The sequence below is a fragment of the Delphinus delphis genome, chromosome 20 (genome assembly GCF_949987515.2).
Source record: "Delphinus delphis chromosome 20, mDelDel1.2, whole genome shotgun sequence".
Lineage (NCBI taxonomy): Eukaryota > Metazoa > Chordata > Mammalia > Artiodactyla > Delphinidae > Delphinus > Delphinus delphis.
Window position 1 is genome coordinate 14,867,054 of NC_082702.1, and position 142,166 is coordinate 15,009,219.

The 142,166-nt window shown below is 39.4% G+C and overlaps 3 protein-coding genes, 1 non-coding gene and 2 pseudogenes across 12 annotated transcripts; 2 read left to right on the top strand and 4 right to left on the bottom strand.

Moving 5' to 3' along the window:
• The first annotated feature begins 2,227 nt into the window (after window positions 1-2,227).
• Window positions 2,228-27,854, top strand: LOC132416112 (zinc finger protein 793). 2 transcript variants are annotated; one of them, XM_059999350.1, is made up of 7 exons: window positions 2,228-2,350; window positions 3,607-3,748; window positions 9,473-9,594; window positions 14,270-14,315; window positions 20,997-21,126; window positions 21,647-21,742; window positions 24,930-27,854. In XM_059999350.1, the coding sequence occupies exons 4-7, from the start codon at window positions 14,301-14,303 to the stop codon at window positions 25,910-25,912; spliced, it is 1,224 nt and encodes a 407-aa protein (XP_059855333.1). In that variant the 5' UTR covers window positions 2,228-2,350; window positions 3,607-3,748; window positions 9,473-9,594; window positions 14,270-14,300; the 3' UTR covers window positions 25,913-27,854. The 2 variants fall into 2 exon arrangements, with proteins under 2 accessions (XP_059855333.1, XP_059855332.1); XM_059999349.1 differs by having other exon boundaries at window positions 2,228-2,277.
• A 13,141-nt stretch (window positions 27,855-40,995) lies between these two features.
• Window positions 40,996-43,451, bottom strand: LOC132416114 (heterogeneous nuclear ribonucleoprotein U-like protein 1 pseudogene; annotated as a pseudogene).
• Window positions 43,452-48,334: 4,883 nt separating this feature from the next.
• Window positions 48,335-65,638, bottom strand: LOC132416157 (zinc finger protein 829). The gene is made up of 4 exons (XM_059999444.1): window positions 65,386-65,638; window positions 60,575-60,701; window positions 60,174-60,269; window positions 48,335-50,402 (listed from the first exon to the last, which is right to left on the bottom strand). The coding sequence occupies exons 1-4, from the start codon at window positions 65,416-65,418 to the stop codon at window positions 49,423-49,425; spliced, it is 1,236 nt and encodes a 411-aa protein (XP_059855427.1). The 5' UTR covers window positions 65,419-65,638; the 3' UTR covers window positions 48,335-49,422.
• LOC132416887 (cytochrome b5 type B-like) lies at window positions 55,923-56,647 on the bottom strand (annotated as a pseudogene).
• Window positions 65,639-66,451: 813 nt separating the features above from the next.
• On the top strand, window positions 66,452-105,671 carry LOC132416126 (zinc finger protein 568). 8 transcript variants are annotated; one of them, XM_069540168.1, is made up of 7 exons: window positions 67,904-67,924; window positions 70,701-70,782; window positions 71,391-71,670; window positions 73,178-73,236; window positions 98,415-98,541; window positions 98,813-98,908; window positions 102,715-105,671. In XM_069540168.1, the coding sequence occupies exons 3-7, from the start codon at window positions 71,595-71,597 to the stop codon at window positions 104,295-104,297; spliced, it is 1,941 nt and encodes a 646-aa protein (XP_069396269.1). In that variant the 5' UTR covers window positions 67,904-67,924; window positions 70,701-70,782; window positions 71,391-71,594; the 3' UTR covers window positions 104,298-105,671. The 8 variants fall into 8 exon arrangements, with proteins under 8 accessions (XP_059855363.1, XP_059855362.1, XP_059855364.1 ...); XM_059999380.1 differs by lacking the exons at window positions 70,701-70,782; window positions 71,391-71,670 and adding an exon at window positions 66,452-66,563 and having other exon boundaries at window positions 67,854-67,924; XM_059999379.1 differs by lacking the exons at window positions 70,701-70,782; window positions 71,391-71,670 and adding an exon at window positions 66,483-66,563 and having other exon boundaries at window positions 67,446-67,924.
• LOC132417416 (small nucleolar RNA SNORA25) lies at window positions 76,080-76,206 on the bottom strand. The gene has a single exon (XR_009517848.1). It is a non-coding gene; the product is annotated as a small nucleolar RNA SNORA25 (small nucleolar RNA).
• Window positions 105,672-142,166: the final 36,495 nt, after the last annotated feature.

Below are 142,166 nucleotides of genomic sequence, written 5' to 3' on the forward strand. Positions count from 1 at the left end.
AATCCCCTCTGATTTGAAAGAACAATCTCACAAGTTTAGGAACTTGTTTAAGGAATCCAGAGACGTCAATTATAGCATTTTTACCACAGCATCCAAGTTACCGATTGCTGCATAACAAGTTACTCCCAAACTCAGCAGCTAAAAACAAATATTTAATAGCTTACACATTATATGAAGGTCAAGGATCTGCTAGCTGGGTGGTTCTGAGCCCCTCATGTGGTTGCAGTCATCTTGATCTGCTTTCAAGATGACCCCTTGATACAAGAATGCATCAGTTCCTCCCTGGCTGTTGGCAGGAGATCTCAGTTCCTTGCTACATGGGCCTCTTCATAGGCTATCTCAGTGTCCTCAATGACATGGCAACAAACGTTTCCAGAGTAAGTTATTTGAGAGAAAGAGCATGAGCACCTCCAAGACAGAAGCTGAGGTGTCATTTTAATCTCAGCAGTTATAAGACATCACTTCTACTGTATACTATTAGTCTCACAAATCTGCCTTGGTACAAAGTGGAAGGGGACTACACAAGGGTGTGACTACCAGGAGGTAGGAATTGTTGAGCGTTATTTTACAGGTCAGCTATTATACCACTTGGTAAGACCACCAAATAGAATTTTTTTTTAAAGCTATTTTCATAGGACAAGGCAATCATTTCCAGAGATGTTCCAAAACAATGCCTGTGATGTGCAGAGCACTGCTTTGGATGCATTAAAAACAGGACTCTGGTGAATGCTGTCTCTACCCCACCACTTTGCCTGGGCACTCACCATGCCCATATGCTGATGGCTGGCTTCTTCCCAACTACAGACTCTGCCTCAGATCTGCCCATGAGGCAGGCTGAAAACGCTACAGCTTTAAGCCCCTTACAATAGCCCTCAACATTGAGGAACCAGAGATGACATATAACTATCTCAGCTTCATCAGCCCTTGAGTGGGACAGTTTGGAGGTGATTTCTACACAATCTCCCAGAGTTCCCCACAGGACTGAGCCACCATTGCTCACAGGGGTACTCTGGCTCATGGATGCACTCTGTGTTGGTTTCCATCCCTCCCCTGTCTCACTTACCCATCCTCTACCTGTCAAATAAACTGCTTGCACTCACACCAATATTTCAGGTCGTCTTCTGGAGCGCGAAAATAAAGGAAAACCTCACTCAAATGGAGTAGGGCGGCCTGAAAGGGGAGCTCTCAGGCAGTACCACTCCATGTCAATTACAGGAAAAACTGACCCCAACAGAAGAATCGACAGGAAAGAATCATCAATCACAGGCCTCAACAAGAAGAGATGTGCATTGCTTCTCCTACAAGAAATCCAGTACCCCGGCAACTCAGCCAATGAGAAACTCTCATCGCTCTGAGCTTTCATTTTTCTCCAAAGGACTTTTCTTCAAAACAACTCCTCCCAACTACCTCCTTTTCCTCTATAAAATAACTGTTCCTCTCCTTTGTTTGGTGGACTTGCCTATGATTTTTGCTGTAGCTTGCCCGTCCGGAATTGCAATTCTCTGCTATTCCAGAATGAACCCATTTTCTGGTATTTCATTTTTAATGTCAAAAAGCGTCAATCCACCTAAGATAAAGACTCGGCTTTTGACGTATTCTTTCAGTAGCCGGCTAAGGACCTCCTACTTGCCCTCTCTTGCAGCTCCGCCCCCCTCCGTAAAGTATCGCGGGGGCCTCTGCCTCCCCAACAGAAGAGCCTCTCTTCTTCGCTGTTCTCCAAATTCTAGAGCTAGCCCAGAAAAGGTGTCACCTAGCTTTACAGACGTTCCTCCTGAGAGATGGCCGCACCCATTGCACGTAAAAAGCGGTATAAACGGACGCGGCCATCTTACCTCACTGCCTGCGCAGCTGGAGACAAAGAAAACTCAATTTCCAGGTCAGGGAGCCTCTATATTGGTCTCAGGAGGTTTGGGCTTTTGAGACGCTAAAATTAGCAGTGAAGTCTGTGTTTAGGGACCCCGGAACACTTGCCTCTCCCCGCCCTAAAATAGCCTAATCGTCTAACAAATGGCCTAGTCATTCGCCGTACGGCACAGATTTAAACATGGCCGGCCCCAGCAAGAGGTTGTCAAGCAGGCGCGGCCATCATACCTGCCATTAAAATTCAGAAACCCAGAATCCTGTTCTCTGGAAGGTTGCCAGGTGGCGGCCGACAGCCTCAAAGTTGCGACTGAGTCTGCGCACGGCCACTCCGGATGGGAAATGCTCATACCGCGGAGAGGCGGCGTGGTGCGGCAGTTTCAGGTTATGGGCGCGGATGCGGGGAAAATGGGAAAGGTCAGTGTGAGAAACAGTCCAAATTCAGGACCTGTGTAGGAGGGCGACCAGACGGCTACGGTGGCCCAACTGGGTCAGTCATGGGAACCCGTAAGGCTCAGAGACTGAGGGTACTGAAGGGTTAAGTGATTGGGCGTCCGAGCCTCTTGGGGGAGGGAGTCTGGGGTGACGGGTTTGTGTGAGTCGGTGTCAGAGTCTGTGAAGAAGATGGATTGGGAGTATATGGGAATCAATAAACGAGGGTTCTTGATTGAGAGAGTGCGTGGGGGTCAGTTTATGGTGGTCTTCAAGGGTCTGAGGCCAAGTGGGTTTCTTCGAAAACACTGATTTGAACGGCATTAGGGCTCAGTGATCAGAAGCCTGAGGGGTCAGTGATTGGAGGTTCTAAGTTCTGTTTGGGTACCTGGAACTGGTAATTGTGGAAACTTCGGGGTTCAGTTCTGAGGGTGGTCAGTGAGGATCAGTGTTTGGAGAAATCTTTAGGCCATCAGTGATGAAGATTTCCTTTAGATCATCGATGGGGGTATCTGAGGGCATCAGTGACTGGACTTTTGTATATCAGGGAATGGGGAATAGAGGGATCAATGTTGGGGGGGAGGTGTCAGTGATTGGGACTGTTAGTAAGTGTAGGGGGAGGTAGGACAGTGGGAGTCCGCGATTGATCCCCAGTCTTTGGGATAGCATTGGAGATCAGTGTGGGTTCGCCATCAGGGATCTGTGTAATTCACTGTTTCACTGTTCGGCAATCAGAATGGATCAGTGAGTTTTGTAGTCACTAAGTGGCCTTTGATGGTCAAGTTTGGCATTCCGGGATATCTGTGACTACAAGGACCTCTGGGAGTTAATAGATTGGAGACACCGCGTGTGTCTGTGATTAGGAGGCTTAATGGGGGTTGGTGTTGAGGCTTGCAAAATGCAGACGTTGGGGATGAGAGAGTCAAGGATTTGAGACTGCAACCCTGCACAGTGGGAACACACTTCACCCATGTGACATGCCCCAGCTGATGAGCAACCAGTTCCATTCAGTTCGTTAGGGTGAAAGCCCACTTCAAAACTCTTTTTGAAACCTCCCTCTCTGGGAATTCCCTGGCGGTCCAGTGGTTAGGACTGTGTGCTTTCACTATTGAGGGCCCAGGTTCAATCCCTGGTCAGAGAACTAAGATCCTGCAAGCCACGGGGAGCAACCAAAAAAAAAAAAAAAAGAAACCTTCTTCTCCCTTTTTTACTGTTCCCCACATGAATGAAAGTGCTTTGAAAGGATCAAGTGTTAGAATTCTCTAAAGTAACATCTTGTTAAAAATGCATATTTCTCCTAATATTTCCTTTAAGGTTCTTTCTGGAAAATGTAATGACGTGTCCATCTGTGACAGCATCCCAAGGGTCAGCCTGGTTTCTGGAAATCTATTCTGACTCCATGGCAGCTAGGATGGATGTAACTTTGCCTGTGGTTAGAAAACGAAGGGTTTACTGAGTAAGTATCTAAACTGATGTAAAAGATTTTGCTGAAGGAGCAAACCTTGAGAGCATTCGGAAAATACTTTTATCTAGGCTTAACTTAAAAATAATGTTCCCACCACACACACACACACACACACACACACACACACAGACACACACACACACACACACACACACACACACAAAGAAAGAAAAAAAAAGTTATTATGTGAGATGATGGAGATGTTAACTAACCCTGTTGTGGTAATCATTTTGCAATGTATACATGTATCATATCAGGGCATTGTACACCTTAAACTTACACAGTGTTATATGTCAATTATATCTCTATAAGGCTGGGGAAAAAAAGATGAATTATGGAAGGAAAAGAAACTGGATCTAGAAGTTACTGTGTTCTAAGAATTTTTTTGCTTCGTTCTGTGTTTTTTAGGCATGGTACATTTGACCTCTGTGAATCTGTGCCATATAAAATCCTGGTAGAACAATTCAATAAACGTAAAACCACAATAACAAGCGCAAAAACAAAAGTTAAAGCTACTTTTAGAAACTGTTCTTCCCTGAAATTAAAGTCAAACTAATGGTGATTAAGATGGACTGAGACAAAATTACAGATGAAATGCAAATATGATTTTGACCATTAGCTTAATAAAAGGGTGAAATGCTGAAACAGTATTTTAATTGATTTTATAAATATTACGTTCAATCCTTATGTAGTCTTTAGACAAAACACAATGAGTATATCACCTTAAGGAGCAAAGGAAGTTGAGAGTAAGGCAGGTAACATCTTTCAGAAGCCATACATGTCAAGCTTTCATTTTTAGAGCAGACAGTCTCTGAATTTTCCTTCCACAGAATCAAAGATACAGACCACATATGCAAGGGTAAGGAGTTAGGGCATTTTCTTTTTCTTGTAGCTCTTTTCCTTCATCACCTACACTGTGCTCAGTGCCAGGTGTGGGAGCAAATACTTTTTCTTTTTTAAGTTTTTATCATAAATCTTTTATTGAGTTATAAAATGCATAGAAAAATATACATACAGCTCAATGAATTGTCACAAAGAGAACACCCCTGGGTGTTCAGATCACAAAACAATGTTCTAGCACCCTGAAATTCTCATGATACCCCCTCCCAGTTACTACCCTGCCACGGGGAACCATTCTCCTAATTCTAACATTACAGATTAATTTTGTCTGTTCTTGAACTCTAATTAAATGGAATATCTATACCTGATGGGGTGGCAGTATGTGGCTCTATGTGAAACATTTTTTTAAGTTTGAATACAGATTGTTTCATTTTATTTATGCAAGAAACATTTTTCCAGATCGTTTCCAGATCTGGACACAGATACACAGACAGTCAAATGTTCTTATGTTAAGGCTACAGCTCAGTGAATTTTTACATTGCAGAGAACTGTGTAAACACAACGTAGATCACGATATACATCATTTCTAGCATGCCGAAGCCTTCCTTATCAGTCAATACCCACTGCTGCCCCTGGGTCTAATTCAATGGATTAATTTTGCCTGTTTTTGAACTTGACTTAAATGGAATCATAGAAATAATCTGAAGCCAAAACATTCATACAATGTGGAAGTTTTGTCTGAAATTCTGAAACCAGACACACGCCAGGACAAAATTCTGTTCTATAGCCCTGGCTTGGCCATTTGAGATTGCCTGTTTTCTGTTATTCCCTCTGGAATCCAAAAACAAAAACATTTAAGTGAACCCTGCAGTTTGGGGTGAATTTGGAGTCAGGATCCTGTTAATGAAGTTAACAAGTTAAGGCTGATTCTTCTTTGTAGGTAATTTGGAGGGGGACCTCAGAGCCCCCTGGTCAAAATCTCTTAGCCTTTGGAGACTGACCATTGGCTGCAGAGACTGAATAAGGCAGCTTGAAAAAGAGCCTGCAGGGAATTCCCTGGAGGTTCAGTGGATAGGACTCGGCACTTTCACTGCCGTGGCCCGGGTTTGATCCCTGGTCAGGAAACTTAAGATACTGCAAGCAGCGGGGCATGGCCAAAAAAAAAAGCCTCCATGTGGTTGCCTGCCTCCATGTGACAGTAAATTGTAGACATGATAGCCCTTTTACCCCTAATGTGAATTTCCTGAGTACAAGAACATTTTCTTATGTGACCACAATATAATTATCAAAAGCAGGGACGTTAACATTGCAACACTATTATTATTTAAAAAATTTTTTTCACATCTTTATTGGGGTATAAATGCTTTACAATGTTGTGTTAGTTTCTGCTGTACAACAAAGTGAACCAGGTATATGTATACAAATATCCCCATATCCCCTCCCTCTCAGGCCTCCCTCCCACCCTCCCTATCCCACCCCTCTAGGTGGTCACAAAGCACCAAGCTGATCTCCCTGTGCTATGCAGCAGCTTCCCACTAGCCATCCATTTTACATTCGATTGTGTATATACATCAATGCTACTCTCTTACTTCATCCCAACTTCCCCTTCCCCCTGTGTGCCCTCAAGTCTGTTCTCTACGTCTGCGTCTTTATTCCTGCCCTGCCACTAGGTTCATCAGTCCTGCTTTTTTAAATTCCATATATATGCGTTAGCATACGGTATTTGTTTCTGACTTACTTCACTCTGTATGACAGATTCTAGGTCCATCCACCTCACTCCAAATAACTTGATTTCGTTCCTTTTTATGGCTGAGTAATATTCCATTGTATATATGTACCACATCGTCTTTATCCAGTCATCTGTTGACGGACATTTAGGTTGCTTCCATGTCCTGGCTATTATAAATAGTGCTGCAGTGAACATTGTGGTACATGTCTCTTTTTGAATTATGGTTTTCTCAGGGTATATGCCCAGTAGTGGGATTGCTGGGTCATATGGTCGTTCTGTTTTTAGTTTTTTAAGGAACCTCCATACTGTTCTCCATAGTGGCTGTACCAGTTTACATTCCCACCAACAGTACAGGAGGGTCCCTTTTTCTCCACACCCTCTCCAGCATTTATCGTTTGTAGATTTTTTGCTGATGGCCATTCTGATACCTTGTTGTGGTTTTGATTTGCATTTCTCTAATGATTAGTGATATTGAACATCTTTTCATGCATTTGTTGGCCATCTGTATGTCTTCTTTGGAGAAATGTCTATTTAGGTCTTCTGCCCATTTTTGGATTGGGTTGTTTGTTTTTGTGATATTGAGCTGCATGAGCTGCTTGTACATTTTGGAGATTAATCCTTTGTCAGTTGCTTCATTTGCAAATATTTTCGCCCTTTCTGAGGGTTGTCTTTTCTTCTTTTTTTAAATTTTTATATTTTTTTGCGGTACGCAGGCCTCTCACTGCTGTGGTTTCTCCCGTTGCGGAGCACAGGCTCCAGATGCGCAGGCTCAGCGGCCATGGCTCACGGGCCTAGCCGCTCTGTGGCATGTGGGATCTTCCCGGACCGGGGCATGAACCCGTGTCCCCTGCATCGGCAGGCAGACTCCCAACCACTGTGCTACCAGGGAAGCCCCCTGTCTTTTCTTCTTGTTTATGGTTTCCCTTGTTGTGCAAAAGCTTTTAAGTTTCATTAGGTCCCATTTGAAACAGTATTATTATTGTTATCATAGTAGCATCAAGTGAAAAAAAAATAAAAAACAAAACACACAACATAAGAGCTGTGAGTTGAGTTTTATTCAGTGTCTTACTGAGAACTATAGCCCAGGAGACAACCTCTCAGCTCTGAGGAATTGCTACGAAGAGGCAAGGGAGAAGCCAGTATGTATATGATTTTTTTTGACTGGGAAATACATGTAGTCAAGCATAAAAAGATTATTGCTAGTCACAAAGAATAGACATTTCAAGTTAATGATTTTAGTGCTTTTCTGTGTATGGAAGAATTTGGGGTGATTGAAATTCTTCCTTAGATATGCATCTTAACTATCTAGGTGCCCTTCTATCGAAAGCACAGAGTGCCTCCTGTCTTTTCCATTCTCAATTTCCCTCAGGGCACACTGTCAGTAGGCACCCACAGTGGCTAATGACTTGATACTTGTAGAACTGGAATGGTGAGCAACATTTTTTGTTTACAGCTGTCTCATCCACAGACCTTATTTAGATTTCTTGAACTGTCCCAATAATGTCCTTTATAACAATTATGTCTTTCTGGTCCAGGAATCTAATCCAGGATTACATGTTGCATTTATTGTTATGTCTCTTTAGAGTCCTTTAATTGGGAATATTTTCTCAGTCACTTTTTGCCTCTTTTGACCTTGATGTTTTGAGGAGTACAAGCTAGTTATTTTTATAGATGTCCTTCAATCGAGTTTTTCTGATTTTCCTTATGAAATATGTACATTTCTGATTGCTAGTTGGAGTTATGGTGTGTCCTCAATGTCCCATATCAGGAGATGCATGATGTTGGTTTGTCATATTGCTGATAATGTTAACTCTGATCATTTGGTTAAGGTTATCCACTGTAACCTTAATAGTGGGTTGTCTACCATAAAGTTATGTTAATAAGTATCTTATGGGGGCATTTTTTGAGACCATGTAAATAACCTCAAACTTTCATTCACTAGTGTTAATATTATCCTTTAATGATTGTTGCCTGAGTCAATCACTACTGTTATGGTTGCCAAACGATGATTTTCTAATTGTATCATTCCCTTATATTGATTAGTTGGAGCTTTCCCTTATCCCCCATGTATTTATCAGTATAAATATAATAGTGCATCCTAGTTACATACAAAACAGGAGCTACACATTAGAAACTTACAAGCTGTTTACACTGTTGAGTTAGATCATGAGCCAGAGCTCAAACCTTCTAAATCTCAAAGAAAGCATCTTGGGAGATTGACTAGTTTACAGAGAAAGAGTTGTCAGATCATGTGACAAATAACCCACATAGACAGGAAACCTCTAGGGTCCCACTCTGGCCAGATAGATTTCTAAAGTGCTGTCACAATGAGGGATTTGGGAGCTAGAGAAGGAAAAGAAACAGACTGTCAGAAATGTAGCAGAACTGTCAAAACCTGATGAAATGATCCATACATATTGTAAAACCCAAGTCATGGTTTTGTTGATTCTGTGACAGTATATCATATTGTATTTTTAAAAACTCATGGTGGAAAAGGTCAGATGAGATTATGTGGGATAGTTTCTTCAATTGAGTTATACCAAACTGTGGGTAGTTTTCTGTGGTTTTATTTTCTGTCTTGATTAAATGTTTAATCAAAGAAGTTAGAAGATATATATGAAAAGTGGAAGGAATCATATCATCTCACACCGATCAGAATGGCCATCATCAAAAAATCTAGAAACTCGTGGGTTTGGTTTTGTTTTTTTTCTCAGTTCCCTGGCCAGGGATTGAATCCGCACCCTCAGCTGTGAAAGCCTGGAATCCTAACCACTAGGCCACCAGGGAACTCCCATGGGTTTTGTTAAAGGAGGTAACTTTTGGAAAGCCCCGAAGGATGGGCTTCTTAAAATTACCATTTATCATTCCTGTTTTCACAGATGAGGAAAATGAGGCCCAGTGAAGTGAGTTGTCTGGACTAGATCCCTTCAGTCAGTTAAAGGAATCACTGGCTTCAGACTTCTGTCTGAGTAACTCTCAGGCTCAAGTTCTTTCCAGAAGTTCCCCCTGCCCCAAACCCGGAGCACAGCCATCATTCAGATATGTCTACTGCCCAGTCTTCTGCAGGCTTCTTCCTCTTAGGCCTCAGAAAGTATTTGGGGAGGGTCTGTTTGATGACTCTCACCATGGGCTCTGCTTATCTTCAGGTTTCCTGAGTGCCCTGTACACCTTTGGGTCCCACCACCTCGCTGGACAGCAGGGCTCTCCGTGGGGCCCACAGGACCTTGGACACGTCTACAGAAAGCCCTGTCAGCAGCTGCAGCTGAGGGTGAGTTACTGTTTTTTAAAAATATTTATTTATTATTTGCCACGCCACAGACATGCAGGATCTTAGTTCCCCGACCAGGGATTGAACTCTCACCCCCTGCGTTGGAAGTATGGAGTCTTAACCACTGGAACCCCAGGGAAGTCCCAGAGGATGAGTTACTGTTGAGAAATAGAGCTGTGAGAGCCTAGCAGACCAGGTAAAAGACTCTCTGGTCCAGGAGATGGGAATTTGGGACAAAAATCCCCTTCTGAAGGAGTCACCTAGTATCCAGACCTCTTGCGAGAGCAAAGATTCCTACATAACAGGAAATATCATCATCCCTGAGCCAGAAGTTTAGCAAGACTCAAACTGTTGTCTCTCCTTCTAGGGACCCTCCATGGCTACATGGTGGGAGAAGGGTTGGCCCAAAGATTCAGAGAGACAGGCAGAAGTGAAAGGAGAGGCAGGGAAGGCCATGTTCTCTCATGTGATAGGCATGTTCTCTCAGGGGAAGGGGACATTTGTGCAGCCCAGTGCATTCTGCCATCTTGTAGTGTGGCATGTGGCCAACCCACTCCCTTATTTTTTTCTGGCCCTGTCTGGACTCTTAGCTGCATAGCCATGGAGACCAGGCTAAGGCTGAGTAGCCAAGTCCAGGCAGGTGAGGGAGGGAGCGTAGTGGCCCAAAGCTGAATTAACTGCCCCAGGCCTTTCCTGCCAGCTCAATTCCTAATGGACAGTTCAGTTCTCTCAGAGAACCCCGTCCCCTTTTCGAACCCTCCTGTGACTTCCCTCATAATGAAAAAAGGCAGTGGGAAAATGAATGAAATATGTAAACAATGAAATGCATATGTGTTACAGTTACAGATTAGAGTAAGAAACATCTGCCACCCAAATCGAGCCACTGATAATATTTTATTGTATTTCATACCAAAAGTTTTTCTACATATATATTTCTTAAATAACAGGATTGTGGGGTTTTTTTGTTTTTTAAAACTTGAGATGTAACTCACATAGAGAATAACATGTAGCTTTATGAATTTTTCCATATATGCACCTTCATGTACAGCCCAGATCATGATAGAGAATATTTCCATCTCCTCAAAGGCTTCCCCACTTCTCCCAAGCAGTGCCTGCCCAAAGCCATCACTTAGGTCAGGGTTGCCTGTTTCTGAACTTCATATAAATGAAATTGAAACAAGTTGATCATACCTTGTTTTTTAACTGCTTTTTTGACTTACAGGTATAACTTGATTAATATATTATTTAAGCAAAGAAGTATCTGTATTTAACATTCAAGAAAATCACTTTTTATTTCTTCTGTATAAGAGACAGGAATCTAAGTAGTTCATTTTAATACCATTGAGGCAAATTTGTTATATCTTGTGAACAGGATGCTCCTTAACAAAAGACACATAAGGGAGCTTTCTGGGTGATGGAAATGTTCCATATCCTGATTGTGTGGTGATTACATGAGTGAATAATTTGTCAAAACTTATCGAACTGTACAGTTAGAATGGGTTCATTTATTATGTGTAAATTATACCTCAGTAAAGAAAAAACATTTTTAAGACACAGTAAGCTCATTGCTCAGTCTCTTCCACTGCTGATACGATAGTTAAATGACACTTTCACACTCACCATGCTTTATGACTTATGCTTTATGACCTGTACAGTATTTCAGTGCATTTAATGGATATTTATTGTCCATTAAATAAATGATATTTATTGTCCATTAAGAGAAAAGTAAAACATTAACTCACTTAGCACTGTAGTGTTAGGAATTTTTCCATATATGTACCCTCATGTACCCACCACCCAGATCATGATAGAGAATATTTCCTGCACTTTAGAATTATTCTCTTTTTCAAAAGATGATATGTCAGTAGTTCATGAGAAAGAACTTCTGTAAAACAAAGCAAGGAAAATGTATTCATTTGGAAACAATTTTTTCCCTTAAAACTAGTGTCTTCTGCCAATCACTAAACTAATTGGAAGCTGTTCACTTTCCTTAAAAGGAGAAATTCATAATTTTATTTACATTCTTTCAGAGGTTCAGAAGGGCTTCTAGAATTTCCTCCTCTCAGAGAATCTTTATTTTTTCATAGTAACAACTTGAACAGCTCCTCATCAACACTATTGGAATATATAAGTAAAGCAAACAATAATTTTTACCAACATTATTAAGATATTGTATAAAATTCTTCCTAGCTTTTGAATAATTTAGTAGGTCTGGACCTTAGGTGACCTTGAGGCCTCAGTCTTCATCCTGAGGTAGTTTGACCCAATGAACCCTCTGTATTATTAACATTTGGCATGCCTGGGCTATTTTACCAAGAAAGTTTACCTTCACTTGTCCAATTAGGACAAGTATTATCTCAGTTCGAGGATGATAATATTATAGGAATTTCACCTTCAGTGCTAAGCTCACCATGTGGGCAAGCTTAATATTTAGGGACACTGAAGTCCTTTTATACTTATGTGACATTTGGAATAAATCATTTTTAAATTCTCAGGCTTACTTGACACATAAAAGTATAAAATTAAATAAAGTCTGTTCTTCCAGCTGTGACCAGTTCTTCTCAGTCTCCTCTGGTTAATTTTCTTTGATCTCAGAATTGACCAACTGTAAGACTAGGGCAGTCACTGATTAGTGTTGGAGGGATTATTCATGATTATGTAAAGAACCCTCAGGACAGTAATTTGCTAGACGTGTTTTTACAGGAGAGAACATCAGGATAGTCAAATGGTGTGAATGTCACTATACTCAGGAAAAGCTCTTCTCTGTCCTGTAGGAAAATTAGTCTCTTCTTTTTGCAAAGGAGAGATACTAGTTGCTCTGTTTTAAAGGTTGTCCTCCTAGACTGTTTCTCAGTGGGCAAAGCCTGGATCTGGGGGGAGTCAGCTGTGGGGCTGACAAAGTTGGAGTTGTCATCCATCAGGGCCACAACTCAAGAATGCCGATCAGGAGACAAACTCTTGTAGCCCCACAATGGTGGGATGGTTTTCCTGCCCTCAAAGGCGTGAATCAGTTCTGGTGGATGTAAGACTTATTTCATCTGGGCCTTGCCTTTTGCTTTTTGCCTTTCTTTTCCTTTTCTCTTTTACTGAGGTATAAAATACATAGAGCAAAATGTACAAATCATAAATATACAACTTGATGAATTTTTAAAATACATATACACACTCATTTAACCACCACTTAGATCAACATTTCCATCACCTTAGAGCTGGGGTTGGCAAACTCTAACTCACTAGCCAAATATGGCCTGCCATCTGTGTTTGTAATTAGTTTTATTGGAATACAGCCACACTCATTCATTTACATATTATTGTCTATGGTTGCTTTCATGCTACAACAGCAGAATTGAGTAGTTGTGGAAAACTCCATATGACCCCCAAAGCCTAAAATATTTACTGTCTGGTCCTTTAAATGAAAAGTTTGCTGACCTACCTTAGGCTCCTTTCTGCCCCATCTCAGTGACTCATTCCCTTCCCCCATTCTGACTCTGTCACCATATTATTCGTTTTACCCATTCTGGAACTTTCTAGAAATGGAATTATACAGTATATTCTCTCCTATGTTTGACATCTTTCATTTGGCATAATGCCTGTGAGATTTATGTTGCATGGATGTCAGCAGTTCATTCCTTTTTATTATTGAATAGTATTTCATTGTATGGATGCATCACAGTTTATCTCGTTCTCCTGGGCAGTTTGTAGTTTTGACTCACTATGATCAAAGCTGCTATGAACGTTCTTACATTAATACAAGTCTTAGTTGAACAATATTCATGTATTTCTCTAGTATTTTTCTAGTATATATCCAGGAATGGAACTATGTTCAGCTTCAGTAGATATGGCCAAATGGTTTTCCAAAATGGTTGAACCAAATTACAGTCCCCTCAGTCATGTGTGAGAGCTCTTGTTGCTTCTGGATGTGGATTTTCAATTCCAGGCTGTAGATTATTGGCAAAGTATATTCAGGCCTATTTATAAGGTTTCTCACTACTGTGAGTGAAAAACTTAAAACATTCTTAATCAATGTTTGGTACAAATTTAGTTCCATATTTCCTAATACGGTGGATGTTTGTTCTCATCTGTTAAAAATTATTTTTTAGGGAATTCCCTGGCGTCCAGTGGTTAGGACTCAGCGCTTTCACTGCAGTGGCCCAGGTTCAATCCCTGGTCAGAGAACTAAGGTCCGGCAAGCTGCACAATGCGGCCGAAAAAAAAATTATTTTTTAATGACAATACTTAATAAACTGGTGGGTGAATAACAAGGTTTAGCCTTTCAGTAATTATTTGTACCATACTTTAAGTAACCATTAGTTTTATTAATGTTACACAGTTATTTTACTTCGCTTTGAGTTTTTTTGTAATATTTTCATTACAGATATGGAAGCCCCTTTTCCAGAATATACTTGGGGCCAGTTATTTAAGTTTTAAGGATTTTGTTTTTTAATAACTTTCAGTTCTTACTTGGTAGCAACTTTCGTTTCCTGGTAAGTCTCCTCTGTGCATCCACATTCTGAATTGAATGGCAACATTTTTTTCTTCTACCCCAGTGATCTAAAGCATGGGTTTTTGTCCAAGATTTACAGGGAATTTGCAAGTTCTAAAACAAGCCTGGTCCCTCACAGCTCTGTTCTCTTTCTCCATCCTCCTCCCCACCCCCCCATCTCTGTCTTCACAGGCCGCAGATCTTTTTCCAAGGACAACAGAAAATGATCGAGTACCAGGTAAGTGTGACATTAACGAGCCAACTTTCGGGACTTCCTTGGCGGTCCAGTGGTTAAGACTCCATGCTTCCAATGCAGGGGGTGAGGGTTCGATCCCTGGTCGGGGAACTAAGATCCCACATGCCGCACGGCGTGGCCAAAAAACAAACAAAATGAGCCTACTTTCCCTTCTTGGGGAAACTGTTCTAGAAAAAAATATATGCATTTCAACCACATATGCCTTGTCATAGGCTGGGTTCTCAGGAAAACAAACTTGGGGATGGAAATTTGCACACAGAAGGTTTACTAGGGAGGCTCTTGGAACACCTGTAAGTCAGTGAAGGAAGCAAGGTGGGCAGAGGGAGTTGTTGAACAGAGGCATGAGTTGATCTTATAAGATGCTCTGGAGCTGGGATGGTCCTCAATGTTGTCCTGAATGGAGGCAAGGAGGCCTTTGTATTCTGAAATCAACCAGTCATTGGTTGTAGGCTGCCCCAGGGAGGGGACATAAACTTGGGTGGGGTCGCTCCCTTTGGCCAAGGGAAATTCTCTAAAGGTTTCACGCCGGCAACAGCCAGCCATCTCCTAGCAGCTGGGAGAAGTACCTCGGTACTGCAGGGAGATTTGGGTGGAATACCACAGCCTGTCTATACACATAGACACAATGGCCAGATACTTATTACGCATACTACTCTACCCTTTTTTCCCAATTAAAATATCCTAGAGATTGTACCATATTAGTACTAAGAACCATGCCTTTTTTTAAAAAATAACGTACATAATGCTCCATCATATGCATGGAATACTTAACCCATCCCCCATATTATGGACATTTCGGTAGTTTCCAAATTTGATATTTTAAGCAATGATGCAAGGAACATTCTTTGTTGGAATGCAGATGTACAAGGGGAGAGTCCAGTGAGAGTCAACTGTGGACTTCCTGGTAGCCCAGCAAAAGGGCAAACACAGCCCATGACTTGCATTGGCCATAAGGAAGAAGTGTATTGTTATTTCCAAGAGAAAACTAGCTTTCTAGGGCACTTTTTTTAAAGAAGTGTCTTAGACATTGATGTTCCTGTGGTTTTGAACCTTCTCTGGGGCCTCTGGAGGTGGTTTCGTCCACTCTTAGGTTGATGCTGGTGCGTCTGCAAGTGACTCCCACATCCATACCTAAGCTGAGGCGTCCTCTGAGAGCTTCAGACCCCTTTGCCCAACATCTGCACCTGGCTGCCCCAGAGCACTTCAGATTTAATGTGTACAAAGTTGAACTCTTGATTTCTGTCTCCTCTTCCCTGTTTCTCATCTCAGGAGATGGTACCATCCCACCAGGCAAGCCAAGACCCTGAGATTTTCCCTTGACTTCTCCCCACCTTCCACCTCTCACACTCAGTCACCAAGTCTTGCTGATTTTACAGCCTCAGTGTTTCTTCCATCTCTCTCCTCTTCATCCCTGTGTTTGGTGAAAAAGACATGGCCTTTTAGGTGCAGGATTACGTCTTTTCTGCTTTGCTCTGTTCTATTCCCTCCCATTCTGTTTCATCCTATCCTATCCCACTCCACCCCATCCCACCCCATTCCAGTTAGCTCTTTTTGGGAAATACTGCCCAGAACCTGTCGCTGAGCCAGGTCCTGTGCTCTGTGATGAAGCCTGACTGCTGCTCACGCACTACCACAGTACGTTGTTCTGGCATCAGAGAGGGAGTCTAGTTGGTACCTCCTTTGCGTGGGTCTTCGGGTCTCACGTGCCAGCTTCCATGGCCTCCACCCTGGTTTTGGTCCTGCCTTCAGATCCATCTGCCTGGGCCACTACTCAAGTGCTACTGTTGCAGGAAAAAAGAGTGGGGTACGAGAGGGTGGTCACAGGTGAGTCCCTGGGATGGCTGTCAAGTGTGGATTCTCAGGTGAGTCCCTGGGATGGCTGTCAAGTGTGGATTCTTGGCTTCACGCAGGAAAGAATTCAAGAGCAAGCCACAGTAAATTGAAAGGAGGTTTATTCAGGGAAAAACACACTCCACAGACAGAGTGTGGGCCATCTCAGAAGGCGAGAAGTGCCAGGGTATGTACGGGGACTGTCAGTTTTTATAGGGGTGGGTAATCTCATAGGCTAGTAAGTGGGCAGATTATTCCAACTATTTTAGGGGAGGGGCAGAGATTACCAGGAATTGGGCCACCACCCACTTTTTGGCCTTTTATGGTCCACCTTGGAACTGTTATGGCACCTATGGGTGTGTCATTTAGCTTGCTGATGTATTACAATAAGGTATACTGAGGCTCAAGGTCTAGTGGAAGTCAGTCATCCACCATCTTGGACCTAGTTGGTTCTAACCAGTTTATGTCGTGTCCTCAATAGCTGTCATTCTTTTAAAGGTTGTGCCCTGCCCCCTTCCTGTCTCACCACCTTAGGACCCAGCATTCTTCAAGGAAACCTACAGCCTGCTGAGAGTGGAGAGTGGCTGCTCTCAGCCCTTTCACCTCTGTGGGGCCCTATCAATGCTTCTTCTCTCCAGCCACTCCCAGAGATAGTGGGCCAGTGCCACTGGCACTGTGCGGTGCACTAGGGCTCTCCATCTCACTGACACCCAGGCACAGGTCCTGGGTGTCCCCCCCCACCTTTTTTTCTGTCCTTTAGAATTGTTTTCCCATTCTTAACAGATTTTTAAATAATGATTTACAATCTTTTTCTACTTAAAATAGGTACTTTTATATTGTGCTGTCATATGCCAGGCAAAGTTTATAAAGGCTTTACACATGTTAACTCATTTAAACCTCATAATATAATAACTAAGAGACACACACTATTATTATCTCCATTTAACAGATGAGAAAACTGAGGCACAGAGAGGTTAAAGAGCTTTCCCAGGGTCGCTCATTTAGTGGCTGAGCCTGTATTTGAACTCGAGCAGTCCTGCCCCAAAGTTCATACTTTTAACTGATCTGCTCCATTGCCTCTTGCGTCTGTCAGTGACTGTAAAGCAGTGGACAGCAGTCCACAAAACCACCCTCACTTCTGACAGCAACTGTAAGTTTAGAGGTTCCCAAGACCCTCGGGTTTGATAATTCGCTAGGAAGACTCACAGAATGTTATATTCACAGTTAGGGTTCATTACAGCAGACGTATATGGATTAGAATCAGCCGAGAAAAGAGACACTTGGGGCAGAGTCCAGGAGAGTTCCACACACAGGACTTCCATGTGTCCTCTCCCAGTGAGTGTGGACAGTGCAAAATTCTCTCAGCAACCATGTGTGACAATACAGAGTATTGCCAACCAGGGAAGCTCACCTAAGCCTTGGTGTCCAGAGTTTCCTTTGGGGGTTGGTAAACTAGACATGACTGACTGCTGACTTCAGTTTCCAGCCCCTCTGGAGGTTGAGCTGATTGATGTCTGTGAGCCAAAGCTTCCCCTCAAAATCATGTTGTTAGACTATCTGGTGTGGCCCAAGGCCCCCAGGTAAACAGAGACACTCTTACCTAGGAGGATGTTACAGGGGCTTAAAGATTAACTTCTAGGAACTGAGGGCAAAGGTCAGACCTCTCCTTGGGCAAGGTTAAATTCTCTACTATACAGTCACTTGAAGATAATATCTTAGGTACTAAAGAAAAAAGTGTTTACTTACAGGAGTAGAAGTTTTTTCCCCACACCAAACAATTCTCCAATTCTATGCAGACCATACAAGTTAGGGGGTCAGTCTTACAAGACTGCCTCCCACTTCAGATGCCTATTTGATAACCCAGGTGGTCACCTGAACTTCTGAGTAGCCAGCTATAAATTGGGGGTTCCCATGACCCCCTCCTCAGTTTTGATAATTTGCTATAACTCACAGAACTCAGGGAAACACTTTACTTACTATTACAGGTTTATTATAGAGGATACAAATGAACAACCAGAAAAAGGTACGTAGGGTAAGGTACAGAAGGGGCCTGAACACAGGAGCTCCTGTCCCCATGGAGTTTGGGGTGCACACTCTCCTGGCTCTGTTCACGAACCTGGAAGCTCTCCAGGGTTTTTATGGAGATTCCATTATTTAGGCAAAATTGATTAAATTATTGGCCTTTGGTGATTAGCTCAATCTCAAATCCCTCTCCCCTCCCCAGAGACTGGGCGGTGTATGGCTACAGGTTCCAACCATCTAATACCTGGGTGGTTCCTCTGGCAACCAGCCCCCATCCTCAAAGAGTTATATCATTAGTATAAACTCTGAGATGATTGACACGGGCTTGTTACTACTAATAAAAGACAATCCTATTATTACTTCTGTCGCTCTGGAAGTTACAAAGGTTTAAGAAGCTCTGCGCCAGGAATCAGGCAAGAAGATCAAATATATATATATATATATATCTTTATTTATTTATTATTTTTGGCTGAGTTGGGTCTTCATTGCTGCGCACGGGCTTTTCTCTAGTTGCGGCCAGCGGGGGCTACTCTTCGTTGCGGTGCACAGGCTTCTCATTGTGGTGGCTTCTTTTGCGGAGCACGGGCTCTAGAGCACGGGGGCTTCAGTAGTTGTGCCACGTAGGCTCAGTAGTTGTGGCTCATGGGCTCTAGATCACAGGCGCAGTAGTTGTGGTGCATAGGCTTAGTTGCTCCGCGACATGTGGGATCTTCCCGGACCAGGGATCAAACCTGTGTCCCCTGCATTGTTGGCAGGCGGATTCTTAACTACTGCGCCACCAGGGAAGCCCTAATATATATATATATATTTATATATATATATATATTTCTTAATATATATATTTCTTGATATATCACAATATCACAGATGCCTTCTTAGGTTAGTACCTGTGGGTCTTTCAGCAGCTATCTGGTTCCGGGGCACTGGGCTCTTTGGAGAATTTGTTCTCTGTGCCCTAAACCAGAGGACTGACTGCCCGGACAGTGTAATCTGAGGCTTGCCAGGCTTTGGAGCCTCCTTTCCAAACTTCCTCCTCTGGGTCTCCAGCTGGACTCTTCTGCCATTGGCCTCTTGTGTTTTAGTGTCCCTTGGGGCTCTGGCCTGAGTACTCTGCTCATCCTGTCTCCTTGCTGAGAGAGACCACACTGTGTGACAACTTTAGCTACCACTTCTGTGCTGATGGCTCACACAGCTTTAGCTCCTTTCCTGTTCTTGTTCCTGACATGACTCATGTCCATCCTGCTGCCTGCCGAGTGTCTCCCCCTTTGTGTCCCCAACACACCACATCCTCTTTGCTTTTGCAGTTTTTCTCAGCTGCAATTGAGATTGGTGACCAGTGTCACCCAGTTGCCTTTGAGATACCACAAAGGTAAGGGTGTTACCCTTACACCTTCTTCACACCCCACAACCAGTTAAGGTACAGGTTCTGCTCTTCTTTACGTTGGTCCTTCTCTATCTCACTGTTTCCATCTTACTTGTGAGCATCATCTTCCACCTAGGTTAGTACAGAGTCTTTCCTTTCTTCTCGCTCCAGGTCACCCACCACATTTCTCTTTCCATCCATTCACTTTCAAACTATCTGTGAGTTCTGTATCTCTTGTAGGCAGTATTACTTTTTTTTGTTTTGCAGTACGCGGGCCTCTCACTGCTGGGGCCTCTCCCGTTGCGGAGCACAGGCTCCGGACACGCAGGCTCAGCGGCCATGGCTCACGGGCCCAGCCGCTCCGCGGTATGTGGTATCTTCCCGGACCGAGACACGAACCCGTGTCCCCTGCACTGGCAGGTGGACTCTCAACCACTGCGCCACCAGGGAAGCCCGGCAGTATTACTTTTTTATCCAGTCTAACAATCTCTGCCTTTTTGGAGTGTTTAATCATGTATTAAATAACCTTATAATTTAATATAGTTTAATGTAATTATTGGTAGGATTGGATCTATATCTTTTTAGCATTTAGTTTTCTATTTGTCCCATCTGCTTTTGCTTTGTTTCTTTTCTCTTGTGTGTGTGTTTTTGTGCGGATTAACTGAATAGTTTTTAGAATTTTATTTACTTCAATACACCTCTTTGCACTGAGTTTAGTGATTACTCTAGGGAACAATGTCCCTCCTTAACTTTTCACAGTCTGCTTAGAGTTACCATTGTACAGCTTGACACGGAATGTAAGAAGCTCACCACATGCCTTCTAGAGTGTGCTTTCTACACACCCCACTCCCTTGACAGATTTCTCATTGTCTTAAAGTCCGTCATTTCATCACTCACAGGCCTCTGTACTCTCTCCTGTAACTGAGTGATTTGCCATCCTTAAAATCACTGTTTGGCCCCCGTGCCTTTGTTCATGCTGCTCCCTCTGCAAGGAAGGCAGTTTTTCCATCTCTGCAGAGAAGATTCAGCTGCACATATCCCTTAGCTCTGAAGCCTAACTAGACCCTGATAATTTTAGTGGACCATTCACTTCTCTGCGTGCCATAGCCCAGATGTCCTGCTGTCACAGCTCTTGCCCTTTCACCCTGAGGGCCTTACATATTGCTCTCCCTGCCAGGCTGTGAGCTCCTTGAGGTCAGGTGCCACCCATGACTGTGTCCCCAGCAACCAGGACTGGGTCAGACACAGTCTTCAGTCAATATGTGTTGACCCAAATATAAATGACAGTGGCTTCCAATCCCATCATATATAGTCCAAAGCCAGGAATATAAAAGGCATCCTAGATAAATGATCATAATAAGCTCTGACCTATGAACATTATAAAAAGTCAGAACCATCCACCTCTGCCTACACTTTCCCCACATGACTCAATGTCATTTCATCTTCAGCAGAGACCTGTGTCATTCAAGGATGTGGTCGTGGGCTTCACTCAAGAGGAGTGGCATAGGCTGAATCCTGCTCAGAGGGCCCTATACCGGGATGTGATGCTGGAGACCTACAGCAACCTCGTCTCAGTGGGTAAGAACAGCTCTGCCACACAATCTAGATTATGCTTGAATGACCACCTTTCCTTTTTCAGTTGCTAAAAGTAACTGAAGTACCTAGAACCTCTGAAGTACCAAATAATTTCTATGTCTCAGACACTGTTTTAGCCACTTTTAAAATATTAGCTCATGTAATCCTCATAAGAGCCTTATGAGGTAGGTACTGTTAGTACCACTATTTTACACATTTGGGAACTGAGGCAGAGAAGGTGAAGTAACTTGCCCAGTGTCACCCATGCAGTACATAGCAGAGCCAGAGCGGGATTTGAACCCCAGCAGTCTGGCTGCACAGTGTGTATTCCTAACCCTTATACTGTGTGCTTCAGTGAGCTTGGCTTGAGTTTCAGTGGTCCTGGATTACTGCTTCCTTTTGAGTTCTGGACAAAGTGTGTGTACAGTCTCCTCCCAAGTACAGTGTCTGTTGTGTAGCCTTTAATGCTGCCTGAGAAGACCAAGGAGCTCAGTCCAAGGCCTGGATCATTTCCCTGGAACAGGTTATGAAGGCACCAAACCATATGTGATCCTCAGGCTGGAGCAGGAAGAAGCACCATGGATTTGTGAGGCATCATGCTCGGGCTGCCACTGTCGGGGTAAGTATGATAAATCCAGCAAAAGACATACTAAGGGAGGCTGGTACCTTTGGGATTTTGTTCAGGGTCCAGCTTTTAAAAGCCTTAGAGCTTTGAAAGCCGCTCGAGACATTTCTCTGAGAGCTTCAGCCTTCTTGGTGACCCTTCAGCCTCCATACATCCCACCTCCCTGTGTGCTTGCTCTATCTCCTTTTCTCCAGAATCCTTGGCCTCTCTCTTGAAGTTATCAGTACACTTTCTCTTTCACATTCAGGCATTCTTACAAATAAGCTTCTGTGATTCTCTTGTTCTTGCCGATTCCTTCCTATTCTCTATTCTAACAGTTTTTGGGTAAAATGCCCCAGACCTGCCTGCCATACTCAGAGTCTCACTTCCTATCCTTTCCTTAATCCCTTAAGTTATCCCTGAGTCCCTTAATTTCCTAAGTCACAGACGAGGAAGCAGTGAATTCCAGGAAGTGAACAGGGACAGTTGGGTAGTGAAGGAGACGCCTGAGTTTGGTCTGTCTTAACCACTTCTATTTAATTTTCAGAATAACTGCCCCTCTCCCGTCAGCTCTATAAAATATCTCAACAATAATCCGTGGTATCCTGAGTGTTGGTAACCTACTCTTTAGAATGCCTCTGGACTTCTGCTTCTCCAATAGAGTTATGAGTTTAGCAAGAAGAGTCAGTGCCATCTGTTTCTGGATCTCTTTATGCCATTTGTACTTAGTGTTATAATCACATGATTGAATTAAATATTATATAAACCCCAAAAACATTCAAGTCATTTCATGCTTCTCCCCAAAATAATGTCTTTGAGATTACCACCATCCAGCTTTCACTGGTTGTAGTAGTAGCAGCAATAGCATTAGAATTTCTGGCCAACACTCAGTGTGTGCTCACTTTGTGCCAGGTCTGTTCTCAGTCCTTTACATATATCAACTCATTCAACCCTTACAATACGTGTGAGGTGTTTATTACCAGCCTTTATTCCCCCATTTACAAATGAGCAAACAATCACAGAAAGGTTAAGAAACTTGTCTAAGAACATATAACAAAGTAAGGGACCAAATGGGGATTTGAACCCAGGTGGTCAGGCTCTAGAACCAGTATTCTTTTTTTGTAATTTTTTAGCCATGCCGCGCGGCATGTGGGATCTTAGTTCCCCGACCAGGGATCGAACCCACTCCCCCTGCAGTGGAAATGCAGAGTCTTAACCACTGGACTGCCAGGGAAGTCCCTAGAACCAGTATTCCTAACCATCACACTCTGATGCCCTCTGAGGTGAATTTTGCTTCATGAAACTGCTCGTCAACCTTCCTGAAACCATTGTAACCTGGCTATCAACTGCTTTTCTTTTCCCTCTTTCAAGAATTTTATATAATAACTGCCAAAAAATAGTATCCAGTCAGCCCTCCTTTCTAAGTTCTCTGTATCCTCTATTTCCCTGGCTGCAGCCCAGCCTTTTCCTTCCAAGGGACTACTGCATTTTCTGTTTTCCAAACTTGATTCTCTTCTCAATGGTGTAACTCCCTAAAGAAGTCATCCGTTCTGAGACCATATGATGCTCACAACCGGCCTCTTTGACATTTTGCCACCTTTTGTCCGCCTTGTACCACCTAGGATCCCCTACCCCCCATTTTACCAGTCTGGATCATCTCCACAGTTATGTCCACTTATTCCTGTTTTTTGTCGAGCAAGAACTGAAGTCATCCTCTTTTTTGCTTGCTACCTCCCCTCCACCCCACATGCACACAAGTGCATGCATATATATACCTCACCTTACTTTTCATTCCAGAGTTTTGCTACCATGAGCTCATTTTGAAGCTTCTGTCTCTGTCACCCTAATTGTTCTATGCTTATGTGCTAGTTTTGTTGGTTTTCCTTTGAGAAATTACTTTAAATCTTCCTGTCTACTTTTCAATTCCCACTGACATCTCCTAAAATTGGACCCAAATTACCTCATGCCTGAATGTCTTTAAGTTAGGGGTTCTTAATCATTTTTGTGCCATGGAACTCTTAACCATTCTGGTGAAGCCTAATAGACCCCTTTTTTACATATTAAAAAATAATAAAACCCATAAGATTACATGAGATACAAATTACTAAAATACAGTAATTACTAAAATAAAGTTAGAAAATGAAATATCAAAACACTAATGATGTTAGTGATATTAATGATAATAGTAGATACACTTCCTTATTTATATATTAAATTATGAGATCTCCCGTCAGGTCAAATAATTGTCATGATCTCAAAGTAGAGATGATTGTAAACATATTTTGAGAAATCTGTGACAACTATAGTGTGACATGAAAATACCTTATTCACAAACTAGGACAGTTACAGGAGCTAATACTAATGTTTTGTTGTTCACATTCATAATCAAAGGAAATGCTCAGTTGTAGTTAGAACAGATTTCTATATACCAAGTTAAGAGCTCCTACTTTAAATTCTAGTTAGCTTCATTGATTCCTTCTTTTATCTAGTTCATCTTAGAGCCCTTGCCATTTATATTATTACTAACTAGCTCAACATAAACTCTCTGACTGCTGTAACAGTGCTTGTCAAACTCTTAATATGATAACGAAGCATCTGGGCAACTTGTTAAAATTCTGATTCTGTAGGTTTGGGGGTGGGGCCCAAGATTCTGCATATCTGCCTACATATCAGTTCCCAGATGAGGGTGATGCTGACCATTGAGAACCATGCATTGGGTAACAAGGTGCTTTATGACATTTAAACCCCTTTCCTCTGTAACAGGGATCAGCAAACTTTGGCCTATAGGTCAGCCACCTAATTTTGTGCATAAACTTTTATTGGAACACAGCTGCACCATCCTTACATTTACATACTGGCTGTGTTCTCACCATACAATGCAAGAGTTAAGTAATTGTGACCGAGACCATATATCCCACAAAGCCTAAACTAGTCGCTGGTCCTTTAAGAACATGTTTGCCAACCACTGCTCTATAATATCTTCTCATCTTCAAAATTATTTCTCTCTATCATCTATGACATGTTTCATTACATTTGTGCCAGTTTCTGAATCTTCTATACTCGTATTGGTACCTTTAGTTATGATTCATGCTCTCTATTCATATACTGTGCACCCTTTAAACTTTTAGGGCATTTCTCAAATAGTTTTATTCCAGGTCATAATAACAGATTCATAAGGAAAGGTTTGCTGTACCTTCTCCAGAAAACATTTGGCAAGGTAACGTCCAGAAAAAAAGACGGCAAGACATGCTTTTGAGGCAAGGTACATTCATCAGCAAGAAAACGTTGCCCAAGGAAAGAAGCCATGAATGTAATAAGTTTGGGAAAATATCACATCTGAGCACTGATCTTTTTCCTTCAATTCAAAACCCTAATAACTGGGACTCTTGTGGAAAGAGTGTGAACCATAATTTAGACTTGAATGGTTTTAAGAGAAACTATTCAAAAAAGCAAGATGAGTGCTATGGATATGGGAAATTATTACAACATACAAAGCATGATAGAAGACCTAATGGAGAAAAATTCTGGGAATGCAGTCACTGTGAGAAAGCTTTCAGCCATAACCCAGCACTTATGTATAAACCAGCAGTAACCAATTCTCTTGTGTACAAACGGAAGAGGGTTCCACCTACAGAGAAACCCCATGTCTGTACTGAGTGTGGGAAAGCCTTCTGCTACAAGTCTGAATTCATTAGGCATCAAAGAAGTCACACTGGGGAGAAGCCATATGGATGCACTGACTGTGGAAAAGCCTTTTCACATAAGTCAACCCTCATTAAACATCAGAGAATACACACTGGGATAAGACCCTTTGAGTGTTTTTTTTGTGGGAAAGCCTTCACCCAGAAGTCACACCGCAGAGAACATCAGAGGACACATACAGGAGAGAGACCCTTTGTGTGCAATGAATGTGGGAAGTCATTTGGTGAGAAGTCATACCTCAATGTACATCAAAAAATACACACAGGAGAAAGACCCTATCGTTGCAGAGAATGTGGAAAATCCTTCAGTCAAAAGTCATGCCTCAATAAACATTGGAGAACTCATACTGGAGAAAAACCCTATGGATGCAACGAATGTGGCAAAGCTTTCTACCAGAAGCCAAACCTCAGCAGACATCAGAAAGTTCATGCTAGGAAGAATGCTTATAGGAATGAAAACCTAAAAATTGTAGAAAAACCTTGAGCAAGATATCCTATTTCATTATATGTGGAGGAATTCATCCTTAGGAGAAACCTCATTGACCTAATAACCATTTATCATAAGGCAAGTCATGCTCCAATTGTGACAGAAAATTTTATACTAAAGATTATAGAAAATATTTTATAAAACATAAACCTGTTCATTCTGGCTTATGAAAGTTTACATGATAACAGAATACAAAATATATGTGAAGAAAATTAGAGGTATATTATGGTATGTCCCACAGTGAGCCACATAATAAGCACTATTTATATTTTAGAAATATAAATGTGAATTTAATAAATTATGAATATCAAGCACATATGTAGAATGCCATTCACCAAACTTTTTCACTCTAAATATCACCATTGTCTTTTGGTGTCTAACAATGCAAAAAACAATAATAATAATATGGCCAATTATTTTTTTAAAAAGCTTTAACATATTAAACCAGCACATTTTCTCCACCTTTTCTAGCACAACTGGCTTTTTAATCAGGAAGAAAGTAAAGTTGAACCAACAGCACAAACCATACAAAAAAAAAATTGGAGGCGGACTTAAGATTTAAAGCTTTTAAATAACAATAAAATTCTTGAAAGAAAATGAAAGGAGACTACATGTACAATCTAGGAATTGGGGGAGATTAACTTTACCAACCCAGGACACTCAAAAGCTGTTAAAAAATAAATATTTGACTACATAAAAAGTGCAATCTTTTGCATGGCAAAAGATGCCATCAACAGTCAATAAACAATGATTTGGGGGGAAATATTTGCAGAGCCAGTCAGAGAAAGAGTGGTCTTCATACTGACAGGAAAAAAATAACCTGATAGCAAAACATGGCAAAGAATGAATAGACAGTTGAGAGAGGAGCAAATCCAAGTGGCTCATGGGCTTATCAAAAAAATGATTACCTCAGTAGTTGTTGGAGAATGCAGATTAAAGTTATAATGAGATAACAGTATGCAATCAAGCTGACGAAAAAGAGCAGGAATGCTTTTTGCTGTCAGGCCAAAAGGTGTTCTTAAGACACTGCTGGTAGAAACATAAATTGTTACAGCTCTTTTGAAAAGCAATCTGACATCTATTATAACTTAAAATACTTATGCCACTTTGTGCAGTCTTCTCTTAGAAGTAAAACCCCAATACATAAGGGACATGTACATTTATTGTGAATTGTTCCTAGTGGCAAAAAACACTAGAATCAAAATAGATGTCCATCAGCAGGGAAATTGGAAGAGGGAAGGAACTATAGTATATCCATTCCATAGGATGTTTATATAGCCATTAAGGTGAACAAGTTAAAACTATGCTAGTGGACCTGAATGGAATTCCACAATGTTTCCTTGAGAGAGAAAAGCAAGGTAGAAGTGTGTAAAATGACTCTGTTTTTGTAAATCAGTTACTAAATGCTTCTAGGTGCTTATGAGTGATAAACATGTATCATATATGTTTGTGTAAGATTTTATATGCATGGAGAAAAATATAGAAGAGTATACATTGGGTTTGGGGAAGGTGGGTGATGCAGGTGGATAATGGGGTAGTCAAGAGAAGGAAAATGAAAGCCCCAAAGAAAAATTATGTAAATAACTGAACCAAGTATGATATGTCAAATATGTGATTAAGAAATTTGAGGGGGAAGCTAGAACTCTACTAATTTGTGGAGATATTTGTGGTATATTGTTAAGTGAAAAGAGAAAATTTCAGAATAATGTATATGAATCTATTTTTTTAATTAAAACACGTATATGTGTATTTATGCATGTGTGTGTTTATATGAACAAAGAGAAAAGTGTGGAGGGACAGATATAAAACAAGATATTAACATTGGTTACCCTGGTGGGGAATGGAAATGTAAGTAGTTTTTAAATTTATATATCTTTGTATTGTTTTACTTGTTAACAAACATATATTACTTTTGTAATTTGAAAAACAAAATAAAGGGGGGAAGAGTGTTTTGAAATACATGGCCTTGCAAATGTTTTTATTTTCTGACAAGATGGCACTCTGGCCTGGTCTATTGCCTCTCCCCTGGCTCAGTCCTTGGGATATCACCACAGTAAAAGAAAATGTGTAGATCTAAAGAGCAAAAGGCAATACTTTGAGAACCCCTCAAGTAGAGATTTTTTAATTTTATTTTGAAATAATTTTTGACTTATAAAAAAGGTGCAAAACAGTTCCCAAATATTCTTCACACAGCTTCCCCTAATGTTAACATCTAATATAACCATAATATAATTATCAAAACCAAGAAATTAACATTGATATAATACTGGTAATTAAACTATAGCCCTTCCCACTGATGTCTTCATCTAGCCCAAGATCCAGTCCAGATCCCACATTGCATTTACCTGTTATTTCTCTTTCGTCTCCTCCAGACTATGATAGCTCCCCAGTCTTTTCTTGTCTTTCATGACTTAGACACTTTTGAACAATACTGGCCAGTTATTTTGTAGAATATCCCTCAATTGGGGTTTGATTAACTGGGTTATGCAGTAATATTACAGAAGTGATGCATCTTCAGTGCATCATATCAGAGGGTACGTGATGGTGATAAATCTTATTGGTGATGTCAACCTTGATCATTTGGTCAAGGTGCTCAATGTCAGATTTCCCCACTCTAAATCTGCCATTTCTGCCTTTGTAGTTAATAAATATCTTGGGCAAGACACTTTGCAGAGAATTTTTTTAAAAAACATATTGGCCCCAGAGATTCTGTTTGATTAGCTCTGGCAGAGGGTTCAAGCATCCTCAGTAATTCTGATGGTCAGACAAGGGTGGAGCTGTGGTATGGATCACACACCTAATCATTAGCCCTGAAACAAAGCATCCTCCTCACAGAACAGATAGTAATGAGAAAAAATTATGACATCTGTTAACACTGGTCTCTAGCTTTGGTAACCTAAGTGTGTTAGTTACCTAGTGCTACCTAACAAATTATCACAAATTTAGTAGCTTAAGCCGACCCACATTTGTTATCTCACAGTTTCTGTCAGTCCAGACACAGCTTAGCTGGGTCCTCTGGTTCGAGTCTCACAAGGCTACAGTCATGGTGTTGCCAAGAACAGTGGTTTCATCTGATCCTCAGCAAGAGAAGGAGCTGCTTCCAAGATCACATGGTTGTTGGCAGAATTCAATTCCTTGTGAATTGTTGGAGTGAGGGCCGCCATTTCATGCTGGCTGTGGGCCAGAGGCTATCCTCAGTACCTTGTCACATGGGCATCTCCAAAGTCCAGCTCACAACACCGCAGCTTGCTTCAAATAAGGAGTCTGCTACCAATACAGAAGTTACACTCTTATGTAATATTATCATGCAAGTGACATCCTGTCACGTTTGCTGTATTCTGTTGGTTAGATGCAAGTCACAGTTCCCAGCCACATTCAAGGGGGAGAAATTACACAAGGGGGATTCCTCTTTCCAGACTTCCAGGAGGTAGAAGTCATTGCAGGCCATCTTAGAACCTACCCACCTCACCAGGGAAATAGATTTGAAAAGTAGGAAGGAGTCAGGAAGGCTAGTGCTGGAGCAGAGATCTGAGTGAGCCACAGATTCTGGATGTGCTTGTTGGGAGTTCTTGAACTCTAAATAGAAGTGCATCCTTTACCCACAAGTGCATTCTAAGTGCTTACCGTGAACCAGGCCCTGTTCTTGGCATTGGGGATACATCAAACAGAAAGGGAAACTGATAATTGTCAATGAGCAAAAAGTAAATAGGGAAAGGGTATATAAAATAGTAGGAGCGTCGGGACTTCCCTGGTGGTCCAGTGGTTAAGATTCCGCACTTCCACTGCAGGGGGCGCAGGTTTGATCCCTGGTCAGGGAACTAAGATCCCACATGTCATGTGGCGCAGCCAGAAAACCCAAAAACTAACTAACTAAATAAATTAATTAAATAGTAGGAGTGTTACAGAGCCCACGCTCACTCTGCTCACTGCAGGACAGGCCAGTAAATCAGGAGATGAATTGTTCTGGCAAGGAATAACGACTTTAATTGGAAAGCTAGCAGACCAAGAAGATGGCAGACTAGAGTCTCAAAATACCATCTTCCCTCAGTCCAAATTCGGTCTCCTTTTATACAGAGGAGGGGGAGGGGGAGAGGCCCACTGCGGTGCTGACCAGTGGCTGAGCGGAACTGCTATAGGTTGTGCCTGTGCCTCCCCTATTACAGGAGGGGAGTGAAATTTTAGATACAGTAGCTAAGAAAGGCCTCCAAAGTGACCTCTGCATAGAGACCTGAAAGAAATGAGGGACCTAATAATGCACGTGTCCAAAAACAAAAAAACTATTCCGGGCAGAGGGAACAGCAAATGCAAAGACCCTAAAATAGGCAGCGTGCCTGGAATGTTGGAGACCAGCAAGGAAGGTGTACTCTCTATTGCCGAAAAACAAACTACCCCCAAAATTTACTGACTTAAACCAACAATAAACACTGTCTCACATAGTGACTATGGGTCAGGTTGGAAGCGCCATTGGAGCTGCACTCCCCCTTACTGCGGCTTCTTTCCCCTTGCCCTGCCCTTTCCAAAACCTTTGTCCACCCAGGGCCTCTTTCCCAACCCCATCAAGCCAGAGCCCAAGTGCCTTTTGCACTTATTGGAAGGTACCCCCTTGCCATGGCCTCTTCTGTGTAGGGACCCAGAAGCAGAATGTAAGATGCCTGGCACCTCCTTCAAAATGGTGGCGCCCAGGATGCCCTACCTTAACGCTAATAAAAACTGGTTGCAGGGCCCTGCCATCTTTCTTATGAGCGACAACAGGTTGATTAAGAGGAGTCGCTGGCTGTTGTATTGATGCAGAAGTGGCAGCGCCAGAGCTGGAGTCCCTGAAGAAAGGATGGGAGCAGGTCGGTATCAGTCGCCTATCCTCCCTACAAGCAAAAACTGGGCCAGAAAAAGATTGGGGGATTGCCAGAAATATCCTTGATAATGGTTGCCCCCAGGGAGCCAATGGGCGCAGCTACCTGCTTCACCACCATAGACCCACCTGCAAAGACTGTACACAAATGTCTATAGCAGCTTTATTTGTTATAGCCCAAAACAGGAAATAATCCAGTGTCCATCAATAGATGAATGAATAAACAAAGTATGGTATACAATGGAATGCTACTCAGCAATAAAAAGGAATAACTATTCATACAACAATGTGGATGTCTCAAACTAATTATGCTGAGTGAAAGAAGCCAGATTTTTTTTTTTTCCTCCGCAGGGCGCAGCTTGCAGGATCTTAGTTCCCTGACCAGGGATCGAACCTTTGCCCCCGGCAGTGGAAGTGATGAGTCTTAACCACTGGACGGCCAGGGAAGTCCCAAAAAGCGTACATTCTGTATGATTCCGTTTATATGAAACTCTATATAGAAAGCAGGTCAGTGGTTGTTTGGGGGATGGAGTTTTGCCCGGTGTGGGAGGGAGAGTTACAAAGTAGCACAGGTAACCTTTTGGGGTGATGGGTATGATCAAATATTGGTTGTGACGGTTTTACGTGTGTATGTATATGTTGAAACTTATTACACTGTACACTTTAAATATGTGCAGTTTATTGTATGTCAATAACATCTCAGTAAGTAACAGGGTAAGAAATAAATCTTTAAAACAATTATTTTACAATGAAATAAACAATTGTTATTTTAATATTTTATTTTTAATATCTATATATTTGAATATTCGAAAGTATCTATCCATTTTACCTAACTTAATTTGTGTAAAAAACCTAATCTTCAAAAAAAGTCCTATCACACATGTGAAGCATTAATGTGAAAATCGTCCCCCTGAATTTATTTAAAAACCATGCCTGCTTTCAAACTCTAAGTATAACCTATTACTGGCATATTTTAATGGTCTGAGAGGCTTTTTCATCAGGAGCCATCCTGATGTGGGACTTCAGATGCACTGTTTTTTCAGATATGTCTGGTAGGTGGGAAGGAGAGAGTTGGGGCAGGACCAGTTACATAATTTGTGGACCTAGGGCAAAATGAAAACGTGGGGCTTCTTGTTCAAAAATTACGACAAATTTCAAGACAGAAACAGCAGAGTGTTAAACCAAGTGTGGGACATTCTGAGTGTGGGGCTGTCTGCAGCTATACAGGTTGCATGCCCATGAAGCCAGCCCTGGGTAGAGGGGAGTGTCCTGGGTAATCTGTTAAGACCTGAGTGAGTTGCCTTGCCATGGTAGTCACTGTGCGTGTTGATGCTTAAAATTCCCTGGGACTCTTAGTGCAGGAGCAATGGAAGCGGAGGTCCTCCATTGGAAATCAGTAAAAATGTCTTACACAAGAGTCAGTTCCTCAGAAGTTACCCCAAGATCATCCCGTTTGTAACCTCCTTCATGTTCTCTTCCCCTGTTACCCCTCTAACTTTGTATTATGAAAACTTTCAAATATACAGAAAAGTTGGAAGAATTGTCGAGTGAACACTCATATACCACCATTAACATTTTACCCTATTTGCTTTTTTATCTTTCCATCTATCCATTCATCAGTCCATCTCAATTTTTCATTCATTTCCAAGTAAGCTGAAGAAATCGGAATATTTTATAAGTTTACATTTGCTGAATTTAAACAAATGCATGCACTTGTATAACCCAAACCCTTCTGTAAAGCCCTTTTAATCTCAAGAAACTTTTACCTCCTGGTTCTTTATTCACCTTCTCTGTCCTTTCTCCTCAAAACCTTGTTTCCTCTTCTTTCCAACAGACTTTGCAAATCTGTTAAACCCAGAACCAGAAGGAACTCAACAGCTAATCCCCCTTTCTCCCTAGGAAGTGTTAATCATCTCTGAAACAGCAGATTTAGTGCTTTAGAGCTTGGTGAAGAGCCAGACAGTATTTTCAGCTTTGCAGGCCTGACCTTACTGTCTGTCACAACTATTCAACTCTGCCTTTGTAGTGTAAAACCAACCACAGACATTACATAAACAAATGAGCATGGCTGTGTTCTAATAACCTTATTTACAGACACTGAAATTTGTGTTTCATGTAATTTTCACATATCACAAAATATTTATTCTTTTTGATTTTATCTTAACTACTTAAAATTATGAAATCTTGGGCTTCTCTGGCCGTGCAGTGGTTAAGACTCTGCACTTCCACTGCAGGGGGCATGGGTTCAGTCTCTGGTCAGGGAACTAAGATCCCACATGCCGCCAGTGCGGCCAAAAAGGTAAATAAATAAAATAGAATTATGAAATCTATTCTTAGCCATAAAAAACAAAGGGATTTCCCTGGTGGTCCAGTGGTTAAGACCCCATGCTCCCAATGCCAGAGGCCCGGGGTTGATCCCTGGTCAGGGAACTAGATCTTGCGTGCCACAACTAAAGATCCCGTGTGCCACAACTAAGAACTGGCACAGCCAAGTAAATAAATAATATTAAAACAAAACAAAACCAAGCAGCAGGCTGATTTAGTCTGTGGGCTGTAATTTATTAATTCCTGCTTTAGAACCTCACTTCTCCTAACGTATCCTCAGACTAGCCCTATGGCAATTATTTGAAAGAGATTCTCTGGTCCCACCCCAGACCTCCTGAATCAGAACCTGTATTTTCACTGATTCCTGGATGATTCTTGTTCACATGAAAATTTGAGAAGCACTACCCCATAGCTTGGGTTTGGAGACCAGAATGCCAGAGGTTGAATTCATCCACTCTTACTGGATGAGTGACTGATGGTAAGTTACCATAATTGCAGGTTTAAAAATAGAATTCTACTTATTAGTAATTATGAGACAAATTAACAATTACTGATACAGATTGTGCACCTAAAAAATTGTGAAGGAAAAAACCCTAGCACAATACGGGAAAATGAAAGTGTTGTGAAATGAATGTTATATCTGATTGTTCACTTTACGTGTGGAATAAACTCTTAGAAGATATATACTGGCAAAAACTCCTAAATATTTATATACTTTAAAAAGACAAACAAACCTGATCTAACTAACAATTTAAAATATTATAGTGGTACAATTTGTTTTTAATGTGATATTGAATAGAGATGAAGTATAGTGAAAACTGAGGTGTGCCACTCATCTCTCTCCCTTTCAGGGCCAAGGCACCCATCCCCCTAGCTGCTGGGATTGTTGGCTGCTGACAACTCACAGCTGAGTCCCTCTTCAGCAATTGCAAAGGTACAAACACCCCACCTCCTTGCCATTTTTCGGGAAATCACCGAGAGCCATCTTAGTTTTAAACCACACCTGAATATCCATTTGGTGTCAAGGAACCCAGGATCCGACACAGATCAACAGGATATAGAAAGGACATCAGCAAAAGCAATACTACTGCAGTAGTGAAGACGCTCTTGTCTGAAAGCTAGAGAAACCAACTCTGGCTACCTTCAGCAGAAAAGGCAGTTAACCAGAATACTAGTGTAAGGAGTGGGTTGAAGAAAACCCTGGACAACAAGAATTATCTAATAATCAGCTAGGGCTGTTTGGGGAATGCTTGAACCTTCTATATTGTGGCAGCTCCCAGGCTAGGCATGTCTCCCTTCCAGATTTCAGACTGCCAGGAGAGGGAAGGTGACTGGCTGAGCTTGGGGTGAGGGCAGCTCTGGCAGGGTCGGGAAGTAGGGGAAAGGGGAGGTGGTGGACAAGACGTAGTCAAGACTACTTATAGGGTGACCAACTGTCCTGGTTTTCCCAGGACTATCCCGGTTTTAGCACTGAAACACCTGCTTCCCGGGAAACCCCTCCTCAGGACATGCAAAGGTCCCAGTTTTTGCAATGGGTGCAAAGGTTGTGGGTAAAGTAGAAAACTGATATGGTAGCCCCCAAAATAGGAACTGCTGAAAGCAACAGATTTTAGTGTCAAATGATACAGCAGAGATTTTTTTGCCTTCCATACTGCCCCTGACTGCTGATGTTGATGACCATGATTGGTAGTTCACAATAAGGAATCATTCATTGTTGCATCGCTCTGAGTAACGCAACTTAAGTGTATTGTAATTAGGAGCCGTAACTGTCTTTGCCTGTGCCTGTGGATTAACTCATGCTTTGTATCAAGTAGTGCTAGTTTTAACTTCTGACATTGTGAATACTGTGATAATGTTTTCTAAGATTTTAGATAATGAAAAGAATGGTTACGATACCAACACCAGCATAACCCGACCAAAAAAAAGCTAAGTGAATGTGTTCTTTTTTTTTTTTTTTTTTTGCGGTACGTGGGCCTCTCACTGCCGCGGCCTCTCCCATTGCGGAGCACAGGCTCCGGACGCGCAGGCTCAGCGGCCACGGCTCACGGGCCCAGCCGCTCCGCGGCAGGCGGGATCCTCCTGGACCGGGGCACGAACCCGCGTCCCCTGCATCGGCAGGCAGATTCTCAACCACTGCGCCACCAGGGAAGCCCGAATGTGTTCTTTTAATGACAAATGGAAGGACACATGGATTAGGGAGATAAATAACCAAAACAGAGAATACTGAACAATATGGAGAAAATTCAGGATTGAGTATTCGGGAGAAAGGTATGTAAAAGTACACACGGTGGCACTCTCACAAGTCTGGGAAAAGACAGGTAAGTACTTTTAACTTTGGCAAGGTTTTTCAGCTCCCCCAAAGACACCAATAAAAATAGTGGTGGTGAATTGGCTTAGGTATACCAAACACACATCATCATCATTCCTTTGACTGCTCTGTGAAACTAGGTACAGTTCAGGTGCAGTTAATTTTCCGAACTCAGAGCTTGCAGCTAAAACGTCCCATGGGCAAGCTAAAGGGGAAATTTTGACAAGATATGTTGGTCCCTTACTGTCTAAAGCCTATTTTGTCAGATCTTGCCAGCCATCATGATCAGCTTTCTACAGTTTATCAAGTGGTGTGTGGAGTCATGGTAACAAAAATTTCCCCCTAGTTCTTAGGTACTCGAAAAATGGAGTTTCAAATCATCTTCTTGATTTCTATGAAGATTTTAATGAAACCACACCCACACAAACATAAAACGAAAGGGTGTTGATATCTTGTTCAATTAATAACTAGATTTTGTTCATCTATCTGCACATTTGGCAGACAATGTAGATGTAATTTTCGTAAATTCCATTCAGTCCCTAAACTTTTCACCGAAGAAAATAAAAAGATATTAGGGACTTCCCTGGCGGTCCAGTGGTTAAGACTTCACCTTCCAATGCAGGTGGCGTGGGTTTGATCCCTGGTTGGGGAGCTAAGATCCCACATGCCTCGTGACCAAAAAACCAAAACGGAAAATAGAAGCAATATTGTAACAAAGTCAATAAAGGCTTTAAAAATGGTCCACATCAAAAAATCTTTATAAAAAAAGAAAATTAAAAGATTTCATCTGCAACACTGCAAAAAATGGGGATGTGATTTGCTTATGTGAATACTGAGGCTTTCATAATGAAAGGTTTCGGTTATTTCTCGATTTCTTCAAAACATGCAGAAGCACTTGGTAAGATTTTAAGCTTTAAAGAAATGGACGGAGATGGCCTCCTTAGACATATGTGTACCAGATTGCTATTGATGCTAGCCATAGAAAAGATGTTAAAATGTCTTACTGTAAAATTATATTTTCCAAGTGTGGAACAAGCATGTCCTTCTCTAATTTGGAGAATGAGGATGAGAATGGAGAAAATGATTATAGTAAAACAAAAGTTAAATGCTGTTTCTCCAGAATTGTTTGATGATCTGGTTACATAGAACTTCCTCAATTTCTTGGCTGAAACTGTTAACTTCAACTTCACAAGTTCAAATTACCTTTCTCATTTTCCCTGAGAGGGGTTAACTTAAAGTGACATTCAAACACTGAAGTGCTTAAAAATTGTGGACATTTTAGACATGGATAGCCTCTGATGAATTTATAGATCCAAGACCCAGCAAACAGCTGCTTTACTAACATAAGCCTTTTAGATACAAAGTGGATAGACATTTTTAGAGAGCTGGAAATGAATTCATCCAAATCTAAAAACCTGCTGTTGCTAGTAGATAAAATCATTAAGTATCCCACGCTCATATGCTTTTGTTTAGAAGATATTTGGCTTGCTGTCATCAAATTGGGGTGACACCAGGAACTAGCATAACGTGGGCTTGATAGGAGCAGAGCTCCAAGTCAAAGTGAATTTTGTATGTAGTCAGTTTTACCACTACTGTTCATACAAGAAAAGAAGTATGTCTTGAAGGCCACAGGCAGTTCAGAGAAATATTGACAAAGAAAACAGAGTAAAAACATCCCACTATATCATGAGACAGAAATATTTCCTTTTTCAAATTTAATATAGGTATTATCTTTTTCATTAGGTCTATTGCATTTATGTTCTCCTTTTAAAGTCTTTAACTTGGGGCTTCCCTGGTGGCGCAGTGGTTGAGAGTCCGCCTGCCGATGCAGGGGACACGGGTTCATGCCCCGCTCTGGGAAGATCCCACATGCCCTGGAGGGGCTGGGCACGTGAGCCATGGCCATTTAGCCTGCATGTCCGGAGCCTGTGCTCCGCAACGGGATTATATACTGTAGACTATACATTAACATAGCCCACAGATTTTAAATATCCAATGGAGAGTTTTTAAAAAGTTAAACTGTTGTATCAGAGGAAAAAAAGAAACATAAAATATTGGGGCTTCTTCCTTGCATAAAGTATGTTTAATTTGTTCTATTAATTACTACTAATTATCACAATTAACTGATTCTATTGTTTTACTCAGACCATTGCATGATTTGCCCCTGCATCCCTCACCCTAACTCTCTCCATCCCTTTATACTGTCTTTTCATTAGAGTACTCACCTGTGTTTTAAATGTTTAACGTTGTCTATTGCTCAACTAGAACATAAGCTATTGAGACCCATCTGTCCTGTTCACTGCTGTGTGCCCCGCTTCTAGAAGTGTCCAGCACTCAGCAGGAACTCAGGCAGTATTTCCTGAATGAATTAAGTGATGTGCACAAGGCCACATTCTGAGCCACAGGAGAAGCCAAGAGTTAACAAGCTCAAGCTCTAGTCCTTTTTCTTGGTATAAATAGGTGTCATGAATCATGCACTAATTTTGTACTCAGAGGAGGTAAGATTTAGTTGTAAAGGGTAGAATAAAATGAGATACAGTTGGGATTTAAAAAGAGCTGCTTATAAGCTCTGGGATCCCAGGGCAGGCCTCAGTTTTTTTTTTTTTTTTTTTTTTTTTTGCGGTACGCAGGCCTCTCACTGTTGTGGTCTCTCCCGTTGCGGAGCACAGGCTCCAGACGCGCAGGCTCAGCAGCCATGGCTCACGGGCCCAGCCGCTCCGCGGCATGTGGGATCTTCCCAGACCGGGGCACGAACCCGTGTCCCCTGCATCGGCAGGCGGACTCTCAATCACTGCGCCACCAGGGAAGCCCAGGCCTCAGTTTTATGGCATGTAAAATGGGGACAATAGACGCCTCCAGAACTGGAGCCCCAGGATGTAACATGGAAGCATCAACCCCTGTCTTATTTATTTTTATTTTTATTTTTTGGCTGCGTTGGGTCTTCGTTGCTGCACGTGGGCTTCCTCTAGTTGCTGCGAGCGGGGACTACTCTTCATTGCGTTGCAGGGGCTTCTCATTGCAGTGGCTTTTCTTGTTGCAGAGCACAGGCTTTAGGTACACGGGCCTCAGCAGTTGTGGCATGTGGGCTCAGTAGTTGTGGCTCGCGGGCTCCCGGTCTTAGTTGCTCTGTGGCATCTTCCTGGACCAGGGCTCGAACAAGTGTCCCCTGCATTGGCAGGTGAATTCTTACCCACTGCACCACCAGGGAAGCCCTCTTCTTTACTAATATGTATATTCAATGCTATAAATTTCCTTCTAAGATCTGCTTTCACTGTATCCCACAAATTTTGATAAGCTGTATTTTTATTTATTTTAAGATATTTTAATATTTCTGAGATTTCTTGGACTTGTGTGATATTTAGAAGTGTGTTGTTTAATCTCCAGGTATTTTGCGGTTTTTCAGCTGTCTGTTGTTAATTTCTAGTTCAGTTCCACTGCGGTGTGAGAGCATACATTTTATTGTTTCTGTTTTTTTAAGTTTGTTAAGGTATGTTTTAAGGCCACAGATGCTTGCTGTGTTTATCTTGGTGAGTGTTCCTTGTAAAATTGAGAAGAATGTGTATTCTACTGTTGTTGGAAGAAGTAGTCTATAGGTGTCAATTATATCCAGTTGATTGATGGGGCTAGAAGTCAGCTGTGTCCTTACCGATTTTCCATTATTAAAAAAAGGGTGTTGAAGGAATCCAATTATAATAGTGGATTTATTTATTTCTCCTTGCAGTTCTAAAAGTTTTTGCCTCACATATTTGGATGGTCCATTGTTAGGTAAATATAAAGATTATTACTGTTTTGTTACACCTGTATCATTATGTAATGGCCCTCTTTATCCCTGATAATTTTCCCTGATCTGAAGTCAGCTTCCTCTAAAATTACTACGGCTGCTCCAGCTTTTTTTTTTTTTTATATATACATGGTCTTCTCAGTCCCTCCCTTCCCCCGACTCAATTTTGAATGAAGACGTGGATTTTGAAAGCTAACACCTTGTACTCTTACTTGGCGTCACTTTGACATTGTTTTGTTTTTGTTTATTTTGCGGTACGCGGGCCTCTCACTGCTGTGGTCTCTCCCGTTGCGGAGCACAGGCTCCGGACGCGCAGGCTCAGCGGCCATGGCTCATGGGCCCAGCCACTCCGCAGCATGTGGGATCCCCCCGGACCGGGGCACGGACCTGCGTCCCATGCATTGGCAGGTGGACTCTCAACCACTGTGCCAACAGGGAAGCCCCCAGCTTTCTTTTGATTAGTGTTAGCATGCTATACTTTTCTCTATTTTTTTTTTAAATCAGGGTTGAAACCTTGCTTCCTTCCTGTTAGGAGGTGCCATGTCATTAATTGAAACAAAACAAAAACAAAACAAGACAGAGCAAACACATTTCTTAATAAGTGCAGTTTGTTAAAGTCCTGTTAAAACATATGGGTCAAGGGGAAGTAAAAATAATCAGAGGATCACTGTAGGAAAAACCTTTAGGTCTGGCACCTGGGAGACCTCTGGAGAGGAGGCAGTGAGAAACTTCATGTTCTGAAAGGAAGGAGCCCCCCAACTCCCTTCTTCCCTCTCACCCGATTAATCCCACCAGAAACCACCAAGATGCCCAGAATAAAAGGTTTCAAGTTCAATAGTCACACTCTCTCCAAATACAAAAGGCAGGTACAATTCAACTCAACACAGAAGGTTTTGTGCAAAGTTACGGGAAACTGAGACATTGTATAAAAAGTTAGGTTAAAGATGATTCTCTGGTTTTGTTTTGTGTGTGTTTTGTTTTGAGGGTGTGGCTCTTCCTCCATCACCTGAACTCAGCAAAGAAATGGTTATCCTGATGAAATATCAACAGCTCACCCACAGTAAAAAGGGACAAATTCTAAAAATTAAAAAAAAAGCATAATTACCAAAAAAATATCTGTCACTTCTTCCTCCTGCTGCATTTTGCTTTTTTAAACTTGTGTGTTTTTAAGTTTTTGATATTTTTTTAAATCCTGAAAAGTAGACAGTAAAACAGCTCCTGGAAGAATTTACAACCAACTGCATGAGAATCTGGGAAGCTGAGGGGCTGGAGCAGGGCTGGGACCAGCGGACAGGAAGGGGCCCTCCCCACAGCCCTGTAGCCTCACTGTACGACCAAGGGAAGGGGCGTCTTTAGCCTAAAAGGAGGAAGGGAGGAAGAGGAAGAGGAGTGGGGTGGGGGGACAAATAAAATAAAAGGTCTGGGCTTCCCTGATGGCGCAGTGGTTGAGAGTCCGCCTGCCAATGCAGGGGACACGGGTTCGTGCCCTGGTCCAGGAAGATCCCACATGCTGCAGAGCGGCTAGGCCCGTGAGCCATGGCCGCTGAGCCTGAGCGTCCAGAGCCTGTGCTCCGCAAAGGGAGAGGCCACAGCAGTGAGAGGCCCGCATACTGCAAAAAAATAAAAAATAAAAGGTCATTGTTGCCTGCTTGAATCCAGAGGAAAATGCTGGCCCTGTGTGTGGTAAGAGCCCCTTGGAGGGGAGGCAGCCCTGGGAGGACCCGTCCCCCAGCACCACATGACCCGGTGGGGTGGACAAGGGGGGCCAAGGTGGGCGCTGGTGGAGGAACCCGGCAGGGGCCTCCAGGACACACTGGCTACTGTGTGCTTGTGCTCCCCTGTGTGTTCCTGGAGTAGCTCCCGTAGTCACAGTTACCGTAGTACGGCGGCCACTGGCCCTGGTTCTGATTGTACTGGTTCCACTCCTGGGCATACTGTTGGTACTGGTTATAGCTGGGCTGAGGGTAGGTCTGTGCGGTGGGGGGCGGCAGAGGGGTGTAAGGGGCTGGGTTGTAGCTGCCGTAGCTCCCATAGGTGTAGGCAGGTGGTGGCGGAGGTGGAGATGGTGGAGCTGTGTAGCCCTGTCTGTAAGCTCCCTGGTTGTAGGGAGGTGGCTGGCTGTAACTCAGCTGTGGAGGGCTGTGGCTGCTGACAGTAGGGGTGCTGGTATTGGTGCTCGAGCCAGGGATGTTGCTGTTCTTAGCGTAGCTGCCAGCACCTGGAGGGTTCCGAGCAGGGCTGTAGCTGGGTGGCGGTGGTGGCTGCGGTGGCGGTGGCTTCTGTGGTGGCGGCTGTTGCTGGGGAGCCCTGTTGTAGCTGCCTCGGGTGTTGGAGTTGTTGTTATCCCGGCTGTTGTTACCCCAGCGGTTCTGGTTGTAGCCACCACCTCCACTGCGGTTGAAACCTCCTCGGTAGCTGCCTCTTCTGCTGCCTCCTCCCCGATTCTGGAAGCCTCCTCGGTTGCCCCTGGGGGGACCCCGGTTGTCATAGTGCTGGAAACGGCCGCCACCCCCACAGCCCCGGAAGCTGCCACCGCCTTGGTTGTCAAAGCGCTTTTCAGGGTGTGGCCCAGCCTTGCGGCCTTCCTCATTGTATTGCCTCACCAGCTTGTCTGCTTCCTCTTGCTGCAGCTCAATGAACAGCACCTCGTCCAGGAAGTCCCCAACATCTGGCAACATGAAGTTGGCTTTCATTTCTAAGACTGCGTGATCTGGGACATCCTTCGCTTCTTCGTCGTTTCGCTTTATCGTTCGGTCTTTTAGGTCCTCTTCAGTGGGACAAATAGCAATAGCTTTGCACTGGAAGCCTTCAAATGGTCTCATTTTTCGTCTCTGGGCTGACCCATAAACATTTGTCTGATCTAGGATATAGCTGCGTTTCTTTCGGGCAGTGATCTGCATGAGGCGGTTGAGGCACTGGGTGGCCTGCTGGATCAGGACGTCCCAGCGGCCGGCGTAGTTCCTCTGATGGCGTAGGCCCATCACCTGCATCTTATCCATGATGGCATTGGTACCCAGGATGTTGTACTTCTTGGAGGGGTTGGAGGCTGCATCTTTGATGGCCCATGTGGTCTTACCGGTGGCAGGCAGGCCCACCATCATCAGAATCTCACATTCTGCCTTGCTCTTTGGTCCGACAGTGCCCCAGATTCGCTCACTCAGGGGAGGGTGCTGGATGAAGGTGTAGCCTGGGAGGACATAACAGTAGGGCTCTGCCCTCTGCCCGAAGTTGAACTCCACTGCACAATTCTTCACCAGGACATGAGGGTAGAGGGCCTGACCCCCTAAGGCTCCCTTCTGGATTCGGAAGGCAGTGCCCATCCACTTCCCATTTTTGGTGAAGGAAAGTTCCACATCATTTCCACATTCAAAGCCCTCAAAGCAGCCAATCACATCATTCTCTGCAAACTTGTCTCTGTAGTTTTCAAACCAGCTGTTGATGGACTTCTTCCCAGTGCCTCCATAGCCATAGGAGAAAGGCTCTTTGCCTAGCTGGGTGCTGCAGGAGTCCAGGGACCAACCAATACAGACAACGTGTGGGTCGGGCTCTGTAGATGGAAGGTGCTTCACAGAGATTTCCTCATTGATCTTTATCTCAAAGCACACACGGCCCCTTCTGACCCCATAGCTGGCACAAGCTGCTGACCACAGGTATGCAAAACCTTCAGTTGTGAGTGGGCAGCCACTACTCCGGTCTCAGGCCATCTTGAAGTGGAGGTCGCAGTTATATGTGTCGATGGCAGCAAGGGTGTTGTCAAAGTCATCTTCATCCTCTTCAGTGGGAGGCTGAGGAAAGCGGCCCCTCCTATCCTCCCAGTGCTCGAAACACCCCCGTTCCTGGTTTTCTTCATAAGGCCTCTTGCGACTCTGGAACTGCTGTCTGTCTGGTTTGGGTTGAGATGATTCGGGCGGGAGGAAGCTGGTGGGTGCTTCTTGCTTCATCTCTGTCTTCACTTCTACTGGGCGATAGGGCTGCTGCTGCTGGTCCATTTCCAGCGTTCTCCTCTCGTAGCCTGACTCGTTCTCTTTCTTGATGACCTGCGTCTCATAGAATTGGTTCTGCATGATAATATTGTCCATGACATCTCCTCATTTTTGTGCCCGGGTTGCCCCAGTTCGTCGTCGGCCTCGAGCTCCCGCTCGTCGTCGGGCTCCTCGGCCTCCAGCGCCGCCTGCAGCCGCTCAGCAAGCTCGGCCTTGAGGCCACGAGTGTCCAGGCCGCGGTGCTGCAGCTCCTCGCGAAGTTCGTTCACCTTCAGTCGGCGTACATCCATGGCCCGGGCCCCCGGGGCGGCCCCCAAGCCCAGCCCGGCCTCCCAGGGCTCAGTCCCCCTTAAACCTTTCCTGTCAGGAGGCAAAGGGGGAAAGGGGAGGCCCCCACTCCACTCTCTCTATTTTTTAAATTTTATTTTTTATTTTTGGCTGTGTTGGGTCTTTGTTGCTGTGTGTGGGCTTTCTCTGGCTGTGGCGAGTGGGGGCTACTCTTCGTTGCGGTGCGCAGGTTTCTCATTGCAGTGGCTTCTCTTGTTGCGGAGCATGGGCTCTAGGCACCTGGGCTTCAGTAGTTGTGGCACGTGGGCTCAGTAGCTGTGGCACGTGGGCTCAGTAGTTGTGGCATGTGAGCTCTAGAGTGCAGGCTCAATAGCTGTGATGCACGGGCTTAGTTGCTCTGTGTCATGTGGGATCTTCCCAGGCCAGGGCTCGAACACGTGTCCTGCATTGGCAGGCGGATTCTTAACCACTGTGCCACCAGGGAAGCCCCACTTTTCTCTATTTTTGATTTTATCTTTGATACGTAAAGTGGTTATTGATATAATTGGATTAATACCTATCATATTTGTTACTGTTTTCTATTAATTGTCTCTGTTGTTGTTTTGTTTGTTTTTGTTTAAACCTAGACTTCATGTGCTGTGTAAAAGGAACACTGGTAAGACCTTTAGTGATGTGGTGATAAGGTGTAGGGGGAGGGGTTATGTTCTATAGTCCTGTGATTAAGCTTCAGTCTTGGTGAAACTGCCACTGGACTGTGAACTTTGCCAGTGCCTCTCAGTCTACCTCCCTCCCTCAGGTGGGACAGGATGGCTAGAGTGGGCTGGAGCTGAGCATTTCTTTTCCCTCAGGTTGGTTAGACACTAATGAAACCTCAGTAGGTTATAGGCTCTGGTACAATAGTTTCTCTTTGCGGCATGCCTTATTAAGAACAGAATGCTTTGAGAATATTTCAAAATAGCGACCTTCCCCCTCTGTCTGCCAGAAACACAATGGAGATTTTTCTCCAGTCTTAGTGAGGACTTGATTGGGCTCCTGGAGGTAAAGCTCATAAAAGTGCAGGGACTTCTTAAAGACTCGGACCCCCTTGGAGCATTTAACTCTCAGATTTGTCCACACTGAGCCTCCTGCAATTTTTCCATTACAGTTTAGGTTTTCCATCTTCTGTACTGGTTCCCACAGAGGTTTCTGCTAATGTGCCTATGCTCTGGTAAGTTGTGATTCTCTGTATCCACCTGTCTGTGGGCAGCAGTTTACCCTGTGACCTTAATTCTCTGATGGATCTATGGAAGAGTTGATTTTCAGTTCATTCTGCTTTTTACTTGTTGTTATAATGGATTGATGACTCCCAAGCTCATTATGGACTAGAAACTGGAAGTCTTATCTCTAGTTGATTTTTTGTAGTGACACATTTTGATTCCCTCCTCATTTCCTTTTTTGTGTATTCTATAAATATTTTCTTTTTGGTTACCAGAGGGATTACATATAACATCCTAAAGTTACAACAATCTATTTAAAATTGATACCAACTTCAATTGCATACTAAAGCTCTATTCCTTTACAGTTTGCTCCTTCTCTTTATGTTATTGATATCACAAACTGAATCTTTATATATTGTGTATACTTTAACCTAGATTTACAATTATTTTTATGAATTTGTTTTTTAAATCTTGTTTAAAAAATCCCCACATTTTTCAAATCAAAATTACATTAATACTGTTTTTATATTTATCCATGTATTTACCTTTATCAGCGATCTTAATACTTTTGATGGCTTACAGTTGTGTCCGGCATCCTGTAGTGCCTGATATTAGGGAGACGGAAAATACTCCATCCCCAAATTACCTGTAATGATTTCTTTAATTTCATCCTTTGATTCATGATTTTAGCCAAAAAACAAAATAAAAACCCAAACAGTTCCCAAACATATACACTTCCCAAAAATGTTACGAGCGATTAAGAGCAAATAGGATTTCATGTTCAAATTAGTTTGGATCACACTTGGATAAACCACTTAAGTGGGAGTTCTGTCTCTTTTTTTTAACTGCACAGTTAATATGCTGCTGTGCATTACAGGATGTGGGATTATAAGGCTATTGCTAAGATGCAGACATCTTAGCCCGCGTACCGCAATAAAAAAAAAAACATTATAGGCTTTTTATTGCGTACCGCAATAAAAAAACAAAACAAAACATTATAGGCTTTGCAAACCACTTAGTCTGTCACAGGTACTCAACTCTGTTTTAGTGTGAATGCAGCCAAAGACAATATGTAAGTGAATACATGTGGCTCTGTATTAAAAACTTTACTTATGAACAAAGAAATGAATTTCATATAATTTTACAATATATTATTTTTCTTTTCATTTTATTTCAACCACTTAAAAATGTAAAAACCATTCTTAGCTTGCGGGCCATACGAAAACAGGCAATGATGTGAATTAGTTTACTGACCCCTTAGAGTTTGATGGTAAGTTTTTTGTTTGTTTTTTGCGGTACATGGGCCTCTCACTGTTGTGGCCTCTCCCGTTGCGGAACAGAGGCTCCGGACGCGCAGGCTCAGCGGCCATGGCTCACGGGCCTAGCCACTCCGCGGCATGTGGGATCTTCCCGGACCAGGGCACGAACCCGTGTCCCCTGCATCGGCAGGCGGACTCTCAACCACTGCGCCACCAGGGAAGCCCTGATGGTAAGTTTTTATCGAAAGTATTTGATTTCTGAGTTTAGGTAATGGATTCAGATTATGATGAGTATCTGTATTCTTTTAATAGACTGCTAGAATAAATTTTCATGTTTGCAGACTTAGTACTATATGACACTCAAATTATATTTTTTACATCAGGATTATGTGAAACTCACAGAACAAGCTTTTTATCTCATTTGATTTGTAAATTCCTTGAATATTTGATAGATTTTGCCCATAAAATGATCTGGCTTGGTGATCTCTTTAAGTAGAGATTACATCAAAATATTATTTCTCTGTTATTTGGGTCTATTAAGGGTTTACATCTTTTGGAGTTAATTCTGTCATTACATTTTCCTACAAATATCACATATTTTGCTTGATTTCCAGTTATTAGTAAATATATTAATCTCTCTAAACATCATCATGTCCATATATAATTTATGTATTCATCTGTCTTCTATTTTTTCCATCAGAATTAGCAATGCTTGTATCTATATGTATTTTTTCTGACAAATAATTTTACTTTTTCCTTGAAGTATTTTTGCCTTTTATTTTTTACTGATACCTTTTCTTCTATATTTGGATTTGGTTTGCTTTTATTTTTCTAGCATTTTGTCTTGTACATTTAGTTCACTTATTAATAATTTTTTTTTTTGGCTGTTACACGGAGCTTGTGAAATCTTAGTTCCCTGACCAAGGATTGAACCCCAGCCCTCAGCAATGAGAGCGTGGACTCCTAACCACTGGACTGCCAGAGAATTCCCTATTAATAATTTCTTCATGTTTTAATATCCACATGCCTATTAGGCTATACATTTTAATCTAAATACAGATCTGGCTGCCTGTCAACTCTCAACATTTTTCTACATAATGTGCTTATTTTCATATATACATAATTCAGGGATCGATTTCCTTCTTAACTAATATTTGGAGGGGTGTTATCAATATTCAGATATTGTTGGCTATCATATTTTTTTTCCCATTCTGGAAAAGAATGTGACCTACATGTGTTCTGCTTTGAGGGGGAAGTGATTATTGATATTTCATGTTTTGCTCTTTTTTGACAAATGTGTTTTCAACTACTATAAATAGGTTTTTTTGATGGGTATGAAATTGTGCAGCATGAAATATGAGGTGTGAATGTAGGCTTATTCACCCATTCTTTGTCTTTGAGTTTTCTTAGGATTTTAATTTTCTTTTTAAACTTCATGCTGAGTAAGGAGTGTTGGTGAGATTCTTTTCTACAAACATTATACCCACTGGTCTTTTTTCATTATAAATTCTTTGATATAAATTGAGGTGTGAACATGATGAAACATGGTAAAAGTCCTTTCCACAAATAATAACAGTGAAAATATTACTGCTAACATTGGATAACTATCAGCTAGTTACTATATATTAGTAAGAGTCCCAACCATTTTACACGTAACTCATTTATCCTTACAGCAATCCAAGACACACATCATCAGTATATATTTATACAAAAAAAATTATAAAGCAGCACTTTTTCTACAAGCATTTACTTATTTGGTTGCGTGTGCATGCATGTAAAAAAGTTTTTTTAAAAGGTCTCAAAGGATAGGGCTTCCCTGGTGGCTCAGTGGTTAAGAATCCGCCTGCCAATGCAGGGGACATGGGTTTGAGCCCTGGTCCAGGAAGATCCCACATCCGTGGAGCAACTAAGACCGTGCGCCACAACTACTGAAGCCCGTGCACCTGAAGCCCATGCTCCGCAACAAGAGAAGCGACTGCAATGAGAAGCCCGCATTCCACAATGAAGAGCAGACCCCGCTCACTGCAACCAGAGAAAAAGCCCGAATGCAGCAAAAAAAGCCCAACACAGCCAAAAATAAAATAAATTTTTTTAAAAAGTCTCAAAGGATAAAAACAAATCTGTTAATAGTGATTATGAGGGAATTGGGAGTTATTGGCAATTTTTTATAGGAAGAAAATGTTCATCAGTTATTTCAGCACTGATATTTAATGTTTTTAAGTTTCAAACAAAAAAAGTACTGAAGTTGCATTTAGAAGGCAACTTTTATAACTGCAAAGTTTAAACAGGCACCAAAATGTTTATTGGTAGTTATTTAGCAAAATGATAGTCAACCACAGAAAAGATTATTATGATACCATTAAAAGGAATGATACATAAACATCTATACTTGCTGAAATAGTAGCATGATAAAAGCAGGTTATGGTACAGCATGCATGTCACAATTACACTAAATAAAGCCTGTAAGGATATGTTGTGATAATTTGAAGTAGTCATCTCCGTTTGGTAGGCTTACAAATAATCTTTATTTTTTTCTTGGTGTCTTTTTTTTTTTTACAATAAGAAAATATTAATTTTACAAAAGGAAAAAAGAATACAGCTGCCTTCAAAAACAAAGTTGTAATTCCACCATGAATTCAAAGATAGCCTATGTAACACAATTTACAGTGTAATTTGGTAGGCCACAGATACAGAAAAGACGGCCCTAAAACATAAGTTAATACAAACTATATAATCAAAGCAGAGAATAATTGGGAAGGAATTATGGAATAAGTAGTTTGGGGATAGAATCTTTTTTGGGGGGAAAAGGGAGTTTAATTTAGACCTTGAATTCACATTTTAAAATACATTTGATTAACTTTATGTATAAAATTACAAATACTTTGAAAAAATAGTGTTAACAGAGTGTAATGGGTTGAAATATGCTGAGATCCTAACACCTGGTATCTGTGAATGTGATCTTACATGGAAATAAGGTCTTTGCACATATAATCAAGTTAAGATGAGGTCCTTAGGGTGATCCCTAATGCAATATGACCAGTGTCCATATGAGAGAAGAGACACAGAGAGAACACAGTGTGGAGATGGAGGCAGAGATTGGAGTAATGCGTCTACAAGCCAAGGTATGTCAAAAATCACTGCTACAAGAAGCTAGGAGAAGGGCATGGAACAGATTCTTCCTCAGAGCCCCAGAAGGAACCAACCTTGCCAACAACTTTGATTGTGGTTTTCAAGGCTCAAAAACTGAGAATACGTTTCTGTTGTTTTAAGCCACCTAGTTTTGTGGTACTTGGTACTTTGTTATAGTAGCCCTAGAAAACTACTACAGAGAGGAACTTTGATCATGCATTATCTGGGATTTTTTGTTTATTTTTTGCATTACCTGTTTTAAAATATATTATTATAAAGGTTATCAAAAGGTCTATCATTTATCCAATATGAATTCCTTCATGGTGGATGAGGTCACAGCGACTACCAAAGGCCTTTCCACACTCCTTACAGTCATAAGGGCCTATCATTTATCCAATATGAATTCCTTCATGGCGGATGAGGTCAGAGCGACTACCAAAGGCTTTTCCACATTCCTTGCAGTCATAAGGTTTCTCACCAGTGTGAATTCTTTGATGTCGAGTAAGGTTTGAGCCTTTATTAAAAGCCTTTCCACATTCATTACATTCATATGGTTTTTCATCTGTATGAATTCTCTGATGTTGAATAAGTTCTGAGCTCTGAATAAAGGCCTTTCCACATTCTTTACATTCATAGAGTTTCTTGCCAGCATGAATTCTGTGATGGTTAGTAAGTGTTGAGGCACTACTAAAGGCCTTCTCACATTCCTTACACTTATAAGGTTTCTCACCAGTATGCATCCTGTGGTGCTGAATAAGCCTTGAATGTTGAGTAAAGGCTTTCCCACATTCCTTACATTCATAAGGTTTCTCACCGGTATGAATTCTCAGATGTGGAAAAAGTTGTGAACTCTTAGTAAAGGCTTTTCCACATACTTTACATTCATAGGGTTTTTCACCAGTGTGAATTCTCTGATGATCATTAAGGTTTGAGCAATAATTAAAGGCTTTTCCACATTCCTTACATTCATAGGGTTTCTCACCAGTGTGAATCCTCTGATGTTGAGAAAAATATGAACTACAACTAAAAGCCTTGCCGCATTCTTTACACTCATAGGGTTTTTCACCAGTGTGAATCCTCTGATGTCGAGCAACAAGTGAGCCACGACTAAAGGATTTCCCACACTCCTTACATTCATAGTTTTTTTCAGCAGAATGAATTCTCTGATGTTGAATTAAGTGTGAGTTTTGATTAAAGGCCTTTCCACATATTTTACATTCACAGGGCTTCTCTTCATTAATAGTTTTTTGATGTGGAATAAGAAACGTGGGCTGAATAAAAGTGGGTATGTCTTCATGGGTAAACATCACTTGACTAAAATGTCTCTTCTTTAGAGAGAGTAACTTGGTCTCACACATGGATTCCAGATCTGGAAGAAAATAAAAAGGCATATGCTCATTTTTTCTATGCTGGGAAAGGTTAAACTTCTGAAAAAGAAATGCAAAGATTAAGCTGAAAATATTCGGGAAAGTAAATGCTTAGACAGTTCCCAAATATGGCTAGACAATTTGTAAAATTGATAAGAAAAGCACAGACATTAAGGAGAAGCAACAGAGGAAGTTGAAGAGGGTTAATTAGGGAAATCGATGACTCTATAATCCTGGTGTGGATCAGAATCACCTGCAATTTCAATGAATCCACACTATTCAGGGCCATCCTCCACATTATACAGTGATTCTAATCATATATACATTTATATAAGCATATACTCACACACAGAGCGTCATACTATATGTTTTGTTATTTGTGGATAACTGTCATACCTATAGGACTACTGAGGAATAAATGTGTTGAAATGTATAAATGGGGGTGGGAGAGGGTCAGCAACTCTAAGCAAAGGGTATGTTGTTGGCAAATTCACACTGGGGGACAGCCCTCAACAAGTCTAGGGTGCTGAATGAAACTGGTGAGAATGGAGGACACGTAAATTTCTTCTGTGAATAGAGCCTCATGTATGTTGGGGATTCACTGAAAATAGTTTGCCTTGGAATTCTGTGATGCTGATGCTGGGAAAGAGAAATGGAATCTTCAAGTCATGGCAGTTACTAAGAAGGGAGGAACCTTGAGTGTTAGAAAGAAGAGAATAAGAATGAAACATTCTCTGTGAGAAAATAGGAACTCCATGTCAACATTTTCTGCCGCTCTGCATATGTCTGCTAATTACCATGAAAACACTATAAGTATTGATTTGGGGCTTACAAATAAATCTTAGGGAGTAAGTGAATTCATAAATAATCTGTGAGTAATGAGGGTCAACTGTATTTTTAATAAAAGGGGGGCATAATTTCTGTTAAAAATGGCAGACAGTATATGTAAATTTACCAATTCTTGTTCACGAATCCACAGGAAAATTATAATAAAAGCTTAACAAGGGGAAAGGAAAACCCCACTAGGACAAAAGATACTGGAGAAGAAACAGTAGCTATAAAACTTGGAAACTGGAAAGCCAATGGGTGAGTGATAAGTGACTGCAGACTGGAGAATATCAAATTGAGCCAACAGTGGGTAAATTCCACAGTACTGATTCATGGTGCAAATCCCTACAAATGCATAAGAACTGGAGGCATCAGGCACTTCTAATAGTGGAGTGCAGAGAACAGTAAAAGCTGAAGGATGAATTCAAAGACTGTATCTCCTCCCCATCCCACAGGACAGGATGATTATAGTTGTTCATTCTCACAGAAAACTAGAAATCTAGAAAAATGGAACCAGAGAAAATCTGGACTCAGGAACATCCAGCATAGCTGTGGGCATGGGTACTGAACTGAGAAGAAAGAATTAACAGAAAATATACATACTTGTGATACAAAAAATACATCTGGTCTTTGTTTCCAGTTCCTGGCAGAGCTTCAAAAACCACTGGAACTTCAAAAACCACTAGACCGTCTTTTGTTATTCACAACAAGTGCCTTTCGATCATACCTGAATTTATGATAAGGAGGTGATTCACAATGAACCCTTAGTTTCAAGGGATGGGACTGGTCATCACTCCCCACATAATGACACCCCCAGTAAAAAACTTGGCAAGGATTGGGGGAAGCTTCCTGGTTGGTGAACATATCTATGTACCAGGAGAGTACAATGTCAATAACACAAAGTGTGGGTAGTGAGAAGTAAAAGTGATTTTGTATGTGATTGAAGTTAAACTGTTATCAACTTAAAACATACTGTTATATTTTTGAAAGCCCAATGATAACCACAAAGAAGATACCTTATAGAGATTACAGAAAAGAAAAATAAAAAGGATTCAAAGCATATCAATACAAAAAATCAAAGAAACAAAAGGAAGGCAGCAAGAGAGGAAAAGCAGGACAAAAGAACTACAAAAAGAACAGAAAACAACGAACAAAACGCCAATAGTAAATCCTTCAATAATAACTTTAAATGTAAATGGATTAAACTCTCAAATCAAAAGAGACTGGCTGAATGGAGAAAACAACAATATCCAATTATATGATGTCCTCCAGAGACCCACTTTAGATTTAAGAACACAGATAATGGCTGAAAGTGAAGGGATGGGAAAAGATAATCCATGCAAATGGTAACCTAAAGAGAGCAAGGGTGGCTATACTTACATCAGATAAAATAGACTTTAAGGTAAAACAGACTTTAAGCTAAAGCTGTCACAGAAAACAAACAAGGATATTATACAATGATAAAACGGTCAATTCACCAGGAAGCTATAACAATTATAAACATACCTGCACCCAATATAAGAGCACTTAAGTATATTAAGCAAACATTGTCAAAACTGAAGGGAGACATAGACAAAAATACAATAGCAGGACACTTCAATAGCCTACTTTCAATAATAGATAGAACAATCAGACAGTAAATCAAGAAAGAAAAGTGACTTGAACAATACCATAGGGCAAATGAACCTAAATGACATATATAGAATATTCCATTCAACAGCAGCAGAATATATTCTTATCAAGCATACACGGAACATTCTCTAGGATAGATGACATGTTAGTTCACAAAATAAGTCTTAAGAAATTTAAGATGGAAATCATATCAAGTATCTTTTCTGACTACAATGGAACAAAACTAGAAATCAACAGCAAAAGGAAAACTGGAAAATTCACAAATATGTGGAAATTAAAAACACACTTTTGAACAACCAATGGCCCAAAGAATTAGAATATATCTTTAGACAAACAAAAACACTTATGGGATGCAGAAAAAGCAGTATGAAAATGGAATTTTATAGTTCCTACATTGAAAAAGAAGAATTGCAAATATACAACCTAACTTTACATTTCAAGGAACAAACTAAACCCAAAGTTAGCAGAAGGAAGGAAATAATAAAGATTAGGGCAGAGATAAATGAAATAGAGAGTAGAAAAACAACAGAAAAGATCAATGGAACTAATAGTTGGTTTATTGAAAAGATAAATTGACAAACTTTTAGCTAGATTAAGAAAAAAAAAAAGAGAGGAGACTCAAATAAAATCAGAAATAAAAGAGACATTATAACTGATGTAACAGAAATAAAAACTGTCGTAAGAGAATACTATGAACAATTATACACCAAGAAACTGGATAAACTGGAGGAAATGGAAAAATTCCTAGAAACATACAACCTACCAAGACTGAATCATGGAGAAATAGAAAGTCATGAAGAAACAGAAAGTCTAAATAGAAAGTCTATAACTAGTAAGGAGACTGAATTAGTGATAAAAAGCCTAGGCTCTTCTTTGCTGGGAGGTTCACTAGTGAATTCTACCACACATTATGCCAATCCTTCTCAAACTCTTCCGAAAAAACTGAAGAGCAGGGAAGACTTCCAAACTCATTTTATGAAGCCAGAATTACCCTCAGACCAAACCCAGACAAGGAAGTCACAGAAAAGAAAATTACAGGCCAACATCCCTGATGAATATAAATGCAAAAATTCTCAACAGCACACTAAAAGGATCATACATCATGACCAACTACGATTTATCTGTAGGATGCAAAGATGGTTCAACATACAAAAATCAATGTGATATACCACATTAACAGAATAAAGGATAAAAATCACACAATCATCTCAATAGATAAGAAGGATTTCATAAAATTCAACATCCTTTCATGATTAAAAACTCTCAACAAACTTAGAAGTAAAATTGTCCCTATTTGAAAATGACATAGAAAAAACCCTAAAGGCTCCACATAAAAACTGTCAGAAGTAAACAAATTTAGTTTTCAGTTGCAGGATACAAAACTACAGTGTTTCTATACACTAACAATAAACAATCTGAAAGGAAATCAGGAAAACAATTCCATTTATAATAGCATCAAAAGGAATTAAATACTTAGGAATAAACTTAACTAGGGAGATGAAAGACTTGTACAGTGAAAACTATAAAACATTGAAGAAATTAAAGATGATACTAAATGGAAAGCGATTGCGTGCTTGTGGACTGGAAGAGTTCCTACTGTTAAAATGTAATCTACAGATTCAACGCAATCCCTATAAAAATCCCAATGGCATTTTTTACAGAAATATTAATAGAAAAAAAATTGGAAGAGCTAAAAATAATCTTTAGGAAGTGTAAGAAAGCTAAAGGTATCACACTTTGATTTCAAAGTATACAACAAAGCTACAGCAGTTAAAACAGTATGGTACTGGCATAAAGACAACCACATAAACCAATGAAACAGAATATGCTAAGCATGTTTTAAAGATTTATTTAACTCATTAATGAGAGGGCCAGGGGAATGATCAAGCTAGGTCCAATTATCTAGGAGAGATTGAGTTCATATGGTACCCTAAAGAATGCAGGAATAACATCACTAAGTTGGATACAAAAACGAGTTACTGTGTTATAGGATAATAAAACCATACCCTTCAGCTACCTTTTCCACCAGACGAATCATTCACAACTTATCAATCTTTTTAAATTTAACATCTAATTTTAAGAGAACCTGGTCCCTAATGAGTAGTAAATAGTAAGTGAGACAATGATACATTTCCCAAGATAATTAAATAATCCTCGAATGGACCCGATAGATGATACACTGGTATGACATTTGAAAGACATGAAGTATTTATCCTTTTGCATTATTTTCAATTTTAGATATATACCCCAAAGTGGGGCATATGTATACCTGTTTAAGTAGTACCAGATGGCTGTAGAGAAAGGCAACACCACTGTATACTTTCACCAAAAGTGCATAAGAATTTCTTTGTCCCCACCCACAGTTGTCATTACCCAGCTTTCTACTTTCCTAGCCAAATAAGGGAAGTGATATTTCATTATTGCCTTCATTTGCATTTCTAATTATTAATAAGTATGAACATCTGGTAGGCTTATTAGCATTTTAGTCTTGTTAACTTTTATTGGTATTTTTATTGGGGTCACTAACTTCTTCCTCTTAATTAGCAAGTATCTTCTAGTCTACTGTGCATTAAATTTATCTATTGTGTCCTTCATTTAGCAGAAATCCTTAATTCTGATGTATTTCCAGTTCATGTTTTTGCTGTATGGTTTGTACTTTTAGAGTTTTATTTATTTATTTATTTTTAACAATATTTACTTAAAAGAAAAAGGGAAAAAGAAAAGCTTCAAAACCAGAGTGTGATGCCCTGTTAAGTATGTCTAATATGCATTCAAAGTACTGGAAAGCAATTTTACCAAAGGGCAATGTCACTAGGACATGTGGACCGTAATTACAAAAGAAACTTTGAAACATAAATGTGCCCATGGAAAAGAATAAAGAGAGGGAACAACGGCAAGGACACAGAACAATGAGCAGGTGCTTTGAGAGTAAGGCTCTAAGAAATGACTTGGACATTGGCCCAGGGCTGAGGTGGATATCTGGCCAACAGTCTGGGTTCCGAAGGGTAAGACTACAATTAGCAGGATTAGAGAAGGCACTGCTTCAACCTCCAAACAAGTCTCTAGTTCTCATTCCCAAGTAGATATGCTTTCCGGATTTCAACAAGGTCTCCTTGGGAGGATTAGCTCTCCGCTGTGTAGTAACGATACAGAATACCTAAGAGAACATGGCCTATGATGGGGAAGATCCAATACGACCAGCAGCTTTTGCGCGTGTTGCTTTTTGGAGGGTCCTTGCTACCACTTCCACGTTTCTTTGTTTTTAAAATGTTTATTTATTTTGGCTGCACCGGGTCTTAGTTGCAGCACATGGGATCTTTAGTTATGGTATGCATGAGGGCTTCTTAGTTGCAGCACATGGACTCTTAGTTGAGGCATCCATGTGGGATCTAGTTCCCCAACCAGAGATTGAACCCGGGCCCCCTGCATTGGAAGCACAGAGTCTTACCCACTGGAGCACCAGGGAAGTCCCCCACTTCCAGGTTTAATGTAATTCAGAGGTACATCACCAATACAGTACTGCTTGAGCACTTCTCTGGCCTCAGACGAGCGGCCTACATCTTCAAAGCTTTCAGTTGCGTCTCCACGAGCTTGTTCCAGCAGAACCTCTTCTCCACCAGGATGCTCGCTAAGGAGGCAGGTGACATCACAGACTTGCCCGTGGATCACCAGCCATATCTCCTTCAGGGAGTTGCGCTTTGCCACCTTCTCCAATCGGTAAAAGGTAACTGAGGTCTTGACCCCCTTGCCCTTTCCCATTGCTGCCGCTTGCTTCCACAGTCGCCATTGGGCCTAAGCTCTTCTCCACCGCTATCCAGGTTTCCGCTGACAACTTCCTTGAGGTAGACTTTGTGCTCCTACTTTTGGAGTTTAAGGTAAGTTATCTTTCTTTGTCTATTTTTCACAAAGATTTTCTCTTTAAAAAGTTTAAATATTAAAAAATTTCCTTTTAAACAATAGTTTTACCTTTCACGTTATATATTTAATACTATTTAATTAATTATAAAAAAGTGGAAAAAGAATAAACAGAGATCATGTGGAAAAGTATGGGGTCAAGGAAAGATAGAGAAGGGAGTGAGTAAGCAAGTTGGTAGGGAGGAAAAGCAATAAGTGAGACACAGGGAAATAAAAACAAAAAAAGCAAAAATACTCCAGAGGCTAAGTAAACCTTTGATCTGAAAAATAAGGTGATATTAGATATTAAAAAATACAAGCCAAAGAAATAAAGACACTCATACTGGCATTATACCATAACAAGACAATAGAGTGCTGAGAAAGACTCATATATGCGAATTTATTATCCAATAAAGATGGCACCAGAAATCAATGAAGAAAGCTCAATTCTTTTACAGATGATAGAGAGGAAAATGATTCAATTTATGGAGGAAAAAAATTCTGGATCCCTGCTTATAAAATATTTAAGGCTAGCTGAGACCTATGGAGGGCAAGGAAGGAGATTCACAAACTCTTGCCTAGGTTCCTAGAGCTTTGTTGAATCCAGAATTCTCTCTCAATGGAGGCATGGTCTAATTCTATCACTATCTCGATAGGTTACATCTACTTCCAAGGATCCAACAATTAATTTCTATTGAATCAATACCACTTCTGTATTTTTTGACTGTTTTATAACTTTTTTCTGAGCTTCCTATTTGTTCTTCTTGTTTGCTGAATTCTACTTTGTAGAAATTATTTACAGAAATGTTCTAGCTCCCACATTAAACAATGAATTTCTTAATAAGTCTACATATTTTTTAAACTATGTAGCACCTAGCAGACTACTTGCACAAATTAAAAAAATCAAACTTTTTTAGAAGACTGTTCCAAAATGTTAATTCTCCAGAAACTGATGTATAACTTTATTTTAACCTTAATCAAAATGTCAGCAGTTATTTTTACGTGTGTGTGAATATTAATAAGCTGATTCTAAAATTTATATAAGGACTTCCCTGGTGGCACAGTGGTTAAGAATTCGCCTGCCAATGCAGGGGACAAACCAGGGTTTGAGCCCTGGTCTGGGAAGATCCCACATGCCGCAGAGATACTAAGCCCGTGTGCCACAACTACTGAGCCTGCGCTCTACAGCCCGTAAGCCACAGATACTGAAGCCCGTGTACCTGGAGCCTGTGCTCTGCAACAAGAGAAGCCACCACAATGAGGAGCCCGTGCACAGCAACAAAGACACAACGCAGCCAGAAATTTAAAAATAAATTTATGAAAAATAATTATAATAAAATAAATTAAATTTATATGAAAATTATCAAGAAGAAGCAGGAGAGCTTGCTCTGCCAAATAAGCCTTATTATAGACTACAGCACTATTATAGTGTGGTATTGGGACAAAGGTAGACAAGCCAATGGAACAGAATAAAGTTCAGAGACAGACTCACAGATATGGCAACACATGATTTATGACAAAGGTAGCATTATAGAGAAAGGGAAAAAGTCTTTTCAGTAAACATTGCCTGGTCAATTGGATATTTACATGGAAAAATAATGAAATTTGACCCCTACCTCATACTATAAACAAATATCAGCTCCAGGAAATTGGAGATCTAAATGTAAAAGGTAAAACAAAAAAGCTACTAGAATATAACACAGGAAGCATCTTCATGACCTTGGGGTAGGCAATGAGTCCTACACAGAACACAAAAAGCAACAACTATAAAGGAAAAGATAGATAAGCCTGACTACTTAAAATTAATAAAATCAAAAGACAGCACTAAAAGGATAAGAAAGTAAGCTATAAGGTGATAGATGATATTTACAAAGACCCATATACAGAATATACAAAAAACTCCTTCAAATCACTAAGAAAAATTAAGACAACCTAATGAATAGAAGCAAGAAACTTAAACGGGCAAGTCACAGAACACACACACACACATACACCTGCAGAATGTCTAAAATTAAAAGGTCTAGCAATATCAAGAACTGGCAAGGGCTTCCCTGGTGGTGCAGTGGTTAAGAATCCACCTGCTAATGCAGGGAACACAGGTTCGAGCCCTGTTCCGGAAGGATCCCACATGCCACGGAGCAACTAAGCCCGTGGGCCACAACTACTGAGCCTGCTCTCTGGAGCCTGAGAGCCACAACTGCTGAGGTCCACACGCCTAGAGCCTGTGCTCCGCAACAAGAGAAGCCACTGCATTGAGAAGCCCATGCACTGCAACAAAGAGTAGCCACCGCTTGCAGCAACTAGAGAAAGCCCACACGCAGCAACGAAGACCCAATGCAGCCATAAATAAATAAATAAAATTAAAAAAAAAAAGAACTGGCAAGAATGCAGAGGAATAGCAACTTTCACACTGCTAGTGGAAGTATAAATTGGTATAACCACTTTGGAAAACTGGCATTATCTTTTAAAATTGAACCAACACATATCCTATTACCAGTAATTCCACTCCTGGGTATACACCCAAAAGAAATGTGTACATATATGCACCAAAGGAATGTTCACATAGCTAAAAACTGGAAAACAACCCAACGGTCAATAGTAGAAAGGACTTATTTATAATAATTAGCAATATATAATACACACTATAAAATATATTCATAGAATGGAATACAGCATAGCACTGAGAATGAACATCAGCTATATGCAATAACATGGGTGATGTGTCCCATAAACATAAAGTTGAGAAAAGACAAAGGCAAAAGTATAAATACTGTATGATTCCACTTATATTCAGCTCAGAAATAGGCAAAATTATTTCACGGAGTTAGAAGTCAAGAGGAGGACAAAGAGGCTAGTGATTGGGAAAGGGCAGAAAGGATTCTAAGGTGCTAGTAATTTTCTATTACTTGTCTGAAGTGGTGGTTACATGGATGCATTCACTTGTAATTCTTCACACTATACAATCACTCATGTAGTTTCCATATGTATGTTATATCTGAATTTTTTTTAATGGAAAAAAAATCAAATGTTTGATAAATGAAACAATGAATTACTATCCAGGACAACCTGGTTAATGAAGTTAACAAATACTTAGAAAGTCAATAAAATGAAAACCAGTATTGAAACACATACACACAACACACACACACTTCTTAGGGTGGGAATATCTACTGTTAATACAAGTCTAAATGCAGCAGATCCTATGAAGGAATGAAATCTAAAGGGTGGGTAGAATAACTCTTAGAAATGACAAAGGAAGGTACTTGCTACATTGGACTGGGAATAAAGTATAAGAGAAAAAAAGCAAGATACCTCTTTTATGGAAGACGGCTTGGGTTTTTGAGGGGAGTTTTCTAATAACATCTTATATAGGTAATACCTCCTCAGGCTCTGCTCCTGCTCTATCACCTCTCACTTACCTGAACAAAGGCCTCTTGTCAGCTCTCTGTCAACCATCCAGGGCTCTTTTCCTTGTTCCAATAAGGAGATCACAGTTGGCTTAGAACTGGAAAGTCCTGATCACAAGAAAAGACATGGGACATGGTTATGCTGTTGGTGTCCCAGAAATCAGATCCGGTCCCTTGGTGATCAAGAAACAGATGCCCCTACAGGGAAGGACCAGAGAAAGATGAAGATGAAGCTTCAGCCACAGCCCAGTGGAGCTGCCCATTTCCAACTCTTGCATTCCATTCCAACTCAACCATTCCTTGGGGAACAGAGTGCAGAAATTTTGCTGGTTACTTGAAATGTGTAATTCACAATGGAGAAAGGACACATTCCCAAGGGCAGACTCTGAATTTGGGGGGATAGTTATCCTTACCCACTGAAACCAGGTTGCTGAAATTCTCCAACATCACTTCTTTGTATAAATTCATCTGACCAGAGTCCAGGCACTCCCATTCCTCCTGAGAGAAGTTTATAGACACATCCCTGAACATCACTGACCCCTGAAACAACAAACATGCTTTCACAATGGAAAGAGAGAAGAAAAAGATGATAGTAGATGAAGTGGTAGAGGGCTCTACATAAAAGGACAGAGATTATTAATCAAATCGAAGGAGCTGGAATCGATTAAATCAATATAAGACATATCTCCTATATACAGAGGGGTATGTCTAGGAATGTGCAAACAGAGTGGACTTTTCCAATGAGATGAAATAGCAAGCATGCAGTTCAGTGCCTGGCCACAGTAAAGTCTGCATAAATGAGAATTCCTTCCCATGTTCTCTTTAAGCCCCAAGAGAGGGAAAAATGTGATGGACTTAAAAAAAAAACACCTTATATTTTGGAGTAAAATTTCAGAATATCAGGAAAAAACAGAACTTTCTAAAAGCTTCTGTGGATCACATAAAAAATTTCAGGAATCAGAATGGCAATGGATTTCTCAACAGCACCATTTAAAACAAGAAAATGAAGTGATTCCTTTAATATTACAAAAGACAACAAATTCTGGCCGAGAATTCCACACACAGCCAAAGCTAGTATGAAGATTATATACAAAGCAAGACTAAATACCAAAATTGGTTTGCAATAGTAAGTCATGCTTTTCCACTAAAAGGGGACGGAAGGGTGGTAATCCACGAGATAAGCTAAATTCTTAGAAGAATTCCTTGATCGGAAATTATGGCTTTGCATTTTGTTGTTCTATTTCCTGAAAATAACTTGGAGATGCTCCTGATTTGTCCACCTACTGCTTTGATTCCTTGGATACCACTCATTCTTTCACTTTAAGCACAAACAAGTAATTGTTGCAGACGTCTCTGTATTTCGCAGCTGCCCTCTTGTAAGGCGCACTTTTCCCAAATAAAACAATTTTTAAAACCCATTTAAAAAAAAAAGAAAGATTAAATACCAAGTTAGTGTGACGATTAAATCAAGACAATTCTAGGGACTTCCGTGGCGATCCAGTGGTTAAGACTCCACACTTCCAATGTAGGGGGCGTGGGCTCGATCCCCGGTTGGGGAACTAAGATCCCACAAGTCATGTGGTGCGGCAAAAAAAAAAAGAGACAATTGTAGAACCATACAGAATGAATGTTAAATTATCTCCTGTCTAGTTTTTCTTAGGAAGCTACTGGCCTAAGTGTTCCATCAAAACTAGAGAGTAAATTAAGAAAATGAAAAGTATTATACTCTGAAACTAGAAAACTAACATGAGAATGGTGAACTAAGTCCAGTATAATTGTAAAAGGCAAGTCCCCGAACAATATCTAGACCTAGAGAGCAGACCTAGAGAGCAACACCTAGAATAGGAGGATAGAGGACTATAGTAAAGAAACTGACTACTGAGCGAAGAGGAGTTCAGATTAAAGAAACAAAGCAGCTTAGTAGGTCCCCCTTTTCACACTGTAAGCTTCTAGCTTGGAGCAAACCTGAGCTCAGAGAAAAGGCTTTAAATGAAATTTGCACATTATTATACTCAACTAGAGGTTGTAATTAGTAAAATGAGACTGATCTTGTGACTGAAAACAACCAAAGAATACCAAAGAGTGATCAAAACAATTATAGGGACTACACAAGCTTTTATTCAGGGCAACAAAAACATTAGCCATAGAGTTGAGAGTGGAAATTATAGGGGAAAGAAAATCCTTTTGCTTGCTCCCTATGGAAACCTGCTTATTTCAGTGTTGGTTATAAGTTGATTTGATGTTCCAGGTACACAGTCATAGCATCTGCAGAAAGTAATAATCTTACACTCTCTTTTCTAATTTTTAACCTAATTTTTCCTCTTGTCTAAGTGCTTTGGTTAATATCTACAGAACAATGTTAAATAACATTGGTAATGCTGTATACCCTTGTCTTTTTCTGATTTTACCTGGAATGTTTCAGATATTTCCTGATTAAACATTAGGTTAGCTTCTAAGAACAAAATTCATTTTATTCCTTTTAAAATTTATTTTCCACTACAGTATACTACCTCCCTAGAGTTACTCCCATTAATATTGGGCAATAATCTTCATTACAGAGATGGTGAGTGTAATTAGAGGTTGATGGGGGAGGGGAACCAGATGCTCTGTTTGGGCTTCGGCAAAGGAGAATGGATTAGGAAAGACTCAGCCCTTTTCCGAAGAAATTCAGATAGAAAGGCCTTACACTGAACAGACTTGGGGAGACTGATTCTCATCCTGGTTTTCTTTGGCTCTGTACCAAACACACATTTTTAAAATTGAGAGTTCCAAATTTAGTTTCAGCTCCCAATTTATACCTTCAGAAAACACAATCCCTATTCTGAGTCCTCTACCTTGGTACACTCTAATTTTCAGATATGAGAATCATAAAGTGAACTGAGAGCCTTATGATTTGGTGAGCTCCCCAAGATTAGAAGTGTTGAAACATAACTGAATAAAGATATTTTTTTCTACCAGTTAGAGGAAGAACCCCAAAACTCTAGCTACCTGCCATGCCCTCCACTCCTGTCCTGAAACAAGGCAAAGTTCTTTTGCCTAATATTGCTTTGATTTTAGCTACAAGTATTAACTCTAAAAACCAAAAAGAGAGTAAGAGACCAAAAAAAAAAAAGGGGAGAAATTATAACCTATGTATAATTAGAGCCTAAGAAGAAGAGAGAGAATGAGGCAGGGCAATCTTTTAAGATGGCTGAGGATATTCCTGAATACCTATCCACAAATTAAAAAAGCTTAACAAATTCCAAGCAGATAAATAAAAAGAAATGCACATTTAGGCACATCATACTTGAGTTACAGAAAGCCAAAAACAGAGTGACAGTCTTAAAAAGAGCCAGAGGAAGAAAAGTCAAATTACCTCAAATGAGGAGCTAGAATAATTAAAAATAGATTAAGTAAATAAACGGGATTATCGCTTTAAATATAAATATAGAATATTTACATAACCTTGGGACAGGGAAGGATTTCCTAAATAAGATACAAAAAGATACCACCAAGGGAAAAAAAATTGATAAAAAATTAGGGGGACTTCCCTGGTGGTGCAGTGGTTAAAAACCCACCTGCCAATGCAGTAGACACGGTTCGAGCCCTGGTCCAGGAAGATCCCACATGCTGCAGAGCAACTAAGCCTGTGCACCACAACTACTGAGCCTGCGCACCACAACTACCGAAGCCTGTATGCCCTAGAGCCCACGCTGTTAACTACTGAAGCCCGCGCGCCTAGAGCCCGTGCTCTGCAACGAGAGAAGCCACAACAATGAGAAGCTGTGCACCGCAATAAAGACTCAACGCAGCCAAAAATAAAAAAATATATAATAAAAAAGTCAGATTTTATTCGTAAAACTACCTTAAGGGAAGTGATAAAACAATCCAGATAATAGAAAAATATAATCAATAAAGGATCCATATCCAGAAAATATAAAGAATTCCCATGAATCAATAAGAGATAATCCAGGGACTTCCCTGGTGGTGCAGTGGCTAAGAATCCCCCTGCCAATGCAGGGGACACAGGTTCCTGGTCCGGAAACATCCCACATGCCACGGAGCAACTAAGCCCATGAGCCACAATTACTGAGGCCTGAGCTCTAGAGCCTGCGAGCCAGAATTACTGAGCCCACATGCCACAACTACTGAAGCCTGCCCGCTTAGAGTCTGTGCTCTGTAACAAAGAGAAGCCACCGCAATGAGAAGCCCGTGCACCACAACGAAGAGTAGCTCTCCGCAACTAGAGAAAGCCTGTGCGCAGCAATGAAGACCCAACAGAGCCAAAAATAAAATAAATAAATAATTTATATATTAAAAAAAAGATAATCCAAGAGCAAAATAAAAGATTTCAACAGGTGTGTCACAAAAGAAGAAACCCTGATAACCAATAAACATATGAAGTGCTGTTCAATCTCATTATTAATCATAGAAATCGCAACTCAAACCTACATGTATCTGTGTATATGTGTGTTTGTACAAATAAATATTTTAAATAAGTGTTGAAAGATTTCATGTCTGACACAGCTCATCTGATGAATAAACCATAACTCATTCACAAAAAAAAGTGTATCTTTGAAAAATGGTATTTACAAAGATCATTTGACAACACAGGAGAATGATAGTTTTTAGTGAAAATGTAGGATATAAAATGATAAATGAAGCATAATCTGATTTCGGAAAAATAATGAAAATACACCAAAATGTTAACACTAGTTATTTGAGTGGCCTCATTTCATTTTTTCTTGGTAATCTGTGTTTTTAAAATCTCTAAAATAATCATGCTTTTATTTTAAAGTCATAATAAATATTGCATTTAAAAAGAAGAAAATTTGGGACTTCCCTAGCAGTCCAGTGGTTGGGACTTCGCCTTCCAACGTAGGGGGTGCGGGTTCGACCCCTGGTGGGGAAGCTGGGATGCCACATGCCTTGCAGCCAAAAAACCAAAGCATAAAACAGAAGAATATTGTAACAAATTCAATAAAGACTTTGAAAATGGTCCACATCAAAAAAAAAATCTAAAAAAATTAAAAATATAAAAATAAAAAGAAGAAAACATGGCAAACTGAAGTGGAGCCATTTTCCAAATAAGTAAACATTAGGTATATGGGAGTTATTGTGCTTCAGTAGCAGGCTCAACTATCCTTTTCTCCAGTGGGAAAATTACAGGAACCTATAATCAAACGCATCTTTATTAAGCATTAACTTTCAGAAGAACGAAAAAAAAGAGGAAACCCCAACATACCCTGAAAACTGCTTGTATAAGTTCAGCATGCATTGTTTCCTTCTCTTCTGCGCCTCACCTGGAGAAGGATAGAACTTGGAAAGTAGAAAGTCATCGTAAGACACCAGGTTCTTCTTGTTGCTCAAACTGGTCAGGTCACAGGTCAGCCCCATCCCCATCCCCCAGCACAAAAGCGAATGAGATCAGAGAAATGGGGCGTCCCTTCCAATCCCAGTGTCTCAGGAGAAAGCTGAGGTTACTGCTGTTGAGGTCAATAATCTAATAAAACCTCACAGAGATTTCCTAAGGACAGAGTTCTGGAGTAACAATCGCACAGCTGACAGGAGCCTCATACCCATACACACAGTGCCACATACCTTAAGCAGTCATTCTTAAAACAAGGGAACACGCACTCCACATCCGCACACAGAGCCAAACATGGTATCACAGATACAATCGCAAATTCAACACGGAATACATACACTCGCACAGTCGCAGGTACTCCAGTGTCGCGGGGTCACAAGCACACACCACCATAGGGGGACACAGTCACAATTCCACAATGATAGGCATCCTATATCTGCACACGGGTCGCATAACCTCCCGCTTCTCACGCCGCTCCGCCCGCACAGGCCCAAGTACCGAGCTCCATATCGGCCTCCGGTCTCCTCAACTTAGGCCCTTCGGGTCCCCGGGGGTCCGAACCTGCAGAGCTGAACCAGTTCCCCCAGGGGCCCACGATCTCACCTCAAGGATCTAACGCTCCCGCCAGGCGTGATGAAAAGTTCGAGTTCCCGCGAGAAAAGCGACGGGCTGCCGAGCCCTCTGGGAAATGTGGTCCACAGCGAGCCCCACGGCCGATTCCTCTCAGCGCCCTCGCTGCGTCCACCCGAAATGACTGCTCCTGCAACTTTCAGAGTTTAGCCAGGTCTCAGAGTTGCAGTTCGCGGTAACTCGGCACGCTCGGGCTCAGCCACCAGAACAGACCTCACACAGGAAACTCCGGCTCCCTCTGGCCGGAAGTTGAGTCGGGTCGTGAGGGCTTCTGGGAGGTGTTGTGTAGTGGAACTTCCGTTGGGAGGCGGGCGCGGAGGGTTGGTTCGGCATTACCGGCACCTGGCCCGGGCCATCGTGCGTGTCACCTTCACCCAGCCTCCCAGAAACTGCGCGCTAGATGCGCACTCGGGCGTTTCCGGCAGGTGACGCTACCGCGTCCCCGGAGCGGGACTTGAAGGAGAGCCTCAAGCAATCTGGGCTGAACCAGCGCGCGCTGCTGACGGGGCGGAGCCTTTAAGGAGGCCCCGGGGATCTGGAGTAGTGGCAGTGCAGAGTGCTCGGGGTGGGAGTACGCTCCTGGAGCGTGGCTGGAGTTGTTAGAACAAGAAACTGGTGGAGAGTTAGTGTGTGTGTGATTATGATGGTCTGTGAGGTTGTGATCCTGTGTGTATGTGATTGTGATGATGCGACAGTGATGGGGGTGTGGTTGTGTTGAGTGTGGTGGAGTAATTGTGATGGGATATTTTTGTCATGGTGATGTTTGTAATTGTCTGTGATTTATGATAACGTGTGTGGTGTTGTCTCTGGTTGTCAGGTAGATGTGCAGTGTGTGTGAGTGTGGAGGTGTTTGCAATTGTGATATGTGTAGTGGTTCTTGTCTTACCACATTTGACTTTTGTGTAGCCTTTGGTATAGTTGGTAACCGCTTGAAAAAATTTTCTGTATTTGGTTTCACGTGGTCTTTCCTCCCCACTGGCTACTCTTTCTTAGTCCCCTTTGCTGCCCTTTTTTCCCCCCAGCCGTTCTTGGCCCGGTTCTGTTGCTCTCCAGTTTCCCTTGGTGATCTTTTCCAGTTTTATTATTTAATCTTACTGTGTCTTCTGTTATTATATGTATTAGTTATTGTAATCATAATAATGCTGCCTAACAAACCACTCTTAAACTCAGTGGCATGAAACAGCAAACATTTATTTTCCTGTTCACAGGTTTGCAGGTTCTGTGTTCAGCTTATCTAGGCTGGGCTTGCCTGGGTGGCTGGACTGCAGAATCGATTCAAACCTGCTCCACGTGTGTTCTTTCTGCAGCTCAGCCTAAAAGGACAGTGGTTACCAGGACGTGTTCTTCTCCTGGTGGATCACCAGAGTGCAAGACTGATCATAAAAACACCCTTAAAAACCTCTGCTCCCAAGTATACTAATATTAGGTTAGCCAGAGCTATTCAGGTGCCTAAGTGTAACATTAATCACACGCAGTCAGAAGGCAAGGCAAAGTTAAATGGCAAAAAGTGTGAATATGTAATCCTCTTAGAAGGGGGTGAAACATTGGGACCAAGATTCCAATCTACGACATTAAGAAACATGCCTCTTTATCCTGGTGAATGTCTTTTGGTCCATGTTCTCTTTTGTCTGATAATATTGCTTTTCGTGTTTTGTTATTGTATTTTCCAGGAATTTCATTTTACAACCCCTTCCCTTTATGTCTTTATACTTCAGGTCTGTCTCTTGTTAAGAGCATATTGCTGGGCTTTTCCTCTTTTTATCCTGTTTGACTGTTATTTTAATAGGTGAGTTTAATTCATTTACATTTATTGTGATTGCTGATAAAAATTTGTTTTATGTTCTATTATGCCTTCTTTTTTATTGTGCAGGTTTACCTTATCCCCATTTCTTTCTCCAATGCTTTGGTTTCTTATCCTTGAATTTTTAAAAAATTAATTAATTAATTAATTTTTGGCTGTGTTGGGTCTTTGTTTCTGCGCGTGGGCTTTCTCTAGTTGTGGTGAGCGGGGGCTGCTCTTTGTTGTGTGGTGCGCGGGCTTCTCATTGCAGTGGCTTCTCTTGTCTCAGAGAACGGGCTCTAGGGCATGCGGGCTTCAGTAGTTTTGGCTTGTGGGCTGTAGAGCGCAGGCTCAGTAGTTGTGGTGCATGGGCCTAGTTGCTCCGTGACGTGTGGGATCTTCCTGGACCAGGGCTCGAGCCCGTGTCTCCTGCATTGTCAGGCAGATTCTTAACCACTGTGCCACCAGTGAAGCCCTCTTATCCTTGAATTTTTAACATGCATGTTTAACAAAACCCTAACTTAAGATTTTAGAACACTTGCCAACTCCAAACTACCCACCCATTTCTATGTTATTCTTATCTGATATTTTGCTTTCTTCTAATTTTAATTACCCCAAATTAGTATTTATTCATTTGCTCAATATGTACAGCTGACCTTTGAACAACGTGGGGGTCTGATTCCCTCCTCACCCCTTACCTTACAGTCAAAAATCTAAGTAGAACTTTACAGTTGGCCCTCTGTATCCTAGGTTCTGCACCTGCAGATTCAACCAACCTCAAATCGTGTAGTAGTACTGTAGTATGTATTTACTGAAAAAGAAATCTGCCTGTAAGTGGACCCACGCTGTTCAAACCCATGTTGTTCAAGGGTACACTCTATGTGTGTGTATTTTTTTAATTGTGGTAAAATAGAGATAACATCACATGACATAAAATTTGCTATCATAATATCTGTACCCCTATGTTCATTGCAACAATATTCACAATAGCCAAGATATGGAAACATCTATCCATTAACAGATGAGTGGGTAGAGAAAATGTGGCATATATGTACATTGGAATATTATTCAGCCTTAAGAAAGAAGGAAATCCTGCCATTTGTGACAACATGGATGAACCTTTAGGACATTATGCTAAATGAAATAAGCCAGTTACAGGACAAATACTACATGATTCTTTTACATGAGGTATTGAAAATAATCAGACTCAAAGAAGCAGAGAGTAGAATGGTGGTTGCCAGGGGCTGGGAGAGAGGGAAATGGGGAATTGTTTTCCAGTGGGTACAAAGTTTCTGTTATGTAAGATGAATAAGTTCTAGAGCCCTGTACAACATAGTATCTATATTAACAAAGTGGTATTATGCACTTTAAAATACGTTGAGAGTAGATCTCGTGTTAGCTGTTCTTACTGGAAAAAAACCACAAAACACAAGGAAGTTTTTGGAGGTGATGGATATGTTTAGTACCTTGGTTATGGTACTGGTATTAACAGATGTATGCATATATCCAAACTGATCAGGATATATACATTAGATTTGTGCAGTTTTTTGTGTATCAGATATACCTCAATAAAGGCAAAAAAAATACACAAAAATTTTACCATCTTACCAACCATTTTTAAGTGTTCAGTTCAGTGGCATTACATCCATCATGGTTGTGCCACCATCACCATCTGTTTATCCATAGAACTCTTTTTACCTTGCAAAACAAACTGTACCCATTAAACAATAACTCCGCATTCCTTCAGTCCCCCAGCTCCAGACAACCACCATTCTACTTTCTGCCCCTATGAATTTGACTTTACCTCATTATGTACTCCGTGTACCAGATCTTACAGTATTTGTCCTTTTGTGACTGGTTTATTTAACGTAGCATAATGTCCTCAAGGTTCATCCATGTTAAAGCATGTGTCAGAATTTTCTTCCTTGTTAAGGCTGAATAATATTTCATTGATTGTATATACCACATTTTGTTTATCCATTTATCTGTCAATGGACAATTAGATTGTTTCTTTTGACTATTGCAAATAATGCTGCTACAAACGTGTGTACAAATACCTGTTTGCTTTCAGTTCTTTTAGGTATATATCCACAAGTGGAATTTATGGATCATATAGTAATTCTATTCTTAATTTTTTGACTGCCATACTGTTTTCCCTAGTGGGTATACCAGTTTATCAACATATTTTTTGGGCACCTACTATCAGTGGCAAAAAGACAAAAATAAATCCCTGTTTTCATGTATTTTATATGAGGGGGTGGAAAGACAATATGCATGATAAATTATATAATTTATTAGTGATAATTGCCATTCAAAAAAAAATAGAAACTGTGTGAGGGACAGTAGGAGTATATCCCAAGCATAACACTTCTCAAAATTTATTATAATTGAATGTTTTCTGTTTTATTATTTCTTTTCTGTCATTCAGAGTAAGGATTAGTCTACTCTCTTGTGTATCATTTTTTTCACCATAGATGATAAATTAATGTCATGTGACAATGTCACTGTGACATGAGTATAATTCTCATTTCAAATGATGAGTGTGGGAGCTCTGGGTTACAACTCTCGTTTATCTCAGTTGTCAAGATAGATAGGAAATGGAATAGCTGGACTTTTAATGCACCTCTCTTTCACACTAGATCTGGGGTTGATGAAAATCTGAATGTTTTTTGACTCAGCTTTATATCTGTTACTGCATCAGGCCTACATCTTTATGCTCACAAAAGATATTTGAGGAGCAGATATTATGTGAACATCACTATTGTATTCACTTTGTTTCTAGACTCTTGGTGTTTCTATTGGTTCAACCTGAGTTGCTGAGTCTTTGAGTTTTCTTCCAGACTCCTGCTGTCGCAGCATCTCTGGTCAGTGACTCCAGGGACTGTGAATTACAAGCAAGGAAGCTAATTGTTTGGGACTGTATTAATTATCTATTACTGTGTAATAAGGTACCTCAAAATTTAGTGGCTTAAACAACAATAAACATATTAAACAACAATAAACATTTATTATCTCAGTTTTTGGGGAGTGGAGAGTGACTTAGCTGGGTATTCTGGCTCAGATATTTCATGAAGTTTCAGTCAATTGCTGGCAGGGCTGCAGTCATCAGAAGGCTAATGGGGACAGGAGGATTTGCTTCCAAGATGGCTGGCAAATTGGTGTTGGCTGCTGGCACAAGCCTCTTCCTAAGGCTTGTTGAGTGTCTTCGTGGCATGGTGGCTGGCTTCCTTCAAAGTGCGTGATTCAAAAATGTGCAAGACAGAAACCATATCTTTTATGATCTAACCTTGGAAGTCACACTGTCATTTCTGCAAGATCCTATTGGTTATGCAGGTCAACTCTATTCAGTGTGGGAGGGGTGTATGAAAGACATGAATACCAGAAGACAACGATCATTGGGGGCCACCTTGGAGGCTGGTTCCCATAGGGATCCAGTGAGAAGACATCAGGTAAATTGGATTTATATCATAAGCCCACAGGTCCTGGCTCCACAAAGATAAGACAGATCTGTGATGTGAGGATAAAGAACAGTGAAGAGCAGGTATCTATCATGGAAGGAGACCTCCTGATCTGAGACCTTCCCTCGAAGCTGGGGAGTCCTGAGATAGAGTGGACCCTGGAATTGCTAGACGTGCACCCTATCTTAACCCCTCTGTTTAGAGTGGGAAAGGCCTGAATGACATCTCAACCTTCAGAGATCAGCAGTAGCTGTGTGACAATGGAGCATTTGACCCAGATGATGGAAGGGACAGGTGAGGTGGCTCAGAGATGGGCAGAGTTTAGGAGAGAGTCTGTAAAAAGAGTTAGGAAGTTCAGTACTCCTACCAAGAAAGTTCACAAGTTATTGACTGTGTTGACGTTTGTTTTTTATTCACTTGACAACTGTTTTTTAAAATAAATTTTTAATATAATTCCTATTTTTCTTATATGCATTTAGATTTTTTAAAAAGTGCTGTTAAATATATAATTGTAAACAAATGTTTCCTGTTCCATTCCTTCCCATACCCTGTTCCCACTACCCATAGGCAATTACTTGGAACATTTTTTTCTGGATATTCTGGTATTCATCTTTGCTTTCCTGAATAACATCCTCATACTGCTAATGTTTGATTTCAGTTTTAGATATTTCCTATTGACTTTTGACAGTAGAAATAAAGATTTATCTCTCTTTTCTATCTAACCCCTTCCTCATCACCCTCACCCCACCCTGACTCCCACCCACTCTTCTCCTTGCCCTTCTTTCTAATATGGTGTTTTGTTCGAGGTTGAAGGTTGACCAAATGTCAGCATCTGTATGCATTTTCTTTTGAGCTAGTCAGTTTTCCCAGCAAGAAGTCCTAGATTGTTTGAGGAGTATAAGCCAGGATTCCTGCTTTTGGGAGGCAAAGAAAGGAAAAAAGTTGAGGAGAACACTTCATCTTCAATCTGACAGCTTTTACTTAATTCCCTTATTTTCTCTACATTGCTTCAACCCCACCTTGTATGTAGTTCCCTGTTTTTCAGCCCCACCCCAAACTCCTGCCTGTAAAAGTACCTAATACCTCCATTCCTGAACCTTTCAAGTGTTCTGCCGTGGTTTCCCCACCCTCGCTTAAGCTTCATCTTTCTCTAAGTTAGAAACCAGTCATTTGCTCTCTATCTTTCAGAATTTTGTTGACATCTCTTTCCCGCTAAAATCTTCTGTATTCTTTGTCCTTGTGAGATTGTTTCTTTCGTTTTGGTTGTGTTTCAGAGAGAGCAGAAATAAATGCAAGTATTCAGTCTTCCATTTTTAACCTGAAGGCCCTGAATTTTTTAGGGTAAAAAATAAGTCAATTAAGTTATTTTAAAATGTCTTTAGAATTATAACTGCATTTCATTCCATCATACGAATGTTCCACAATGCCTGTAACCTGTCTCTGATTAAAGTTTTTTCCAAATTCTTTACAGTGCTTCATAAATAATTTAATCCTTAAATCTTTGTGGTATTTATTATTATGTACTTAAAAAATCTCCTATTAGGAATAAAATAGCAGGAAACTAGGGAAATAGATTCATTGGGCACCCTAGACTTAGCCCTCCAGAAATTCCCATAGAACTCTATATGATTAAATTACAAGCCATCTATGTACATTTCAGTGTCTCTGTAGCCTGGTGGTGGTTAATATTTCTCAAAGCTCTGAGGATCATTATAGGTGATCTTACAGCTGATGCTGAAGATTTCTCTAGTCCTTTATCTGGGGCTCTGAAGTAAACAGATTTTTATTTCTCTTTCCTCAGCTTGGTGTTCTCCAGATTCTGCCCTTTTCAAGGAAGAAGAGGATATGACCAGTTCTCTTGTACGTTGTGTTTTTTTTAAAATTTATTTATTTTTGGCTGCGTTGGATCTTCGTTGCTGTGTGCAGGCTTTTTCTAGTTGCAGCGAGCAGGGGCTATTCTTCGTTGTGGTGCACGGGCTTCTCATTGCAGTGGCTTCTCTTGTTGCGTAGCACAGCCTCTAGGCATGCAGGCTTCAGTAGTTGCAGCACACAGGCTCAGTAGTTGTGGTGCACGGGCTTAGTTGCTCCACGGCATGTGGGATCCTCCCGGACCAGGGCTCCAACCCGTCTCCCCTGCATTGGCAGGCAGATTCTTAACCACTGTGCCACCATGGAAGTCCCTTCTTGTATGTTTTAAGCATTTATTTGTTTCCTGCATTATTTTACAATGCAGTTGCAGTGGGTTACCTTAACCTACCAGTAAGTTGGAAAAAACTAAATCAAAAATCAAGGTGAGGAAAAATACAGCTAGAAGGTCAGAACCTGGGGAAATTTGACATGTGGCTATGCAGGAACAGGTCCATACAGGATTATAAAACTTAAGTTCAAATTTGAGGGACTTCCGTGGCAGTCCAGTGGTTAAGACTTTGCCTACCAATGCAGGGGGTGAGGGTTCAATCCCTGGTCAGAGAGCTGAGATCCCACATTTCTCACGGCCAAAATACCAAAACATAAAACAGAAGTAATATTGTAACAAATTTACTAAAGACTTTAAAAATGGTCCACATAAAAAAAAAATCTTAAAAAAATTTTTTTTGGAATACGATCTGGAGAAGCAAAAGCAAACTGAGACATAAAGTTCATCCCATAACTTGCACTACTTATGAGGAAAAAGCTTATAATTCAGGACAGAAAAAAGCTTTTCATTGGCACTTAGGTCAAAAAGAAATCCAAAATAATTCCATAATTCTTATGATTTTAAGCTCAGTTTATTAAAAGTCCTTCTTGGCCATAGATTAAAAACTAGAATTATTGGGAAGAGTAAATCGAGTACTTCTTTCAAACGATCCTCCATATATATTTCTTTCAGTTGAGACTTTTTAAGTTGAGCTAAAATATATACTAAAATTCTGTGGCAGAATTTTTTATAGTTCTGGTATCTATAACTCTCCACGTCTTTTTTTATGGTCTCAAAATATACAGTATTCTTCATCTTCTTACAAAATGACTCACTTTCCTCTGCTGTTGATTCTTTTCATTTCCAGCACTGGAATCCCTCACACTCCTGTATTTTAAATATTTTCCACTACCTCTTTTTCCTCAGCTCATATCTTTTCCATCCTGAAACACACACACATTTCTATTGACCACATGATTGTGTGGCTTATCCAGTTATTTCTCCTTTTGGCAGAGTGGTTTTCTGGGCCTAGATAGACTTGGGTTCAAATCTTGGCTCAGTGAGAGTAAGTGCATGATTATGGGCAAGTTTCTTAATCTCTTTGTCCTTAGTTACATCATCTGTAAATGGGGATAATAATAATACTTACCCCATAGGAATATTGGGAGGGTTAAATGCACATAGTAAGTGCCCCATAAATGATAAATATTGTTAATAATTATTAGCTATATAAATCTTTCTACCTGAAAAGGTCTTTGAATGTGTTTGCTGTATTCATTGACCTACTTTTTTAGTTTAACATATGAAACTGATAAGATAAAAGAGTAGATGCCTCATTTGTGTTCACAAAATTAATCCTTCTCTTCAATGAAACTACCATAAACACTGTAATAAGGCAAAACTGGGAACAGTTTTTGTAATACATATGCAGAAATATACTAACAATTCTTAAAAACCAACAATTAAGAAAATAGAAAATTGGGTGGAGAACATGAGCAAGCAGTTGGAAAAAATGGAAGTGGCAATAAATATTTTAAAATAAAAATGTCACAAAGAAACAGACTATTCAGATTTGTAGATACATTTTTTAGGTGTATTTTGAATTAGTGGGTAATGACCATCTTTTATGAGAGGATTCCAAATAATTAGTTCACATGTGAATTTTCCTTATAAAGTAAAAAGCTGGAGATAAGGAGTTGTGATCTACAAATAGGACACTCTGTTAGCTTTCAAAAACTTCATTCAGTTCCTTTCAGACACCAGAGCCAGACATCTTGGTCTGGACTATCAAACAGAAATGGACTGCCTATGTTTCTGGGCATTCATTCTAGAATATGGATGTAAATATATTACACGGCAGCTTTTATTTATATTTGAATAGACTACACAGCAGCTAGAAAAATCTTCTACAGCAATAAGTATAATAGCTTTATTGAGTACCTATTATGTGCCAGGTATATTGTGCTATAAGCTTAACGTAGCTTATTTCATGTAATCGTTATCAGAAGTTTGTAAAGTAGATATTTTCATTTTTATAGAGAAAGGAAGTGAAGCACAGAGATTAAGAAACTTACATAAATTCATGCATCAAGTGTGCAGTAAAGCCAGGGTTCAAACCCATACAACCTGACTCTAGGACCACACTCTTATGATACTGTACAAATGGAAATCCACTCATAAGTGAAGAAATGCAAATTTTGCCAATTGACTGTTCATATTATTTGTCCATTTTATGCCGTTAGTCCTTTTTCTACTTGAAATTAAGGGATTTTAAGAATGCCTGCTTCAGCATTAGGATTTATGCAGATATCTTCTTCTAATTTGTCACTTATATGTTATCGTGTATCTTTTGATGTATATAAACTTTAAATTTGGGTAGTTTCATCTAGCATATGATAAGTTTGTGCATACAGTAATAATTCAGTCAAAATTAATATGCAACATTAATTTTTATTGTTGTTGTTAAACTTGGGAAACATTTATTTTTACTTTCCCGTATCAGCAATCATGGATATAAGTGGTTAAGTCTTGTATCTCCTCAGGAAGACATAGCACTGTTGAGTGACTATTACATCCCATGGAGAACTTCAGTCTTTGGTCACAGCATTAAGAGCTCCTGGTTTTGGTCCCATAAGCCCTCTTTGAAATGACATATGCAACATTAATGTTTAATAGTCTTCTTTCATGAGTTTCTAATGTTGGTATTTTATAAGATATCTTTCCAATTATTATGTTATAGTTTCTTTTCAAAGATTTGCTTTTCATATTTAGTTTTTGATCCAACTGGAATTCAATTTTGTAATTGGTCCAAGGTAGGAATTTGCTGATAATTATATCAGTAAAATTATTTTTGCATGTAGGCAACCAGTGTTCCAATACCATTTGTTAAATAGATCTTTACTTTGTGATGCCACCTTTATAATATACATGCTTAATTGTTTCTAGGCTCTTTGTTCTGTTTCTTTAATCTGTTTGTCTACATCTATACCAGTACTATGCTCTGTGTGTGTGTGTGTGTGCGTGTGTGTGTGTATGTGTTTACATTGTCTTAAATACTTTAACTTTATAATAACCCTGTTTGCTTGGCAGGCATTTCCCCACTTCCCACTACACAAATGTTCTAGTTTTAAAAAATCTCCTCAGCTACTTTGGGACCTCTATGCTTTCATTTGAATTTTAGAATCAGTTTATCTAGCTCTAAGGAAAAAACGCTGTTGGGATTTTAATTGGAATTGCAAAGAATTGTAGACTACAGACCTTCCTGACTTACATCCTGATAAAACCATTATAATTTGAAAATACATTTAATACACCTAACCTACCAAACATCATAGCTTAGTTTAGCCTACCTTAAATATGCTCAGAACACTTACATTAGCCTTCAGTCAGCTAGCACAAAGCCTATTTGATAATGAAGTGTTGAATATCTCATGTGATTTATTGACTACTGTACTGAAAGCGAAAAACAGAACAGTTGAATGAATATAGAATGGTTGTAAGGGTGTATTGGTTGTTTACCTATGACATCACATGGCTGACTGGGAGCTATGGCTTGCTGCCACTGCCTGGCATCACCAGAGAGTATCATACCACATAAAGCTAGCCTGAGAAAAGATCAAAATTTAAAATTCAAGGTATCTATGTTTTCTGTGTGTATCACTTTTGCACCATTGTAAAGTCGAAAATTCATATGTCAAACTGCCTTAGGTTGGGGACTGTCTGTAATTGGAGAAGAATTGAGTGAAACATTTTTTTCTGTCTATCAGAAAGATGTTTCAATTTAAGGAAATCCATTAATATAATTTATCAAATTCAAAAAAATATATAATCAGGGCTTCCCTGGTGGCACAGTGGTTGAGAGTCCGCCTGCCGATGCAGGGGACATGGGTTCGTGCCCCGGTCCGGGAAGATCCCACATGTCGCGGAGCAGCTGGGCCCGTGAGCCATGGCCGCTGAGCCTGCGCGTCCGGAGCCTGTGCTCCGCGACGGGAGAGGCCACAACAGTGAGAGGCCAGCATACCGCAAAAAAAAAAAAAAAAAAAAAGTATATATATATATATATATATATATATATATATATATATATATAATCAGCTTCACAAAGCTACTAATTTTTTTAAAATCAGAATTTGAGATTTTTTAAAGAGGATCTATTTATAAAATAGAAGTAAAAGGATACTTCCTTAACATGATATTTAAAAAATTATTCTACAAAAAAAAAATAAATTATTCTACACACATACTAAGCTAAAGGCCAGAACCATGTTTCCTGCAGGAAATGATACATATTCCTACTAAAATCAGGAACATAACCAGATTACTCATGGTACCACATTTATTTACTATAATTCTATATGCATATAGAAAAGAAAAAAAAGATAAACATTGGGAAGGTGCATACAAAATTATATCTAGGTGATACAATTATGTATGTGGGCAGTTGAAGAGGAAACCAGAGAATTCAATACAGTATGGACACAAAATTAATATACAGAAATCAACAACATTTCTATATACAAACCACCAACCAGTTCAAAAGTAAAATGGAAGGTGGGAATCCCTGGTGGTCCAGTGGTTAGGACTCGGTGCTTTCACTGCCATGGCCCAGGTTCAATCCCTGGTCGGGGAACTAAGATACTGCAAACCTCACGATGCAGCCAAAAAAAATTAAAATTAAAAAATAAATAAAATGGAAGAAAAATGTTAAGAGTAGAAACAAAATCCTAAAGGAAAAAAAAATTGTATCTGATGTATATGGGAGAAAGAAACCTTTAAAGCATTACTGAGACCTAAAAGAGGATTTGAATAAATTTTTAATACATACTTTTTTTGGAAAAGATCATCATTATTAAATCAATATAAATTCTCTTTAATCTTGAGATTTATTGGAATCTCACATATTCTAAATATTATTTTTAAGGCAAGTCTATTCAAGCTGACTGTAGAAGACATTTGAAAAATAAGTGTGTAAAATATCCAAGAAAAAATATGAAAAATGTGTGTTATGCTCTAAGTTTTAAAAAGAATATTCGTTTAATGTTTGTGTAACTTTAAGGAAAAAAATCTTTTACAAAAAGTTGCCAGTCAGAAAGAAAAAAGTTGCCAGTCAGCATATATACCATAGAACTGACGTGTAATTATCTTTATGCCTTCACTGTAAACTGTTATTTTTTAAAAAAAGACTTATCATATTAAGTATCTTAAAAATAAAGGAGAGGAAACTGCTGTGATACCAGCAGGACCTCTGGAAATGTTAAGACTTCCTTCCAGGGCCCAGGAGATACTCATCTTTTTCTTGGTTCTGTCTGACAGGAGGAGGAATAAAATTTAATGACAAGAAATGTGAATTTGTGTTTTTTAACAATCCTCTTTGTTCCTTGCTCCTAATATGGAATTCTTGACATATGTATGTAAAGAGAGTCAACATCTTAGGAAAATACACTATTTGTTCTAAAGCACTGATTCATCATTTTATATAGTTAGAAATTAACCCATATTTACTTTTGTTACTTGTTTTATAATTTTTGTCAGGAGTACAGTTTTTTTTTTGTATGAAATTTATGCTAATTTACTAGTTAGTGGGAAAGATGTTTTAATGCTAATTTACTAGCACTAGTAGAAAATATATTTTCTTTGTTGTTCTTCCTTATTTTTTTTAGTGGTTCATATTCCATAGGGGTTATCTATTCCTGAAACATTTATTGAAAGGTTATTGGGTGCCAACCTCAGTTCTGAGTGCTTCACAGTTTTTGGCCTCATTTAGTCCTCATAACAGCCCTTGGAGGAAAATGCCACTTTACAGATGAGGCTCAAATTTGGCTATTTGTCGAGTTTAGTTTAAAAAAACACTTTTTTGTTTTTGGCTGCGCCGCGAGGCTTGTGGGATCTTAGTTCCCAACCAGGGATTGAACCCGAGCCATGGCAGTGAAAGTGCCGAGTCCTAACCACTGGACTGGCAGGGAATTCCCACACGATTAAATTTTGAAGCCAGGATTTGAACTCATGATGTCAGACTCTACAGCCTGTTAACCAGTAAAAATATCTAAATCCACCTCCATTTTGAGAGCCTAATTCTTTGAAAAATTTTCAATCAGGTATCTCTTCAGCTTTTCTGCTGCTTTTATGAGACCTTTATTCTCATGCAGGTTGACTATGTGGGCTTTGGGCTCTGCTTTGGGCTGCAGATCACCTGGCCCTGACTCAGGCTGTGGCATGGGCTCACATCTCCTCCACGTGTGTTCATTCAGGTGAAAGAGCAGCAGCTTTCTGGGGCAGGCTCTTCACTTGCCAGATCACTGGAGTACATGAACCAAGTCAAGGGTGTGTTTAAAAACAAAATTCAACTGATTACATTTTGAAGATCTTATTGGCTTTATTCAATGATTCATGAGTCAGGGAACATCCAATCTAGCAGATACATAGGAACTCTGAGGAGCTGTACCAAGTCAAAGATTTTTATAGGCAGAAGGGAGTGGGAATAAGGAAGTTATAGTAGCAAAAAGTGGATTGGTTCTGGCCAGGTTACTTTCCTTTAGGGGATGATAGGGTCTATCAGGCAGATTACCTCACTAATGCTGATCAGGTGATTCCTGCTTGACTAGTTTAAGATTTTATTTCTAGGAGAGGCTGAAACTGTAGGTAAGTCTCAGTTTGGTGACATGAGGCTTAGCATAAGTGACTCCATTTTGGGCCTGTTGTCTTGTTTTTAACAGGTGTAAGTGCATTTCAGGCCTCTACTCACATCATGTTTACTGACATTCCTTTAGCTCTAACAAATGGCTCACTCAAGGCCCACACTGGGGGATGGGACATTAGCTAGAGACACAAATAAATATTTGTGGAATAATAATCAAGTTAATCAGTAATATTTTCTGATGGAACTATTTTTATTGGAATTTTTTTAAAACTTGAAATACACTGGAACAGTCTCACAACCTAAGAAAACTTTGTTGACATATAAGTCACATACCATAAAATTGACACATTTAAAGTATATAATGCAATGGTTTTTAGTATATTTATGAGTTGCCATTACCACAATCAATGTTAGAACATTTCATCACCCTAAAAAGGAACTCTGTACCCATGAGCTATCACTTCCCATTTCCCCCCAAGTCTCCTTTGTACTTTCTGTTTCTATGGATTTGCCTATTCTGGACATTCATATAAATGGAATCATATAGTATATGGTCCTTTGTGACTGTCTTCTTTCACTCAGCATAATGTTTTCAAGGCTCATCCATTTTGTAGCTTGTATCAGTACTTTGTTTCTTTTTATTTCCAAACAGTATTCTCTTGTATGAATATGACATATTTTTTAATAAATGTATTTATTTATTTCTATTTTATTTTTTTGGCTGTGTTGGGTCTTCGTTGTGGCAAGTGGGGCTACTCTTTGTTGCGGTGTGTGGGCTTCCCATTGCAGTGGTTTCTGTTGCAGAGCATGGGCTCTAGGCACGTGGGCTTCCGTAACTGTGGTGCAGGGGCTCGGTAGTTGTTGCTCACGGGCTCTAGAGCTCAGGCTCAGTAGTTGCGGCGCATGGCTTAGTTGCTCCACAGCATGTGAGATCTTCCTGGACCAGGGCTCAAACCCATGTCCCCTGCATTGGCAGGCAGATTCTTAACCACTGCACCACTAGGAAAGTCCTGAATATGACATTTTATTTATCTTTTTATCAGTTAATGGACATTTGAATTATTTCCACTTTTTGGCTATTATGAATAATGTAGCTAAGAACATTTGTGTACAAGTTTTTATGTGGACATATATTTTTAGTTCTCATTATATGTAGTGGAAATGTACAGTGTTAACTGTACATTTAACCTTTTAAGGAACTGCGCCACTGTTTTACACAACAGTTGTACAATCTTATGTTTCCACCAGCAGTGGATGAGAATTCTAGTCTTTCCACATCCTCATCACACTTATTTTATCTGTCCTTTTGATTATAGCCATCTAGTGGTTGTGAAGTGATATTTCATTGTGACTTTAATTTACGTGTACCTGGTAATTAGTGATGTTGAACATCTTTTCATGTGCTTATTGGCCATTTGTATATCTTCTTTGAAGAAATGTTTATTTAGATCCTTTGCCCTTTTTTTTTTTTTTTTTCGCGGTACGCGGGCCTCTCACTATTGTGGCCTCTCCCGTTGCGGAGCACAGGCTCCGGATGCGTAGGCTCAGCGGCCATGGCTTACGGGCCTCAGCCACTCCACGGCATGTGGGATCTTCCCGGACCAGGGCACGAACCCGTGTCCCCTGCATCCGCAGGTGGACTCTCAACCACTGTGCCACCAGGGAAGCCCTTTGCCCATTTTTTAATTGATTTGTCTTTTTATTATTGAATTGTAAGAGATCTTCATATATATTCTAGATATGTTTCTTATCTGGTATATGATCTGTAAATATTTTCTCCTAGCCTGTGGGTTGTCTTTTCACTTTCTTGATGATGTCCTTGAAAGCACAAGATTTTTACATTTTTCTGATGTCCATTTTTATTTAATTTTCTTTTTTTGCTTGTGCTTTTGGTGTCATATATAAAAAAACCATTGCCTATCCACAGTTACAATTTACCCTTTTTTTCCATTATTTTTTCCTTTTCACATAGTCATAATATCTCAATTTTATTTCAACTCCAAGTTGTTTTTTTTCCATTTGTGTTATTAGGTTTTCTTTTATTCTGGTTCCTTGGCAATATATATAGCTTTTAGATTAGATCTTCATTCTCCATCCCTCATGCTTGTATCATCTCTCAACATTTTCATCTCTGGTGTGTGGGGCTGGGTCCTGGGCCCCCTGGTGGACAGGGTCATGTCAGGGGTGGCTGTAGGCTCAGAGAATCTTAAGGCAGCCTGCTTGCTGATGGATGGGTCTGTGTCCCTGCCTGGCTAATTGGTGGGCCTGAGGAGTCAGAGTACTTTTGCCTACAAACTGGTGGGCGGGGTGGAGCTGAGTCCTAAGGCTAATAAGCTAGAGAGAAGATTCCAAAATGGCACTTGCCAGCACCAGCATCCATGTGGTTGAACGAACTCTCCAAAGTGGCTGCTGCCAGTTTCTGTGTCCCCAGGGTGAGCTCAAGTTGCCTCCTGCCTCTCCAGAAGACTCTCCAAGGTCAGCAGTGAGGTCTGAACCAGGCTCCTTTCAAATTCCTGCTGCTCTCCTGAGTCCCAGAGCATGTGAGATTTTGTGTACGCCCTCTAAGAGTGGAGTCTCTATTTCCTACAATCCTCTGGATCTCCTGAAAGTAAGCCCCACTGGCCTTCAAAGCCAAATGCTCTGGGGGCTTGTCTTCCCCTGTGCAGGATCCTCAGGCTCTAGAGCCCGATGTGGGGCTCAGACCCCTTGCTCCCTGTGGAAAACCTCTGCAATTGTAATTATTCTCCCATTTGTGTGTTTCCCATCCAGGAGTATGGGTCTTGACGATACGTTGACTCTACCACTCCTACCCATCTTGTTGTGGTTCGTTCTCTTTATAGGTTCCAGTCTTTCTCATCAACAGTTGCTCCGTAAATAGTTGTAATTTTGGTGTGCCCATGAGAGGATGTGAGCTCAGGGTCTTCCTACTCCATCGTCTTGAGCAGTATTTTATTTTTTCTGATGCTATTGTAAATGGGATTGTTTTCCTTGATTTCATTTTTGGATGTTCACTGCAAATGTCTAGTTATACAATTGGTTTTTTACTATTGATCTTATATTCTGCAACCTTGCTGAAGTTGTTTATTAGTTCTAATAAAATTTTAGTGGATTTCTTATGTTTTCTGAAAATCATGTCATCTGAAAATAGAGATATTTGTATTTTCTCCTTCCCAATCTGGATACCTTTTATTTTCTTGCCTAATTGCTCTGTTTAGAACCTTCACTGCAATGTTAATAGAAATGGTAAGAATATACATCCTTGTCTTGTTCCTGACCATAAGGGGAAAGCATCTAGTCTTTCACTTTTAGTATGATGTTAGCTGTGGGGTGTTTGTAGATGTCTTATAACACGTTGAGGAAGTTCCTCTTTTTTGCTAGTATGTTGAGTGTTTTTCCCATGAAAAGGTATTGAGTTTTGTCAAGTGCTTTTTCTGCATCTGTTGAGATGATCATATGGATTTGTTCTTTATTCTATCGGCATCGAGTATTACATTAGTTTATTTTCAGATGTTAAATCAGTATTGCATTCCTGGTATAAATCCCACTTGGTGATGGCACATAATCCTTTATATATTTGTTTGTTTGTTTGTTTGTTTGTTTTGCAGTACGCGGGCCTCTCACCGTTGTGGCCTCTCCCGTTGCGGAGCACAGGCTCTGGACGCACAGGTTCAGTGGCCATGGCTCATGGGCCCAGCCGCTCCGCGGCATGTGGGATCTTCCTGGACCAGGGCACGAACCCATGTCCCCTGCATTGGCAGGCGGACTCTCAACCACTGCGCTACCAGGGAAGCCCTGTTTGTTTTTAAAGAGCAATTTCAGGTTCATGGCAAAGTTGAGAGGAAGGTACAGGGATTCCCCATATACCCTTTGCCCCCACACATGCATAGCCTCCCCCATTATCAGCATCCCCCATCAGGGTGGTACATTGTTATAATTGATGGACCTATACTGACACATCATAATCACCCAAAGTCTAATAGTTTACATTGAGGCTCACTCTTGGTGTTGTATAATCTATGGATTTGGACAAATGTATATACATGTGTCTGTCATTATAGTATCATACAGAGTGTTTTCACTGACCTAAAAATCCTCTCTGCTCTGTCTAGTCATTGCTCTCCTCTCCTCCAGCCCCTGGTATCCACTAATCTTTTTACTGTCTCTATAGTTTTGCCTTTTCCAGAATGTCATATAGTGGAATCATACTGTACAATAGTCTTTTCAAGTCAGCTTCTTTCACTTAGTTATATGCATTTAATGTTCCTCCATGTGTTTTCCTGGCTTGATAGCACATTCCTTTTTAGCATTGAGTAATATTCCTTTATCTGGATGTACCACAATTTATTTATCCATTCACCTACTAAGGGACATCTTGATTGCTTCCAGGTGTTGGCAATTATGAATTAAAGCTGTTATAAACATCTGTGTTCTCTTTTTATATATTGTTAGATTAAATTTGTTAGTATTTTGTTGTGGATTTTTACCTCTGTATTAATAAGAGATAGTGGTCGGTAGTTTTCTTTTTCTTTTCTTTTTTTTTTTTTTTTGTCTTTGGTATATCAGGGTAATACTGGCCTCATAGAAGGAGCATTCACTCCTCTTCTATTTTGGGAGATTTTGTGAAGTATTGGTATTAACTGTTCTTTGGTGTTTGGTAGAATTTACCAGTGAAGCCATCTAGCCCTGAGCTTTTTTTTGTGGGTAGTTTTTTGATTACTAATTGAACCTCTTTACTTGATACAGGTTTATTCAGATTTTCTTTTTTTCTGTCCTTGAGCAGTTTCATTACTTTGTGTCTTTCTAGGAATTTGTCCATTTCATCTAAATCATCTAATTTGTTACCATACTGTTCTTCATAATATTTCACTATAATCCTTTTTAATCCTGTAAGGTTAGTAGTAATGTCTCCTCTTTCATTTCTGAGTTTAATGTTTTGAGCATTCTCTCTTTTTCTTGGTCAACTTAAAGGTTTGTCAATTTTGTTGATCTTTTCAGGGAACCAACTTTTGGCCTTATCGATTCTTTCTATTATTTTTCTGTTCTCTATTTTATTGATTTCCTTTTTTAAATATTCATTTATTTATTTGGCTGTGTCAGTTCTTGGTTGCGGCACATGGGCTCTTTGTTGTGGCACACAGGCTCCAGAGCACGTGGACCCTGTTGTTGTGGCACATGGGCTGTAGTTGCAGCATGTGGGCTCACTAGTTGTGGGTGCGGGCTCAGTAGTTGTGACACGCAGGCTCATTTGCCCCGCAGCATGTGGGAGCTTAGCTCCCTGACCAGGGATCAAACCCATATCCCCTGCATTGGAAGGTGGATTCTTAACCACTGGACCACCAGGGAAGTCCCCAGTTTTTGTATTAAAGTCTATTTTGTCTAATATTAGTATATTCACTCCAGTTTTTTATGGTTATTTTTTGCATGATATATTTTTTCCCGTCAATTTATTTCAGTTGACTTTTATGTTTGAACCTAAAGTATGTCTCCTATAGACGGCATATAGTTTGATCTTGTTTTTCTATCCAGTCTGACAGTCTCTGCCTTTTTGATTGTTCAATCCATTTACCACTAATGTTGACACTAAATTATGTCTGCCATTTTCCTTTCTCTTCTCCATGTCTCATGTCTTTTTTTTTACATTAAAAAAGGCACTCCTCATGTATTTAATTTAATTTAATTTATTTGTTAACATCTTTATTGGAGTATAATTGCTTTACAATGTTGTGTTAGTTTCTGCTGTATAACAAAGTGAATCAGCTATATGTATACATATATCCCCATATCCCCTCCCTCTTGTGCCTCCCTCCCTCCCACCCTCCCTATCCCACCCCTCTAGGTGGTCACAAAGCACTGAGCTGATCTCCCTGTGCTATGCAGCTGCTTCCCACTAGCTGTCTGTTTTACATTTGGTAGTGTATATATGCCCATGCTACTCTCTCACTTCATCCCAGCTTACCCTTCCCCCTCCCTGTGTCCTCAAGTCCATTCTCTACGTCTGAATCTTTATTCCTGTCCTGCCCCTAGGTTCATCAGAACTTTTTTTTTTTTTTTTAGATTCCATATATGTGTTAGCATACAGCATTTGTTTTTCTCTTTCGGACTTACTTCACTCTGTATGACAGACTCTAGGTCCATCCACCTCACTACAAATAACTCAGTTTCATTTCTTTTTATGGCTGAGTAATATTCCATTGTATATATATGCCACATCTTCTTTATCCGTTCATCTGTTGATGGACATTTAGGTTGCTTCCATGTCCTGGCTATTGTAAATAGTAAAATTTTTTGTTCTAATTCTTTGAAGAATGCCATTGGTATTTTGATAGGGCTTGTATTGAATCTGTAGATTGTTTTGGGTAGTATAGTCTTTTCACAATATTGATTCTTCCAATCCAAGAACATGGTATATTTCTCCATCTGTTTATGTCATCTTTGATTTCTTTCATCAGTGTCTTATAGTTTTCTGAACACAAATCTTTCACCTCCTTAGGCAGGTTTATTCCTAGGTTTTATTCTTTTGTTGCAATCGTGAATGGGATTGTTTCCTTAATTTCTCTTTCTCATTTTTCATTGTTGGTGTATAGAAATGCCAGCGATTTCTGTGCCTTAATTTTGCATCCTGCATCCTTACCAAATTCATTGATTAGTTCTAGTAGTTTTCTGGTGGCATCTTTAGGATTTTCTATGTATAGTATCATGTCATTGGCAAACAGTGACAGTCTTACTTCTTTTTTTCCAATTTGTATTTCTTTCATTTCTTTTTCTTCTCTGATTGCTGTGGATAGGACTTCCAAAACTATGTTGAATAAGAGTGGCGAGAATGGACATCCTTGTCTTCTTCCTGATCTTAGTGGAAATGCTTTCAGTTTTTCACCATTGGGTATGATGCTTGCTGTGGGTTTGTCATATATGGGTAGGTTCCCTCTATGCCCACTCTCTGGAGAGTTTTTATCATAAATCGATGTTGAATTTTGTTAAAAGCTTTTTCTGCGTCTATTGAGATGATCATATGGTTTTTATTCCTTAATTTGTTAATGTGGTATATCACATTGATTGATTTACGTATATTGAAGAATCCTTGCATCCCTGGGATAAATCCCACTTGATCATGGTGTATGGTCCTTTTAATGTACTGTTGGATTCTGTTTGCTAGTATTTTGTTGAGGATTTTTGCATCTATGTTCATCAGGGATATTGGTCTATAATTTTCTTTTTTTGTGATATCTTTTTCTGGTTTTGGTATCAGGGTGATGGTGGCTTTGCAGAATGAATTTGGGAGTGTTCCTTCCTCTGCAATTTTTGGAAGAGTTTGAGAAGGATGGGTGTTAGCTCTTCTCTAAATGTTTGATAGAATTCGCCTGTGAAGCCATCTGGTTCTGGACTTTTATTTGTTGGAAGATTTTTAATTACGGTTTCAATTTCATTACTTGTGATAGGTCTGTTTATGTTTTCTAATTCTTCCTGGCTCAGTCTTGGAAAATTGTGCCTTTCCAAGAATTTGTCCATTTCTTCATGGTTGTCCATTTTATTGGCATATGGTTGTTTGTAGTTGTCTCTTATAATCCTTTGTATTTCTGCAGTTTCAATTGTGATTTCTCCTTTTTCATTTCCAATTTTATTGATTTGCGTCCTCTCCCTTTTTTTCTTGATGAGTCTGGCTAAGGGTTTATCAATTTTGTTTATCTTCTCAAAGAACCAGCTTTTAGTTTTATTGATCTTTGCTATTTTCTTCATTTCTATTTCATTTATTTCTGCTCTGATCTTTATGATTTCTTTCCTTCTACTGATTTTGGGTTTCGTTTGTTCTTCTTTCTCTAGTTATTTTAAGTGTAGGGTTAGATTGTTTATTTGAGATTTTTCTTGTTTCTTGAGGCGAGATTGTATTGCTGTAAACTTCCCTCTTAGAACTGCTTTTGCATCCCATAGGTGTTGGGTTGCTGTGTTTTCATTGTCATTTATTTCTATGTATTTTTAAAATATTTTCTTTGATTTCTTCAGTGATCTCTTGATTATCTAGTAGTGCACTGTTTAGCCTCCATGTATTTGTGTTTTTTACAGTTTTTTTTTCTGTAATTGATTTCCAATCTCATAACGTTGTGGTCAGAAAAGATGCTTGGTACGATTTCAATTTTCTTAAATTTTCTGAGGCTTGATTTGTGACCCAAGATGTGATCTATCCTGGAGAGTGTTCCATGTGCACTTGAGAAGAAATTGTATTCTGCTACTTTTGGGTGGAATGTTCTATAAATATCAGTTAGATCTTTCTGGTCTGTTGTGTCATTTAAAGCTTGTGTTTCCTTACTTATTTTGTGTTTGGATGATCTGTCCATTGGTGTAAGTGGGGTATTAAAGTCCCCTATTATTATTGTGTTACTGTCAACTTCACCTTTCATAGTTGTTAGCATTTGCCTTATGTATTGAGGTTCTCCTGTGTTGTGCATAAACATTTATAATTGTTGTATCTTCCTCTTGGATTGATCCTTTGATCATTATGTAGTGTCCCTCCTTATCTCTTGTAACAGTCTTTATTTTAAAGTCTATTTTATCTGATAAGAGTATTGCTACTCCAGCTTTCTTCTGATGTGCATTTGCATGGAGTATCTTTTTCCATCCCTTCACATGCAGTCTATATGTATCCCTAGGTCTGAAGTGGGTCTCTTGTAGACAGCATATATATGGGTATTGTTTTTGTATCCATTCAGCCAGTCTGTGTCTTTTGGTTAGGTCATGTAGTCCATTTACATTCAAGGTTATTATCAATATGTATATTCCTATTACTGTTTTCTTAATTGTTTTGGGTTTGTTTTTGTCAGTCTGTTTCTTCTCTTGTGTTTCCCACTTAGAGAAGTTCCTTTAGCATTTGTTGTAAACCTGGTTTGTTGGTGCCGAATTCTCTTAGCTTTTGCTTGTCTGAAAAGCTTTTGACTTCTCCCTCGAATCTGAATGAGATCCTTGCTGGGTAGAGTAATCTTGGTTGTAGATTTTTCTCTTTCATCACGTTAAGTATATCCTGTCATTCCCTTCTGGCCTGTAGAGTTTCTGCTGAAAAATCAGCTGATAACCTTATGGGGATTCCTTTGTGTGTTATTTTTTGTTTTTCCCTTGCTGCTTTTAATATTTTTTCTTTGAATTTCATTTTTGTTAGTTTGATTAAGATGTGTCTTGGTGTGTTTTTCCTAGGGTTTATCCCGTATGGAACTCTCTGTGCTTCCTATACTTGGGTGACTATTTCTTTTCCCATGTGAGGGTAGTTTTCAACTATAATCTCTTCAAATATTTTCTCAGACCCTTTCTTTTTCTCTTCTTCTTCTGGGACCCCTATAATTCGAATGCTGGTGTGTTTATTGTTGTCCCAGAGGTCTCTGAGATTGTCTTCAATTCTTTTCATTCTTTTTTCTTTATTCTGCTCCTCGGCAGTTATTTCCACCATTTTGTCTTCCAGCTCACTTATTTGTTCTTCTGCCTTAGTTATTCTATTATTAATTCCTTCTAGTGTATTTTTCACTTCAGTTATTGTGTTGTTCATCTCTGTTTGTTCTTTAGTTCTTCTAGATCTTTGTTAAACATTTCTTGTATTTTCTCAATCCATGCCTCCATTCTATTTCTGAGATTCTGGATCATCTTTACTCTCATTACTCTGAATTCTTTTTCAGGTAGATGGCCTATTTCCTCTTCACTTATTTGGTCTTGTAGCTTGCTCCTTCATCTGTGACATCTTTTTTTGCTGTCTCTTTTTTTTTTCTTTTTTATGAGTGGGATATTATTCCTGTGTTACTGGTTGTTTGGCCTGAGGCTTCCAACACTGGAGTTTGTAGGTTATTGGGTACAGCTGGGTCTTGGTGCTGAGATGAGGAACTCTGTGAGACCTCACTGCGTTGAATATTCCCTGGGGTCTGAGGTTCTCTGTTATTCCAGTGGTTCAGACTCAGAGCTCCCACTGCAGGAGCTACAGCCTGACCCCGTGCTCATGAACCAATATCCTGAAAGCCACCTGGGGCAGCAAAAAAAAAAAAAAAAAGAACAATAGCAAAGTAAAAAATAAAATTAGACTAGGAAACTAACAGATATGTTAGGAAGAATATAAAAATTTAAATATAGATGTATAAACAACCGGAAGGTACATCTGTACCACAATAATAAAAAAGAGGAGGGAAAAGAAATAGATAAAAAAGGAGGGGGAGAAAGGCCTTGGCTGTGGAGGGCAGGGCCTAAGCAAGGGTGAGGTTTGGGTGGTTGGTGCGGCAAATGCTCAGGACCCACAGGGCTGGAAAAGGCCCTGGGGGCTGTGGGGGGTGAGGCTTAGGCTCAAGGAACAGAAGAGGCCCAGGTGTGCCCCCCACCCCTGGTCTCAGAGGGCAGCAGACTCTCTTGTGGGAATATTTTTGGGATTCTGAGACTTCCTGCTGACTTGGAGAAGTATAATATGATGGATAAAATCATGGGCTCTGCAGCTACACTGCTTGGGCTGGAATCTCAGCTCTACCACATAGTAGCTTTATGACCCTAGGAAAGTTAACTCTTAGTGCTGGTTTCCTTACCTTTCAAATGGATAATAACAGTAGCTACTTCATAACCTTATTAGGGGAATTTTGGATGTTAATATTTCTAAAGAAATTCTAACAATGCTTGGCATATAAGTACTCAATAGATGACAGTGATGATGATATTGATGGTAGTAATGATCATAGAGATAGTTTCTGAGAAACATTAATTGTGATTCAGCTTTGGGTAATTTCCATTTGTATTTCCCATTTTTCTATCTTATTTATACTGTTTCTTGAATATTCTCCCAAATATGGGATATATATTTCTTTCTTAGAGCCTTTGCAGGTAAAGATTTTTCCTTATTTGGATACTGAGGTTTTTAAATGGAGAGGAAGAGTTGGTTTCTGTGATCAAGTAACATTCTTTTCTAAAAATTTATCATTTGTTTTTTAGTTTCTGTCACACCACTCTCATAGTTTTGATTCTCATCCCACGACTGTAAATATAAGCAAGAAACAAAAACCTAAGACCCTTTCATTGATGCTTAATGGTTGATTCTGACCTTGGCCCTTTACCTACCATGTATGTTCTTTTTTTTTGAATTTTATTTTATTATTTTTTTAATACAGCAGGTTCTTATTAGTTATCTCTTTTATGCATATTAATGTATATATGTCAATCCCAATCTCCCAGTTAATCCCACCACCAACAACAACACAACTCTGCCCCCAATTTCCCCCCTTGGTGTCCATACGTTTGTTCTCTACATCTGTGTCTCTATTCCAGCTTTGCACACAGGTTCATCTGTACCATTTTTCTAGGTTCCACATATATGCGTTAATATATGATATTTGTTTTTCTCTTTCTGACTTACTTCACTCTGTATGACAGTCTCTAGATCCATCCACGTCTCAACAAATGACCCAGTTTCCTTCCTTTTTATGGCTGAGTAATATTCCATTATATATATGTACCACATCTTCTTTATCCATTCATCTGTCGATGGGCATTTAGGTTGCTTCCATGATCTGGCTATCGTAAATAGTGCTGCAGTGAACATTGGGGTGCATGTGTCTTTTTGAATTATGGTTTTCTCTGGGTATATGCTCAGTAGTGGGATTGCTGGATCATATGGTAATTCTATTTTTAGTTTTTTAAGGAACCTCCATACTTTCTCCATAGTGGCTGTATCAATTTACATTCCCACCAACAGTGCAAGAGGGTCCCTATTCTCCACACCCTCTCCAGCATTTGTTGTTTGTAGATTTTCTGATGATGCCCACTCTAACTGGTGTGAGGTGATACCTCATTGTAGTTTTGATTTGCATTTCTTTAATTAGTGATGTTGGCAGCTTTTCATGTGTTTCTTGGCCATCTGTGTGTCTTCTTTGGAGAAATGTCTATTTAGGTCTTCTGCCCATTTTTGGATTGGGTTGTTTGTTTTTTTAATATTGAGCTGCATGAGCTGTTTATATATTTTGGAGATTAGTCCTGTGTCCATTGATTCATTTGCAAATATTTTCTCCCATTCTGAGGGTTGTCTTTTCGTCTTGTTTACAGTTTCCTTCACTGTGCAAAAGCTTTTAAGTTTCATTAGGCCCCATTTGTTTATTTTTGTTTTCATTTCCATTACTCTAGGAGGTGGGTCAAAAAAGATCTTGCTGTGATTTATGCCAAAGCGTGTTCTTCCTATGTTTTCCTCTGAGAGTTTTACAGTGTCCAGTTTACATTTAGGTCTTTAATCCATTTTGACTTTATTTTTGTGTATGGTTTTAGGGAGTGTTCAAATTTCATTCTTTTACATGTAGCTGTCCAGTTTTCCCAGCACCACTTATTGAAAGGCTGTCTTTTCTCCATTGAATATCATTGCCTCCTATGTCATAAATTAGTTGACCATAGGTGCATCGGTTTATCTCTGGGCTTTCTATCCTGTTCCATTGGTCTATATTTCTGTTTTTGTGCCAGTACCATATTGTCTTGATCACTGTAGCTTTGTAGTATAGTCTGCAGTCAGGGAGTCTGATTCCTCCAGCTCTGTTTTTTTCCCTCTAGATTGCTTTGGCTATTCCGGGTCTTTTGTGTCTCCATACAAATTTTAAGATTTTTTTTTTAGTTTTGTAAAAAATGCCATTGGTAGTTTGATAGGGATTGCATTGAATCTGTAGATTGCTTTGGGTAGTATAGTCATTTTCACAATGTTGATTCTTCCAATCCAAGAACATGGTATATTTCTCCATCTGTGTCATCTTTGATTTCTTTTATCAGTGTCTTATGGTTTTCTGAGTACAGGTCTTTTACCTCCTTAGGTAGGTTTATTCCAGGTATTTTATTCTTTTTGTAGCAATGGGATTGTTTCCTTAATTTCTCTTTCTGATCATTTGTTGTTAGTATATATGAATGAAAGACATTTCTGTGCATTCATTTTGTATGCAGCAACTTTACCAGATTCATTGATTAGCTCTAGTAGTGTTCTGGTGGCATCTTTAGGATTATCTATGCATAGTATCATGTCATCTGCAAATAGTGACAGTTTTATTTCTTTTCCAATTTGTATTCCTTTTATTTCTTTTTCTTCTCTGATCGCCATGGCTAAGACTTCCAAAACTATATTGAATAATAGTGGCAAGAATGGACATCCTTGTCTTGTTCCTGATCTTAGAGGACATACTTTCAGTTTTTCACCATTGAGAATGATGTTTGCTGTGGGTTTGTTGTATATGGCCTTTATTATGTTGAGATAGGTTCCCTCTATGCCCACTTTCTGGACAGTTTTTATCATAAATTGGTGTTGAATTTTGTCAAAAACTTTTCCTGCATCTGTTGAAATGATCATATGGTTTTTATTCTTCAATTTGTTAATATGGTGTATCACATTGATTGATTTGTGTATATTGAAGAATCCTTGCATCCCTGGGATAAAACCCACTTGATCATGGTGTATTTTCCTTTTAATGTGCTGTTGGATTCTGTTTGCTATCATTTTGTTGAGGATTTTTGCATCTAATTTCATCTGTTTTATTGGTCTGTAATTTTCATTTTTGGAGTATCTTTGTCTGGTTTTGGTATCTGGGTGATGGTGGCCTCATAGAATGAGTTTGGGAGTGTTCCTCTGCAATTTTTTGGAAGAGTTTGAGAAGGATGGGTGTTAGCTCTTCTCTGAATGTTCGATAGAATTCACCTGTGAAGCCATCTGATCCTGCACTTTTGTTTGTTGGGAGATTTTTAATCACAGTTTCAATTCCATTACTGGTGATTGGTCTGTTCATATTTTCTATTTCTTCCTGGTTCAGTCTTGGAAGGTAACACCTTTCTAAGAATTTGTCCATTGCTCATGTTGTCCATTTTATTGGCACAGAGTTGCTTGTCGTAGTCTCTTATGATGCTTTGTATTTCTGTGGTGTCCATTGTAACTTCTCCTTTTTCATTTCTAACTCTATTGATTTGAGTCTGCTCTTTCTTTTTCTTGATGAGTCTGGCTAAAGGTTTATCAATTTTGTTTATCTTCTCAATGAACCAGCTTTTCGTTTTATTGAGCTTTGCTATTGTTTTGTTTCTATTTCATTTATTTCTGCTCTGATCTTTATGATTTCTTTCCTTTGTCTAAGTTTGAGTTTTGTTTGTTCTTCTTTCTCTTGTTCTTTTAGGTGTAAGGTTAGATTGTTTATTTGAGATTTTTTTTGTTTCTTGAGGTAGGATTCTATTGCTATAAACTTCCCTCTTAGAACTACTTTTGCTGCATTCCATCAGTTTTGGATCATCGTGTATTCGTTGTCATTTTGTCTCTATTTGTTAATTTCATCTTTGATTTTTTCAGTAATCTCTTGGTTACTTAGTAACGTATTGTTTACCTTTCATGTGTTTGTGTTTTTTCCTTTTTTCCTTGTAATTTATTTCTAATTTCATAGTGTTGTGGTCAGAAAAGATGCTTGATGTGATATCAATTTTCTTAAATATACCGAGGCTTGATTTGTGACCTAAGATGTGATCTATCCTGTAGAATGTTCCATGTGCACTTGAGAAGAAAGTGTAATCTGCAGCTTTTGAATGGAATGTCCTATAAATATGAATTAAATCTATCTGGTCTATTATGTCACTTAAAGCTTGTGTTTCCTTATGAATTTTCTGTCTGGATGATCTGTCCATTGGTGTAAGTGAGAGTTAAAGTCCCCCACTATTATTGTGTCACTCTTGATTTCCTCTTTTATGGCTGTTAGCATTTGCCTTATGTATTTAGGTGCTCCTATGTTGGGTGCATATATATTTATAATTGTTATGTCTTCTTCTTGTATTGCTCCCTTGATCATTATGTAATGTCCTTCCTTGTCTCTTGTAACATCCTTTATTTTAAAGTCTATTTATCTGATATGAGTATTGCTACTCCAGCTTTCTTTTGATTCCTATTTGCATGGAATATCTTTTTCCATCCCCTCACTTTCAGTCTCTATGTGTCCCTAGGTCTGAAGTGGGTCTCTTGTAGACAGCATATATATGGGTCTTGTTTTTGTATCCATTCAGCAAGCCCATGTCTTTTGGTTGGAGCATTTAATTCATTTACGTTTAGTGTAATTATTGATATCTTTGTTCCTATTACCATTTTCTTAATTGTTATGCATTTGTTTTTGTAGGTCTTTTTTTTTTTTTTTTTTTTTTTTTTTTTGCCATACGCAGGCCTCTCATTGTTGTGGCCTCTCCCGTTGAGGAGCACAGGCTCCAGACATGCAGGCTCAGTGGCCATGGCTCACGGGCCTAGCCGCTCCATGGCATGTGGGATCTTCCCAGACTGGGGCACGAACCTGTGTCCCCTGCATAGGCAGGCGGACTCTCAACCACTGCACCACCAGTGAAGCCCTGTAGGTCCTTTTCTTCTCTTGTGATTTCCACTTAGAGAAGTTCCTTTAGCATTTGTTGTAGAGCTGGTTTGGTGGTGCTGAATTCTCTTATCTTTTGCTTGTCTGTAAAGCTTTTGATTTCTCCATTGAATCTGAATGAGATCCTTGCTGGATAGAGTAATCTTGGTTGTAGATTCTTCCCTTTTATCACTTTTAATATATCATGTCACTGCCTTCTGCCTTGCAGAGTTTCTGCTGAAAAATCAGCTGTTAACCTTATGGTAGTTCCCTTGTATGTTATTTGTCATTTTTCCCTTGTTGCTTTTAATAATGTTTCTTTGTCTTTAATTTTTGTCAATTTAATTACTATGTGTCTTGGTGTGTTTCTCCTTGCATTTATCCTGCCTGGGACTCTGCACTTCCTGGACTTGGGTGGCTATTTCCTTTCCCATGTTAGGGATGTTTTCATCTATAATCTCTTCAAATATATTCTTGGGTCCTTTCTCTCTTTCTTTTCCTTCTGGGACCCCTCTAATGTGAATGTTTTTGCATTTAATGTTGTCCCAGAGGTCTCTTAAGCTGTCTTCATTTCTTTTCATTATTTTTTTCTTTTTTCTTCACATCTTTATTGGAGTATAAATGCTTTACAATGTTGTGTTAGTTTCTGCTGTATAACAAAGTGAATCAGCTATATGTATACATATATCCCCATATCCCCACCCTCTTGAGCCTCCCTTCCACCCTCCCTATCCCATCCCTCTGGGTCGTCACAAAGCACTGAGCTGATCTCCTTGTGCTATGCAGCTGCTTCTCTCTAGCCATCCGTTTTACATTTGGTAGTGTATATATGTCAATGCTACTCTCACACTTCATCCCAGCTTTCCCTCTCTGCCATGCCCTCAAGTCTGTTCTCTACATGTGCATCTTTATTCCTGACCTGCCACTAGGTTCATCAGTACTGCTCTTTAAAATTCCGTATATATGCATTAGCATACAGTATTTGTTTTTCTCTTTCTGACTTACTTCACTCTGTATGACAGATTCTAGGTCCATCCACCTCACTACAGATAACTCAATTTTGTTCCTTTATATGGCTGAGTAATAATCTATTTCATTCTTTTTTCTTTATTCTGTTCTGCAGCAGTGAATTCCACCATTCTCTCTTCCAGTTCACTTATCCATTCTTCTGCCTCCGTTATTCTGCTATTCATTTCTTCTAGTGTATTTTTCTTTTCAGTTATTGTATTGTTCATCTCTGTTTTTTGGTTCTTTAATTCTTCTAGGTCTTTGTTAAACATTTCTTGCATCTTCTCCATTTTTGCCTCCATTCTTTTTCTGAGGTTTTGGATCATCTTCATTATCATTATTCTGAATTCTTTTTAATGGAAGATTGCCTATCTCCACTTCATTTAGTTGTTTTTCTGGTGTTTTATCTTGTTCCTTCATCTGGTACATAGTCCTCTACCTTTTCATTTTGTCTATCTTTCCGTGAATGTGGTTTTTTTTCCACAGGCTGCAGGATTGTAGTTCTTTTTGCTTCTGCTGTCTGCCCTCTGGTGGATGAGTCTATATAAGAGGCTTGTGTAAGCTTCCTCATGGGAGAGACTGGTAGTAGGTAGAGCTGGTGTTGCTCTGGTGGCCAGAGCTCAGTAAAACTTTAATCCACTTGTCTGCTGATAGGTAGGGCTGAGTTCCCTCCCTGTTGGTTGTTTGGCCTGAGGTGACCCAGCACTGGAGGCTACATGTTCTTTGGTGGGGCTAATGGTGGACTCCGGGAGGACTCCTGCCAAGGAGTACTTCCCAGAACTTCTGCTGCCAGTGTCCTTGTCCCCGTGGTGAGCCACAGCCACCCCCTGCCTCTGCAGGAGACCCTCCAACACTAGCAGGTAGGTCTGGTTCTCCTATGGGGTCACTGATCCTTCCCCCTGGGTCCTGATGTGCACACTGGTTTGTGTGTGCTCTCCAGGAGTGGAGTCTCTGTTTCCCCCAGTCCTGTCTATTTCCTGCAATCAAATCCTGCCAGCCTTCAAAGTCTGCCTCTCTGGGAATTCCCCCTCCTGTTGCCAGACCCCCAGGTTGGCAATCATGACATGGGGCTCAGAACCCTCACTCCAGTGGATGGTATAATTGTGAGTCACCCACCCAGCGGTTATAGGATTTGATTTTATTGTGATTGCACCCCTCCTACCATTTCATTGCAGCTTCTCCTTTGTCTTTAGATGTGGGGCATCTTTTTTGGTGAGTTCCAGTGTCTTCCTGTCAATGATTTTCAGCAGTTAGTTGTGATTCCGGCGCTCTTGCAAGAGAGAGTGAGCACACGTCCTTCTACTCCACCATCTTGAACCAATCTACCATATATGTTCTTTACAACCACTCATATCCTTCTGCCATGGATTCAGCTCCCAATTTTCAGTTGATGGCTAACAAATTCTCATCTCCTTTCTTCATACCTCCAGCTGCATAGTGGACATTTCCATCTGGAAGTCCTAGAAATATCAAATTTTGCATGTTCAAATTTTCATACCTCTCCTCCTTCCTCCAACTTTATTTCTCCTCCTTCCCCACTATTTCCAAGTCCTCTTTCTTACTAGATTACATAATTGCTTGGACAGGTTCTGAGCCAGTTACGTATGAATCATGTCTATGTCATCTCTGTCACAGCCTAGTATAAATCAGTGACCACTGTTTCCAGCTTCCTGAATAATAGATAATGAATTCATCAGTTTGCTGATTCAGTAATTAACATACTTCTACAGGATATTTCTATTACGGTATATTTTTTCCATATAGTATAAATACAAAATTACATAAATATGCAAGCCTGATATATGGTATCTGATCAGCTAAATGGGTTCTTAGATGTTTTGACCACAGTGTTTAGTTTTGATGACTTCAAATTGTCTTTTTACAGGGAACAGTAACATTTAAGGATGTGGCTGTGGACCTCACCCAGGAGGAATGGCAGCAAATGAAACCTGCTCAGAGGGACTTGTACCGTGATGTGATGCTGGAGAACTATAGCAACCTAGTCACAGTGGGTAAGGGTAACTTTGCAATTTTACACAGAATTCTTTTCTATCTTTGAAATCTGTGACGACTTCAACTTGCCAGATGTCTTTAACTAGCCTTCCCTTTCTTCATTTCATTGTATGTGCTTGTCTTTAGGGTAAAAGCTAATTACTTTGTCTCACTGTGGAAGTTCCTCCATCCTCATCTTTCATAGGCCCTCAAGTCCCCAGGACTCAACCCAAGGTCTGGATGGTTGTCTCCAGCATTAATATCCAAGTCCTTTGTTGTCTTTCATAATAGGCTGCGAAGTCACCAAACCAGATGTGATCTTCAAGTTGGAGCAGGAAGAGGAACCATGGGTGATAGAAGAAGAAATGCTTGGGAGGCCCTGTCCAGGTGAATAAGTGAAAATGCAGGTCTGAATGAGAAAGACACATGACAGTTGTTCAGGGGGTTGATACCATTTCACATTTTCCAAGATTTGCCTAAGTCTTCTACAGTGACAAAAGGTATGAATGCCTTGGATTATGGTGACACTTCCAAATACTGTATTGGAGCTATCTTCCTTTTTTCAAATTTTAGATACCAAAACTTCCCTAGTTCATTTACAGCGTTACTTTCAGGATTAGTGTCCCTCTCTATGATCCTTAAGCTCTCTCTTTGCTTTGTGTTCATAGGGTTTTTTCTTATGTATTCAGTATTTGGTGGATGTATAGTATTTTAAAAACACATTTGTTTCAGAGTTAGATTCCTTTTCTTTCTATTTTGAAAAGCCTCAGATTTGTTTTGTAACAATACTCACACTTTCCATTGTACTTCACAACTCTCACAATCCCACATAGGTTTAAAAGTTTCTGGCTTACAAACTGTTACCTCCTTCCTGCTTATTTACACCTTTCATTCCTTTAATTTTTTTGAAATATAATTATGCACACTTAGTTAAAAAATATAAACAGTCCAAAAGATAACATTTAAAAGTGAGTGTCTCTTACCCTTGACACTCAGTCCCTTTCTTTTCCCAGTTGAGTACACTTTTTTTTTAGAGTTGTGCTGGCTATTCTTTTTTTTGTTTTGTTAATTTTATTTACTTATTTGTGTCTGCATTGGGTCTTTGTTGCTGCACGTGGGCTTTCTCTAGTTGCAGTGAGCAGGGGCTACTCTTCATTATGGTGCACGGGCTTCTCATTGCGGTTGCTTCTTGTTGCAGAGCACGGGCTCTAGGTGCATGGGCTTCAGTGGTCGTGGCACACAGTCTCAGTAGTTGTGGCTCGTGGGCTCTAGAGCACAGGCTCAGTAGTTGTGGTGCATGGGCTTAGTTGCTCTGCAGCATGTGGGATCTTCCCAGACCAGGGCTCGAACCAGTGTCCCCTGCATCGGCAGGCGGATTCTTAACCACTGTGCCACCACAGAGGCCCTGTGCTGTCTATTCTTGATTGTTTATTTCACCATAAGAATTTTACATTCAACTATCTCTTTCCAGAGAAAAACGTGTTGAATTTTTTGGTGGGAATGTGTTAGAAGCATAAATTAACTTTCGGAGTGCTGACATCTTTATAACGTCGAGGTTTTCTATCCAAGAACGTGTTCTCTGTCTTTGTTCAGATCTATCTATTTTTATGTCCTTCAGAAATCCAAGGTTTCCTTTATACCTTTTGTAAATTTCTTACTAAGTTTATACCTAAGTAACAGACAAGAGAAAAAAATCAGTACTAGAAGAATTGGAAAGGGCCCTGTAAAACCATCTTTATTTATAGATGATAAGATTATATCCCTTAAAACACAAAAGAATCAACTGCAACAAATAGTAAGAGAATCCAGTGATATGGTAGGGTATCAAATTAACAAATAAAAATCAGTAGTTTTCATGTATACTTCAACAACCGAGTAGAAGATATAAGGAAAAGGAAACCACATTTATAGTCATAACAATATAGATAAAATACTATTCTGGGCATGGGCTCATGGAGCTTATAATTTAGTGGGAACTGGAGTCCCTGAGGTTTTGCAAACAAGCAAATATCTTTTTTTAAAAACCTTTATATTTAGTTGATAGTTGGCTGTGTATATAATTCTTGAGCCATACTGTCTTTCCTAGAGGTTTTGTAGACAGTTCCCTGAAGACTTTAGATAGTCCTCTGCTGCCTCTTGGCTTTGAATTTTTGCTTGGAGAAATCTGAAGCCTGATTGTTTTCCCTCATAGGTGACTTGATTTATTTGCCTAGATGCCCATAGGTTTGTTTTTCTTGAAAGCTTTAGAACTTTATGAGGCTTATTGATCAGTCAGTATCAGTTTTTCCTGTAAGCTTGTATATTCATGTTTTTTGATTCTTGTAGTGTGGTATAGATCTGAATACTGGTTCCTTTTATAACTACATTCCTCATCTTTTTTTTTTTTTTTTTTTTTTTTTGCCGTACGCGGGCCTCTCGCTATTGTGGCCTCTCCCATTGCGGAGCACAGGCTCCGGATGCGCAGACTCAGTGGCCATGGCTCATGGGCCCAGCCGCTCCGCGGCATGTGGGATCTTCCCAGACTGGGGCACGAACCCGTGTACCCTGCATCGGCAGGCAGACTCTCAACCACTGCGCCACCAGGGAAGCCCCATTCCTCATCTTTGAATAAGGTTATTTCCTGCTGGACCCACTATTTACAGAAAGAGAGTGCTGGAGATTGTCTAGAAAAATACTCTTGAGCTAGTAGGAAGCCTCTGTTGCTCTGTTGACTTCCTCTGTCATACAAGTTTTGGTGTTAAGAGTTGGTTTGCCCTTTACTTCTGAATCAGAGATGATTAATTGCATGATTCCTCTAGCACTCAGTATCTCTTCTACCCTCCTATGCCAGCATCCTGCTTATACAAGAATAATGGCTATTTGCATCTCCTTGTATAGCTCTGCCTTCCCTACCATTTGACAGGGCCAGAAGAAGACCATTATGTTCCTGCCACCATGTAGTCTTAACACATCTGGATTCCACTGTTGTAAAAAATGACTCATTCATTCTGTCCACAGGGTGTTCCATCTGTTTTGGAGAACTCTGTTCACCATGCTTTCTGTCTAAGATAAGAAAGAACAGCCAGTGTCTGGGTTTCTTCCCTACCTGGTTCAGTGTACCCTCTGGTCTTTCCTTATACTCTGGAATTGGAGTTTAGCTTTTAGTTTTATTGAGGATATATTTTCTTTTTTGTTTCTTCTTCATATTTGCAGAGAGGAGAGGACACAGAGGTGTTTAATTCCACCATATTGAAACAGGAATTCCTCTTCTATATTTGATCCTGTGGATCACCCTTCCTGGAAATGTCTTCTTTTCTCTAAAGGATTCTGATTTCTCCTCAGTTCCTGTTTATTTTTTCTTATTCCTTTATGAACTGTGTTTTACATGACTCCTTTTCTCCAGCCCTTACTGAGCATTCCAAAATAGTTCTAAATTACATATAGACTCCTTTTTCCTTTATGTACCTTCATGATATAGATGTATTCATGCCTTCAAATCAGTATATAACTCCAGGCTTTAAATTAATCCTCTGTTTTTAAAGCCCCACTCTTACCCCTGCCTTTTAAGTACCTAAATCCTCCAAGTTTTGAGCTTTTCTAGTGTTTTGTTGTCAAATCACTTTGTTGTTGGACGTTTGCATCTTCATAGCTCAAAACTTGAATTTCTTAGCTAAGCTATCAGTTGACAGTTTTCTTACCCTTTTGCCTTCCAGTATTTTGTTGAAATGTCTTGTTTACCCTTATTTTTACTCCTATTTCCTTTGTTCTTATGGGTTTAAATCTTTATTTTTTACTGTCATTTCAATGGAATTTTAAGAAGTGGGAGAAATAAACATATACATTCGATCTGTTTTGTTTAACCACAAGTGTTAATTTTATCCTCTAGTCATTTGACTTGCTATCCAGTCATTTATGTGTTTGCCCTTTCATCTTAATTATTCTATTCATTTTACTGATATCTGCATTGTATGTTTTTTAAATCAATCAGAGCAGCTTGGGCCTATTAATGGCAGTTTTCTCTCCATAATATTATCTATAGGAGTTAACTTCTCAAATCTTAGAAACTAGGGACATTTGCACTTTGGATTTCTTTCATATTGGGAGACTAGAGCCAATATCAAAGATCAACCCCACTTTGACAAATTTCTGAAATGTTATCAATAATGCAGTAGGAGAAAAATTCAAAAGTTATAATTTTTGGTCCTCCATTTTAGAAGTTTGGGAAGATGATGAACAGATCAAGGAGCAGCAGGAAACACTTGTGAGGAAAGTCACATCCATCTCCAAGAAAACTCTAATTAAGGAAAATGTCATTGAATGTAAAAAAGTTGCAAAAGTATTTCCTCTGGGCTCAGACATTGTTACTTCAAGACAAAACTTCTATGAATATGACTCATTTGATAAGGGTTTTGAACATAATTTAGACTTACTTAGTTATGAGAAAGGCTGTATAAGAGAGGAAAATTATGAGTGTAATAAGTATGGGAAACCATTTTACCATTGCTCATCACATGTTGTATCCCCCTTTAAGTGTAATCAGTGTGGACAAGACTTTAATCATAAATTTGACCTCATCAGACATGAGAGAATTCATGCTGGAGAGAAACTGTATGAATGTAAGGAATGTGGAAAAGCTTTCAGTAGGAAGGAAAATCTTATTACACATCAAAAAATTCATACTGGGGAAAAACCATATAAGTGTAATGAATGTGGAAAAGCTTTCATTCAAATGTCAAACCTTATTAGACACCAGAGAATTCATACTGGAGAAAAACCTTATGCATGTAAGGATTGTTGGAAGGCCTTCAGTCAGAAATCAAATCTCATTGAACATGAGAGAATTCATACTGGAGAAAAACCCTATGAATGTAAGGAATGTGGAAAAGCCTTTAGCCAGAAGCAAAATCTTATTGAGCATGAGAAAATTCATACTGGCGAGAAACCTTATGCATGTAATGAATGTGGTAGAGCTTTTTCTCGAATGTCATCTGTTAATCTGCATATGAGAAGTCACACAGGGGAGAAACCCTATAAATGTAATAAATGTGGAAAAGCCTTCTCTCAATGCTCAGTATTTATTATACATATGAGAAGTCATACAGGGGAGAAACCCTATGTATGCAGTGAATGTGGGAAAGCCTTCTCTCAAAGTTCATCCCTTACTGTACATATGAGAAATCATACAGCTGAGAAACCCTATGAATGTAATGAATGTGGAAAAGCCTTCAGCCGGAAAGAAAATCTCATTACACATCAAAAAATTCATACTGGAGAGAAACCTTATGAATGTAATGAATGTGGGAAAGCTTTTATTCAGATGTCAAACCTCATCCGACACCAGAGAATTCATACTGGTGAAAAACCCTATGCATGTACAGTATGTGGGAAAGCCTTTAGTCAGAAATCAAATCTCACTGAACATGAGAAAATTCATACTGGCGAGAAACCCTATCATTGTAATCAATGTGGAAAAGCTTTCAGTCAGAGACAAAATCTCCTTGAACATGAAAAAATTCATACTGGAGAGAAACCATTTAAATGTAATGAATGCGGTAAAGCCTTCTCTCGAATCTCATCCCTTACTCTTCACGTTAGAAGTCATACAGGGGAGAAACCGTATGAATGTAATAAATGTGGAAAAGCCTTCTCTCAATGCTCATTACTTATAATACATATGAGAATTCACACCGGTGAGAAACCTTTTGAATGTAATGAATGCGGGAAAGCATTCTCTCAAAGAGCATCCCTTTCTATACATAAGAGAGGTCATACAGGTGAGAAACGCCGAGTGTACTAAATGAATAAAGGCCTTCTCTTAAATTCAATCCATGCTTTACTTAACTTTAAAATATCTTGGCACAGTCTCAAAAAATGAAAAAGATCTTTATGAAAAAATTGTAAAGCTTTGTTGAAGGGCAAAAGACTTGAGTAAATGGAGAGAAATACGATGGATGTAGATGGAAAAACCCAATATCATAAAATGTCTTTTCTCCCCAAATTAATCCATGGACCTAATATAGTTCCAAACATCTAACAAGAATTTTCTAGGGTCTTTACCAAATGATTCTAAAATCCATATGAAATAAAAGTCTATGGATTGCTGAGACAATATTGAATAAGAACAGAGAGGACACACCTTCTACCATATACTACACGTATTATGAAGTTATGGTCATATAATAGTGTGTGGTATTAGAACATTAATGGATAAGTAAAAAGGATTTACAGAATAGAATGCCTAGAAGTAAATGAATGAATATATGCAAACTTGTTATATATATATTAGACATGACATCGTGAATCAGTAGAAGAATGACGACCTAGTCAATAAATACAGTTGGGAGTATTTGAATCTCCATATTGGGGAAAATAAAATTACATACAACCTTACAACATATAAAGAAAAAGAATTCTAAAGGATTTGAACACTGAAATGTGAAAAGCCAAACTCTGAACTTCTTGAAAGGAAATAACAGGATATTGTCTATGACTTTGAGGCAGGGAAATATTTTTTAAAAGGACCCTGCCATTCCACTTCTGGATATACATCCTAAAGAAATTCATAAATATGAATAAAAAAAATATATATATATATATCTGAATTGAAAACAACATATATATTGAAGGGATAATGGATGAATAAAATGTGACATATTCAAATAATGGAATGGTATACAGCAGTTAAAAGAAATGAGCTTGGTCTGTATTGTGTAACATGGTTGTTATCTAAAATAATGTTGAGTGAAAAAAAAAATCAAGATCCAGATGAAACATACCATATAATAACATTCATGTAAATTGGAGTGAAATCATTCACAAAGAATAGAATTGTTTTTATTATTGAAATATGTATGTAAAACTATTTTAAATGGATTAAAAAGGACACATACCAAATTATTGATAGTGTTGTCTCTGGCAGGAGATTAGGATTGAGGGTGTTGGTCAAAGGGGGCTTTTAGCTTTACTTGTAATTTTTATGCCTTAAAAAAAGATGAGTAGCATATAAAATAAATCTTAAAAGTTAATGATACACAATGGTGATATGGATGTCTTATCTTAATAGTGTTTTTGTACTTATTTCTCAGGATTTATGGGCTAGGGGAAGCCTATACCCAGAGAATAAAATGTTACAATGGATTCATATGCCCTATCAGGTGCTGAACTATTTTTTGAAAAATATTTCCAGAAAAGTAGTAATTAAAAGTGATAGTTCTGTTTACTATATAACATGAAATTAATGTGCTTTATCAATCCCATGATGCTTTCCCCCCCCCACATTTTCACATTCTGAATTTAGAACTCAGTTTTCAACCAAGTATATCTTAGATTCAAGGAAGTATATAATTATTTATTAAAAATTTGAAAATCAGAGAGCAGTGTGACAAATCAAATGTGATTTTATTTACTATTTTAGGGCATCATCAAGGTCTAATGATACCTACTCTTTTAATGTGTCTTGCTGACGTCTTTTGAATTTTCTGGTCGATTTACGATCCCAGGGTTTTTTTTTTGATGGCAGGTGTCATTTACAGGCCTGCAATTATTTTGAATATTAAGTGACCATTAGCGCTGGGTTTAAAGCTGCTGTTGTGTGAAACGGCCGGAAGGCGGCAGCATTTCTCCTTACCAAATCTGGTTACTAGGGCAACAGAGCCATAATGGAAGTTGTGCTGTAAGTTATAAATTAGGACGGAAAGTGCCAGGAAAAGCCCCTTAAGATTATGTCTCATTACTTCTTGTTCGTTTTTTAATTTAATTTTTTATCACAGCCAAATCTGATTACAATGTTTTGTTTGTTCTAGGTGTGCAAGATGTGGTTCTTTACTATTTTAGGGCGTCATCAAGGTCTAATGATCCCTATTCTCTCAATGTGTCTTGCATTATTTGGCAACTGACTTGTTGGATTCATAGCTAATAAGTTAGTAATATGCTTAGAGTTATTGTGGAGAAAAAAAGATTTTCCTGAGAAATTAACTCTACAATATTAGTCTTGCACTGTAAGTTTCCATACAACCAGCATAGGCATTAATATCATTGTTAATTATTACAATATTTTGAAACAAGAAAGCCTTTTATAGGCCATTTTTAAATATTTATTTATTTATTTACTTGGCTGCATCGGGTCTTAGTTGCGACACACAGGATCTTCATTGAGGCATGTGGGATCTTTTGTTGCAGTGAGCAGGCTCCAGAGCACATGGGCTCTCTAGTTGTGGCACGTGGGGTCTCTAGTTGTGGCACACAGGCTCTAGAGTGCGTGCTTAGTAGTTGCGGTGCACGCCTTGTGGGATCTTAGTTCCCCGACAAGGGATTGAACCGAACCCACGTCCCCTGCATTGGAAGGCAGATTCTTAACCACTGGACCACCAGTCCCAAGAAAGACTTTTATTTTCTTGAGGTGGCCATAAGCAATTATGTAAAATTGCTTCACTCTTCTACAACCCTTGTTTTATGTACCTATCTAGTTTTGGTTGGAAGCAGTGGTGGTCTAAGACCCTGAGCAGTAATAAGAGTTTCGCTCAAAGGATCTCATTCTCTGTAACAATACATGAATCACCCCTTCAGGTAATTTTTTTTTTTAATTATACCAACTCTACAATATTACTTGACATGCAGAAAACCATTAGTGCCTTTTTAAAAACATGATTAGGATTGGCGATGTCGTTCAAAAGGAATCTTTAGCTTTGAATGTTTGAATGTCAGCCACATTTATTTTAAAGCTGATTTCACAAAACTAAATCTTTCTCAAACTAAATTTATGAAGTACAAGCATGAGTAATGTCAATTTTACTTTTATTAGCTATTTCTGAAGACTGACAGTGACTTGTAATTAGCAGGTGCTGATTTTTATGAAATCCATTTACCAAAACTTAAGTATCTAAATGAGTGTTGTAATTTCATAATCTCTTCTTTCATAGATTTTGTGCTAAGTCCAATTTTGCCAGCACACTTTTTTGTAGACTTCTTTTTTTAAAAAAATAGTTTTCAAAGTTCATGTGTTATATACATAACAAGATCTGTATATTTTTAGTTGCAAAACTTTTTTTTTTGGTCTAAATTGTCATTTTTCACTCTGATTTTCTTCTTTTTAAAAATAATTAATTAATTAATTTTTATTTTTGGCTGCGTTGGGTCTTTGTTGCTGCGTGCCAGCTTTCTCTAGTTGGGGCAAGCAGGGGCTACTCTTCATTGCAGTGCACAGGCTTCTTATTGTGGTGGTTCTCTTGCTGCAGAGCATGGGCTCTAGGCGCACGGGCTTCAGTAGTTGTGGCACATGGGCTCAGTAGTTGTGGCTCGCAGGCTCTAGAGTACAGGCTCAGTAGTTGTGGCACACAGGCTTAGTTGCTCCACAGCATGTGGGATCTTCCCGGACCTGGGCTCAAACCTGTGTCCCCTGCATTGGCAGGTGCATTCTTAACCACTGTGCCACCAGGGAAGTCTCCTGATTTTCTCCTTCATGTTTTTTATTTTCATTTTTGTTTGTTCGTTTTTTGCTGCATCATGCAGCTTGTGAGATCTTAGTTCCCCGGCAGTGAAAGCACAGAGTCCTAACCACTGGACTGCCAGGGAATTCCCAATTCTTCATGTTTCTTTATTTGGCTCATATCTCATTTAAATCTTCTGCCCCTTTACATAGCTTTGGAGTCAACAGAAAATTTTAAAATTTCACCTGCAGTCCATAAGGACTACCTTAGGGGCCTCTTTTAGCCTCTCCCACTAAGAGTGGCTGTGCTTATTGGGTGAGATAAAGTGCCTGAGAGTAAACCTGAATCTCAAGTCTAGGAAGGCTGTTCTGCTGACTATATGTCAACAAGAAAGTGATCTGGTCTCTAAGTTTTTCCCTGTCCTAAGGAATAGAAATAAGGTCTAAGTGACTGAGATAACATCTGAAAAAAAATCATTAATCAAATTATGATAAATCCCTCTCCACTTGGACGCATGTGAACTGCTGCCTGGAGAATTTCCATTCTAGGTTTCAGACTTGATTTGAAGTTTGCTGATATGAAAGATGAGGAAAAGAGAGATAAAGGATAGCTCTTACATTTTTGTGGAGAGCAACAGCTGGATGGTCACCATTTGCTAAAAATGCAGCAGACTAGGGAGAAACATTTTGGGGTAAAGATTGGAGGATGGAATCGAGTTCTATTGTGGACATTCTTTTACCTTGTATCTGCCAGAAGCAGACCTTAAGATGAGGATTCCTATGCAAGTGGTTTATTAAGGAAGTTCTCCCAGTAAGAATGGTAAGGGCATGAAGAAGCAGGACAGTAAAGTGGAAGTTAAGGGTGTGATCTCAGCTGTAGTCCTGCCATGGGTCGTTTCAGCCCAATCACTAAGGAAACTCTAGAATGTAAGTTATGCCTTAGACTTGTCAAGATTCCCCCCTCATTGTACTGCCAGCTGCTGAGGATCTTGACTGCTGACAACTCACAGCTAAATTCTTCTATAGGGGTTGCTCTTGCACAAAGAGAGCTGGGTCGTGCACGGTTAACACTGCCTCCCCAAGGGCAATTTACAGCAAGTCCAGTCCTAGAGCTCCCCAACAGATTGCAACCCTATCACAGACCAACTTAACCTTCCACCCAATCTGCTTCCTCTCAGATTCTGTTTCCCAGGCAACCTGACTTAAGATAGGCAGACATTTTACAACAGCAAGTCTCAAACTGAAATAAAAATTTTAAATTCATTTAAAAATGAATAAACTCATCACATGTTAACATGATAACATTTTATGAATAGTAATTATTTTCCAAAACAAAAATAATGAGAGTGGCATTATTATATAATTTTTAGATACCTTTAATAATTTAATGGAAAACAGCTGGTTTCTCCTATCTGCCTTCATTCTGTAGCAATGTCACATGTTATATAGACTGGGAGACTCTACACTCATGAGAGAATGAAAGTGAAAAAGGAAAATAAAGTCTTGGAATTACTATGGAAATATTTTGACCTAAGGGACCCCTAGGGATTCTCCAACCACTCTTTAAGAACTGCTGTTTTGACATCTGCCCTGGTTTCTTCAAAAACTCTTTGTTAATGAACTAAAAAGTTGTGAAGGGAGGGGAACTGAGGAGAGGTGTTGGCATGCTATTTAAATATATAAGTGGTCCTAGATAGAGAATTTGAGAAACAAGAATAGTGGGCAAAGAAAATGTTAAAATGTGAATAAATAGAACAAATATTGACAGTGGAACAGAATAGCAGAATTGACTTATGGCATTAAAAACGACAGTGAAATTACTGGAAAACACTGGCATATGATTCACAGGATTGGTGTGGGTTTGATTTAAAGTATTTTAGGTCCCTTTATTGTTAAAGCTAATGTTTTGAGATACAGATTTAGAATGTAAGAGACCTCAAATAACAGTGCCTTAAAATAAAATTAAAAACTGATTTTTTTTATCCTTACTTCAGTAGTCTGAAGTTAGGTAGTACAGAACTGGTACGACTTCTCTTCCTTGTTTTCCAACACTCCTAGGGTGGTGACCTTATTCACACAGCCCAAGATGGCACACTGTCATATTCACATCCCAAGGAACCAAGTGGAAAAGGGAGCAGAGAGGCACATCAGTTTACTCTAAGGACAGGTATCTAAAGTTGGAGACATTACTTTCCTTCACATTTTACTGGCTAGCACTTAGTAACAAGAACAGAAATAGCTGCAGAGCCAGCTGGGAAATTACAAAGACATAACATCCAGCACTGATGATTATGCAAGTAAGTGAATGGTAATGATGTGAAATATATGACTCTTTTGGAAATTAAAGTTTTCATACTGATTAAAAAATTCAGGATTTCTGGTTTCAGCTCTGACATTTAAGGAGCTTGGAAGTCATTGCTCCCATCCTTACAACAAGGAAGAAAAAAACCTGAACAAACTGAAAGTCAATGACTTCCCCCCGCTTCTGAACTCTGGGAACCAACAATTATTACTATTATTTTTTTAAGATTTTTTTTTTTTTTTTTTTTTTTGTGGTACGCGGGCCTCTCACTGTTGTGGCCTCTCCCGTTTTGGAGTACAGGCTCCGGACGCGCAGGCTCAGTGGCCATGGGTCACGGGCCCAGCCGCTCCGTGGCATGTGGGATCTTCCTGGACCAGGGCATGAACCCGTGTCCCCTGCATTGGCAGGTGGACTCTCAACCACTGCGCCACCAGGGAAGCCCTAAAGATTTTTTTTAAGGGAAGTTTTCAGTTAACAGGAAAACTGAGGGGAAGGTACAGTGATTTCCCATATGCCCCCTGCCCCCACACATGCCTAGCCACCCCATTACTAACATCCCCCACCAGAGTGGTACATTTGTTACATTTGATGGACCTACTTTGACACATCATAATCACCCAAAGTTCATAGTTAACATCAGGGTTCACTCTTGGTGTTGTACATTCTATGGGTTTGGACAAATGTATCCACATATATCCACCATTATAGTATCATACAGAATATTTTCACTGCCCTTAAAATCCTTTCTGCTATTCATTCCTCCCTCACCCCAACCCTTGGCAACCACTGATCTTTTTGTCTGCATAGTCTTGCCTTTTTCATATAGTTGGAATCATATAGTATGTAGCCTTTTCAGATTGGTTTCTTTTACTTAATAATATGCATTTAAAGTTCCTCCATGTCTTTTCATGGCTTAATAGCTTATTTCTTTTCAGCACTGAATTGTCTGGATATGCCACAGTTTATTCATTCACCTGCTGAAGGACATCTTGGTTGCTTCCAGGCTTAGGCATGTATGGATAAAGCTGCTGTAAACATCCGTGTGCAGGTTTTTGTGCAGACAGAAGTGTTCATCTCTTTTGGGTAAATATCAATACCAAGGAGTGTGATTGCTGGAATATTTGATTAGAGTATGTTTAGTTTTATAAGAAACTGCCAAACTCTCCTCCAAAGTGGCTGTATTGGCTTCCCTGGTGGCACAGTGGTTAAGAATCCTCCTGCCAATTCAGGGGACACGGGTTTCAATCCCTGGTCCAGGAAGATCCCACATGACATGGAGCAACTAAGCCCGTGTGCCACAACTACTGAGCCTGTGCCCTAGAGCCTGCGAGCCACAACTACTGAAGCCCATACACCTAGAGCCCGTGCTTTGCAACAGGAGAAGCCACTGCAGTGAGAGGCCCAAGCACTGCAACAAAGAGTAGCCCCTGCTCACTGCAACTAGCGAAAGCCTGTGCACAGCAACACAGCCAAAAATAAATAAATAAATAAATTCATTAAAAAAAAAAGTGGCTGTATCATTTTGCATCCCAACAATGAATGAGAGTTCCTGTTGCTCCACATCCTTGTCAGCATTTGGTGTTGTCAACTTTCCAAATTTTGGCCATTCTAATAGGTATGTATAGTTGGTATCTCACGGTTGTTTTAATATTAATTTCCCTGCTGACATATGATATGGAGAATTTTTTTAATTTTATTGAAGTATAGTTGATTTACAGTGTTGTGTTCATTTCTACTATACAGCAAAGTGACTCAGTTATATATATATATATTGCTTTTCATATTCTTTTCCATTACGGTTTGTCACAGGATGTTGAATATAGTTGCCTGTGCTATACAGTAGGACCTTGTTGTTTATCCATTCTATATATAATAGTTTGCCTCTGCTAATCCCAAACTCCCATTCCTTCCTTCCCCTACCTCTCCTCCCCCTTGGCAACCACAAGTCTGTTCTCTATATCTGTGAGTCTGTTTTTGTTTTGTAGATGTCGATTTGAATCATATTTTAGATTCCACATATAAGTGATATCATATGGTATTTGTCTTTCTCTTTCTGACTTACTTCATGAAAACAATGACTTTTCTTAAACCCATCAGAGAATTGAGGTCACAGGGAAAACCACCACTCTGAATTGTGGAGAGATGGAAAATTATAGATAACAACCAAAATCAGCTTACCCGGAGCAAAAGCCACAGGAGCCACAAACTGTTAAGAACACTTAAATGATAGTTTTGATGAATTGCTGAAGGGTGAGTGTGGATTAGCTTGAGTGTGAGAAGCTCTGGTGGCCCAGCCTTAGGGAACCCCCACACTTTCATGTGTTTTATCTCTTGAGAACCCACCAGGTTCTCAAGGTAAAGATCTAAGAAACACCCTCCCCTCATTTTTGGGACTAGGAAAGGGCAGCCTTTTTGAAATACACTTAGAGTGTTCTACATAATAAATTCCTGCTCTCCTAGGCAAATGGTGTTACCAGAGCCCTATCTCCTGGAGGGAAGGGCAGCTAGCCAGTGCCAGCCCCCTTTAACCTTCCTGTCTCACTGAAACGGAGAAGGGAAAAAAAGGCTGAAAAATACTTCCAAAATATTATAAGAGTATAGAATGCTTCCCCTCCCCCACACCTTAGCACCACATTGATAGGGCTCCTGTATAATAACAGTAGATTGCAATGGAAAGAGCCACAGGATACAGACTTGATTTAAGAAGGAGATCTTAGGGAAACCCAAAGACAACAGAGGAGGAAGAAACGATGACACCAGAGAAAACTGAAGCCTCTATCACTTACAGCTGTAGCAAACATTAAACATGGTCCAGCTACTGGCCAGATTTACATAAAATCTCACACTAAGGTATATTACTTCCCTTTATATTACCCAATACATCATATCCAGTTTTCAACAAACAATTACAAGCTATGCTAAAAGGCAAGAAAAAACTGAAGTGATGATGCAAGCATTAGAACCAGGCTCAGATATGACACAGGTTTTGGAATTATCAGGTAGGAAATTCAAAATAACTGTGATTAATATGCTAAAGGACTCTAAGGGAAAATGTAGGCACTATGCAAGACAGTTGGGTAGTGTAAGAAAAGAGATGAAAACTCTAAGAAAAGATCAAAAGAGAATGCTAGAAATCAAAAAATGCCTTTGATAAGTTCATCAGTAGAATGAATATGGTCAAAGAATCAATGAGCTTGGAGCTATGTCAGTAGAAATTTGCCAAACTGAAATGTAAAGAGAAAAAACTGGTTTAAAAACAACTCCAAAACAAAACAAAACAAAAAGCCAGAACAAAATATCCAAGAACTTTGGGTAAATAACAAAAGTGTTACATACATGTAATTAAGATGCCAGAAGGAGGAGAAAAAGATAAAGGAGAAATACTTGAAATAATAATGGAGGAGAGTTTTCCAAAATTAATAACACCAAATGACAGATCCAGGAGGCTCAGGAAACACCAAGCAGGTGAAATACCAAGAAATCTACACATATGTACAGTTGATCCTTGAACAATGCAGGGATTAGGGGTGCTGACCCTCAGAACAGTCAAAAATCCACATACTGCTATCTCTGTCTCAAAAACAAAGGAATTGATAAATGACTCACCTAAGGACAGGAGGCTGAAACAGTTTGGATAGAATCAGGACTCAAACCCTAGTTCTTTTGATCCTACGTATTGTGATTTCTAATTGAACACAAACCTCTTCCCACACATAAAGATCTGTAAAATGAAAATATACGTACTGTATTTATTGAAAGTAATCCATGTATAAGTGTACCCGCGCAGTTCAAACCCGTGTTGTTCAAGCAGCAACTGTATATCATATTGAAACTGGAGAAAACCAAAGACAAAGAGAAAAATCTTGAAAGAAGCTAGGTTTTGTGGTGGGGGGAACACCTGAAGTCTGGAGAACAAGGATAAGAATTACATTGGGCTTCTCTCTAGAAACCATGTAAGCATGAAGAGAATGGAGTGAAATATGTAAAGTGTTGGGGAAAAAACCCCTAGCATTCTATAAAGCTATAGTAATCAAAATGGTATGGTGCTGGCACAAAAACAGACACATAGATAAATGGAACAAAATAGAGAGCCCAGAAGTAAACCCACACATATCTGGTCAATTAATCTATGACATAGGAGGCAAGAGTATACAATGAAGAGAGAGCCTCTTCCATAAGTGATGTTGGGAAAACTGGACAGCTACATGTAAAAGGATGAAATTAGAACATTTTCTCACACCATATACAAAAATAAACTCAAAATTAATCAAAGACCTACTGTAAGACCTGAAATCATAATACTCCTAGAAGAAAACATAGTACACTCTTTACAGGTCTTAGCAATTTTTTTTTTTTTGGATCTGTCTCCTTAGGCAAGGGAAACAAGAGCAAAAATAAATCAAACTTAAAAGCTTTTGCACAGCTAATGAAACCATCAACAAAACGAAAAAAGCAACTTACTGAATGGGAGAAGATATTTGCAAATGATATGTCTGATAAGAGGTTAATATCCAAAATATATTAGGAACTCATACAGCTCAGTAGCAAAAACAAACAAACAACCTGATTTAATAATGGCCAAAGGACCTGAATAGGCATTTTTCCAAGAAGACATATGGATGACCAACAGACACATGAAAAGATGTGCAACATTACTAATCATCAAGGAAATGCAAGTCAAAACCATTGTGAGATATTACTTCACACCTGTCAGAATGGCAACTGTCAAAAAGACAAGAAATAAAAAGTGTTGGCGGGGATGTGGAGAAAAGGGAACACTAGTACATTATTAGTGGGAGTGTAAATTGGTATAGCCACTATGGAAAACAGTATGAAGGTTCCTCAAAACATTAAAAATAGAACTACAATATGATCCAGCAATTCCACTCCTAGTTATATATCCAAAGAAAATGAAAACACTGATTCAAAGATACATGCATTCCCATATTCACTGCAGCATTATTTACAACAGAACAAGGAAAATTATCAGGGGAAAAGAGGGCATCAAATAATCATAAAGAGATCAATTGCTCAAGAAGTCATAATAATCATTAAAGTGTATAGACCTAAGAGCAGAGCATCAAAATGCATGAGGCAAAAACTGATTGAACTATATTCATAATAGCCAAAAGGTAGAAATAATGAAAATGTCCACTACCAGATGAATGGATAAACAAAATATGCAGGGGCTTCTCTGGTGGGGCAGTGGTTGAGAATCCACCTGCCAATGCAGGGGATACGGGTTCAATTCCTGGTCTGGGAAGATCCCACATGCCCTGGAGGTACTAACCCCATGTGCCACAACTACTGAGCCTGTGCTCTAGAGCCCATGAGCCACAACTACTGAGCCCGCATGCCACAACTACTGAAGCCTGCATGCCTAGAACCCGTGCTCCACAACGAGAGAAGCCACTGCAATGAGAAACCCACACACCACAACAAAGAACAGCCCCCACTCGCCGCAACTAGAGAAAGCCCGCGCGCAGCAACAAAGACCCAACACACTGCAAAACAAATAAAATAAATAAGTTTTTTTTTAAATGCTGTATCCATTTAACAGAATATTATTTGGCCATAAAAAGGAATGAAGTACTGATACATGTTACAGTATAGATGAACCTCAAAAACATTATGCTACATGAAAGAAGCCAGAAGCAAAAGACCACATATTATATGATTATTCCATTTATGTGAATTATACAGAATAGGCAAATCCATAGAAACAGAAAGCAGATTAATGGTTTCCAGGGACACTGGGGAACGAGGGATTGGGGAGTGACTTGTTAATGGGCATGGGGTTTCCATTTGGGTTGATGAAAATTTTCTGGAATTAGTGGTGACAATTGCACACCGCTGTTAATGCACTAAATGCCACTGAATTGTACACTTTTTAAATGGATAAAATGTGAATTTTATCATCATATAAATGACTGATAGAACCGTAAGGAGACTACTACACCCCACTTTCAGTAATTGATAAGTCCATGAGGCAGAAAATCAGTAAGGACATAGTTGAACTGAATAGCAGCATTGATCAGCTGAATTTAATTGATGCTTATAGACTGTTTCATCCAAAAACAGCTGAGTACACATTCTTCTCAACTCAGTTCAAACATTCACCAAAATAGACCACATTCTGGCCATAAAACACACCTAACACATTTTGAAGACTAGAAATCATATAAAGTATGGCCTCAGGCCACAATGAGAAATAAACTAGAAATCAGTAATAAAAAGCTGAAAAAAAATCACAAAATGTTTGGAGATTAAACAACAGATTTATAAATAACACATGGGTTAAACAATTATCAAGAGAAATTCAAATATGTTTTCAACCAAATGAAAATACAATTTATCAAAATTGTGGAGTGCAGTGAAATGAGTACTTGGAGAGAAATTATAGCCTTGAAGTACTATATTAGAAAAGAAGAAATATCTAAAATCAATAACTTAAGCTCCCACCTTAGCAAATGAGATAAAGAGGAGCAATTTAAACCTAAATCAAGCAGAAAGAAAGCAATAATAAAAACTAGAAATCATTGAAATTGAAAACAGGAAATTAATGGAGAAAATCAGTGGAAACAAAAGCTAATTCTTTGAAAAGATAATAAATTGATAAAACCCTAATGAGTCTAACCAAGAAAAAAGATGACAAAACTATAAATCTCTTAGAAGAAAAAGTTAGGGGACAACTGACATTGGATTGGTAATGATTTCTTGGCTATGACACCAAAAGCACAGACAATGAAAGAAAAAGTAGATATATTGGACTTAATCAAAATAAAAAACTGTGCATAAAAGTATACTATCAAGAGAGCAAAAAGACAACTCACAGAATGGGACAAAAATCATATTTCTAATAAGTGATTAACATCCAGAATATATCAAGAATTCCTAACAACAAATAACAATCAAGTTCAAAAATTGGCAAGTGCCTTTTATAGACATTTTTCCAGTGAAGATACACAGATGGCTAACAAGCACATGAAAAGATACTCAACTTCAATTGTCATTATGAAAATGAAAAATCAAGACCATAATGAGATATGACTCCACACCCATTAGGATGACTATTATTTTAAAAATGGAAAATAATAAGGTTTGGCAAGGATGTGAAGAAATTGGAACCCTTGTGAATTGTTGGTGGGAAAGTAAAATAGTGCAACTGCTGAGGAAAACTGTTTGGCATTTCTTCAAAAAAGTTAAACTTAGAGGGCTTCCCTGGTGGCGCAGTGGTTGAGAGTCCGCCTGCCAATGCAGGGGACACGGATTCGTGCCCCGGTCCGGGAAGATCCCACATGCCGCAGAGCGGCTGGGCCCGTGAGCCATGGCCGCTGAGCCTGCGTGTCCGGAGCCTGTGCTCTGCAACGGGAGAGGCCACAACAGTGAGAGGCCCACGTACCGCAAAAAAAAAAAAAAAAAAAAAAAAGTTAAACTTAGAATTACCATATGATTCTGTATTTCCACACCTAAGTACATATCCAAAAGAATTGAAAGCAGGAATTCAAATTGATATTTGTAAACCAATGTTCATAACAGCATATTGACAATAGCCCCAAAATGGCCATCAGTGGATGAATGGGTAACCAAAATGTGGTATATATATACAATAGAATATTATTCAGCCATGCAAAAGAATGAAATTCTGATATACACTACAATATAGATGTAACTTGAAGACAGTGGTGACTTTTGTCCTGAAAAACAGTTACCTTGGCTGGATTATTTTTTAATAAGAATCTTGATAGATGGAATTTTTTTGATATTTATTTTATTTATTTGGTTGCACTGGGTCTTAGTTGCAGCAGGTGGGCTTCTTAGTTGTGGCTCACTGGCTCCTTAGTTGCAGCTCACCAGCTTCTTAGTTGTGGCAGTCAGGCCCCTTAGTTGTGGCTCATGGGCTCCTTAGTTGTGGCATGCAAACTCTCAGTTTGGGCATGCATGTGGAATCTAGTTCCCTGACCAGGGATAGAACCCAGGCCCCTTGCATTGGGAGCATGGAGTCTTAACCACTGCACCACCAGGGAATCCCTTGGCTGGATTTAAAATACAATCTGTCTCCCCTGAATAAGCAGTAACTGAAATATCTGCTCCATTTTTCCAGTCTTCTAGTTGTTGATTTCCCTAGGCTCTTTGAAGTTTCCTTTTACTTGTAAGTTTCAGGCATCAGTCAAAGATTTGGGCAGAATTTGTATGTAGATCTTGAGTCTCTTTCTCTGTAGCTCCCTCCTTACTGGAATTTAACTATTCATTATTAAACCATTTCATGAAACTTCAAACGTCATCCTCCAACTTCTCAAGCCAGTATGATTGTGGCTTTCTACTTGTGTTCAGCTACCTCGTGCCACAGAGGCTGTAAAGTGCTCTTAGGTGATAATCTATATAAATGTTAATGTGTCACAGTGCACTTTTTGTTTTTCAAGGTTCAACTCCCCTTCAATTTTTGCCTACTTTTATTTGTTCCCCAATGCCTTCACATTGTGTATGTGTGTGTGTGTGTGTGTGTGTGTGTGTGTGTAAAAACATAGTCCAGAGTTTATAGTTATTATCTTTGTGTGGATTAGTCTGAAATAAGCAAGTCTGCCACTACTGAAAGTGGAACTAGACGATGACATTTGAGCAAAGAACTGAAGGAGGTGTGGGAATGAGTCATGGAAAATTTTGAATAAAGAACATTTAGCTTTAGGGAACAGAAATTTCAAAGACCCTGCAGAGAGCATACGTGATATGTTCAAGGAATGGTAAGAAGCAGGACATTATGGTCAGAGAAAAGAGAGGTAAGAAGGGACTAGTAAGTGATGAAGTTTAGAAAGAGATTGAAGGCCAGATTAAGTTGTGTCTTGAAGATGAGTCTAGGAAGGGATTGGCTTTTGTTTTGTAAGGAGTGGGAAACCATTGGAAGGCCATAAGTAGAGGACTAACACAATATGACTTATGTTTTAAAGGGATTGTCTTATAGGACCTATTAATATTAGAGGGCAGAGGAGCTAATGTGGAACCAGAGATACAAATTGAGAGGCTCAAGGTAATAAGGGCTTGGATCTGCATGATAATGGTTGATGTATTGAGAAGTAGTCAGTTTTTTGAGGTATTTTCAAGGTAAAGCTATAAAGATTGGCTGATAGATTTGGTGTGGCTCATTAGAGAAAGAGAAAAATCAAGATGATGCCTAGATTTTTGGCCTGATCAACTTAAAAGATGCAATTTCTATCTGTTGACATGGAAAAGCTACAGGACAAGCTTGTTTGAGGGTCTGGATGGACAGGTTGTTAGGGAGAGGCCTAGATTTCCAAGCACAGAAGTCTACTAGACAACTAGATATGTGGATCTGGAATCCAGGAGGGACGTCTGACTAGAGATATACTTTCATGGGTTGTTAGAACATTAATTGTGTTTAAAGCTATGAGACTGGATGACAAGAGATCTAAGGACTGATCTTTGGGGGGAACTCTATCATTTAGAGGGCAGAGAAACGAAAAGCAAGCAGCATAGGAGATAAGAAAGTGGAGCCAGGGAGTTAGAAAAAAACCTAGGGAAGAAAATGTACTGGGAGCAAAGTGAAGAAAGAGTTTTTAAAAGGAGGGAATGATGAACTTTATCAAACTTTGCTAATTGGCCAAGTAAAAAGAAGACTGAGGGAAAAAAAAAAAAAAGACTGAGGGACTTCCCTGGTGGTGCAGTGGTTAAGACTCTGCACTCCCAATGCAGGGGGCCCGGATTCGATCCCTGGTCAGGGAACTAGATCCCACACTCATGCTGCAACTAAGAGTTCACATGCCACAACTAAGGAGCCCTCAAGCTACAACTAAAGGAGCCCGCCTGCCTCAACTAAGACCTTGTGCAACCAAATAAATAAATAAATAAATATTTTTTAAAAAGAAGAAGATGGGATACTGACCACTGAATTCTTTAGCAACAGTAAAATTATTGGTGACCATGACAAGATTAGTTTCAGTAAAGTGGTGGTAAGTAAAACTCTGAAAGTAGTTAGAATATGTAGTTAAAATGACTATAGTGATGGGAGATTTTACAGTCTCTCTAATTGACTGATCAAGCAGACAAAATGTTTTTAGGCTTATAGATAATCTAAGCAGCACACTTAACAAATTTGACCTGCTGGACGTATCTAGAGCATGCATCTGACAACTTCAGAATATACATTCTTTCCAAGCAAACATGGAACATTTGTAGAAGTTGACCATAAAGAAACTATCAAGCAAATATCAGTAGATTAATATCTTAAGCTGCAATCTCATCACAATGCAGTTAAACCAGATATCAGTTACAAAAAGCCTGGAACCTTTCAGTATATCAGAAAGCAAGAAAGTTATCAGATTACTGGGGTCATTTCAAAGGACACAGGAGCCAACTTGAAGGGACTCTCACTGGCCAAAGATGATTTTAACAAGGAAAAGATTAATGACTACAGAGGACTGAAATATAACAATTTGTGAAAATCCATAGGATCAAATTATGCTGGAAAAATAGCAAGAAATCAAAACTTATTTTTCACCAGTGGCTGGTGCACCAACTCCTTATATTGAAAATGTGATAATTAAAGAGTTCTCTGTATGAACTGTATTTCGTAGTACACAAATAGTCCTAATACTGATTGCAAATAGCTAAGTAGTTTAAAAAGAAAAGTCTGTACAGAGTAATTCTAGTTAATAAGTCTAATAAGTATGCTAGAAAAAAAGTATGCTAGAATTAAAAAAATCAACATTTTATAACCTTAAATGATTCAAGCAATCATCATCAATCTATGCTAAAACCCTAAATAAATGGTTGATTGAGAAGTGGATATTTTTAGGATTCCAAAGTGTCACCCTACGTAAAAGGCAACTTAACTTTAAAGTGGAAAGATCACTGGTCAAACTCAGACTCAAAGTAGGACAAGTAAATACTAGGATTGGTGTTATACAATACAAAGACAGGGCCAGTAATGTTTCATTGGAATCTAATTGAACATTTAACTTATAATTTACATAAAGAGTAGAGGAAAATTAAGTAATGCCAAAAAGAAGCAATCAGGCAAATCCCAAATGTTGCATATTCTGTTGGACAATTGATCTATTCAGTTTCAGTAAGTCAATGGCATGAAAACAAAGGAACATTCTAGATTAAAAGAGACTTGAACCTCAAAATTCAGACAATTTAAATCCAATAAAAGTAAACCAAATTTTAAAATAAATAAATAGACTTGAGAGACATAACAGCCAAACACAATGTGTAGAGTCTGTTTGGATCATTTTTTTTTTTAAATTTATTTTTGGCTGCATTGGGTTTTCGTTGCTGTGCGCGGGCTTTCTAGTTGCGGCGAGCGGGGGCTACTCTTTGTCGCGGTGCATGGGCTTCTCATTGCAGTGGCTTCTCTTGTTGCAGAGCATGGGTTCTAGGCACACAGTCTTCAGTAGTTGTGGCACGCGGGCTCTAGAGCGCAGGCTCAATAGTTGTGGCGCATGGGCTTATTTGCTCTGTGGCATGTGGGATCTTCCTGGACCAGGGATCGAACCCGCGTCCCCCGCATTGGCAGACGGATTCTTAACCACTCTGCCACCAGGGAAGTCCATGTTTGGATCCTTTTTTGATGAAACCAGTGGCAAAAGGAGTATAGTGGTATTTTATTGCAGTACCTTTTTGTATATTATTGGCCATTTAGATTTGCTAAATGCCTGTTGTAGTCTATTGCCCATATATTTATTGAATTGTCCATCTTTATTAATTTGTAGATATATATTCTGGATATGTATCCTTTGTCAGATGTACACATTATCTTCTTCCAGTGGCTTGGTTTTTGACTCTCTTAATGATATCCCTTAATGAACAGAATTTCTTAAATTTGAGTGACATCAATATTTTTTCTTTTATGATTAGTGCTTTCTGTGTCCAATTTTAAAAATCTTTGCCTATAGGAGTATCATAGATATATTTCCCTTTAGTTTATTCTAGAGGCCTTAATGTTTTATCTTCCACACATAAGTGTATTATCAATTTTGAATTATTATGTATAGTTTGAATTAAGGATCAAGGTTTATTTTTTTTCCTCACATGAATATCCAATTGATCAAGCACTATGAATTGAAAAGACCATTCTTTACCCATTGAATTTCAATGGCTTCTTTTTCATAAATCAGGTATCTAAATATGCTCAGTCTGTTTCTGGACTTTCTATTCTGTTCTATTGATCTATTTATTTATCCTTGCACCAAACCACAGTCTTATTGGCTGTGACTTTAGCACAAGTCTTGGTAGATGGTAATTGAGTCCTTCAGCTTCTTCATATTTTCTTGGTTATAATAGAGCCTTTGCATTTCCATATCATTTTGGAATTAGCCTGCCAATTTCCACAAAAATTGTGCTGAGATATTGATTTAGACTACATTGAATTTATAGATCAATTTGAATGAAAATTGACATAGTAACAACAATCTTGCAGTCAATGAACATGGTATATCTGGGCCACCATTCAATCAGTATAGATGGAGACAGCCTGTCAGGCCAGTGAGGAAAGAAGGGACAGTTGAATCAAAGGAGCAGGAAATAATTGGCTTTTTATTTGGCAAAAGATGAAGTTCGGCCTTCAATAATATACAAGATCAACTCCATAAAGATGAAGGATTTTCATGTTAAACATAAAACTTTAAAACACTGGTTAAAAAAATATAGTTGCGTGTCTTTTAGACATTGCGGTAGGGAAATATTTCTTAAATAAAACACCAAAGAGTTGATTAACAAAGAAAGAATTAATGTATTTGGCCATTTTAAGTGGTCATTCATCAAATGATATCTTAAACCAAAAAAACAAGTTATAAATTAGGAAAAGGCATTTGCCATACACATAGCTGACAAAGAATTGATATCAAGAAAACCCTCTACAAATCAAGGAGAAAAGCAAAACAACCCAGTAGGAATATTGACAGGAAACATAAGCATTTCAAGAAAAAAATATATGAGATCAATAAATACATTAAGAGATGTTCAATGTAATTAGGAGTAGAGGAAATGCAAGTTCAAAACCACAGCAAAATATTATTTAACACCCATTGGATCAGCAAAAGTTAGAGTCTAACAATAATGTATCAATCCAGGCCTTGCAGGAAATAGGTAGTCATTCAAATTGGGTGCATTGAGTAGAGGTAATTAAAGGAACTATTTATAAAAATGTGGATAGAGTGTAGAGAAACCACAGTATCCTGAGGCAGAGATCCATTATCACCCTAAACCTGAGAGGTGTCCGGGAAAAAGAGTACCAGAACCCCCAAATAGAGAGGGCCATGTGGAGAGGGAATGTTTGTCAAGACCTGAGAACTTTAGTTGAGGGTCACAGCCAACATCATGCTTCTGCAGGGAAGGAATGGGGAAGGGATAAATGCCTCATCCACTTTCCTTTCTCCCTCTGATCTCCTGGTAGGGCTCCCATTGAAGGAATGCAATTAGAGAAAAAGTTACAACTGGTCGAAGGTAGTGCATTATCTCAATAGATTGTTCACGGTCAGTTACAGATCGCACTCCTCATTCTACTCTTCCCCCCCTTCTCACTACTGCACTTGACTAGTCTTAAAAAAAAGTTACAAATTAGGAAAATATATTTGCTATACACATAACTGACATTGATGCCAGTCAGCCTCTCCTGCACAGAATAGGGTGAAAAATGATAGAGAATTGATCAGGGGAGGCAAAAGAAAGCTATTCAGTACAAATCCCAAATGTTGGAGACGATGTGTTTCCAAGTTCTGTCATTCGTTGCTGGTAGTAACATAAATTAGTGAGCCAGTTGTGAAGAGTTTGGCAGTTTAGTTTAGTTTTTTTTTTTTTTTTTTTTTTTTTGCCGTACACGGGCCTCTCATTGTTGTGGCCTCTCCCGTTGCGGAGCACAGGCTCCAGATGCGCAGGCTCCGGATGCGCAGGCTCAGCGGCCACGGCTCACGGGCCCAGCAGCCGCTCCGCGGCATGTGAGATCTTCCCGGACCGGAGCACGAACCCGTGTGCCCTGCATCGGCAGGCGGACTCTCAACCACTGCGCCACCAGGGAAGCCCGGCAGTTTAGTTTTTATCTTCTATGGTTGAACATTTACATGCCCAGGAACTGTACTCCTAGGAGTATACCCAAGATAAGCTGTTACACATGTACACCAGGAGACACGCACAAGAATGTTCATCACTGCACCATTCTCAATAGCCAAAACATAGAAACAACCCAGATGTCCATCAACAGGAAAAAGTGCTTTACTCTCACAGTGGACTACTTATTAGATAGCAGTCAAAATGAATGAACTGCAATGACACAACAGTACAGAAAATCTTAGTGATATAATAATATTAGAAGAAAAAGTAAATTCCAAAGATTACATATAATGAAGTAGCTTTTATTAATCAAGTAAAAAATAATTAATAATATACTTTTTAGCAAAACATATGCAGTAAAACTGCATAAAAGCAAACGAAGGGACTGATGAACACAGGATTCAGGATGGTGATTACCGGGAGAGGAAGGGGGTTGGAGAGAGTTAACATATAGTTACATATAGGCTATTATCGAGGTTATATTTATTATGCTGGGTGGTGGGTTCATGAGTGCTTATAACATTATTTAAAATAACAAACTTCATTGATCAGTTTAGAATGAATTACCATGTTGTAACGAGTGAGTCTGAGATCTTAGTGACAAACAGCAAAGAATTATTTCTCACTCATATTCATGTCCATTGTAAGTTGGCAGCTGGTCTGTTCCATGTTATCTTTATTCCAAGACCTAGATTGCAGAAGCAGCACTTATATAAAATGTGGCAGTCTCATGGCAGAGGGGAAAGAGAGATGGTGAAACGAAGCAACTACTCTTAAAGCTCCTGCTCTGAACTGGCACATGTCACTTTCACACATTACCAAGCCTGATATCAATGGGCAGGAAGTATAATGCTCTTCTAAGGAGGGGCCCAGAGAAAAGTGGTAAAAAGTATGGTATAATATCAAAGTCTACCACACTAGCCAACTAAAAAACCTAATGTGGGCCCTGAATGGACAAAGGCTGTTATTAATATAACTATGTGCACCTGAGGTAAAAATATCAGACAGGGACTTCCCTGGTGGCGCAGCGGTTAAGAATCTGCCTGCCAATGCAGGGAACATGGGCTTGAGCCTTAGTCCGGGAAGATCCCACATGCCGCGGAGCAACTAAGCCTGTGCACCACAACTACTGAACCTGCGCTCTAGAGCCCGCGAGCCACAACTACTGAAGCCCGCGTACCTAGAGCCCATGCTCTGCAACAAGAGAAACCACCGCAAGGAGAAGCCCACGCACCTCAACGAAGAGTAGCCCCTGCTCACTGCAACTAGAGAAAGCCTGCACGCAGCAACGAAGATCCAACGCAGCCATAAATAAATAAATAAATTGAAAAATATATATATATCAGACAAAACCCAGCAAAACCAAAGACAAAGTTAGGAGACATGGATCTGGTATCTACATTTCTTCTCAGTAGAATTACATTCCTTACAATTCTGAAGTGCAAATAATGTCTTCAAAATTGACAGAAAGACTTCAAAAAGAAGCATCTCTGAAAAAAATTAAATAACCACCTACTTCCCAAGCCTGTGATTAAGATATAACGTCTGTAAAGTCGAAGTTTTCAGATGAAATTCTGATGGAAGTTAGTTGCCTTATGATTTTCAAAGGATTTGTTGGAAGTCTCTATTTCCATTGGACTGTGTCTCAAGAATTACTAGGAAGGGTGTGTAAGGGTTTTGCTAAAGTAAGAAGGAGGGGTACTTGATTTATTTAATCATGTTTCATTGGCCTTTCTCTTTGGATTTAGTGCAATGGGCTTCAAACTTTGCCCAAAGGTACCTGAGATTTTGGTTCATTTTGTTTGTGGGAAAATTGGATGGTTTGGGGTCCTGTAGAGGAAATGGGTTCAAGAAGGTCTCTAATAAGAGAGAATTCCATGTCCTATTGATCTGCACTGGGCCTAGTGAAAAGTCCTTTCACCAGGAGTTGAATGGGAACTGGGTTTGTTGAACCAAGTTGAAATGTAGAAGGCAGAGGCCAAGATCCTTGGGGTAGAAGATTATTTCCAACTCAGAAGTGTGGGAATAAGGAAGACAAAATATAGAGGGGAGAGAGGAAATGAAGAAAGAGTCACTGCTACTTTAAGATTGCAATAAACTTAAAGGACTTATGAAGGCTTCAGTACACTTAAAATCAAATAAATGCAGTAAAAAAAAAACCCACATGTAGCCTACATTAAAATTATTTTTATGTAGCTCAATAGAATTGTGTTGAATATTAAACCTGTCAAATTGAATTTTAGAGACATTTGACTATACATGGTAATTTTTATATCGTAGGTCTCATGTTTTAAAGCCTACACATAGGTCTGAAATATTTGTAGGCCCTAGAATAGTCCACAGGGGTCAGGTGGTTTGCCCATCATTACTTCATCCTTTACTCTATCCCTGACCCATGTCTCTAAAACTTCCCCACCTACTTCCTTAATGACTAAAGGTCTTTTAATGTCTTTTTTTCCACTCTTTCCCTTTAAAAAAATTGAGGTATAATTTACATATAATAAAATATAAAAATATTAAGTATGCATCATGTGCATATAACTGTGTGTCCCTCACCCAGATCAAGAAATAGAATATTTTCCATTCCCTCAGAAAGTTCCTTTGGCTCCTTCCCAGACAACAGCTACCATCCTCTTCTGAGGTAGTCACTCTTCTGACCTCCATTTCCATAGATTAGTTTTGCTTGCTTTAGAACTCCATATAAGTGGAATCATACAATGTCTTTGGTATCTGCTTCATTTGCTCAGATGTGAGATTCATCTATGTTGTTGTGTGTAGCAGTTTCTTTCTTTTCGTTGCTGAGTAAGCGTACCACAGTTTGTTTATCAAATCACCTGTTGGTGAATAGTTGGGTTGTTTCCAGTTTGGGACTATTACAGATAAAGCTACCATGAACATTTGTATACAAGTCTTTGTATAGATCTATGTTTCCATTTCTCTTGGATAAATACCTAGGAGTGGATTGACTGGGTTCTATAGAAGGTATATGTATGAAGATTCTTAATTTTTGATACTGTTAATTCAGTCTCAGTAGTTTCATTTTCTTAGCTTGGCAACCCATGGAAATATTAGCCAGAGTGGCAATTTTGACTGATAATTTTGGACCAACAGATAGAGATGAACATCAGCTGCACCAGGCTTTGGGCAGAGCGCCAGTGGAAAAGCCAAAGCAAAACTTCAGCAGCTGTTTCTGGGGCATAATTAATGACTGTTTTAGTGTTCCCAGATAACCAGCTGCTAGTTCTTCTCTAACTAAATTTGACAACCAACAGCAACATGAGCAGCCATTTTATGCAATGCTCCCGATAGAGTCTCTGTTAAATGAACTTGGCAGAGAGCTATACTATGACTGCTGCCCCATCCCAAAGTTGTTTCAAGCCACATGAATTTAAATTGGCCTCAACCTTCGTGAAATTTTACTTTCTTGTTGCATGTTGGACAATACCTTTCTAAGATCTCCTGGTGTCTAGCGTGCAGGCGTGGTTTCTGCTGTCTGGGAGTTCCTTCAAGGGACAAATACTGAAGGCACAGAGTAAGTCATAAGTGTTATTTAAAATATGAGGCACTCAAACTGATCTGATCTTTAAATAAAAACAGTGAAGTGAAGGTAGACATAAGAGGTGGTTGAGCTTGCAGCAGAAGACAATTAAGGTATGTCCCATGGGCTGACTGATGCCCCCAGTGTCAGAGGTAGAAGAGGGGTACCTCTGAATAAAAGAATTTATCTTTTGCACTCTCTTAATTAGGACCCTAGTTTGGTCTTTAGTTATTTGGGGACATACAAATGTTACAGGAGGGAGATTACAGCTGGCCTTGAAATTTTCATTAAGGATATAAATGAGATTTTATTTCTTTGGTCATATTGACTAGAATACAGAAAACTATTAGCTCTCTGTTCAAAAAAACACTAAGTAAATATCCCATCCCATCCTTTGTCTTTTAAAGTAGTGCTTCTCAAATTGTGGTGAAAGACAAAATCTTTTTCCTTATTTAAAATTTTCAAACTGTTGTGGACCAAGACTTTTGGAAAATATAATAAACATAAATTTAATGAAAAATAAAAAAGACATACATAACACAGCCCCAATTTTTTTCATTTTTAGATTCAACAAACAAAATTAGATTTTCATAAATATAATCAGAACAAACATAACAGGGAAAAAAATAATATTAAACACTTCACATTGTTCATTAAAGTGTGCATAGGGGTGATACAAAATTACTGTTATACTCATAGCTTTTGTAGTTCCATAATCCTAACCAAAGAAAATATGAAGGAAATAGCAATTCTCCATACTGTGTCTATACACACACTTTGAATGAACACTGTGCATAACACGTTTTTCAGTTTCTGTGACAAATGAGCTATTTAAATTGTTGAATAGGAACTTACCTCTTCTGTGCTACCCAGTTGCCATCTGCCTGTCACTATTACCTCTATCCACAGTCCTCAGAGTGTACACTCTTTCATCTACCCTGGTAATAAATGCTTCATCCAAAGCATCACCAGCGTCTGCCACTTCCAGGAGAGTCTCACCTTGGCCCTTCCTCACAGGTTTTACCAGGGGTTACTCTCAGGAGTGATGATTTCTGTTTCTAAGGCCATGTCCTCTTATTTCCCTCCAAAGAATCTGATTTGCAGGTATCTCTAGTTCTAACAGTGTGATTTTTGCCCAAGTCTTAAGCTCAGAAACATTGTCTCTTTACCCAGAATCTTCACTCTGGGCCCAAGTTTGTATCTTTCCTGCAAGAAACCAGTTCTCTTCTGGTGGGTGCTTGATGTTTGACAGACATAATAGACAGTCTCAGCCCACCTTTACTTTGCTGATTTCCATTACAGATTTTGGAGGAATTCAGTATTTTATTTTCTAACCTACCTTGTGACTAAGGGCAACCATGTGCCATAAATCTGGCCAGTGATATATAAGCAGATATATTTGGGGGTCAGGGGGTCAGCATTTTCTTTCTTAATAGAAGGGGAACAGTTATCTAGCAAAGTCTTTCCCCTTAATTTTTGCCAACAGCAGAGACCAACCTTGAGTCCCTGATAAGGCACCATTCCCTGTGAGGACTAGCCTGGTAGAAGGTCGATTACATTAGACATTTCCATCATGGATGAGGCAGAGATTCATCCTCACAAGTATAGACACATATTATCTTAGATTTCCTTTCCCTCCCTTTAATGCTTCTGCCAGCATCACTAACCACAAACTCATAGAATGCTTTATCTACCATTATGGCATCCTGCACAAATTTTTGTCTGAACAAGAAACTCATTTCACAGCAAAGGAAGCGCAGCAGTGCATTAATGCCCTGGGAATTAACTGGTCTTATCACATGCTGTATCACCTGGAATCAGCTTGCCCCGTTGAAAAATGGAATGGCTTACTGAAGATTCAGTTACAGAACCAGTTGGAGACATCACCCTGAACGGTTGGAGTTCTGTTTTACAGGATGCAGTATATATTTTGAATTGGAGACCATTATGGCCTACCCTATAGGCAAAACACATGCTCCAGAAATGAAGGAGTGAAGTGGGAGTAGCTTCTCTCACTATGACACCTAATAACCCACTCATGGAATTTGAGCTTTGCTGCTGTGGAGAGAATAGTTCCCAAGAGGGCAATTCTTCCACCTGGAGACACACCAATGGCACTTGGTCTATGGAATTGGAAGATGAGACTTACCTCTTGAACATTTTGGGCTCCTTATACCACTGTACCAACGGGGGAAAAAAGTTAATCTGCTGGCTGGAATGATTGACCCTAATTACCAAGGAGAAATCAGGTTACTGTTATACAATGGAGGTAAAGAGGGACATATCTGGACATCTCTGGCATTCCTCTTAGTACTTCTATGCCTCAAAGTAAAAATTAATGGAAAATGTAGGTAATAAAAAGAAAAAAATACAGAATGATTGAGGACACTGAATCTTCAGGAATGAAGGTTTGGGTAAATCTACCAGGTAAAGAATCTAGAACATCTGAGGTATGGAAATACAGAATGGATTGTTGAAGAAGGAAGTCATAGACATCAACTATGACCTCATATCTAGTTAGACATGAGGACTGTAGTAGCTTTACATATTTTCTCTTTGCTTGTTGTATTAGTTTATTTGTATGTACTAACTACTTTTTCTTCTTTCTTCTCATTTTTATTTTATATACAAGAAGTTGTTGGAGGTTAACTTTACAATTTATTCTCTAGGCAACAGAATATTCAGTGGGGCTATTACTGAATCCGAATTTGGCTTGAGGAATAATTAATATAGCCAAAAATTAATTAATTAGTAATCAATATAGCTAGCTCTTGGGATTGTACATTTTCTTGTTTGGATAGTTGTACCTAGCTAGGCAGATATGTAGAGTTGTTTTGTTATTGTATGGGAGCTCAAATGTGTGTAGAAAGTTATTTAGAAACTGAGTAGCCAAAGGGGTTGACTGTGCCCAGTTATTGCGTCTCAGCTCCAAATTCACCCTTCAATACCTACTCTGTGACTATGGACTGGATTTTTAAAAAATATTTATTTATTTATTTTAGGCTGCATTGGGTCTTAGTTGCGGTATGAGGGATATTTCGTTGTGGCGCACGGGCTTCTCTGTAGTTGTGGCATGCAGCTACAGAGTGCATGGGCTCTAGTTATGGTGCACAGGCTCAGTAGTTGCAGTGCAGGGGTTAGTTGCCCCAGGGCATGTGGGATCTTAGTTCCTACCAGGGATCGAACCAGCATCCCCTGCATTGGAAAGCAGATTCTTTTTTTTTTTTTAATTTTATTTTATTTATTTTTTTATACATCAGGTTCTTATCAGTCATCAATTTTATACACATCAGTGCATACATATCAATCCCAATCACCTAATTCAGCACATCACCACCCTCACCACCCCGCCACTTTCCCCCCTTGGTGGCCATATGTTTGTTCTCTACATCTGTGTCTCAATTTCTACCCTGCAAACCGGTTCATCTGTACCATTTTTCTAGGTTCCACATATATGCGTTAATATATGATATTTGGTTTTCTCTTTCTGACTTACTTCACTCTGTATGACAGTCTCTAGATCTATCCGCGTCTCAACAAATGACCCAGTTTCCTTCCTTTTTATGGCTGAGTAATATTCCATTGTATATATGTACCACCTCTTCTTTATCCATTCGTCTGTCGATGGGCATTTAGGTTGCTTCCATGACCTGGCTATTGTAAATAGTGCTGCAATGAACATTGGGGTGCATATGTCTTTTTGAATTATGGTTTTCTCTGGGTATATGCTCAGTAGTGGGATTGCTGGATCATATGGTAATTCTATTTTTAGTTTTTTAAGGAAGCTCCATACTGTTCTCCATAGTGGCTGTATCAATTTACATTCCCAGCAACAGTGCAAGAGGGTTCCCTTTTCTCCACACCCTCTCCAGCATTTGTTGTTTGTAGATTTTCTGATGATGCCCATTCTAACTGGTGTGAGCTGATACCTTATTGTAGTATTGATTTGCATTTCTCCAATAATTAGTGACTTTGAGCAGCTTTTCATCTGCTTCTTGGCCATCTGTATGTCTTCTTTGGAGAAATGTCTATTCAGGCCTTCTGCCCATTTTTGGATTGGGTTGTTTGTTTTTTTAATATTGAGCTCCATGAGCTGTTTATATATTTTGGAGATTAATCCTTTGTCCGTTGATTCGTTTGCAAATATTTTCTCCCATTCTGAGGGTTGTCTTTTCGTCTTGTTTATGGTTTTCTTTGCTGTGCAAAAGCTTTGAAGTTTCATTAGGTCCCATTTGTTTATTTTTGTTTTTATTTCCATTACTCTAGGAGGTGGATCAAAAAAGATCTTGTTGTGATTTATGTCAAAGAGTGTTCTCCCTGTGTTTTCCTCTAAGAGTTTTATAGTGTCCAGTCTTACATTTAGATCTCTAATCCATTTTGAGTTTATTTTTGTATATGGTGTTAGGGAGTGTTCTAATTTCATTCTTTTACATGTAGCTGTCTAGTTTTCCCAGCACCACTTATTGGCGAGACTGTCTTTTCTCCATTGAATATCCTTGCCTTCTTTGTCATAGATTAGTTGACCATAGGTGCATGGGTGTATCTCTGGGCTTTCTATCTTGTTCCATTGATCTATGTTTCTGTTTTTGTGCCAGTACCATATTGTCTTGATTACTGTAGCTTTAAAGTATAGTCTGAAGTCAGGGAGTCTGATTCCTCCAGCTCCGTTTTTTTCCCTCAAGACTGCTTTGGCTATTCAGGGTCTTTTGTGTCTCCATACAAATTTTAAGATTTTTTGTTCTAGCTCCATAAAAAATGCCATTGGAAATTTGATAGGGATTGCATTGAATCTGTAGATTGCTTTGGGTACTATAGTCATTTTCACAATGTTGATTCCTCCAATCCAAGAACATGGTATATCTCTCCATCTGTTGGTATCATCTTTAATTTCTTTCATCAGTGTCTTATAGTTTTCTGCATACAGGTCTTTTGTGTCACTTGGTAGGTTTATTCCTAGGTATTTTATTCTTTTTGTTGCAGTGGTAAATGGGAGTCTTTCCTTAATTTCTCTTTCAGATTCTTTATCATTAGTGTATAGGAATGCAAGAGATTTCTGTGCATTAATTTTGTATCCTGCAACTTTACCAAATTCATTGATTAGCTCTAGTAGTTTTCTGGTGGCATCTTTAAGATTCTCTATGTATAGTATCATGTCATCTGCAAAGAGTGAGAGTTTTACTTCTTCTTTTCCAATTTGTATTCCTTTTATTTCTTTTTCTTCTCTGATTGCCATGGCTATATTGAATAATAGTGGTGAGAGTGGACATCCTTGTCTTGTTCCTGATCTTAGAGGAAATGCTTTCAGTTTTTCACCATTGAGAATGATGTTTACTGTGGGTTTGTCATATATGGCCTTTATTATGTTGAGATAGGTTCCCTCTATGCCCACTTTCTGGACAGTTTTTATCATAAATGAGTGTTGAATTTTGTTGAAAACTTTTTCTGCATCTATTGAGATGATCATATATATTTTTTTTTTTTTCTGTATGTGGGCCTCTCACTGTTGTGGCCTCTCCCGTTGTGGAGCACAGGCTCTGGACTCACAGGCTCAGCAGCCATGGCTCACGGGCCCAGCTGCTCCACGGCATGTGGGATCTTCCTGGACCAGGACACGAACCCGTGTCCCCTGCATTGGCAGGTGGACTCTCAACCACTGTGCCACCAGGGAAGCCCGATCATATGGTTTTTATTCTTCAATTTGTTAACATGGTGTATCACATTGATTGATTTGTGTATATTAAAGAATCCTTGCATCCCTGGGAAAAATCCCACTTGATCATGGTGTATGATCCTTTTAATGTGTTGTTGGATTCTGTGTGCTAGTATTTCGTTGAGGATTTTTGCATCTATATTCATCAGTGATATTGGTCTGTAACTTTCTTTTTTTGTAGTATCTTTGTCTGGTTTTGGTATCAGAGTGATGGTGGCCTCATAGAATGAGTTTGGGAGTGTTCCTTCCACTGCAATTTTTTGGAAGAGTTTGAGAAGGATTGATGTTAGCTCTTCTCTAAATGTTTGATAGAATTCACCTGTGAAGCCATCTGGTCCTGAACTTTTGTTTGTTGGAAGATTTTTAATCACAGTTTCAATTTCATTACTTGTGATTGGTCTGTTCATATTTTTCCTATTTATTCCTGGTTCAGTCTTGGAAGGTTATACCTTTCTAAGAATTTGTCCATTTCTTCCAGGTTTTCCATTTTATTGGCATAGAGTTGCTTGTAGTAGTCTCTTAGGATACTTTGTATTTCTGCGGTGTCTGTTGTAATTTCTGCTCTTTCATTTCTAACTTTATGGATTTGAGTCCTCTCCCTCTTTTTCTTGATGAGTCTGGCTAATGGCTTATCAATTTTGTTTATCTTCTCAAAGAACCAGCTTTTAGTTTTATTGATCTTTGCTATTGTTTTCTTTGTTTCTATTTCATTTATTTCTGCTCTGATCTTTATGATTTCTTTCCTTCTGTTAATTTTGGGTTTTGTTTGTTCTTCTTTCTCTAGTTCCTTTAGGTGTAAGGTTAGATTGTTTATTTGAGATTTTTCTTGTTTCTTGAGGTAGGCTTGTATAGCTATAAACTTCCCTCTTAGAACTGCTTTTGCTGCATCCCATAGGTTTTTGATCGTCGTGTTTTCATTGTCATTTGTCTCTAGGTATTTTTTGATTTCCTCTGTGATTTCTTCAGTGATCTCTTGGTTGTTTAGTAACGTATTGTTTAACCTCTATGTGTTTGTGTTTTTTACGTTTTTTTCCCTGTAATTGATTTCTAATCTCATAGTGTTGTGGTCAGAAAAGATGCTTGATGTGATTTCAATTTTCTTAAATTTACTGAGGCTTGATTTGTGACCCAAGATGTGGTCTATCCTGGAGAATGTTCCATGCACACTTTAGAAGAAAGTGTAATCTGCTGTTTTTGGATGGAATGTCCTATAAATATCAATTAAATCTATCTGGTCTATTGTGTCACTTAAAGCTTCTGTTTCCTTATTTATTTTCATTTTGGATGATCTGTCCATTGGTGTAAGTGAGGTGTTAAAGTCCCCCACTATTATAGTGTTACTGTTGATTTCCTCTTTTATAGCTGTCAGCAGTTGCTATATGTATTGAGGTGCTTCTATGTTTGGTGCATATATATTTATAATTGTTATATTTTCTCCTTGGATTGATCCCTTGATCATTATGTAGTTTCCTTCCTTGTCTCTTGTAACATTCTTTATTTTAAAGTCTATTTTTTCTGATATGAGTATTGCTACTCCAGCTTTCTTTTGATTTCCATTTGCATGGAATATCTTTTTCCATCCCCTCACTTTCAGTCTCTGTGTGTCCGTAGGTCTGAAGTGGGTCTCTTGTATAGAGCATATATATGGGTCTTGCATTTGTATCCATTCAGCAAGCCGTCGTGTCATTTGGTTGGAGCATTTAATCCATTCACGTTTAAGGTAATTATCAATATGTATGTTCCAATGACCATTTTCTTAATTGTTTTGGGTTTGTTTTTGTAGGTCCTTTTCTTCTCTTGTGTTTCCCACTTAGAGAAGTTCCTTTAGCATTTGTTGTAGAGCTGGTTTGGTGGTGCTGAATTCTCTTAGCTTTTGCTTGTCTGTAAAGCTTTTGAATTCTCCATCGACTCTGAATGAGATCCTTGCTGGGTAGAGTAATCTTGGTTGTAGGTTCTTCCCTTTCATCACTTTAAGTATATCATGCCACTCCCTTCTGGCTTGTAGAGTTTCTGCTAAGAAATCAGCTGTTAACCTTATGGGAGTTCCCCTGTATGTTATTTGGCATTTTTCCCTTGCTGCTTTCAATAATTTTTCTTTGTCTTTAATTTTTGCCAATTTGATTACTATGTGTCTTGGCATGTTTCTCCTTGGGTTTATCCTGTATGGGACTCTCTGCACTTCCTGGACTTGTATGGTTATTTCCTTTCCCATGTTAGGGAAGTTTTTGACTATAATCTCTTCAGATATTTTCTCAGGTCATTTCTCTCTCTCTTCTCCTTCTGGGACCCCTATAATGCGAATTTTGTTGTGTTTAATGTTGTCCCAGAGGTCTCTTAGGCTGTCTTCATTTCTTTTCGTTCTTTTTTCTTTATTCTGTTCCACAGTTGTGAATTCCACCATTCTGTCTTCCAGGTCACTTATCTGTTCTTCTGCCTCAGTCATTCTGCTATTGATTCCTTCTAGTGTATTTTTCATTTCAATTATTGTATTGTTCATCTCTGTTTGTTTGTTCTTTAATTCTTCTAGGTCTTTGTTAAACATTTTTTGCATCTTCTCGATCTTTGCCTCCATTCTTTTTCTGCAGTCCTGTATCATCTTCACTATCATTATTCTAAATTCTTTTTCTGGAAGGTTGCCTATCTCCACTTCATTTAGTTGTTTTTCTGGTGTTTTATCTTGTTCCTTCATCTGGTACATAGCCCTCTGCCTTTTCATTTTGTCTATATTTCTGTGAATGTGGTTTTTGTTCCACAGGCTGCAGGATTGTAGTTCTTGCTTCTGCTGTCTGCCCTCAGGAAGCAGATTCTTAACAACTGGACCACCAGGGAAGTCCCTGGACTGGATTCTTTAAGCATATCTTTACAGTGAATATGATGTGAAGCTTTGTCAGTAGAGGGCACTGGAGGAGGAAGGGGGCATCTCTTCCTGGTTCTGGTCACTGTATTTTGCTTTTTCTTGCTCTTGCTTCATGGTCTATGAGGTGTGTGTGTGTATGTGTGTGTGGTGTGTGTGTGTGAACCCTCAGTGATGCTCAGCACCAGCTGTGCTCCAGAGTATGCAGTCTCTTGGAGGTCTTGCAGACTTGAACTGGACCCAGTGACCACCTTGCTGAGGCCCTCCTGATGAGACACTGTGTGCTCCAGACCTCATGCCCATAGTGGCACACCAACTCTCTCTGCATGCCTGCCCATCAGCTTTGGCTTGCATGTGCCTTGGAGGGCTGTTTCCTGGAACTCTCCTGATGTGGGTACCATGCATCTCAGGCCTCATACCTGTAGTGCTATTCTAACTTTCTTTGAGTACTTGGCATCCCAGCAAATTTCTTTGCCATCCAGTGGGCTGCAACCACATTTTATCAAATGAGGTCTGAAACCCAGGTCCTGGGAGGGACCCTCCTTCCAAGTTTGTCCTTCCTCAGCCATAAAGGACCCTTTCAAATTCTCTGATGTCTTTATAGTTACCCTCCTATAATTGCTTATAATTCTTTATATTAAACTTCTGTTTAAAGTCTTTTTTTTTTGTTTTGTGAATGAACCCAAACTGATACAAACTGACTATAGGAATTGGCTACTGGTACAAAAACTTCTCATTCATTTTTGGCAAAAACCCACGATTATTCACCAAGACCTTCACACTTAAGTTCTCTATGATACACAACTATTAAAAGTCTTCGGGCTTCCCTGGTGGCGCAGTGGTTGAGAATCTGCCTGCTAATGCAGGGGACACAGGTTCGTGCCCTGGTCTGGGAGGATCCCACATGCCGCGGAGCAACTAGGCCCGTGAGCCAAAACTACTGAGCCTGCGCGTCTGGAGCCTGTGCTCCACAACAAGAGAGGCCGCGATAGTGAGAGGCCCGCGCACCGCGATGAAGAGTGGCCCCCACTTGCCACAACTAGAGAAAGCCCTCGCACAGAAACGAGACTCAACACAGCAAAAATAAATTAATTAATTAATAAAACTCCTACCTCCAACATCTTCTTTAAAAAAAAGAAAAAGTCTTGTAAGGCAGGATAGTTTTTGCCATCTTCCTCCTTGACAGATCATTATCTCCACAATAAAGACCCTCAACTTTCTCTTCAAGATATGTGTTTCTGCCAATCAGTGTTCTTAACAGAACACTGAGCATGATGGAGAAGCTCAACAATCTGAAAGTGAATATTTGTTTACAGTGATGTTATATTTTTATGGGGGTTAAATTCAAAAGTCAGGAACAGAATAAAAAATTGGTTATAGTCTAAATTATACTATAAAATATCTTAAATGGTTCACAAGGCATATAACATGTATTGATTACCTAACACTGAGGAATAATGTATATATATATGTGTTAATAATACATCATTAATACACATATATAAAGTCCATATACAAAATACAATTTCATGGTTCATATTTACATGAAATATTAACACATATATTAATTTATGTAACATGTACCTTATAGTAAATATGCATATGATTGTTGAGAAATAGGATATTCATGTGGTCCTAAGTTATCAGCCCTCAGGTTACTCACTAGTTAGAGAGGAAAAAATATAACTTTATAATTAAGATATCTGGCCATTACCACCTTAACCAAATGATCAAATTTAGCATCACCAATAGTGACATGACCTGACTTCATGTTTCTCCTGATGTGATACAACAAGAGGACACAACAATGTCTACGTAGTATCCTTACCAAATATGTTTAACCTGGATTTTACCATGAGGAAATAACCAGATAAACCTAGAATGTAAGACATTCTGCAGAATAACTAAGCTAGAATCCTTTTTCTTTTTTAGTTTTTTGGTGACGCCGCGCAGCATGTGGGATCTTAGTTCCCCAACCAGGGATCGAACCCACGCCCCTTGCATTGGAAGTGCAGAGTCTTAAAAACTGGACCTCCAGGGAAGTCCCTTTTTAAAAAAAAAATCAATGTTTAAAGAAAACAAAAAGGTGGAGGGACTGTTCTAGATTAAAAGAGACTAAAGAGACATAGCCTCAAATATAATGCATAAACTTTGTGTCCTGATTAAAGAAAAACCTGTACAAGACATTTTGGGGACATTTGGGGGAAATTGCAAGTGAATTGTGGAATTATTAATTTCCTTGGCTCTGATCATGGTGTTGTGGTTAGAGATACATGGGATGTGCTACTGTGTTTATTGATGTGAGTGTGAGTGGTTTTTGTGGTATGTTTTTTGTGGTACCAAAACAACTGAGTGTTTTTTGCGGTATGTGGTGATATATGTGTGAGACACTGTGTTTAGTGGTGTGTGGTAAGAAAATGTCCTTGTTTTTAAGATACATGCTGACATATTTAGTAGTGAAGCATCATGATACTTGAATTTATTTTCAAATGGGAAATTAAGTTCATCAAAAGTGGCAAGTTGTTAACAACTGATGAATCCAGGGGATAGGCATGTATAAGAGTACTTTGTACTATTCTTTGGGTGCTTCTGGAGATTTGAAAATTTTCAAAATAAAAAATTGAAGAAAATGTGCCTGTTGAGTGATTCCGCTCTACCGTATGAGAGAAATAAATGTGGGAGGGCACTGAGATGCTTAAGGATGTACCCAAAGACCCCACTGGAACAGGAGAACTAGGGAGCCAGTTCCCCAATTTGTTTCCATAAAAGAAGTTTCTGGAGAAGGATTGCAGAATATCCTGGTTGGGCCAAGTGGTGGGGGGGAGGTGAAGTATCTCAGGAAGTAAGGCAGAAGGACTTGGCTTTCTGATGAATTGATAGGTCATTCCATTCCTCCTCCTGCTCTGAAGGAAGATTTACTCATCCAGACAGAGGTTAGAAGACTGAAATTGATCTTATGGGCTAAAATCAAGGTGTTGGCAGAGCAACATTCCTCCTAAAGGCTCTAGGGGAGCTTTTTAAATTTATTTTATTTTATTTTATTTTTTGGCTGCAGAGCTTGCGGGATCTTAGTTCCCCAACCAGAGATCAAACCCGCGGGCCCCTACAGTGGAAGCGCAGAGTCTTAACCACTGGACCGCAAGAAAAGTCCAAAGGGGAGCATATTTTCTCTTGCCTTTTCCAGCTTCTAGAATCACCTGTACTCCTGGTTCATGGCCCCTTACTCCCTCTTCAGAGCACATCATTCTAACCTCCCCTTCTTTCCTCACTTCTCCTTTCTGACTCTGACCCTCCTGCCTTCCTCTTATAAAGAACCGTATGATTACTTTGGGGCTACTCAGATGATCCAGGATAATCTTCTTATTTCAAAAGATCCTTAATTTTTTTTTTTTTTTGCGGTATGCGGGCCTCTCACTGCTGGGGCCTCTCCCGTTGTGGAGCACAGGCTCCGGATGCGCAGGCTCAGCGGCCATGGCTCAGGGGCCCAGCCATTACGTGGCATGTGGGTTCCTCCCGGACCGGGGGATGAACCGTGTCCCCTGCATCGGCAGGTGGACTCTCAACCACTGTGCCACCAGGGAAGCCCCAAAAGATCCTTAATTTAAGCATATCTGCAAAGTCTCTTTTGCTATGTAATATAACATAGTCATTCACAGGTTCTGAAGCTTAGGACTTAGACATATTATGGGAGAAGGGGCATTATTCTGTCTACCACATTATCTTATTGGCATCATTTGATATATATATATATATATGTATATATATATATATATATACTTTTTTCTCCTTTAATTTGTTCATGCAATACGTTTTGTCATTTTGTTGTTCTTTCAACATTAGCAAATTTTTTGACAAAATTAATTGTACAAATTTTATACTACATTATTGAAATCAGCCTTTTATTTGGAATTTTTGCATCTATAATCACAAATGTTAAAGTAATTAAAGAAGGAGGATATTAGACTGAGGTGACTCTAATGCCTTGGTAGCTTATGTAAGCAAACCAAAACCTAACCCAGAGTCAGTGCACTCGAATCAGAGAAAATAAACCTTAGGGACAACCAATCACAAACAGCCAACTCAGCTTTCCCAAATAAAATGACTGCTTAAGGTATAGCCAATCAAATAACTTCCTTGCTTTGCTTTGGGTCTTCTCTATAAAAACCTCTCCACTAGCAAATAGGATATTTGTTGAGTGCTCCTAACCACCTTTGACTTGATGCTGCCTGATTCAAATTGATGTATGCACAAGTAAACTTAAAAAATTCTGTGTCTCAGTTTATCTTTTAACACAAATGAAACTGATTAATAACTTTTCTTTTGGCCTGTCGTTATCAGGTTTTATGCTAGTTAAACAAAGTTAATTAGAGAGCATTCCTTCTTTTCCTAGGATCTGAATAAACTGAACAATCGTTATTAGTTCAAAAATTAGCTAAAACTCAATTATAACCATCTGGTACCTTTTTAATAGTACATATTTTAAGATATATTTAAATTTCATTATAGCTAGTGTTCTGTTTAGGTTTTCTACTTCTTAGTAGAAATTAGTAATTTAAATTTTACTAGAAAATCTACAGTTACCTCTACTGCGGTTATAAAGTTGCACATAGCCTCAAAATTATTTTAAACATTATGTCTATGGTTTAAACTTCCACACTTCTAATGTTTTTGTTTTGATTTAATTTTTTGTTTTGTTTTGTTATTGTTTATTGATATTGTGTTTCATTTATCTTTTAGAACCAAGTTGTGAATTTTAAAAGTCCAGCCCACTTTTTTGTTTTCTAGTTCATCATTTTCAGAATCTATACTGATAGAAGAAATTTTCATATATTGAGGTATGGGGAAATCATTCTGGTTTATACATAATTTGGCCTGAACTTTATGTTCCTGGAACAGCCTTGTGTCCTGTTTATCATACATTACACATCTGCTTTAACCTTTAAAGAAAAAAATGCATGATCCAGAAGTAAAGAATGTCCACTTTGAAGATAAGGATAAATGCCTCCCTTCCTATAAGCCCATACCAGTTCTCCTTTAAAGACGTCTCCTTTCCCAGACGCCAAGCCTATACTGACTCACTGTGTACGTGCTAATCTGTCTCTTGAAAGCTTGAAGGAAAGTACCCATGCTGAAAGCCATGCTTCTCTGGAGCAGTTTCTCAGAACTACTGAGAGGCTATATCCCCTACTATAGTCCTCAGCACAGCTGGAATAAAACTCTCTTCTATTCCTTATTGTAGATGGTTTATTGATTATTTGTATCCACAATAGTTATTCACTTTATATTTGACAAAATTTAATAATGTTTTATAAGAAGGACATGAAAATGGCCAAAATATAAGGTGAGTGTGTGTGTGTGTGTGTGTGTGTGTGTGTGTGTGTGTGTGTGTGTGTGTGTGTGTGTGTGTGGTATGTGTGTGTGTGTGTGTGTGTGTGTGTGTGTGTGTGTGTGTGTGTGTGTGTGTGGTAAGTGGGCCTCTCACTGCTGCTGCTTCTCCCGTTGCGGAGCACAGGCTCCGGACGCGCAGGCCCAGCAGCCATGGCTCACGGGCCCAGCCGCTCCGCGGCACGTGGGGTCCTCCCGGACCCGGAACCCGTGTCCCCTGCATCGGCAGGCGGACTCTCAACCACTGCGCCACCAGGGAAGCCCAAGGTGATACTCTTAAAGTAAAAAGAGAAAAATTCACACATCCTAGAAATTAACTACTGTTAACCAATGTTAGTGTGACTTTCCAGCGATCTTATTACCTGTGTCTTTTAATCTATATTTATGTA

Bases quoted from the DNA above. Each gene is read 5' to 3' on its own strand.
- LOC132416126 (XM_059999383.2), top strand. From the start codon at position 82,543: ATGGCACTTGCCAGCACCAGCATCCATGTGGTTGAACGAACTCTCCAA. The intron at 82,798-98,414 runs GTAAGCCCCACT...GTCTTTTTACAG, and splicing joins ATCCTCTGGATCTCCTGAAA to GGAACAGTAACATTTAAGGA. The intron at 98,909-102,714 runs GTGAATAAGTGA...CCTCCATTTTAG, and splicing joins GCTTGGGAGGCCCTGTCCAG to AAGTTTGGGAAGATGATGAA.
- LOC132416157 (XM_059999444.1), bottom strand. From the start codon at position 65,418: ATGCATGCTGAACTTATACAAGCAGTTTTCAGG. The intron at 60,702-65,385 runs GTATGTTGGGGT...TTGTTGTTTCAG, and splicing joins TTATACAAGCAGTTTTCAGG to GGGTCAGTGATGTTCAGGGA. The intron at 50,403-60,173 runs GTAAGTGAGAGG...ATTTTCTTCCAG, and splicing joins GACAAGAGGCCTTTGTTCAG to ATCTGGAATCCATGTGTGAG.
- LOC132416112 (XM_059999350.1), top strand. The intron at 21,127-21,646 runs GTAAGAACAGCT...TCCCTGGAACAG, and splicing joins CAGCAACCTCGTCTCAGTGG to GTTATGAAGGCACCAAACCA. The intron at 21,743-24,929 runs GTAAGTATGATA...TACCTTCTCCAG, and splicing joins CTCGGGCTGCCACTGTCGGG to AAAACATTTGGCAAGGTAAC.